The sequence below is a fragment of the Ictidomys tridecemlineatus genome, chromosome 2 (assembly GCF_052094955.1).
Source record: "Ictidomys tridecemlineatus isolate mIctTri1 chromosome 2, mIctTri1.hap1, whole genome shotgun sequence".
Lineage (NCBI taxonomy): Eukaryota > Metazoa > Chordata > Mammalia > Rodentia > Sciuridae > Ictidomys > Ictidomys tridecemlineatus.
Window position 1 is genome coordinate 122245888 of NC_135478.1, and position 140697 is coordinate 122386584.

Genomic DNA, 140697 nt, shown 5'->3' on the forward strand with positions numbered 1-140697 from the left:
CTTGGTAACGATGTCATTTATGTAGTGAAATAGTCATAGAAACATGATAAAAACATGACTCGAAGAGTGTTGTTTATACAGTATGTTGTTAATACTGTTGATTCATTGAATATAAGTGGTTATGACACTTTAATACATGAAGTGTTTCAGGAGAATTTTCAAGTGAATTTTCTTAGTATATTATTAATCATGTCATGTATTGTGTTATTTCAGTGAATAGACATTGTGGATTTAGTGAAGTGTTATTAAAAGACAATTATAAGAATGTTACTTGAGGATTGAGGCCATAGCTCCTTCATAGAGTGCTTATCTATAATGTGTGAGGCCCTGGATTCAACAACCAGCACTACCAAAAACAAAAAATAAAAAGCTTATACACTGTCCTGTTAACAGTGTTAATCCAATGAATTGAAGTCTTTACCATGCTAGAATACATGTATCTAAGTATTTAAATATACTTGTTTAGATATGGTTCTTAGAATATCGGTTACACTCTTTGTTGTAAATAGTGTTATATTTGTGAATTAATATCATGTATAAATTTAATTCTTTGTAGACACAGATTTTTTTAAAAATGTTTTTTAGAATGCTATTGTATAATGTAGTGTTTTCAAAAGTGTTCATTAAAAAAAGTTTTATCTACCTAAGAGTATATTTAATAAATGTTTAAATTTACTTAAGAGATGTTTCTTACATTATTAATCATTGTGTTGTTAACAGTGTTGTTTCAAAGACTAGGTGTTATGTAGGTAGTAAAGTACTTGTAGACACATGTTAAGAAGATGTTTATAAGAAAGTTAGCTTTGTTAATATAGTAAGGGAAATGTTTAATATACTAGAATGCATATAAAGTAGTATGTAAAGATGTTAGTTTAAAATACATTTATAGGGCCAGGTATGGTGGCATATACCTGTAATCCCAGTGGCTAAGGAGGCTAAGGCAGGAGGATAGCAAATTCAAAGCCAGCCTCAGCAATTTAGTGAGATCCTAAGCAATTCAGAAAGACCCTGTCTCTAAATAAAAATATTTTAAAAAGGGCTGGAGATGTGGCTCAGTGGTTAAGCGTCCCTGGGTTCATTCCCTAGTACCAAAAAATAAATTAATTAAATTAAATATGTTTCTAGGGATGGGGATGCAGATCAGTGGTAAAGTGCTTGCCCAGAATGCATGAATGAGGCCCTGGATTTAATAACTAGCACCATAAAAAGGAAAAAATAAAATTGAATTTGTTTCTTAAAATATCACTTAATCACCATGTTGTGAACATGTCATAAATCTTTATTTCATTGAATTGATGTTACTATATTTCATTGCATAGACATCACAAATTATATGCCAAGCATTTTAGCAAAAAAAGTGGGATCTGACCATTATGTGAGCTCTTTAAAAACTTGTGCCATATTACCCCCAAATCATTTATTAATAAACAATCTTTAGTGCAAGATTAGCATGCACAGAATAATAATGAAGACACATTAAAATTAAATAGTACAAGTCAATGTAATTATTTTCTTGTGAAAGATTAGCAAATATTTTTCTAGTCTGAAACAAAAATGTAATGCATTAGTTGTTTTTATTTGTAATTATAGATGAATATTATATTTGAGAAAATTTACGATAGCATTATGAAGTATAGACTTACAAAATTTAATCTTCTGTATCCAAAGTTTCTCTGCCACTATTATTGGTTTTTTTAATTTGATCCACTGTCCCCAACACCACTCATATATGTTTATTGTTAGTACTGCACCGCCCTACACAAAGCATACAAGTCAACATTTGGAAATATACTGACAATGCATGAGAATTGAGTATTCTCGGCTTATGGATGTCAATGTGCAAGAAGACAAGTGCTCATCCACATGCCACTGGTGAATTAATTGCTACTTTGTTTACCTTTAAAGCAGCATGATGAATAACATACCATGGGATCGGTACATGATGAATGGTTATAAACCAATTTTTGGACTGAATAAAACATGGTTCAATGATAATGTAGTGGTGGCGATTATGTGGTGATATATGGTAGATATGTAGTAAAGTAATTTTAGACATGTATTAAAAGATCTGGCATACATGTTACTCGTGCATTATAGAGCCAACAATGTTTATTCAATAAATGGAAATATATACCACATGGAATGCATGCAAAGAAGTGTTTAAAGATACTTTTTTCCACAGGATTTTAAAAAAATATATTACCTTGTATTTTATAAATAGTGTCATTTCTGTGAATAGATATTATATATCTAGTAATGGATTCGTGTACACATGTAAAAATATGTTTCACTCTTAGTCTGTGCTGACATAATGAAATGCCACAGATCGACATATTATAAATTACCCAAATATAAGAGACCTACATCAAGACATATCAAGACCCACATAAAGACATTTTAAAATTGACAAAATTTTAAGGAAGGGAAAGAAAATTGCCAAGCACAAGCAATTATCCCAACATTATCAGTAGATTTCTTAGAAGAAACCTTGTAATTGAGATGATATATTCAACATCCTGAAAGAAAAGAAAAATGTGCCAACTAAAGATACTATACCCAGAAAGCCTCTTTCAAAAACATAGGGATAGGGGTTGGGATTGTGACTCAGTGGTAGAGTGCTCGCCAAGCATGCATGAGCCACTGGGTTCAATCCTCAGAACCACATAAATGTAAAATAAAGATATCATGTCCACCTAAAACTAAAAAAAATAAATACTTTTTAAAAAAACATAGGGATAGCCAGCTCTGGTGGCATGTACCTGTAATTCCAGTGATGTGGAAGGCTGAGTCAAGATTACAGCACGTTCAAGGCCTGTGTCAGCAAGACTCTCAGCAACAAAGCAAGATTCTGTATCAAAACAAAAAAATTTCAAAGGACAGGGATGTAACTCAATGGTAAAGCACTCCTTGGGTTCAATCCAAAAGCAAATAAAAAAGTAAGAATGACAAAGATTTTATCAGACAAACAAAAAACTAAGTACTGTTAGCTATATCTTAAGAGAAATAGTAAAAGGATTTATTTAAGTTGAATGAAGAGTATGGTACTTAGCAATATGAAAATATTGAAAATGTAAAACTCATTTTGTCACACTGAAAACACTCCAATATTATAATAGTGATGAGTAAATCAATTATTTCTCTAATATAAATGGGTAAAAAGCAAAACTATTAAAAATTGAGTTGTAACAATTTGGTAAGGGATATAAATTATAAAAATATATGAGGTAACATAAAAAACCTGAGGAGAAAGGAGTAAAATTGTACAGATTTTTACAATAATAATTAAGTCATTATTAACCTAAAGTAGCCTCTTAAAACTATAAAATGTTTTATGTATTTCTTTTTTTTTTTAGTTGTCAATGGACATTTATTTATTTATTTATTTGCAGTGCTGAGATTCAAACCCAGTTCCTAACACATGCTATGCAAGTACTCTACCACTGAACTACAAACCCAGCCCTTATTAATGTATTTCTTAAGGTAACCACCCAGCCACCCCCCCACACACACACAATATCTACTCAAGTTGATTAAAGATTTAAATATAAAACCAAAAAATGAAAGTACTAGAAGAAAAATGTTCCATAAATTTGGTCTTACAATACACTGTGGTAAAGCAGCCAACAGGTTGAACAGAAACATTTGCCAACCACATATCTAATAAGGGGATAATATTCAAAATATATAAATAAATCAAACAACTTAATAGCAGCAAAAGAAAGATCAAATTTAAAGGTGGTCAACAGGTATATGAAAAGACGTTCAACATCACTAATTGTCAGGAAAATACAAACTGAGTTATCATCTCATACCTGTTAGGATGACTATAATCAAAAAGACACAAAATAATTGTTGGCAAGAATGTGGTTAAAGGGGAAGCCTTATACACTGCTGTGGAATATAAATTGGTGTTGCCATTATGTAAAACATTACAGAAATTCCTGAAAAAAATTAAAAATAGAACTACCATATGACCCAGTGATCTGGGCGTATATCCAAAGCATATGAAATCAGCATCTCATAGAGATGTCTGCACTCTGATGTTCATTTTCACCATTACTCATAACAGCCCAGGTTAATAAACAATTTAAGCATCTGACAACAGATAAATGAATAAAGAAATCATCATCTGTACATATGGCAGAGTGTTATTCATCCTTAAAGAGATCCTGATATTTTGACACCATGGATGAAGCTTCAAGACAATATTTTAAGTGAAATTAATCAGACACAGAACAAAGCTTCTACATGATCTCTCTTTTATGTGGAATTGAAAAAAATAAGTTTGATATATAGATAGTAAGACTGTGATTAGTAGAGGATGGGGTGGAAGAGAAATGGATAGATTCAATAAAAAGGTATAAAACTGCAGGTATATGGAATGAGTAAGTCTAGCAATCTAAAGTGCAGCAAAGAGTTGTAGTTAATAACATTTTATTATATCTTGGAAAGTTCCTAACAGAGTAGATTTTAGGTGATCTTGTAGTGGCACCCCCTTTCTCCATAGAAAAGTCATAGCTGGGCTCCTCCAGAAATCTTCACCATGGCTGACTTTAGGACGGTCAGCAAAAGAGTCTCTGCAAGAGAGTTCAATGTAGATAAACTTCCTATTTTTTGTGTTGCCCTGTTTTACTTGGCCACTGGCCGGGAAGATACCAGCACTTCAGGTTCTGAACATCTCCTTACTAATGTTTCACAGACCTATCCAGTCTAGCAGTTTGTAGAAATGTGCAAACAAGGCCTCTGGCCTTGAGCTGGGCTTCACAGAGATATCTACATTTTTAAGATAAGTAACCAACTGGGCTCCATGGTAACAGCTGGTGAGGGCGAGGGGAGAAAGGAGAGAAGAAATTCTCCCCTTCCCAGGTGTTGTCCTTAAAGGGTTAACTTGCCCAAAATAATGAAAGAAAAAACCTGCTTTTATGCGAACTTCTGCAGACTGTGAACTTCTGAGCCCCTCCCCTTATATGCTGGGTATAAAACTCTGAAACTACCTGAACTCGGGGTTCAGGGGATTGGTTGATTACAGCAAAAGCTGAGCCCTCTGAACCTGGCTGCAGCCAAATAAAACTATTTTTTTACTATCTTCGATGCCTTGCCTCATTTATCGGTACAACAATCTAAACCTCAAAAAATTGTAATGGTACTAAGTGAGGGATATGTTAATTAGATTGACTATAGCAATCATATACAATATATGTATATCAAAACATTGTACACCCTAAATATATACTATAAAATATATTTTAAAAATAAAAAGACTACCCCATCTTTAAGAAAATCTTAAATAAATAATATTAAGTTAGAAGGCTATCCATGTATCTCAGAGGGTAATTAGATGAAGTTGTGAGTGTTGAACATCTCCATTCATTGACATACAACTGATGAATCATGCACACAACTAGCACTCAGGGATATCTCTTTTACATGTTTTTTTTTATTGTATTTACAAAATGGACTTAAAAATGGTAAATGATATTGCTGAGAAATGATACTGGCCAAATTATATTGTCATATTGTGTGTATATACAAATACATAACAACAAATCCCACCATTATGTGCAACTATAAAGCACCAATAAAAATGTGGAAAGAGAAAAAAAGAATGGTGAGCACATCTTTTCACTGAGACAATATTGTTCTGATTCACCTGCACACCTTAAATTCTTAGAGACAACTTTTGTACATGAGTTAGCAGAATGCATTATACAGAGATAAGAGTGCTAAAATTTTCCATTTACCAAAATAACACTGTTATGAATCATCTGCACTATTTGTATTCTCTTAAACATCTTTTCATGTATTTATTAGAATCCAACTTCATAGGAGACTGCAAACCAGAACCACTCAGATAAATCATTCCCCAAATCTTAATCCATAGTGTCTTGAAAGAAATTGAGGACTAGAGAAGTTATAGTTATTAGTTGATTTATACAAAGAGAATCTAATTAGAAGGAAAAAGGCAAGAAAAAAGTATTAGTGAAGTGAAATCATTCTCCCATCCCTCCCTCCTACTTTTATTAGGAGTAGGAAGAAAATTTAAACAAATTCTGTATCTCCTCCTAACCAGTTCATGAGAAATAAGATCAGTTTTGTCCTGTGAGAGTCCTTCTCCTGCCCTGGAGTGAATCCCAGAAGTTAGGGTAGGAATTGTCTCCATCATGGAAGCTATTATGAAGCTCATTTTGTAAGTTCTTCTTTACTCAGGAACAGATGGCTTTATTCCCACTGGGCCAAGGGTGCAAAAGAACATCTTTTCCTCTAACTCTCAAGGTTATGGGGCCTTCTACTTACCATGTCAATGCTAGGTGTTATTTGGCAATGGGGTTTAAATCCCAATCTCCTCCACTTTTCTTTTCAATCTCCACTCTCTCCTATATCCAAGTCCATATTGTACCTCCCTTACCACTGAGACCTTATATTGCCAAAGAAAAGATATGTGGGGAACGAGGACTATGAATCCACCTATATGTTGGAAACATGTTTTTCTCTGTAGAAACAAAATCCAATTTTGACCCCCAGAGTTAAGGGGCAGAGACTAGGAAAACAAAGGCTTTGTTTTCTTTTTATTCAATGAATAGCTGTTATCTGTAGACTTCTAAGAAATACAACTAGAAAAACCTGTTGATTCTGCAAAACTAATTTTACTATACTTATTGCAGTAAGAGAAAACATCACCTTAATAGTCTTAGGAGAGGAAAGTCAAGGGAAAACATTCATAGTGTTTTAGGACCTGAGCTATATTTTGGCAAGGTAAAGCAAAAGGTCATGAAATGAGTTTTAATGAATAAGCTGTCAGCTGTTATAAATAACCTATTTTAGTTGGTTTTCAATATTATCTTCTGGAAGCAGTATTTCCTAAGGTAAATATGTTCTACTTTCACTTGTTTTCAGTATGGTTTAATCCAAGAAAGTACATCTAATCCCATAGACAGAAAATTATTTTGCTTTCTGTTCCCATAACATTAAAAACAGATTCAAACATATCTCAGCAATTGTCCTGCCAGTGAAGAAAAGCATCATTCCCAGTTCACCTAGCCTTTCTCTGAATGATACTGCTACGACTTTCAGCTTCAAATTTCTACAAATGCATTTCTACAAAATAAATTTACTATTGATGAAATGTACTGGAGTTAGTAAAGTAAATGATTCCCTAAAATATTGTACTGAGAAGGAGACAAATAGTTCTGAACCAGAAGCCATACTGTCACTTCACTTCTCTCAGCTGTGGTTTTCTTACTTATATTAATATGATCGCCACCATAAGCATTAAATAGATTATTTGTGTTTGGCAAAATTTGGGGTTACCTCAGTGTATTTTCCACTTTAAGAATTACTAGCCCCAAATTATTCCCACAACTCACAGATAAAGAGATTGATGGCAGGAAATGTCTAGTTATTTTGTCTAATGAAGCAAGATCCCCCTTACATTGTGATGGCTCACCAAGAGGCTTTTTGCTTTATGGAAGAAGGAGGAAATGAAGCAGAAGAAGAAAGGGAATCCTATCCTTTTAGAATAAGGGGTTATAGAGGGAGAGACAGGTCGGAATGAGAGCTAAGACATCGGACACTAGGGTTTTTGTTTAGTTCTTACAATTTTTAAAAAATCTTCGTGGAAATGGGAGACTTTCAGAGAGAGAAGAAGAGAAGGAGGGAGATCAAGGACAGAAGAAAAGTAAGTGAGAAAAGAAAAAGGAAATAACTATGTGAGGTAATTGATGTGTTCACCTGTTGGTCATGATTATTTCACAATGTATATCAAGTCAACAAGTTGTCCACCTTAAATGTATACAATTTTAATTGTCATAATAACACAGTAAGCTGAGAAAGAAACAATTTGGGAGTGGCTTAGCTGGTCCTGAGTTTGGCTCAGGCTTACTTATGAGAATGTAGTCAAGATGCCAACCAAAACTAGTCATCTGAAGACATGATTGGGCTGGAGAATCCAATTCCAAGATGGCTCACTCACATGGCTAGTAAGTCTATTGGCAGGAGGTCTCTGTTCCCTCACTATATGGATTGTTTCATGGAACAACTTGAATGACCTCATGACTTGGCAAATGCTTCCCCCAGAAGAAGTGACCCAATGAAGACAAGGCAGAAATCACAATGTCTTTTATGCCCTGCACTTTCAAGTCACACTGTGTGTGGGGACAAGGGCATGGAGTACTGCATACATGGCACATGTTATGAGCATCTGAATGGTGAACCACTCCCCTCTTGCTAGGTGTGTGAGCAGCAAACCACTTACCCCGTAGGCAAAGCCCTGGGCATGAGGCCATATGTTGCAATCCCTGCTCTTGCTCGGTAGCCTGCTCCTCAATTGTCACCAAAAAGACAGTTAGCAAGAAACTGTATTGGAGGCTGCCTAAAATCTGCTTAGCTACTGTCTGAGTATATATACATGGTAACTGCACAATAAAATCAGAACTGCTTCCTGCTTGGTCTCCAGAGGTCTTGATTAGCAACTCCATAGCCACACTCTCCTCTACTCTGTTCCATGAACCTTGTCACTGGACGAGAGAGTGCCCACACAAACACAATATATTGACAACATGTAATGAGAATCACTGGGATCCATCCTGAAGACTGGCTACCCTCCTCCTGTACAGTTTCAAAATATGTCCACAAGTCATTTCCAGACCTCTCTTCCAAATGAAGATTCATTCCCTTTCCTTAAAGTTAGTTTGACTTAAGAATCCATGTCCAAACACTAGAATATGGCAAAAGAGATAGTGTGATTATATGAAAACATTGTTTCCTCCCAACTCTCTCCTTCTTAGATCTTTTATTCTGGAAGAAGTCGGCAGACACATTGGGTGGACACTAACTGTTCTCAGATGACATTCACGTGTCAGGTTACTAATTCCTATTGCCAAAAGCTTCCCTGAAAGTGAAGCCTTCAATCAACACCTGTATGAGTATGTCATCTTTGGGATTGATTCTCCACTTCAGCTAAATCTTCAAGTGACTGTAACTCTAACCAGCAGTTTGTTGGCAACATTTTGAGGGATCCTGGGCAAGAATCACCCAGATACACCACTTCTGTTGCTTACTCACAGAAACTGTGAGATAATAAACATGTGTTGTTTCAAGCCATTTAATTTTAGTGCCATTTTTAATACAGCAATAGAAAAATGTATTTCTAACATACATCAGGATATCATCATAGATAGGAATAACATTGAATGGGCATTTGTCTGGATCATCTTTACAGAGATTAATTTACCTAAGGGGACAGACAGGTAAAATTAATAAATCAAGCTAATATTACAATAGTTTAAATCTAAGCTTGCACTCTTCACTGCAAATTCCATCGGGTAGGAACTTACAAAAAAAAAACAGTTATAAAGAAGTTAAAAACATTTATTTTCTTTACACAGAGTGCTATGTGAATTAATTTTCTACCTTTCTACACATTTGAGACACTTAGCCTAATGCCTGTCAGGTAATGAATACTCAGCACAAATAAATACTTTTAATATCCATAAAGATGCATATTCTACATGACCATGGCCTGTATTGGTTTTTGTGGTGTTGCTTGGATACTAACTTGTCCTTTTCAAATACAAAAGGAAATAATGTTTAGTAGGGTTTACTCTGTGTTCGTCCACAAAAACAATATGTTATATTCCTGGAAGTATTTCAGGCACTGGGGACATAGTGATAAGCAAGATTGACAGGGTCATGGCCTTTATGTTGCCTGATGTTCTTCCAGAGGCAATAGTCAATAAATAAGCAAATACATAAAAAGGCTTATAAGAGAATTTCAGACAAAAGGAAGTCCCGTGAAGAAAATAAAACCATAGAGTGATACAGAAATCTGGAATTAATGGTGGGCCACATTGTATTAGGTAGAAAAGCAAGGCCTCTCAGAAATGGTAGGTAAGTTACATTTGAACTGAGACCCCAACTGATAAGAGAAGATAATCATGCTAAGATCAACAGTAAACGTTTTTCAGGAAAAGAGAGTAAAGGTCACTGGATAAATAACAGCTGGGTTTACTGAACTGGAGAATGGTGAGCAAGATGATTTAAGAGAAAGGTGATTAATGGTACAGAAGGGCTTTCAGAGAAGATCTGGTCCTGTGGATCTCAACCTAGGTCTTAATGATCATTTAGGAGCATTCTGGAAATTCATAGGGGCATATCCGTCATTGAGTAAGTTAAGGATCAGGATGCTAGATATTCCATAGTATTGGGGGACAATATCTGTATTAGTTATCTACTGCTGCATAATATTATTTTAAAATTTAATGGTTTAAAAGACAATAAAAACTGATTATCTTACATTTCTATGGGACAGGAATGTGGGTGGTTCTGACTCAGGATCTATCAACATGTACTCATGTTGGCTGTGCCTAAAAGAAGACTTGACTGGGAACAGAATATCAGCTTCCAAAGATTCATTCACATGATTGGAAAGTTGTTACTAGCTGTTAACAGGCGACTTTAGTTCCTCATCTTGCAAGACCTTTCTGTGGAGCTTCCTGAATATCCTCACCATCTGATAGCTGGCTTCTCCTAGACAGATGATTTAAGAGAAGAAAGAGAGAATGGCAATCTATTAAGATTGAGCTTAGAAATTATACACCATAGCTTCCACTAATAAATGTGAAAGGATACTTCATGAGCATGGGAATATGAGGAGGTGAGGATCATTTCGGACTGTCTAAGGGGGTTGGATCCAATTGTTCCATATAATAAAAAAGTTTTTACTATTACTTTAGGAAAAATTTCTAGGCTTTCCTGGGTTAAAAAACTGTTTATAATTATCTGCATCTACAACCACATAATGTTTGAATACAAAATATTCTTTGAACCATATGTTTTATATATTGAATTTTCTAGGATTTCAACCAACTATACTATAAGAAAAAGTTAAGCATATTTAGTTGGTAAATGTGTTAAAAGTTTTTTATCATTTCATATCACCATCAGCAATATCAATTGCCATATCTGAGCCCAAACAGCATACCTCATTCAATCTTCATTTGTGGTCTTCCAGTTTATGATTCTCTATACATATATGAACATTAAATAATTTCCCTGCATCAACCTATACTAAATATTCTATATAAAATACTTATTATTTCACTATAAATAATTTCTATAGGGTCTCTCCTTTATATTATAATTAGATTGTCATGTTGTTTTATATAGTTTTAAGTTATATTTTGGAGGTAATAGAATTTATGAATAGAATTTCAGGTTAATAAAAGGGTGTTACAGAATACACACACACACACACACACACACACACACACTTGGGAAACAATTTAATAAAAGAGGTGAAAGATCTACACAATTAAAACTACAGAACCCTAAAGAAAGAAATCAAAGAAGACCTCAGAAGATGGACCAGATGAATACAGAGCTGCTCTTAGTAGGCAAAATTAATATTATTAAAATGACCAAACATCCAAAAGCACTATACAGATTTAATGCAATTTTGATCAAAATCCCAATGACATTCCTCATAGAAATAAAAAAAAAGGAGTCATGAAATTCATCTGGAATAGTGCAAGACCCATAATAGCTAAAGCAATCCTTAGCGGGAAGAGTGAAGCAGGTGGCATAACTATACCAGACCTTCAACTATACTACAGAGCAATAGTAACAAAAAGAGCATGGTATTGGCACCAAAACAGACTTGCAGACCAATGGTACAGAATAGAGAACACAGAGACTAACCCACATAATTACAATTATCTTATATTAGACAAAGGTGCCAAAAGCACGCATTGAAGAAAAGATAACCTTTTCAACAAATGGTGCTGGGAAAACTGGAAATCTATATGCAGCAAAATGAACTTAAACTTCTATCTCTCACCATGCACAAAACTCAATTCAAAATGGATCAAGGACCTAGGAATAAAACCAGAGACCCTCCATCTAATAGAAGAAAAAATAGGCCCTAATCTCCATCATGTGGGATTAGGCTGACTTCCTCAATAAGACTCCTATGGCACAAGAATTAAAATCAAGAATTAATAAATAAAGGGGCTGGGGATGTGGCTCAAGCGGTAGCATGCTCGCCTGGCATGCGTGCGGCCGGGGTTCGATCCTCAGCACCACATACCAACAAAGATGTTGTGTCCGCCGAGAACTAAAAAATAAATATTAAAAATTCTCTCTCTCTCTCTCCTCTCTCACTCTCTCTTTTAAAAAAAAAGAATTAATAAATAAAATGGAGACTCAAACTAAAAAGTTTATTTTCAGAAAAAGAAACAATCTGTGATGTGAATAGAATGCCTACATCTTGGGAGCAAATCTTTACCCCTCACACATCAGATAGAGCACTAATCTCTAGGGCATATAAAGAACTCAAAAAGCTAAACACCAAAAAAAAAAAAAAAAAACCGCAAAAACCCCCCCAAATAACCCAATCAATAAGTGGGCCAAGGACCTGAGCAGACACTCTCAGAAGATGATATACAATCAACAAATATATGAAAAAATGTTCAACATCTCTAGCAATTAGATGTAAATGTAAATCAAAACTACTCTAAGATTTCATCTCACTCCAGTCAGAATGGCAGCTATTATGAAGATAAACAACTATAAGTGTTGGCGACGATGTGGGGAAAAAGATATACTCAAACACAAATGTGTTTATAGTGTGTTAGATCTAAGTTATGAAAGAGAGGAACCCACTAAAAAGCCATGTATTTTGTCTTTTGAAACATCTTAGAGGACCTCATCTGACTAGACTCTACTGCAGCTGGCTATAGAAGCAAGAGTCTGTGACTATGGCACCTCAGTAAAAATGCAATCAGGCAGCACTCATTAGGAACTGAGATGATCTTTACTGGTGCAGAGATACCAGCTTCTATCATTATTAGAAAACACATCTGAGGCCCTTAAAGTCAAACATGAATCCAAGGATATTTATTCAGAAAGCACAACAAAAGTCCTAATGAGCACCTTGGGTCTAGTTTTTACTCAAGAAGAGCTTTGGAGAAAAGTTCCTAGAAGCAAACAAAGCCAGTGAAAAGTATGGCCTTAATTATTCTGTCTAGTTAGTTTTCTGGAGCATACACCTTGTAACCTACTTCCTTCATCTAGATTTAAAATCATGACCAACTAAAGAATCACACTGTTATCAACTAGTGTAGTTACTTAGTTTTTCTCAATGAAAACCCATCAGTATTTCAGTGAACTCTGAGAACCTCATTAGTATGGAAACACTTTCCTAGTTACTGCTCATAAGGGAATATTTTCATTGGCATAAAGAGGATGAATAGGCTTTGGAGACAGATCAAGCCCAGTCTAGTCCCACCTCCCACTAGTTGACAGGTTTTTAAAGATTATTTTTTTCTCCAAGGGGTAATGCCTAATCTGTGAAAAATGCACCATGATATTTATTTCCAGTTTCTGAATGATTAAGTTCTGTATCATCTTCTAAAGGTACTGGTAGCATAGCGTGTGACCTAATACTGAAAATGTTCTTGCTTGCTACTAGAATTTATTAAATTATGTTGTTTTAATAAAAAAATATAATGGAAAAAGGCACACATTAGCTTTCTATCACCATATCGAATACCTGAGAGAAATTAAAGAGAGGAAACTGTTATTTGGCCTCATTGTTTCTGAGGTTTCAGTTCATGGTCAGTTGTCTCTGTCACTTTGGGACATGTGGTAAGAATAAAGAGCATCATGATGGGATGACAGTGGTGGAGAAAACTACTCACATCACGGTGGCCAGGAAGCAGAGAGAGAGGAAGATAGAGGGGTCCCAATATCCCTTGCAATCGAACGCTCCCAACAATCTAACTTCCTCCAACTAGGCCTCATCTCTTAAAAACTGCTGCCACTTTCCACTAGTACAACAGGTTGGTGACCAACCCTTTAACATATAGCTCTTTGAATTATTCAAGCAGTAAGGCTGAATTAAGGATGTGGCTCAGTGGTTAAGTGGCCCTGGATTCAATCCCTGGTACCAAAAGAAAAAGAAAGAAAAAAAATTGTAATGTATTTATACCTAGTGAAAGAAAAAAAATAAAAGATCTTAGTAGGGCTACCCTTACAAAGCCAATCTATGCAGTATCCAAACTATCACATTGTTCTAATTATTAAAAGCTTGAAAGCATCATTGACTAAATCAATATCTCCAAACTTCCCCATGCCTTATCCAATCTTGTCATTTTTCATTTTTTTTTATTCACCATTCACCAATTCCCTTTATCACCCTTGTCAGGAAAGAAAATGTTTCCATTGGTGTGACAAAATACATGAGAAAATCAACTTAAAGGAGGAAAGATTTATTGTGGCTCACAGTTTGAGAGGCTTCAGTGTAAGGTCAGCTGGCTCCATTCCTTTGGGCCTGAGGCGAATCAGAACATGGCAGCAGAAGTGGGAGCTTGGGGTGGAAGATGATGCTCACCTCACAGCCAGCCACGAAGCAAAGAGAAAGTGAGCTATGAGGGGCTGGGGGACATAATATACTTTTCTGAAGCATCCATCTAGTAACCTGCTTCCTCCAAGTAGGCCCTACCTCCCACAGTTTCCACTATCAACCAAAAGTCCATTAAATTATGCATCTATCAATGGATTAGTCCATCAGTGAGAACAGAGTTCTCAGGATCCAATCAGTTTCCCAAAACCCCACCTCTGAACATTGCTGCACTGGGGACCAAGCCTTGGGAGACATTTCAGATCCAAACTGTAGCACCTCGTATGTTTAACACCTGGGGCTTACAAATTAAACTAATAAATGACAGATTAAAAGAAAAAAGGGTTTATTTATATGAAAGGGACAACTAATAAAAGAATTAGCCAGTTCAAAAAATGGTCAAAGTTAGAAGCTTCTATTTCTAACTTGGTAAAGAAAAAGGAGAGGGGGGAAAATGATTTCTGTTCAAAAACAAAACACAACAAAACACAGCACTTTAAGAGAGACAAATATCCAGGCTGCTCAAGGGGAACAAGTTTCTCACCAAACCCTTCCTTGTGGTACTCTGCCTCACCTTGTGCCTAGAGCTATGGAGTCAACAACCTATGGATGGAGACCTCCAATCCTGAACCAAGATAAACTTTTCCTCCTCTTAAGAAAAAGAAAAGACAATATGATTGATGTATGTACATTCCGTGTGTGTATTATATGTCAAATTACATTCTACTGTCATGTATGACTAAAAAAACAAATAAAATTTTAAAAAATAAATTTAAAAAAAAGAAAAGGAAAAAAGAAAAATAAATGGGATTTGGGGAGAATAAAGAGAAGATTTGAAAACTTTTCATTAATACACATTTATGCCAAAACCATGTGTTCTTTCCAAAACCATGTGTTCTTTCCATCTTATTTATTGCCAAGAAACTACACCTGAGAGGGGAGTTATGATAAAGTTATTTTGGGTTTCTTCTTGGGAGTAGACTTGACTGAAAAGAAAATGTATAGCATACTCATTTGCCAGAAGTTGCCGCTTTTAGTCAGATAAGGAGACCTCTGAGAAGGCAACTTCTACATGTGTTCAAATTAGAAATAATGCCTGAATGCTTCTCTTCCTGTCCTCATCCCCCACTACATGACTTTGGAAGGCATTTCAGATGACCCTTACCAATCCTGCTCAGGCAGCATTACTCATTTTTATTATTAAGGTATATTCTGAGTTTATAACTGTAGTTACTAAATGGATCACCCTTTTCTTGCAGTTCACCTAGAATAGGGCTCCTGAAATATGATTCTTTTTTTTAATATTTATTTTTTAGGTGTATTTGGACACAATGTCTTTATTTATTTTTTTTTATTTTTATGTGGTACTGAGGCTCAAACCCAGGGCCTTGCATGTTCTAGGTGGGTGTTCTGCCATTGAGCTACCACTCCAGCCTCTGAAATATGATTCTTGATAAAAATATCCTGCAGGTATGTTGTACTGGACATCTCACTGAACATTTTGTAGTTTTTTTAAAAATCAAAAATGCCGTGTGTCAGCCTTCAGATACAGTATGGATAGAATCTAATCTCTTCTCCCAATCTCTATTATAAGTCCCTTCATCTTTTGTCTGGAGCCTAGATGAAGAGATAGTCACTTAAACCACTATGATATAGAATGCTGAGGGCAGAGACCAGGGAATTTGATGATGACCTCACATTAATCATATCAATCTCCTTACCGCTCTTGCAGTCTCTGCCCTTCACTCAACCTTTTCCAACCCTTCTACATAGTACACAGAATGATCTTTTTAAAACTTAAGCTAGCTCATATTCCTTTTCAGTTTAAAACACTAAAATTATATTCCATTTTTCTCAGAACTAAATCCTAAGTCTTTATAATGGACTACAAATAAAGGCCCCCACTTCATCTTTTTTTGTGGGGGTTGGGTGCGTACCAGGGATTGAACTCAGGGGCACTGGACCACTGAGCCACATCCCCAGCCCTGTTTTGTATTTTATTTAGAGACAGGGTCTCACTGAGTTGCTTAGCACCTTGCTTTTGCTGAGGCTGACTTTGAACTCACAATCCTCCTGCCTCAGCCTCTTGAGCTGCTGGGATTAAGGTGTGTGCCACCAAGCCCTGCCTTACTTCATCTTTGAATTCAGGTCTCACTATCTTTATGAGAGTCTAGGTCTCCAGCCCCTCTGATCCTATCCCAGAGTCTTTGATTGATAATCTTGTTAGGTTTCCTTTCCTACCTGAATGTTTCTGCTCCTGGCAACTTGCCATAGGGATCTGGCTTGACACCCCTATGTTTAGTAACACTCAGTCCTACTTCCCAAATGCTTTATTTATTTTTCTTCCTGGTACTTTTTACTTATTCTATTATTTGTCATCCCTCCTTAGATTGATGTCTACATGAGGGCAGTCACTCTGCCAGTTTTCCCCCCACTGCATTATCTATCTTGTTCAAGTGTATCAACATCTAGACTAGTGTTCTGATCAAAGTAGATGTAGATAAATCTTTGTTATTTAAAATTCATCACCTGTTCATCACCATTCATGTAGACCCCAGAAAGTTTTGCAGGGCAGCTGCAGGACAAGTTCAGTCTGTTATTCCCTTCCTTTGGTAACACAAATGTCTCAGCTTCTAGGTTCTGTCTTGCTAGCTCTTACCTGAGGTGTGTCCAGTCCTACCCCAAACAACTGATCAGAGAATTTCTTTCTCTGAAAGTTGTTCTGGTAAATACAGTTCTCTTGTCTTGTTACTTTTTCAGTGATACTTGATGCCCTTACAATTTGTGCAACAGGAAACAGCCTGGCTTGCCTCTCACTCTCTTACTCCACCAATACCAAGCAATCACCATGTCCTTCAAAACTAGACAGAAAAGACACATGAAGGGTATCAGAATGGGGGAAAGCATGGTTAGCATTCTAAATTCACACTCTGGATATTTTTATTCAAATTATATTAAGTTGAACTCATCAAAACAATCTTCTCAAGGTGGAGATAAAGAGTATTCTTGGTTTGTATCTGGAATACTGCCCCCATCACCCCCACCATCCAAAGTCTCATGTGTTCAGAGGTGGAGCTTCAGGGAAGTGATTGGATTGTGAGGCCTCTGACCTCATTCTGGGACTAATCCACTGATGCTCAATGGATTACTGGGAGGCGGCACCTAGTCGGAAGAAGTAGGTCATTGGGGTCATGCCCTGGGAAAGGTTTATCTTCTTTCAGGCTTCTTTCTCCCACTCCCTCTTTACTTCCAGGATGCCTTGGGCTGAGCAGCTTTCATCCTCCATGCCCTGCCACCATGACGTTCTGCTCACCTCAGGCTAATGCAGTGAAGCTGCCAATTACAGACTGAGACCTCTGAGATCCATAAGCCAAAATAAATCTTTGCTCCTCAAAGTTGTTCTTGTGAGGTATTTTGGTTACAGTGAGGAAAAACTAACACAGATGTAGGAAGTGGATTGGATCAGGAATTAGTATATTGTTCAAAATGTAATAGAAACATAACATGCATATAAACACATGGTGAACACAGGTCAAAGTTCCATCTTAACCCATTAATGAAGGAACCAGTGTTGCTGAAAGGTCGGGCCTTGTCCTCAATGCTAATCCAATAATGAAGACATGGCCAGCTTTGGGAAAAAAAGAAAAAGAAGATTTATTGCTTTGCTGGCAAAGGAGAAACACAGGGGACTCCTGTCCTAGAGACTGATTCTGCCCATCAGTAGGAACAGGGGCTTTTAAAGAAGTGATTCAAAGGCTACATTCCACATGTTCTGTGTTGGAGTTGTAATAGTCATTTCTGAGATCTTCTGTTACCATACCCAAAGTCTGGATTACTTTATTCTTATGGTGGGTATGTATTCAAGGACAGATAAATCCACCTAAAATGAGGAACAAAGGTAATCCTATTTCCCTTGAGATTGGGGAGGGGAGATTAGGGACAAGCAAGGAGAGGAAAAAGAAACATGTCCTTTAAAAAAAATAAGTTTCAGTGGCAAAGCAGCAAGGGCTACAGTCCAAGCATAAAGTGGACCACTGTTGAACCAGTAGGATGGCAAACTCCTTCAAAGAAGAAAACAGGTGATCCCCCCTCTCCTTAGTATATAACCAGTTGAAAAGTTGGGGGAAGGAAATTCTTGGAAAGAGAATGAAACATTAGAAAATTAAAGTTCTAACCCCAGCAAGGCACACTGAATTTTTACAGGACACCGATCATTTACATTGCCATGGGGTAAATGGTAATACTTGGGTCTCTTTCATACAACACACTTTTGGCTATTTTCTGCAAATTAATTTCTGACCTTAATTTTTTTTTTTTTTTAACTGTGGTGCTGGGGAACCAACCCAGAGGTTTGTGCATGCCGAAACTGTGGGCTACCACTGGGGTACATCCTCAGTCCTACTTCTGCCCTAAAAAGAATTGTAATTAAGGCCAAGTCACTACAATACACTCACTGACCCTTAGCAGCCTTGTGGTATAGTTCTTCTCTGCCTCACTTTTAAGTTCTAATAGGTACAGTCTGGTGGTGCACAGAAGACTGGAAAAGTGAGGTAAAGGGTATTTGCCTCAAGTGACATTTATTTCCATGAATCCTCCTCCTTCCATCGCTAGTTATGGGTAGTCCCTGACCTTTATGCTCTTCTATTATCCTGTACTCTACACTCAGCACCTGATAGTTAAGTGTTTCTCCCTCTAGACTACAGGAGCGTTTTTCTTGTCCACCTCTACACAATCTACCGTAAACTCAGGATTTAATACATCTTACAAATCTCAACAAATGTTCATTGAATATCTTTACAAATAAATGGCAACTGAATTGTGCTGTGAAAAAATCGAACGGCTTTGAGGGGTACTTCAAGGTGGGGTCAATGGTGTCAGGGCAGGAAGACATGCTGGAAGAAAAATATCAACATCTAAGTGAGAGGTGAGGTGCAGGGAGCCTTTATTCCACAGTCAACCTTCCTCGCCTTTGTCCTCCCCATCACACTTGGGCGGGGTGCTCGACCCCCCACCCTGCTGTAGGCAGAGAAGGAAGGGAGAGAAGAAGGTAGAAACCAGGGGGCGGAGAGGGGGCGTGCAGAAAGAAAAGGAATGAGAAAAGAAAACAGAAAACCAGGAGGCGAGAATGGGTTCCTCTACAGCCACCTCCGCCCCTCCTCCATCAGCGGAGACTCTGCCACTTTTAAAAACCTTTTCGGTCTATCAGGTGGTGACACTATACCGTATCCCCCCGAAAGAGAAGACATGTGGCAGCTCCTCTCACACTGGTAGGTCCGTGGGGTCCCTCAACCCATCCCTGGCTCATGCACTTCAGCATCTCGGGTCCCCGCGCCCGACAGCCGCGCCCCACTCTGGCCTTCGATTCCGGGTACCGGCGGACGCGCGCGCCGTGCGGGCAGGTCGGGAGCGCGCGCCGGCCGGGGGCGGAGCGCTACGAGATCTGCGCCGCGCGTCCCACCTCCCGGGTAGCTTGCTGCTGGCCCAGCCTGCGCGCGCCGGCTCCCGGCTGGAGTCAGCCCATCTGCCCACCGCTCTGGGGACTTGCCCCTGACCCGCCTGCGAGCCGGCAGCCGGGCGCACCCGGAGAGGACAAGGAGGAGCCATGAGCCGCTTGCCCGTTAGGGTGGCGGCGCTGCTGTTGGGGCTGCTGGTGGAGGTAGGGACCGAGCCGCTCCCGGCGCCTCCCGAAGCGCTGGTGTGGCGCGGACAATGCTAGGACAGAAGGGGGGACGCAGTTATGAGGCTTCTCTACCCCGGGAGACTTCCTGGGGGAGTCGAATTGTCGAGCGGCTGAGAACTACAGCCCCACAGACCTGCATATGTCCGGGTGCGGGAAGGTGTAGGAACCCCGGTGACAGGGAAGCTCTCCTGGCCCTTACGCTGCTTCTCCCTGTCCTCCCCCTTCTATCCTTGTCCCCTATCCCCAGCCCCCTCTTGGAAAGCTTATTTCTTCCGCTTCTTGCTCCGGTTTGCAGCACTCGGGAGTGACCTTTGTGCCCTGTCTGCCCACCCTCCCTGCTGCGGAGGGCCGGAGATCGGTGGGAGTTGGGGGGGGGGCGGGGGTCCCCGCGAGCAGAGCAGCGCAGGCGCGGAGAGTCCGGGACGCGAAGCGGTTCGGGGTTGTGGTGGGACGAGTGGGGCGGGAGAGGGGGCGAGTTGCTAGTAGGCGGAAGGGAAGTGGTGAGAAATGTCACGCGAAAGCCAGAGAAAATAGCCGAGATGAGCAGCAGGAAGAAACATCAGTGCTTTTGAAAGTGAAGCGCAAAGTCTTCAGGTGTGAGAAGAAAATTCCACCGAGAGCTCGGGTGGTGGGTGCTGATCAGAAGCCTAGGGAACTTGTTGAACTGCTAGAGGGTGGAAGCGGCGCCTAGTGACCACAACCCTCCTGGGGACTGCGGCTCCACCTGCCTGAAAAGTTGCATCCTGTGACAGGGGCCACCCCCTTCTAGCTAAAGCGGGTTCTTTAAAATGGGCCCTGGTGGAATTCCAGTGTGGAGGATCTGAATTAGGACTTAACTCCCTACTGAGCCTGTTTATTTGGAAAGAAATTTGTGTTACATTAATGAAGTCAATGTAAATGAGAAATGATTAACATATTTTTTTTAATGTCCTAGTTTAGACAGTTGTAAAAACTCTCCCTTAATAGTTGAGTGATACTGGAAATGACGACTTTGTTTTTTCCGTGTATTAAAAAGAAATTGTTAGAAAATGTTAGAGGGCAAGTCTTAGTTCTCTGGAAAAGAAGGTTGATGGAAAAGTTTTTCCTTGCTCCAGGCTCTACCATAGCAGACTTCCTGTTTTTGTTTGAAATATCTCTCTCGTTTAGTATTTAATGTTTTTTGTGGAATGCCTCCCTGCTCCAAATCTTTCCATTTGTTCAGAGTTTTAAAACCTTAGGAATCACATCCCCTTGGTGACTCAACATAGAGAACAACAGAGAAATGAATCAGAGACCGCTATTTACATAAAAACAAACAAAACAAACGTGTGTACCTTAATGCATGGATGTCTACATTTGTAATCCTTTTTGTTTTTAATCGCTGCTTAATATAATTAACTAGCCTTCCCTTTCCTCTGCATTTGTGCCACCCTTGTCTCCCAGGCCTTTTTTTTCTCTGTGGTTTTGTGTCTGTGTGTATCCTAAAGAGCCTTGGAGACTTGGTTCTTTCCAAAACAGCTGTTTTGTTGCGTAGGAATTTATCATCTTAATCAGGAGTTCTAATCTTTCTGAAAGGTTGAAACATCATTAAAAGCAGAACCATGACATAAAACTAAAACCTAAATGACTAAGAGGATGCTTTCATAGAGTAGTATATCTGGACATACAGATATACAACTGGTAATTTTTTTTGTTTGTGGGATGGTGTGGGGTACCCTATTTGCATGCAATGATTATCCTGGGTACCTAATGTATGGTGGAGGAATTAAGGAGATTTCTTTATAGTTTATCACATGGAATTTTATATGTGAGACTTATATCTGTGATTTTTCATCTTAAATTGATTGCTCTAAATGTGTTTTATTGGCATACTTTTGATGCTTTTGAAGTCCTGAATCACATACATAAATGTGCGATTATGGAGTGTGTGGGGAGCAAAGAGTACTCTTCATGTTGAGTGTTTTAAAATAATTGAGAGAGGTATTTGTTGGCTTCAGGCTTCTTTCTGACTGCTAGCTACAACCTGGGACATTTGTCTGTTTCTTTGTTCTATTTGAGCCAATTTCAATGTAGAAATTTAGTGTGTAGTTGATCATAAGGTAATAAGGGAGGCCTTGTGGCAGTGAGTGTTCTATTTCCACCCTCTGGAACCTTGTAACCCTGTCGCCGGCTGTCTTCATCCAGGATCAAGCATGTTTTTTTGTTTTGTTTTATTATTTTTTTAGTGTCAATATACCTTTATTTTATTTATTGATATATGGTGCTGAGAATCGAACCCAGTGCCTCACAGATACTCAGCAAGCACTTTGCCATTGAGCAACAACCCCAGATAAAGCATGGGGTTTTTATGTCAGTGAGGGGTATCTGAATAGGGAGGGGATCTAAAAAGTTTTGAAAAGAGCCTTTCTGCCTTGCATCACCATTTCTTTGTATAAAATTATTTCCCTCTTAGACAAAACTGCATACTTATTTTTATTTGGTAAATATTTATAGAATGATTACCTGGTGCCAGGCACTGTTCTAAGCACTTTACAAATGTTAACTCATTAATCCTTTCTGGCACTTACTTTCATCCTCATCCTTGTTTCAAATGGGAGATGTTAAATAACTAGTCCCAAGTTTCACTGCTTTTAAGTATGAGGGGTTAGAGCTGTAAACCCTGAGAGTCTGGCTCCAGTCTGTGCCTTCACCATGATATTTGCTTCTTCTTCCATTACTCTGTCTACATGGGGACATGCAGGAATTTGCACATTGTGTAACCCCAGGTCAGTAGTGGATTGGGAGAGGTTCGTGACCTAATTTACAGGTAAAGCAGCAAAATCCCTGCTAGAAACTCAGTCATCCTTTCATTGAGGGACCCTATAATTTAAATCATGACACTTTGGAGAATGAAATTGGATATTGATTGTTTGTAATTGTGCCTGAATAGGAGACATCAACAGTACTGTCTCAGGAAACCTGGGTTGTGTGCTCATCCTGAACATACATCCTGGGCAGAGCTCTAAGCAGGAACAGGCAGCTGACAGCACCATCCCTCCCCCAGGGAGGCTTCTTGGAGCTCATTAATGGAGTGACCTTTTTTCTCTTAACTCAGAATTTACTATGAATTATGCCAACAGCTAGTAAGGGCTTTATTTCTTCTCCTCCCTCCTGCTTCCCCCAGTTTCTCTGCCAGCTGCTTAAGTCCAGGGACTGGGTCACAAATGTAGAAGATTTTTTTTATAGATTGGCTACAAATTCTGGTTCCCACAAATGGGAAAACCCAAAGCCCTTTTGAATGTTTCTGTTCTGGTGATGAGATCTCCTGCAAACGCTCTTGTGTGAAGAATAAGGAGACTAAATTGTCTCCTGCTATTCTTGGTGGAGTAATTCCTAGGGGCCTTCACTGGGCCACAACAGCACCTTAGAAACCAAAAACAAAAAAGAAGAAGAAGAAGAAGAAGAAGAGGGGGGATGAAGAGGGGGGGATGAAGAGGGGGAGGAAGAGGAAAAAGAAGAAAAGAAAGCCCTGATTGTACTTTGGTTGAAACTGGAGAATAATTAGGCCTCAAGCATATGTACTTCCCTGGGGTTTTTCAACAATGTTTTGTTTTCTAGACATTGTCATTGCACAGTTTGTCACTGCAGAGTTTCTAGGGCTTAGGTTATTGATACTTTTGAAGTACATGTTGCCTTTGCCAGAAATGTATAGTATACTACTTTCATTTGTTTGTTTATTTTGTGTGTGTGTGTGGGGGGGGCGGTGCTGAGGATCAAACACCCCATCACTGAATTATACCTTACACCCCCCAGTATATTATTTGGTATAACCTTTACCCATGCAAGTGCTATAGGTTCATTATGTTCATTCACAGAGGGGAAGAACTCATTTAAGGGACCAGCCTCAGTATCTTTCTGATATTTCCCTGGAGCCCAAAGCACTTTTTTTTTTTTTTTTTTTGGTATAAAGGAGTGAACTCAGGGGTGCTTTACCACTGAGCCACATCCCCTTTTTAATTTTTTTTTTTTTTTTGAGACAGTGTCTTGCTTAATTGTTTAGGGCCTGGCTAAATTTCTTAGGCTGCCTTTGAACTTGTGATCCTTCTATTTCAGCCTCCCAAGCCACTGGGAGTATAGGCATCTGCCACCATGCCCTGCCAAAACTGGACACTCTTAACTGAGGCTGCCTCATGCTTCAAAGTTGTTCTGCAGAAGAACCAACAACCCTTGAAAGGTTGGACAGTGAGCATTATCTTTGAAACTAGGAAAAAAAGGGATTACTGAGTATTTTTCTACAGTCCTGTGTATTTTGATGCCTAGGAATCTCAAAATTAGAACCAAGTTATGTTTAAGGGTGTTTTTTTGTCTCCTGCCAAATGTTTTTTCATGCTCTGGAATTCCAACAAATGTGGCAGCCACTGGCTGCCAATTTTCTGAAATAAACCTTTCAACCCTCCTACTCTTTTTTAGTTTTTAGCATCTAAGCAACATGCAATTTGAGTGAAAAAGAAGACTATAGGGATTTATCTCTGGAAACTTCAGGGGAGCCTGGGTACTTATGGTTGAGAAAGAGGCAGCAATAAATGAACCAGTGAACCAGGTGGCAAAAGCTTCACTTCTGAAGTGGAACAAAGATGGGGCCAGGTGTTGGTGGTGGGAGGAGGTCTGGGAGACATCTCCCAGAGCTGGGCTCTACTTAGCCTTTGTTTTCATTTAGCTGTTCAGACCATAAAGTCTAACTCAAGGGAAGAGACTCCAGAAATACATAACAAGGACAGGATCAGGGTAATGGCTCCTTATTTATCTAGTCTCAGGATGCATGTTTTTTTTTTTTCCTAGAACTCACTTTTGTCATGATTTCTTGATGAAGCCTCTCAGATATTACCTTCTTGATGAGACCTCACTTGACTATCTTACTTAAAATTCCATTCCACTTCCCCTCCCATTCCATCTTACTCCTTCTCTTTGCAGTATCCATCACTTTCAAAATATGATGGAATTTATATTCCACCAGATAAGCAGCTAGGGATGAAAATTGGTTCCCAGCCTGATACTATTGGGAGGTGCTGGAACCTTAAAGAGGGAGGGCCTAGTGGAAGGAATATCAGTCTCTTTGAATATCAGTCTCTTTCTCTGTGCTTCTTCCACAAAGTACTATGCTGCCTATAAACAAACAGGGTCAAGTGATCATGTATTGAAACCTCTGAAACCATGAGCCCTAAAAAAACATTCCTGCTTTTAAGTTGATTTGTCTCAGGTGTTTGTGATGGTGACAGAACGATAACATAATATCTAAACCATAAAATACTGCTAAAAATGCTAACAGTCACATGAACTGTTGAAAAAAAATGGTTGCCATAAAAACACAATATCTATAAAGCACAGTAAGGCAAAGTACCATAAAAACAGGTATGCCTGTACTCCACATCTAATCTGTGTTTGAACACCTCCGTAGGGAAATTCATTCTTTCAAGATAAAGCATCAACTTTTGGAAAAGGCCAGCATTGTTTCTACCTGGTCCTACTTCTGTACTCTTTGCCTTTTCAAAAGTATCACAATAATATCCCTTCAGCCTTTGGGCACAAATGTTATAGTCCCCAATAAGTGTGCTCTTGTCCAGGGGATTCATTTCCTGCTGTCATTTCTCCCAAGATGTGATTTCAAATCATCTCATCACCCTCAAACCTGCTTTTGAAAACTCTGAACTGGGCGGTAAGTGGAGAATCCTCATTGTCTAAAAATAATTGGACCTAGAAAAAGTTGCCTCAAAGTGAATCCAGTTGAACCAAATTTCAAAATGCCATGGTGAATAGTGGGTTAAAATGTTTGGTTGGGACTTTATTTTGAAACAAATACAGTGCATGTTATAAAAATAATTTGTTTTATCCTAAGTGATTATTTTAGAATGATGTCTCAATTTGGAGGGCAGAGTGTCATTTTTCTGACAAAATGCCATGATGCATAAAAAGAGAGTTTTCACTTGATTTCTATGGTATTATCATGACATACCTCGATACTCTGAGTTATTTGCTCTAGTTGCCAATCTCCTACCCACCGCCATCTCCAAATTCTCTTAGTCCTTTTGGTTTGTATCAGTCTGCTTTGGACAACTATTGGGTTACTAATAAATGGCTTATTTGCAGTATTCTTTGTTCCTTTCATTGACTTCATGGTTATACTTTATCTTCATGAGATCAGAAGGTTATTTTTCTGTCTACCTGTGTTATACTCTCCTGTGACCCTATGAGCAGAAATTGATTATACAGTTACTTGGGTTAAGAGGGGTGCTGGTGATCTGTTTTAGAAGGAATAGTAAATGTTCATTGTTGGTAAGTCAATTTTGTCACGAAGACATTGACTCACATTTCTTCCCCACTGACACTTATTTGAACAGTAAGGATGCTCTGTGCTTTAAATGTGGTCTGATTGCATTGTCATGTTTGTACCTTGTCATCATGCAGTTTATATCTGTGTGTTGTCCCACCCCTCACCCACTGCCCTGCAGCCAAGAGATTCACATTGAGTTTGCCATGAGACTTCCATTTTTTTTACATATGTTATTGCTTATAACAATTATGGAGCTATTATTTTTTTAAGAAACTAAATTGACGGTTACACATTTACTCTGTTTCATACTTCATCCATTCTATCTTCTTAAGTCTATCACAGTCTCTACATACTATTTTTAAAATCCAGGAACCTTATTTTGTACCCTAAACAGATTTGATTATCAGACCATTATTAGTTTTATTCAATGGATTAATAAAAATGTTGAGCAGAGCAGAATAAAATACATAGACCCCCTTTTGAGGCATTTGAGATTTGAACTTGAACAGCGATGTCTTTAAGGAGTCAGAATTCAATTTTAGATGCTGGTTTTGAGGTGTGTGATTATGTGCCTTTGGTGAGATGAGATCCAACAAGATCTCGAGAGTCAGAGTTTAGTAGTTTTCTAAAATAGGGAGTTGTTTGCATTCAAAAACTGTGAAACGATGGAAAAGGAACCCTCCAGAGGCCCTTGTATTTGGTGATGGGAAATGATGACTTCGCTTGTTGGGGTTAAAGAGCCCAGGACTTAGTGAAGACAAGCAGGCAGTGGGTTTGCATTTCACAGTTTCAGGAAGTACAGCTGTACACTTCAGTTTTTGACAAAAGAAGAATTTCTTCTGAATAGAACAAAGAGATATCGTATGAGATGAAGTTTGAAATTAATCAATACCTTGCTGAAAGCACAGAGGATATCCAGATGGTAGTTAGGTCTCCTGTTTGTGTGGCAACATGATCAAGTGTTACAGAATCTCAGTTCTTTGTGTATTGGCAGGGAGTCTGAGTAAAAATTATGTGCTTATGCTTTCACTGACCCAATATGGAGAGTGGGGAGTATGTGTGGGTATGAATATGTGTGTGTGCGTGTGTGCGTGTGTGCGTGTTTTGAAGAGATTACTTTTATAGAAAGTTCTAGTTCCTGGTTCTTCCTTCGTTTAGATGGATTGAAAAGGCAGGTGTGGGTCCTGATAGCCTAATCTTTCTAAAACCGGTTCATAGACCTTGAAAAAGAGAAATACCTCAACATTGATGGAAGCTTTTCACAAAATCACCTGATTTGAATTTAACTTGTGCCACAGTTTGGATTAAAAGATTATGAGCATTGTCAATCATAAACAATGTTCTGTGACCCTGCAAGGATGGAGACTGCACATCTACAAAAATGGACAGCTCTAATTATGCCTCTGTTTAGAATTTGTGCTTGCTTATGTTGTTTAATATGTCAGTGGTTAGATTAAGAAACTTGGTCATAAATGTCCTTAACAAGGGAAAAGAAGATCATGATTACCACCATCCCTGGCTCTAATTTCTGCCATGGATTAAGACAATAAAAGGATAGAAACTAGGCTTCTCTTCCCCTAACATGCCGTTGGGATAGCTGAGCAGAAGGCAATAGCATTTTGACATTTAATTAACTGAGAGTAAAGAAGAGTAAAGCTCTTTAGCTGGGCTCAGTCTCTTGGTGTTTTGTGAAGTGTTTAGTGTCATCAAAAGAGTTATAATTTGGCATTATGGAGAGAGCAAGGACAGGCCTTAACCCATTATGAAGAGTAGGGAGTATGCATGTATGTGTGTGTGTGTGTGTGTGTGTGTGTGTGTGTGTGTGTGTGTTTAAGAGATTACTTTTGCAGAAAGTTCTAGTTCCTTGTTCTTCCTTCCTTTAGATGGATTGAGAAGTCAGGTATGGGTCCTGATAGCCTAAGGGTTCTTTCTAAAACCACAGCATCTCTTAGATAAAAGAGAAAACCTCTGGCTTTCTCTCTTTCCCTCAAGATAAATTCCAAACACTTCCACAAGCTTTAGAATCTTTTCAGAAACTTATTTTCTCTTTTTCTAGCCTTCTCCCCACCCCCTTCCCCATATTCCTGTCCCTTCCTTTCTTTTTTTAACCTCTTTCCTTTGGAACCATTTTCTTTAGCTCAGAGATAGTTAAAGATTTTTGTTTGTGTGCTCTCTTAACAAGTTTTCAAAAATGACATTCTCTCTTATATAGTTTAAAGTTGAACATATAATCCTTTTTTTAATCATTGACTTTAAATGGTTGCAATGATTTGGTTCTTCATGTATTGTAAAAAAAAAATGTTTAAAATTAAACCATGGCATCACTCTTAAAGTATTCAGTGGAATCTAAATACCGTTTGCAATTTGATTCTGTCACCAGAGGAGTTCCCAGAAAAGGGTGCCTTGACTGAGGATAGGTGGGGGTCCTAGAAGTACGTGACAGAAAAACTTCAGCATTTGTCAATAGCAGCACAGATATTTATTTAGGAAAACAAAGAAAACACATCTAAGAGAGAATGTCCATCTACAACTACAAAAAAAAAGAAATTAAAAAAAAAAGACTCTTGTGATTACACTTGGGCCTACCTAATGAATCAGGTTAATCTCCCCATTTTAAGATCCTTAATCATGTCTGTAGAGTCCCTTTTTACAAGTTCCATGGATTAGGATGCAGTCCTCTTTGTGGGGAGGAGAGGCATTAGTCTGCCTACCAGAAGGTTGAAAAAGTTATTGCTTGGAGCTATTACTGTCCCTAAGTTACTGGTTATAAAGGTTTTTACACTCTTATTAAAACATTGTGATTTAATTCCAAGGGGCACTGTATAGTCGTTCCAAAGCCTTACTCAGGTGGACAGTGAGTGAGTGAGTGGATGCTGTCACAGTTCACTTCCCTTGATGCTGGGACAGAAGGCAGGGTGGGGAAAGGGTAACTAACATAGTACATAAGTCTGTTCATGCCTTGAATTTCTTCTTTCTTTCTTTCTTTTTCTTTTTTTTTTTTTTTTTTTTTGCAGTGCTGGGGATGAAATTCAGGTCTTCACTCGTACTAGGCAAGGCTTTACCACTGAGCTACAGCCCCAGCTCTATTTCATGCTTTGAGTTCTTAGTAGAAAGTGTAAAAATACCTGGTTCTTTTATTAATGGCTGGTCATAGTAGCAGAAGCTTGAGATTCACCTTTAACTTTCTGAATTACACAAGATGCATTGCAGATGTATGCAAAGGCTTTTTCTCATAATGGGAACCTTGGACCAATTGAGACCACAGGTTAATTGATGCACTTGGGGCTTTGAACACTTCCTGGCAGAAAAGAAATGAGTCTTCAAAATCATGACCCTTGGGCTCTGATCACCTGAGCAGGTGTGAGAGTCCATCCACTGTGATGGCTTGTGGGTCTGCCAGTGGCACAGTCAGTACTAGGGGCAGTGGCTGCTCGCCAAGGCTTGCTGATGGACAAGTTATATTCCTCCCATAAGATTAAAAAGGACAGGCTCCTCTCTGGTCCCTTTCCAAATGACAGTATGACCGAGTGATGTGTTGAGTGAGGCTGCTGAGAGTGGAGGTGGAATCATTTGGTGACGATTGTCATGACTAGAATCAGTACCATTTTGGGCTGCAGATCTTTTGATTAGAATTCAGTTGAGTGTGTAATTTTTTTTTGTTTTTGTTTTTGTAATTTTTTTGGTAGTAGTTCAGGGGCTCATTGAAACTATCATCCCAGAGGAGGAGAGACCCAGATTAAAGAAATACTTTAATATCCACCTGGCAGTTATTTACTTAAGTTGTTTATGAAGTTTGAGCACAAATATAATCAATACAGTTATGTCTTCAGAAGAACCTTAAAAGAGCATAACACATTCTTTGAGGCTAGCTGTTCTCTACCTTGAACACTAACTTTTCCTTTGTTTATTGTAGTGAGTCTGCATTATTATTGCTTAAAAGGTCTCAACACTAAAATAGTTCTTTTTTGGCCAGTTGGCTTTTCTAATGATGCCAGGGTTTCATGTCATCCTTTTAGCTGAAGTAGATTTTAGGCTGTACTCTGAAGTTCTTACTTTGTCTTTGGGAATCTTTGTCCCCGGGAAGCTGAGACTTGAATATGGAAAGATAGATGGGTGAATACAAGACATGAGGGGCTCTACAGCACATGACCTATTCATGCAGTCTTGTATGAGGGCCCTTGGGAGGCAGAACACAGGTTGTTAGAAATTGGCATTATCAGAGCATTTCTGGGTGGTAGGACCCCCTCATAGATTACCACAGTATCTGTTGTCTGTGCAGTGTTCACATGTAAGTAAGATAGCGGGTGTGAAACATGCATGTTATTTATATGAGCTTTCATGTCTGAATGAACTTTAAAGTAAACATAAAACAATTGGAAAGATTTTCTTTTTCTAAAATTTTAACTTTTTTATTCAACTTTTCTATGTATAAAATATGTATATAATTAACATAACCCACTTGATGAGTTTGGTGATGATTGTGCACTCATGAAACCATATATACTCCATAAATCTATTACCTCCAAAAATTTCTACCTTTCCTCTTATTTATTATCATTAGCATTATTATTTTGTGGTAGTGGGGATTGAACCCAAGGCTTCACCCATGGTAAGGAAGTGCTCTACCACTGAGCTACAAACCCAGCCCTGTTTTAAAATTCTTATTTTTAGACAGGGTCTTGCTGGGTTGCCCCCCGCTGCCCTTGAACTTGCAGCTCTCCTGCCTCAGCCTCCCCAAGTAGCTGGGATTATAGGTTTGTATAAAATGCATGGCTGTTATTATTACTTTTGTGTTGCTGATAAGAACAGATAACACATGACCTACTTGGAAATTTTTTTTTTTTTAGTTGCTGATGGACTTTATTGTCTTTATTTTTATGTGGTGCTGAGGATTGAACCCAGTGCCTCATGCATGCTAGGCAAGCACGCTACCACTGAGCCACAACCTCAGCCCCATACCTTGGAAATTTTGTAATTCTACAAAATAATATTGCTAACTATGTAGGCACTTGGCTGCACAACAGATTCTCCATGACTCACTCATCTCACATAACAAATTCTGTGCCTTTTTGACTAAACCTCCCCATAACCCCTGGCAACCACCATTCCAGTCTCTTAAGGATTTTCTTATGTGTCTCTATGTTTTAATACTCCGTGGAGTACTTATTATGCTATGTGCTAATTAAAATGCTTTTGACCTAGAGTAACTGAAAATTCAATTCAAATGGTGTAATAAAATTTGAGGATGATTATTACCCAGTTTGATAAGAAATCTGGAGTTACTTCAAGCTTGGCTTGTTCAGTAGCTTGGTGCCATCCTGGATCCTTTTGGCCTTTCTGTTCTGCTCATCTTTGGAGTTTAGTCTCGTCCTTGTGGTTGCATAGTGGATTGCAGCAGCTCTTTATGCAATGCAACAAAGTCATCATCCAGAGTGCCTCTCCTAGAGCATGTTTGTGGTTTTGTTTCATTATGACTTGGCAATATTCCTTGACTCTCATTTTCCCTCTCCCTATTGTTTCCCAAAGGGACATTTAGGTTGGGTGGGATAGTATTTGGATGGCTCCTTAAGGATCAATATTTTCAAATTGAAAATGAAACCAATGATTCAGATAGAACCAAACCTAGAGACCTTCTTGTCATCATGTGGAGATTTTTGTTTGTCCTGAGTAACTGGTGCCACAGGCTTGCACCATCACAACTGGTTAATCATAGCATTTTCTTCTGTGAGATTTCATCATGGTTTAGACTGGGGAAAAGTTCTGGATGATGTCTTATGTGGTAGGTGTTCTGTTCATTAGGCACTGAGAAATTCTATCATGTTACCCTAAGTGATGTGTCTTTATTGTAAATAGGATATGAATTCAGAAGATGGGAATTTAGGCTCATAAAAACCAGATGTGGATGATTAGGTCTGACAATTGGAAGGTGGCTCAGGAACCAGCATGGCTCATTCTGGCCTAGGGGTGGTCTTTGCAGCCTTTGAAGCCAAATGCAAATTATCATCTCCCACTGGACTGAGTGCCAACTGCCCACTGCCTGTCAGTTTGCTGGTAGCCAGAAGTCAGGGGCCCCCACTGATCACTCAGTCTTTTGTGGGTTTGGTGAAGATCTCAGAAGGAGTTTAGGAAGCCATCTGGGAGAGGACATCTCCAGAAATAGCTTGCTGAGACAATGGGTGAGCACAGTGGCTTTCTAATTCCTAAACTAAGTACTTGGTACCCTGTATAAGTGTGTAAGTATTCCTGGTATGCAAATCCTGGTATGCAAACCCATGTCCCGACATGAGGAAGGGACAATGTGGTAACATCTGAGAATGAATGTAAAAGAAAACAAACAAGTGAGTTCTTTTTTTATAGGCTATTTTGTATTATCCATTAATTTATATTTATTTACTCTGGTTTGGGTTTATTAGTAGAGCTCATTGAAGTGAATCCAGTACAAGCAGTCTTTATAATATTTTAGTCCTTGAAAGTCCTTTGCAAACAGAACTCATGTGAGCAAAGTTTGGTTTGCTTTAAAACTTAATCGTGGGAATTGTGTTCTCAGCCAGGGGCATGCTGCTTGTATAGAAAATAATTGACCACTACTGTTATGTTTAAAAATAATGAGGCATGGAGCAGGGAAATGAGGAAGAGCCCATCCTTCATGGATGCTTTACACTTCATGTTTAGCAAAAGGACCTCTAGAACAACACATTGGACCAAAATGGCACCAATGCTGCTAAGAGCTGGATCTTATCTAGCACTTAAAATATGTGGGACACTGTTCTAGGTGTTCACCTTACCTGTGTTTCTCACAATAACTCTGTAAAATAAATATGGTCACTCATTATGCAGATGGGCAAACTGAGGCTGAGAAGTTACTTGACTTACCAAAGGTCATTTGTGTAGCAAATAGAGGTGGCAAGGGCTGTTCTTTCTAGTTGTTTGTTTACTTGTTTGTCTATTTATTTATTTATTGTTGGTTGTCAATGGACCTTTATTTATTTTTATGTGGTGCTGAGAATCGAACCGAGTGCCTCACTATGCTAGGCCACCACTCCAGTCCCTCTTTCCAGATTTTATGTATTGGGGAAACTGAAGACAATGGAGGTTAATGACTGTCCCAAGTCATCGTCTAAACTTTGATACTGTATCGTTCCAGAGGCCAGAGCTTTTGCTGGGAGGTAGAACATGGAGGCCTGGGACCAGTAGCCTGTTCTCTCTTTCTTATCCCTTCCTGCCTTCCATTCCCTGAATTTTGTTTCTTTAATTCCCTTTCTTTCTGTAACTTCTCCAAAGTCTACAGGCAGTTTGGTAATTTTATTTTAAGACTGTTTCTTTTTCTGAAAATATATTTCTCTATGTAACTGAAGTCTCGGGTGGATTTTTCTTTTGGCTTAGAGGCACGTTCCAATGAGATGGTTGATTTTAGAAACAGCACCTCTTCAGGAAGATCACCTTTCACTTGCGTTTCTCCTTTACAAGAGGCGGCAGGATGCCCCCTCTTTAGTGCTTCTTCACTGGGTGCCTTCTTCATTCTGCTCCCAGACCTCATTTGAACCTCAGATATGGCAGTCTCCTATGCTTGGTTGAGAATTTCCTCCTCTTCCAATATGTTAAGGATCCTTGGGCATCTCATCCACATCTAAATCTTAAATGACAGACTTGATTCATTTTTTTATTGATTCTAAAAAAAATGACTGCGGAATACAATTCTCATTACACATATATACCACAATCATGTTATTTATGCCGACATTTCCCAAATCTATATTTTCTATCTCAAGAATTCCCTGCTGAGCTCCAGAATGCCCTCACGTGTATCTCCTCCAGGGAGGCCTAGCTGCCTCTCAGACACTGTATCTAAAGCAGAGCCCTCCCTTACCCTCAGGGATCCCCCTGGTGGTTTCTATCTGAGCTAAGGTTATTGCCACCCACCCAGGGTGCTACTCCAGGAACCAGGGACATTCCAGCCCCATCATCCCTGCATGTGCTGCAGTTCCTGAGTCCTGCTGACTCTTCCTTACTAAAGTTTCTATCACATGCCTCTTTCAGGCCTTCATTTTTTGCCTCAAGCCAGGCTATTCTCCCGCTGCCTCTGTGAACCCTTTCCGAATCCATCATTTGCCTAATCGAAGTCCCTTAAGTGCGCTGTTGGCCTACAGAAAACATTCCAATAATGCTTAGTTCACAGTGCTCTTCAGAGCCCGGAAAGCTGCAAGATGTTCCTTCTTGAACCTGTCTGATGCCGCAACCTTGCCCTCAACCTTAGGCAGGAAGGTAGGGGACATCACATATGTTTTAGAAATATATTTTTACTTTCAACAGACACCTAACAATTGTACATGTAAATGGGGTACCATGTGGTGTTTCAGTACCTGTATTTTAAGGATCACATCCGGGGAACACCATACCTTTCACCTCAAAATTTATCATTTTTTGTGTCTGTTGGTAATACTCAAAATCCTTCCTATTAGATATTTTGAAGTATGCAAGTGATTGTTATCAACCCTAGTTATCCTGCTGTTCTATAGAACATCATTCCTCCTATCCAGTGCACCTGTTAGTTCTGCTGTCTTTCTGTGCACCCTTCCTAAGCTCTGGTAATTTACTGTTTGATTCTTCTGTGAAGTCACGTTTTTAGCATCCACATAAATGTGAAATGACATTGATCTTTCTCTGTGTGGCATTTTTCACTTAACAAAATGTCCTCCAGTTCCATCCATGTTGCTTCAAATTACAAAATTCTGTGTTTGTGTGTGTGTGTGTGTGTGTGTGTGTGTGTGTGTGTGTGTGTTTATGGCCAAATAATGCTCCACTGTGTATATATACCACATTCTTAATCTATTCATTCATTGATGGACATCTAGATTGATTCCATCTCTTCACTCTTGGAACACTGTTGTGTTAAAACAAGTGAGCATAGATATTTTTTCTACATACTGGTTTCATTTATTTTGGAGATGTACATACCCGGCTGTGGAATTGCTAGATCATTTGTCAATTCTATTCTAGTTTTTTGAAGAACTTCTGTATTTTTTCACATAAAAGATGTACTAATTAAAAGTTCTACTAACAGGGTATGAGATTATGTCTTCACATCCTCTTCAGCATTTGAGATTTCTTGTCTTTTTCAGGACATGCCTGTCAAAGCATAGTCTTTGTAAATGGCACTCCTGACTTGTGCAGTACACAACCTGTTATATTGAACATGACAAACCTGAGAATACCCCTGCTATTATGCTCCAGGATCTGAAAGGAAATGGTTCCTGATTCTAGGCCTAGGAAGGGTGTGTGTGTGTGTGTGTGTGTGTGTGTGTGTGTGTGTGTGTGTGTTCATAGTAGTAGAGAAAGGAGCACAGCAATACCAGTGGAATGCAGGTCTCAGGGTAGGGCTCCTTATGTCATGATGTATGAGGTCAGCAGCTGTGGTGTGTGCAGTCTTAGGTTGTTGGGGTTTAAGACTGAGTGAGAGCTTCTGGTAGAATTAAAAGTATTTACTTTGAATCCCAGTTTGAATCGTTGGTTAATTTCAGGTAAATATTTAAAGCAAAACCCAAAAAGTGAGGCCTAGATCTGTACTCTAAATATAATTTGTTTCATAGTCAGTAAGTTTGAGCTTACCCTGGTCATCTCTGGATCTGTGTCAAAAGAAAACGGCATGGCTCTCCAGAACATTTTTCTTTCTTCCTCATTTTGGGAAGCAGAACTCTTAAAAAAATTCTTACTGGCAACTCCTTCTCCCAAGAGCTGCAAAAGTGGAAATGAAAATGTAGCCCCAGTAAAATTCTGTAATAACTCCACTGAAAACTATCCCCCAAATGCCTCATTTTTGAAAAACAAAATCCATGAATCCAAAATTTAAAAATAGCCTCTACAACAGATGAACTGCGGTTTCTTCCGAACAATACCTCCTGCTAGGGTAACACATACATTGGGAATGAAGTTATGAGATATAATTAACTCATGTGTCTATACTGTTATTCCCTGCATGTTTCCAAGTGTAATTTATTTTAGGAAGATTGACAGTTGTAATTATGTTGTCAAGCTTTTGTCATTTTTTTGCTGTAGGAGCATTGAAACCCAGACACAAAGCAACAACCTGACTTTGATTAGAGTAGTGCAAGTAATAGATTTGGGTTGCCTGCCTTCCTAAAGTGTTTGAGCTTTTGTTAGTAATTTGTAGCCAGCAGAGTGTATAATTTTTTCCTGTGGGTTCAAGAATATAGTCTAGGAAATCCTACCTTGTTTTCATGGTGCTCCATCACTCTCTGGTTTTAACAGTTGAATGGCTAAGCCACTGAGGTCTCTTGAGAACAGTGCCTTATCACTTACTTGTCTGAGTGCTATTTGCCAGAGACCTGGATGGAGATAAGACTCCTTCTGTAGGAAGAAGGTTGGGCTAAATGCTTGCCCAGTGTTTGGAGGTGGTGTAATGTGGAAGGAAAAAGGACAACTTTGGAGGCACACAGACCTAGTTTCAGCGTTTCTTCTTTGGAGACATTAGTCACCTAGCTTTTGCCTGGATTTCATTAGTAACACTGGAAAAATCATGTCTGTCCTGTAGAAGATATATAAGCTTAGAGATCCTGTGAGTGTGTACTTTTGACACATAGTGCATGTGTAGTAAATGGTGATTTCATATGTCCTTCATAGGTGTCATCTGCTTTCTGATAAGAAAGGAAAATAAATATTTGCCACCCCATTCCTAGAGACCTTATGAGAACAGCTTTTTAAGCAATTAAAGATTCTTAGGAGAAGAGACATTTTATGCAGAGGTTTTAAAATCAGCCAATTTATATTCTTTCTCTCATTGCCTTTCAAAATCCAAAAGGTGCTTGCATTGGTCCTTCTCATCTAAACTGTCAGTGGACTAGCTTGCCCCCATTGTAGTTTGAATGTGAGGTGTTCCTCCAAAGACTCCTGTATTGAAAGTTTAGGCCCCACTGCAACAGGGTTTTGGGAAGTGATTAAATCTCTCAGGTCTCTGACCGCATCAGTTAATGACCTCATCATTAATCCATTGAGGGATTTATAGCTGAATGGACCACTGGGAAGTGGTGGAAACTGTAGGAAGTAGAATCTAGTTGGTGGGAGTGGATTCCTGGGGGAATACCATAGGTGCAGGTATTGAGCCTGTCAGGTCCACCAGGTTCTTTCCAACTGTTTCACTGGTCCTGAACCTCAACCTCAGCACCAATTTTATGTTTATTCTCCTGCTTCAGCTTTAACTTTCTCCTTCAGTGTGTCTGTTTGCCCTCACGGTATGCAACAGGCTTTCTTCCACCTCCATCCTAACGGGTCAGCTCTTTGACCCCTTCCCCACTCAGTGTTTCTTTGCTTTAGGAGAAAGGAATAAGGCCTCCCTCTCCCTGAATTTAGACATTTGCTTCAAATGGGAGAATTAACTTTTGAGATGTGCTTGGGTAGCACTTGTAATCTGATTTAGCACTGAAAGCTGTTTTCATCCAGTGGGCAATTTTCACCTACCTGGATATATAAAAGGGTGTGCTTACGGTGCAGGGTTAGCCTGGCATTCTATGTCCTAATATCCCAGGGCATTACTCTGACCTAAATGAAAGTGATCAAACTACAACAGGCATGGCAAGTAAATTTCATGTAAAATGCTGTTAATCTGATTGGCAGAGATGGCCTGGAGAGCTTTCTTGGAAAGAAGTCTGGAAGAATGCACTGGATGATAAGGGGAATGGGCTCTGGGTGAAGGGGCTTGCATGCCTTGTGGTTTCCCTGTACTGATTTTTGAACCAAATCAGAGCCTTCTGGGTTTCCATACTATTGCTGCCCCTCTGGGGACATCCTTTCTCCTTGTCTTTCATTTATTATTTCAGATGCAGCCTTCTCCAGGAAGCCTATCCTAGGACCTTTAAGCCAATGCAGTCTCTAACTTTCAATTCGATTATGGTTTAGTTATTATGAAAATAAACCCAAATCATCCTAACTAATAATTTCTAATAATTAGAAAGTAGAGAGATACACAAAGAAACAAAAACATGGCACTTGTAATTCACCACTCTAATATAGAAGTCTTTAGCATTTTATATTTTCTTTCCAGCTGTTTTCTTTGCATTTTCCATGTGATGATCATAAAGTATATTTGATTTTGCATTTTTATGTCAGAAACACTTCCATTGCATTAAAACTTACCCAAAACCTTTCTTTAGTGTATATATATATATATAATACTTCATGAAGTGCCTCTGGGATGACTCTCCTATGCTTCTGATGTTGAATATTTGGCTTTTTTTTCACACTTTCCTCTACTATAAGAATCCTTAAGATTAATATCTTTGTGTATTTTGGAGTTTTTTAAAGGATAAGCTTCTAGAGTGGAACAACTAACCAGAACTTATCAGCAGATTAAAAGACATTCAATACATCTTGACAGAGTGACTTTCAGAAAGTTTATATTTGTAACCCAATTTATATTCCATCCTATAGGATATGAAATCACAGGATTGTTTGCTTTCATTACTCTTAAGAAATATTGCAGATAAAATGATATATAAAGAAAAAAAGACTTATTTTGATTTTTGTTTTAAAGGTTCTAGTCCAAGACTGATTGGCTTTGTGACTTTGGGCCTGTGGAGAGGCAGCACATGGTGGCAGGAGTGTGTAGTGGAGCAGAACTGGTCAGGAACTAAAAAGGGAAAGAGGAAGGAACTGGAGTCCCACCATCCCTTTGAGGTCACACCCCAGTGACCTAAGTTACCCTCCACTGGGTTTGACCTTTCAAAAGTTCTATCACCTCCCAGTAGTGCTATGGGTGTGGACCATGCTTTTACACATGGGCTTTTGGGGGATTTTTCTACATCAAAACTGTATGAGGGTTAAATATCATCTTTGCTTCTTTGAGCAGAAACAAGAATTTCTGGTGTTAGGAAAGATTTACAATCTTAGCCCTTGTTTTCATGCAGTGGATTTAGTAGCTGGCCAGTACAGCACCTGGCCTGTTCCCACACCTTCTAGACTAGCTCTCTTGGGCTGAAGGTGAAGTTGCATCTTCAGTTCTTAAGGTTGAATTATGTTGCTCCAAGAAATGGATTTTGCTAGGAAGTCTTGAATTGATGTACAAAAGGAAATGCTGTGCTTTCCTCCAAAACAGGCATTTGGGGGCATCCTCCCTCATCATGGGGAATGGTGACTGTGACATAGTTTTTTGGTCCTCTTAACACAGGTTATGCAACTTCCAGGCCATATGCTCTGGGGAGTGATTCAGCTTTTGATGTACGTGACCCATGGATTCTTTTCCTAGTCAGTATAGTCAGTCTCTGCAGTGGTGGGAACAAAAACCCTTTTCTGATTTGGGAGCACTGTTCTCTTCAGGGAAGAGGAGAGTACAGCTTTTTAATATTTAGGATATTTTTTCTTTTCCTTTTTTTTTTCGGTGCAGAGACGTTTTCTTCTCTCTCTCTCTTTTTAAAATACTTTTATTTGTTTGTTTGTTTGTATGTGATGCTGAGGATCGAACCCATGGCCTCACACAAGCTAGGCGAGCACTCTACCACTGAGCCACAACCCCAGCCCCCTCTATGCAGGAACTTTCTTATAGAACTACATCACGCTCTCTTGACTGGAAAGAAGTATTCTTCATAGAGTTGGATGTGTGTCTGTTTGGAAAGTACTGTTAGGGTGAAGGAAGTAGATAAAAATCTTCTTCTCATCAGCAGACATTTCCTCCTTTTGTTTCTGTTCCCAAGGTAACTGCACAGTGTACCAGGTGCATGGTTGGCCCTGCTGTGAAGTGTTAGACAATGTGTCTTTGCTTCTAACAGTCACCTTGGTGCAGATGCTTTTTCTGCAAGTGGAGAGAAGAGAAAAGGGCTCTTGAGAATATCAAGCCCTGAGCAGGTGGCACACACCAGTAATCCCAGTGACTCTAGAGGCTAAGGCAGGAGGATCACAAATTAAAGCCAGCCTCAGCAAGTTAACGAGAACCTAAGCAACTTACCAAGATCCTATCTCAAAATAAAAAAAATGAAAAGGACTGAGGATGTGTCTCAGTGGTTAAGCACCCCTGGGTTCAATCCTCAGTACCAAAAAAAAAAAAAAAAAGAATATCAAGCTCTGGTTTAGCAACAGCTACAAAGTGATGCTTAGAAGATACCTTCCTTCTTTGGTTTTTGTCTAGACTAGCAACAGATTTGGAATTTTAGTGGAAATTAAGCCATAGGCTACATGCACCTACCTGTTCCAAGGGAATCTGTGTGCCTGACCTTGGTTGTCAGTTGCCCTGGGGGAAGGGCAAATGATTAAAAGGCTTGGACCCCTTATAGTTTTGTTTTGTGTGGTCCAGTGACTGCGTATAGGAATAGGCCTTTGATTCAAGAGCTTGTATCTTTTTAATGATTTAGAGTGGTTTATGATGATCTGGCACTGTCTCCCTTATCAAATTTTAGTAATTTATAGTCCATTCATAAAACCTGATCTCTAACTGTCTGGAGTATCCATTATCTGTTGGCAGACCTCTTGTATGCAGTATTGTTCCCGATGGACAGGACTGTACCTGCATTTCCCCCAGTGCATAAGTCCACTAACTCCTATACCTCATAGTTGGTCTACTCCAGGATCCTGTGTCTTCAGGTGCCCAGACCCACTATAGGCACCCCATGTTGTTATAGATTCAAACAGTGATAAAACAATATCCTTCCCCAAGGTTATAGGTTTTGTTGGTTATATGAAATTCTAGGATTTCATTATTCTGAAATACAAACTGCAAAACCCATAGTATATTCTGGCTTTCCTTCATCTTTTGTATACTTCCCTCTAATATGTGACTATAGAATAATAATGGAATATACTTTCCAGATTTCTGTATATGTGGTCTTGTGCCAAGAGGAAGGTGGCAAACCCTAGCACAAGCTAGTAAAAGTAAAGATGTTTAGAATCTATTAGAGGTCGTACACAGGAGAGTTACCAAACTTGCCAACCCACATGCTGCACATCTTCTTAGATGGTCTGCAGAGAAGCCACCCTGTTTTAAGAATGTGTAAATCATATGAGTGATAAATATTAGATCTTCACCTGTATGAACTAATTTAGATTCCTCCATGTGATGACAAATATCCATCTTGACATAATGTGAGAAAATGAATAAGGTGGCCAGCCAGGAATTCTCTGTGCAAAAGGTTGCAAGTGCAGGTGCCTACAGGGCTCAGGAAGTGACATAAACATGCACATCCAGCCAAGCTATATCTTGGGCAGTGAAGGGACATGTAGTAAAATAGAAAAGGTTTCACATGGGAAAGGTGTGGCAGGCAGGTGACAGAGAACTGGGCAGTTAACTGTTGGCAGATTTTTGGATTTTTCACAATGAGTTGGACATCTAGATTTTTGTGTAAAGTTTCATATTATTAACTATTATGGATTAGACAAAATACATTCATGGATGGCCAGTTGAAAATCACCATTCCAGTCCAATTTCCAGTAAGATCTGTCAGTATAGTAAGGGATTGCATGACTGACACACTTAGTTTTTGTGTACAAATTTCTCTGCACAAAGACCTTTTCTTTAATTCACATGACATTTTGTAACTTCCCAGAAGTTGGCACAATTGATTGGTATGCAAAGGCTTACTTATTTGTATTATAGATCTCTATATTTAAATGTCAGAGAAGTATAGGACTTCTCTAAAATTAGCTAAAATGTCTTTCCTAGTCTCAGTGTTTGTGTGGCTAATCATTTGAACCTCAGCGGCCACCTGGCCTGCTTCTCTTCACACTTTTATTTATTTATCTATTTTGGTACTGGGGAGTGAACTCAGGGGCACTCAACCAGTGAGCCACATCCCCAGCCCTATTTTGTGTTTTACTTAGAGACAGGGTCTCACTGAGTTGCTTAGCACCTCACTTTTGCTGAAGCTGGCTTTGAACTTTTGATCCTCCTCTCTCAGCCTCCCAAGCCGCTGGGATGACCAGCAGGTGCCACCATTTCCAGCCAAGTTTTTTTTTTTTTTTTTAGAATTTACCCATTATTTATTTATTTATTTGTTTGTTTTTATATGATGTTGAAGATCGAACCCAGTGCCTCACTAGTGCTAGGAAAGCACTCTACCACTGAGCTACAACCCTAGCTCTCCTCACATTCATCTTTTCCTCTAGAGGAAAGATCACCTTGTACCTGCCAGGATCCTATTATCCCTGGCTTCCCCAGAATCTTGTTAGTCTCTCTTTCTAGCCTCAGAGGTGGGACAGAGTTGGGACTAAATGTGAGCAGGCATTAGGTGAAGACAGTACAATCAGTACCCAACCCACCAGTACCTCCCAGAGCCAGCTTTTCCCAAGACTTCACAGCTCCTGTGGGCTGTTAAAATCCAGGTCAGAGGGTTTATAATGTGCCTGGCCCCCTGCCAGTCAGCTGCTGGCATAATGTGGGCCAAGGGATCTGCTGAGTAATCTCAACTTCTGCTGTTTCATTCATCTGCAAACCGAAGGCTGCCTTTCTCTGTGTCTCCAAGGTTCACTGGACAGAAATGCCTGAAACTTATGTTTATGGAGGGACTTCTCATAGGATTGAGGATGAAGACTCAAATTCTCTGACAGGATCTTCAAAGCCCTACATGACCTCAGCCCTCAGGTCTGCTGCAGCTCCTTCTCCATCATTCCCACCTTGCTTTCTGCATTTCAAAGCCAAGGGCTTTAGTTCATTTTCTTGTTGGAGTTTGTTTTTGTGTGGTGGTAGAGGGCACAACGTATTTGTATAGTTTTAAGTCAGATTTAAATTTTGGAACAATTTTAGATTTACTGAAAGGTTGCAAAGCTTATACAGAGTTTCTACATGGCTCTTAATGCCATTGCCACTAATGGAGCATCTCACATTGCCATGCCACATTTATGTGAAAAAGAAACCAATATTGGTTTATTACTTAGTTGAACCAACCCTAGGCTTTTTATACTAATGGCCTTTTTCTCTGTTCTACAAATGGCCATTTTCTCTGTTCATACAATTCATGATATGATATTGAATTTAAGCTTAATTCAGTGCTTCCTATCACCTCCTAGTCTATAGGATGGACGCTTAATGCTTTCCTTTTCTTGAACATTCTCTTTGTACAACCATTCCCAACTTAGTGAATTCCCTGGGGGTTAGATCTTGGTTTATGGGTTAGACTCTATATGTGTCTACCTTCGCTGGATACTATGAGCTCCATGATGTAGGTATTAACTCCTCTCTGCTCACTGCTGTGTCATCAGTTTCTAGAACTAAATAGTACTCAATATCTATGAACCTACTCCAACCGTTGGACTCAGTAAATCCACTTACTATTGACTTATTTGTTTTTAAACTTGAAACACAATTTTATTACACAAAGCTTGCCACACAATAGAATATTTCTCTTTATGTGATTACTCTTCCTTTGCACAGGAAGGCTACTTCTGAGCTTCTCATCTGGTGATGCTAACCCTAAAATCCTCATTTTGACATAATAGTAGTAAAAATGTTTCAGTGACTTATGTTAAAAGCACTACATTGGTATGTGGCTCTTTTGCACCCAGTATTAGGAATGTACAAGTGTCTTTTTATTTTAAAACATGCAAAAGAAATTATCTCTGGGTATGGACAGTGATAGCAATAAACCATTACATATTGTCAACTGAAATTAGTAACTGATGATGGCAGTGATTTCCTCAAACATAAGCCAGCCTTCTCTCTGGTCATTTTTCTCCAACTGACTTCTCTATAATTATTGGTGAGGAACTCTGCTTTGAGCTCCCTGTCACAGTTCATTAGTAACCAAAAAGCTCTATTCTAGGAATCAGAAGTTGTTATCCCCATGCCACCAATTCATTCATTCATTTATTCTTTCTTTCTTTCATTCCAGATCCTTCTGTTCTTTAGAAGTTTCTGTGACTATTTCTTCTGCTATACTTAACAAAGAGAATGCCCCAGCAGCATCCAATAAAAGCATCATTGTTGAGGCAATGATTCCTTTTTTCAACCACATTTACAAAGTCTCCCAGGACAACATCATCACCAACTTCTGAGGAGCTTTGCAGAATTTTCTCACTTTCAAAGATCCTTCAGCACCTGCATTCTTAGCAGCAGTCATTGCAGGAATTTTGGGTTTTCTTTTAATAATTTCTAGACTTTTAAAAAAAAAATCTTCATGTGCTGGAGTTAATGAGTCTAAGGCTGAAATGCACCAGGATAGGACAAAACTGCCTCTCAGCAGCATTCAGAGCATCTGTAACTCTCTCTTTTCATTTATGTCCCACCAACCCTCAGCACAACGACTCTTCTTAAACACAAGAGGTTCAACTCCCCCAATCAGTTGTTCTTTTAGCCTTGAAGGTATACCACTGAAGACTAGTGCATATGTGATATTGTCAGAGCAGGAACCTTAGAAACAGTAAGATCAGGTGGTATTTAGGAACAGCTAATGCCCCCTTGAGCTCTGTTAGGTATGTGACCAGTGTGACCTACAAATCCATCTCCAACTTCAGTCACATGCGTTTCATTTTTCCTGTCACATTGGGGTTTAATCACACCTGTGTTTATCTTAAGGCAAATTCAGCTATGCACGCTGAGCCAGAAAGGGGAACAGTATAAAAAAAAAAAAAAAAAACCTCCTCTTTCTCAGCCGGTTCACTTCTGGGTTTCTCAGTTATGACACGTGTCAGATATGTGCTGCTCTATGTTGGGGTCGTGGGACTGTGAAGGAGGCAGGAACTGATTGGCAGCAGCATATGCTCCCACCTCGGAGCACCAGAGGCTGCAGTGGCCAGCAGGATGACCCTCCTGATGAAAGAGTATTTTTCTTCTAGCAGGGCTCATCTGGTGTCCTATGAAAGAAATGGTAGTCATGAGTAATGTTCATCATAAGTGAATTTTCCTGGCAGGAAAGGCTTGTGTTCAGATTTTGAGTACACACTGCAGCATTAAGTTCAACATATTGTTCAGTTTAGAAATAGATCCAAATGAGGTATTGAATTTGCTCTTTATTGATTTGCTGTATGTAACAAGTTGATTTATTTTTTTTAAGATTACCTTCAGGAAAGTAATACTTGCATATATGTAGAAGATTTTAAAATTAAAAGTACCAAAGCTTAAAAGTAAAAATAATGGCATACCTTTCATGCCTTGCTATTTGTGTTGTTTCTCAGAGGCAACTACTTTTATTTCTTTTCTCTGGCTCTTTTAATGTTTACCTCCAAATTTTAAAATAGTGTACATTTATTTGTAACTGTTAATTCAACACTATTAGACATTGTTTATTTAATCTTTTTTCCTCTGTCCTCTCAGTGTATTCAGTTATATCACAAAATATACAATAAAAAACTCTCTGTGTATGTGTATAATATATATATATAATATTTTGTTATATCCATACTCAGTATTTAAACTTTGTTGACCATAGAGGTTTATAGAATGCCAACATTTCATTTCTTTTATTGTACAACTTTTTTGTTTTTCCTTGAGTTCAAAGTGGCCTTATTTATTATTAGTTTATTTCACATGAGTGGCTTAGTTCGCAAGTCTTGCACCAATGGTACAAACCCTTCAACATAATTTTTCAGAGTTAAATGTCAGATTATATCTGCCAGTTTCAGTTCCCCCTCTGGTGAGTTCATTTCTGAAATCCTCCACTCTTCCATACCATTTGGGACTGGGTTCTCTTTGGGAAGACCCTAAGAAAAATTTCCATCACATTTCAGTGTCACAAAAACTATTTGCTTCTCATTTTTTCTTTCATGTGATGGATACTGATACTGTGATATTTTGACTGAAGGTGTTTCCTGTTTTGCCTTGGGCCCCAGCAACCTTGGAGCCAAGAAGAGGGCCATCCCTTCCTCCACCAGCCCTGTGGGCACAAACCATCAGACTTGCCATTTTATGTATTCAATTTTTTTCACTTTCATAGTATTTCCCTCTCTCTTTTCCCTTTTGGTCAGCAGGCATCTTTTAACAAAAATATTTTATCAATTAATAAAAAAAGAGTACATGCTGGCTTTTCTTATATTTTTAAAATGCTTTTTATTGAGATATAAATCACATGCAATCATCAAACAATTTAAAGTGTACAATTCAATATTTTTTAGTATATTCACATGGCCATACAACCAATTTTAGAATATTTTGTTCCTCACAAAAGGAATCTGTTCCTACTAGTATTTGGTCCTTTGCCCACTTTTGATGGTTTGTATTTTTATTATTATGTGATGAAATTTCTTTAAACGGTTTCCTTATCGGCTATACGATTGGCAAATACTTTTTTTCTATTCATGGATATCTTTAAAAAATTCGTCTCTTTCCTGGAATCCAGGACCTCACCCATGCTGAGCAGCTATTCTACCACTGAGCCCCATTTTTACTTTCTTGATGTTTTTGTAGCCTGCAAATTTTATATTTTGATATTGTCAGTCATTACATCTGTTTTTGTCTTTTGTTACTTTTATATTTGGTGTCATATTTTTTCCTTGCATTTTTAATTGTATTTATTTCTATAAACATCCCCAGTCCCTTTTTGGATTATAAGATGAACTTGCCAATAAAACAAAGCCATATAACAATGGCATCAACTCTGTCCTAATGCTTTGTTCGTAGTGAATTCAGTAGTGAGTTCCATGTGTGGATGTCTCGATAGAGTGAAGGTATAAAAATGCTGCAAAGCAGCCTTTAGTCTAGTTCAACAACTGCAGGGGACAGCATTCACAGTGTCTGGAGAGATAGGGGGCTGCAGGTAGAACCTGTCAGAATGTTAATCCTTAAGAGTAATGAAGTACAGAACCTACAAGAAACCCAGGTATCTTGGGTTGACCAGGTGGCCTTCCAGAAGGCATGGCTATTTCTCTTCTGCGTCAAAGTAGGTAGAGGGAATAGTGTAGGCACAAGATCTCCTCAGTAAACAGTTCTGGACCCAAATGGGAGTTATTTTATAAGCTAAACAGGATCTGTTGACTAACCAGAAATGTACACCATCGTTTCTGTGAGAAAATGAGCGCTAAATTTTATATGATCAGAAAGTTGGGAATGTATTTGTGTTAATTCACTAGTATTCTTTTCAATAGCTATTCCATTTTATGGGGGACATTTGTGTGCATGTGTGTGCATATACATATATGTGCATATATTATATATATATATACAAATGTATTTATCCATTTGTCCCAGTTATTGTCTGTATTGTTGGTTTGGCAGCCATTTATGGAACCTGTCTGTGGCTGCTGTTGTTCCAGGTTCATGGCTGGGAGGCACACTACTCTAGGGCCTTGGACCTCCCTCAAGACCTCAAGATCTATCAGGGGTGAACATGAGCTTCATCCAAGTCAGGATCTATGTCAGGCTGTCAGCTCACTCATGGACTCATGGCAGAGCTGATTATTCAGTTGTGAATTATTCAGATCCTTTGTTTCTCTTCCTTTCAGCCTCACATTTGGCTGTTTCACAGCCCATTAGTTTTGTTTTAAGGACAGGCAGAGGTGTGTGTCGGGGAGGAATATTGAAATGGCCTTCTTATATCATCTGGTGATTTAATCTGTATTGATCTTATTCCTTATTTTCATAATTGATTTGATGGTTTTGAATTTTTAAACAAAATGAATATATGTAGAAAGGAATAACAAAATCTGTGGACCCTGTTTCCTCCCCAATTCATTATTCTCAAGCCTAAACCCTGTCTGCAGGGGTGGATGCTGTTGAGTTTCTTGTGCAGCCCTCTGAATTTTTTAATTTGTGTACTCAAATATTTTGTTACAAGTACACAGATGGGATCATTTTATGCACAATGTTCTGCATCTTGTTTCTTCTTCTTTTTTCCCTAAGAGATGTTGCTTGGAGATATTTCCATATTGGCAGAACAAACCCACTGGAATAACAAACCCCCCAGAATAATAAAGTGTTTTATTCTATTATATGAATGAGTATCACTCATTTTAATCAGTTCTCTCTTGATGGACAGTTAAATAGTTTCTAGTTTCTTGCTGTTATACACAAAGTTTTTGTAAAACTCTTAGGTAAGTATCTATCTTGTGCTTTAACTTACAAGTTTAACTGGTTGATTATTATGTTTGTCTTGAAGTCATGAGGTTTGCAGTTTATGGTGATTGTCAGCCAGGCCATGGGATAGTGAGGCTTTGGATGGTCAGGTGCTTCATTGTGTGTGGTTTGAATTCAGCCTGGCAGGAAAAGCTTGTGTTCAGATTTTGAGAACATATTGGAGCATTAAGTTCAACATATTGTTCAGTTTAGAAATAGATCCAAATGAGGTGTTGAATTTGCTCTTTATTGATTTGTAATGCTTTGGAGCTGGAGGGACCTTGGCTAAATCCTTCCTTGGGCTTCAAGAACAATAACAGGTAGTAACTTGAATGGAGAAGAAATGTCCAAGTAGGAAACAAGTAGCTCTCCAAAGTGCAGAGAGCACAAGCTGTACTATTTGGGAATAGCTGCCCATTCTGGTTTGTTGTGAAATTGACTTTGCAGTATTCATGTTCTGGAAACATTTTTGCAATGAGATGGGCCTGGGGACATGGTCTCTAGAGTAGATTAGCAGTAAGAGTTCTCTTCATTTCAGCTGGAGAAGAGTCTTTTTGGGGGGGAGGGGAAGGTCTTAAAGCCATAGAAACAGAAGACAGCTTGACATGGCTGAGCAAGGCAGTGTGTTGGGATCTGGCTGTGACAGCAATGCCAGGCACTTCCCTGCTTGGAGCATGAAGCTGCTGTTTTGCCCTGGCTGGTAGAGAGAAATAAGGGATGTGGGTAAAGGATATCAGCTCTGATTCTTTTCAGCCTCCACTCCTCTGGGTAACATTTGGTACTTATTAGTACTCAGTAAGTGGTAAGGATTTGGGGAGAATGAACTTCTGTGGGTGGTTTGAGATGTGAATTTTTGTTTCAATGGTTTGGAGTAGTTGAAGTGGGAGGAAAAAGTGAGGCTGTCAGAAGGTGATTATTTCTGGGCTGGGAAAGGGAATCAGAGACATGCTTTTATACACATTATCTCCTCAGTAGATGTGGATATTAGCAGGGTCTAAAATTGAAGTCAATCAGAGGTTTTATTATGTTTGTGCTATAATTGTTTTCATTTCCCTAAGTTGACAGGGAACTGGGACATAATCCACTGATTGTGCTTCTTTGCTTATAATGTTCTTAGCTCAGGTAAAGCTGAACTGAACACAGAGGATATTCTCACATGCTTAGGTGGTTGATTGGCTGATGGTTGAATTTGCTGAAGCCTAGCCCAAAGTCTGGGTTTCAGTTCTCGGGTGGAAGAGCCTTGTTAGGAGTTATACATAGTTATACATAATACTCCAGAAAAGTGGAACATAAAGTTATCTTATCTGACTTTTTTTTTTTTTTTTTACCTCTGCTGAGTGGCCTAATAGATGTTATTTGTTGCATTTGGTTCAGGTAGATTTTCTCACAAGCTCAAGTGCCCAGGGGACCTGTTACAGAGATACTTCAATGAGATATTCTACTTAATCTTTCATGATGTGGTTGAGTTCTCTGGGTGCTTGGTGTACAAGATATATGTGTTCAGCCCAAGGAAACAAGCAAAAATCACAGAGGGTAGAGGACAGAGTGTCAGTGCCGACTAAAAGGGAGGAAGCAGAGGCTGAGAATAGAAGTTCACCTGGAGCCTCTGAGGCAAGCTTTCTCTGCCAGTAAACATCAGGAAGGATGTATTAGTCAGCTCCTCATTGCTGTGACAAAATACCAGAGATAGACAATGATAAGAAGGAAAAATTTATTTGACTTATGTTTTTGTTTTTTTTGTGTGTATATATATATATATATATATATATATATATATATATATATATATATATTATTGGTTGTTCAAAACATTACAAAGCTCTTGACATATCATATTTCATACATTAGATTCAAGTGGGTCATAACCCACTTGACTTATGTTTTTAAAAGTTTTAGTCTATGTTCTGTTTACCTCATTGCTTTTGGCCTTGATCAAGCAGCACATTATTGCAGGTAGTATGAGGTAGAGTGAACTGCTCACTTCATGGTGGCTGGGAACAGAGACAGACTTCCAAAGACCTAACTTCTACTAGGCCCCATTTGCTAAAGGTTCCACCACCTTCTGATGGTGCCACAGGTTGGTAATCAAGCCTTTAGCATGTGGGCTTTGGGAGACAGAGTCAAGATATTACAAAGAGATTTCTTACAGTGTGAGAGAATTTGATGGGGTCAGGTTGAGAGATTTGGAGTCATATCAACACTACTGCCAGAAAATGGCTGGCCCTTTCCTTCCAGAAGGAAGGAAAATTAGAATTTCTGTACAGTCCTTCAAATTGACATAATGACTTCAAATCCCAGTGTTTGCTTTCAGGCAATATTTGTAGCCCCACATTCTGCTGAAAGAGCTCTGGATTTCATACTGTCTGAACTCCATTCTGTTCACTTTCTGTTATAGTTCAGGGCAATTAATGGTAAGTGAAGCTGGGTGCCTGTCTCAACTGAAATGGGCACGATGCCTTTTCCTGTAGCTGACACTCTACTTGAGCGATGATCAACCTCTGTATCCCAGTCTTTCACCCTGTGCCATGATCAGTGTTCCTCAACATAACAGCATTGTGTATCTGTATCTGTTTCATGGCTGAATCCTGTTTCCTGCCACATGCTTTGCCATAATGCTCTCTCTTCCTTTCCTCTGCTCTAAGAAAACATTTGGAGAGACATGGTCATCATTGAAGTGTGTCTGTCATTGTCTGCCTTAGCACATTGTGCTCCCGAATTCTCTGTCCCTTCTATGCTAAATCTTGCCTGGGTTGTTGTCACCCCAAGTAAAGCAGTCAGGGCCAATCTCCAGATTTCTGGTCAAATCAAATCAACATTTCTGATTAGGCAGAGGAGGAAGAGGGTGCATAAATATTTTAAATTTTTTTATTTTATTTAATTTGCAATTTTTTATTGTTGAATTATAGCTGCACATATTGATAGGATTTGTTATGTATTCATACATGCAAAATATATGTAACAATATAATTTGGCCATTATCACTCCCCAGCACTTCTCCCCTCCCCCTTGATCCCTTTCCTCTACTGATCTCCCTTTGACTTTCTTTTTCACCCTCCTTTTTTTTTCTTTTTTCTCCCTAGCTTTTGCATATGAGAGAAAACATCTGACCCTTAACTTTCTGAGTTTGACTTATTTCACTTAACGTGGTAGCCCCTAGTTCCATCCATTTTTCTTCAGATGCTATGATTTTATTTTTATTTATGACTGAATAAAACTCCATTATGTTTATCCATTTTCTGCATTTTCTTTATCCATTCATTCATTTGTTGATGAGCACCTAGGCTGGTTCCATAGTTTGTCTATTATGAATTATGCTGCTGCAAGCATGGGTATCATGAGCATTTTTACAGAAATGTTTCTTGCACATGCAGCCTGATTCAGGTACTGAGGTTAAGCAGATAATTGAGGCAGGACCCTCATACTTGAGAGGCTCCTGATAATGTAGACCTGCAGGAGGAAGCCGGGCCCTGCATGCATGATCATAGCACAGTAGCACAGCACAGGAGATTGTCACCAGGGAAAAAACACAACCTATGGAGGCAGCTGCAGGCCAGCTATGGGATGGAAACCACATGCTGGGCTTCTTTACAGAGGAAAGTCCTCCTCCAATTGGTTAGGTGCTGAGCACACTTCCTGGCTGATAGTAGGCTCTTTTACACAGTATGGCTAGAAACCAAAGAGTTAATATAAGTGAAAATTCATTTTAAGGTGAAGTGCTAGTCGTTACTATAAAATTCAGAGCCTCAAGAAGAAAGCAACTAGCTGACAGTCTGGAAATTGGGGAAATTTTATCTAAGTGATTGCTGATGTTAAATCCCCATGGTGGAAACTGTGAGGGAGGGCAATCTGAGTTGGATGGAACCAGACTTTATGGAGCAGGTGGGTAGAGGTGGTCGGGGTAGGGAGAGAGGTGGAGAGGAGACAGACAGGAAGTACTCAGTGGAGTGGGTGTACAACTAGGCCATCACAACCCTGCCAATGAGTCTGGAATTTACCTCTCAGTGAAGCATCAGGGTTCTAAGAGAAAGCTAAGAGCACCCCAGGTTCTCTGAAGTTGGTCACAGCTTCCTTTGTTTGTGTAATGGAGCCCCAATAAGAAAATGAGAGAGTTTGGTCAGTGGTCCAGTATTACAGTCAGATAGGAGGATTAAGATTGGGTATTTGAGGGCATCGAATGGTGACTGTTGTTAACATTAATGTGTTATGTATATCAGAAAATATGGAATGTACTCACCATAAGGAAATCATAAATGATTAAAGTGATGGATTTGTTAACTACCTGCCCTAAGTTCATCATTACACAATATAAAATATGGATAAGAGATTAAATTGTACCTTGTAATATTATGTGTCAAAAAATAAAATAAAATGTTTTTTTAAAAAAGAAGAAAGGGTTTTGTGACCATAGCAGGTGGGAAGCCATAATTAATGGGGAACCCCTGGAGATTTCATAGCTGGGAGATGTTGTGTTATGGTAGGTTCTTTCTGGGGTCTTTGACAGAGCCCTACATAGCCCCCTATGCTTTGTAGCATCCTATGAGAAGTTAGGGGGTGGGCTTGGGGTCAACCACCACCCAGACAGGACACCAGGTACTAGAGGTCATGGGCATTGTCTAGGATGCTGGAGTGATTCTGGGATTGGCTTAGCTCTCCCTTCTCCCTTAGTCTTTACCTGTATCTCCTTTTTCTCCCATCAGCAAGCTTATCTCTTGGCCCCTATTATCAGCAAGGATGGGAGTGGTTTTGATGGCAAGATAGGAAAGTGCTGGGGAGAGACAGGGCTTGATAGTCACATGGATGGAGTGGAAGAAGGGGAACTGGGGATGGCATTTGGCCAGTGTGAAGGTGGTGTTCTGTTCCCTGAAATCAAGAGCACTGGGTGGCAGAGGCTTTCAGCATTGGAGATGTCTGGTATGAGGTTCCTGTGGGAAGATTTTCTTACACCTGGTCAAGATTCTATGCAGCAGCTAGACAAATGTCTCCCTGGCTCAGGAGAGAGACCCTTCTAATGTTGTGCAGCAACTTATTCTGGTATTCTGTCATTAGAAGGGCACCTGCAAGAAGGCTATAGCTAGAGAAATGTGTGGGCCCAGCCAGAATGGGATCAGAACTGGGCAAATCCTACAGTCAGCTCAAAAGTAAAAACCCAGTTCTGGGAAGATACAGAGATTGGGACTCTGAATTACAGATGCTGAGATAATATCTTTGAGTTTCCTTTGAATCAGAGTGAGGCTTTTAGCAGCCCCAACTTCCTGACACAGCTGCTTACAGCTGACACAGTGAGAGTTGGCCCGAGTCATAGGTGCTATCACCAGGCTAAGCACTGGCCAAAACTGAAGAATTTACAAAATTATATGAGAAATGAAGCAACAGATGATTGTCTTTTGACAGTGGAATTTATCAACAGAATCTAGGTATTTGAACTAGAAAATCAGACGATATCTATCGGGTTGTATGTGTTTGTAGAAATTTTTATCAGCTGCTTACATTTGCTATTTCTTTACTTTGGTAGTACATTATCTTTTCTCCATCTCCTATTCTCCTAAGGGGGGAGAGGAGCACATGAAATAATTTCCAATATACCTTTTAACAAGAATAACGCAAAGGTAGCTATTAGAACTGGTAGCTGACAGAGATGAGAGACAGTCATAAAATGTTTGTTTGATATTATTCCACAAATGAGTTGTTCAAGGCAGAAAAGCCATTGCTTATTTACAGGACTTAAATGAGTTGTTTTGCTTTTAGAACTGATTTCTACCATCTTCCTTCCTGTTATATTTTCATTCACCTTCCTACCACCAACCTACACACCTGTAAGACAAAAAGGAAAAAAATGAGGGTCAGAGGAAACTAGAAATAATCAGATGAGCTGAACCCATGAAATATACTGAATGTAGCTGTAAGTCAGAGGTGGGTAAGAAAGTCCCTCAGATCATGTGTCCATCGTGTTTTGGGTATATATTTCCTTTAATTTTTGAGCACATGGTATGCCCGTGTTTTCCTGTTTATGAGAATGAGAGGAAGTGAGTAGAAATTACCTGTATTAATCAATTTTCTTTTGTTGTAACAAAGGACCTGAGGCTGGATACTTTATGAACAAAAGAAGTTTATTTAGCTCATAGTTTTGGGGGCTGATCAGTCAGGCAGTTCCATCTCTTTGGCCTTTGATAAGAGCCTCTCTGGCTGTTTCACAGCATGATGAAATGTTGCAAAAAGCAACATTGCTATATGCAGAAGGAACTGTAGAGTAAGACAGGAAGCAAGAGAGAGTCAAGGGCAATGCTTGTTCTTTTTATGACAGCCTCTCCTCTCAGGAACTAACCAGGTCCTGTAAGAACTGTCTCCATCTCTTTCAAGGGTGATGATCCAGTAACTTAATTACCTCCCATCTCTTAAGAGTTCCACCACCTCTCACATCATCAAACTGGAAATCATTGTAATTGTGTAAAGCTACCAAAGAAGAAGTATAGGGGTATAGAATGAGAGGGTCTGGCTCTCTAGGGGAAGGGAGGTGGCATCAAAGTCCTCATTGATAGATTCATGTTTAGGAACAAATTCATATTTAAATTAAATAGCAGTTAGGTGGTATTGAGATAGGGTGCCATGGGTTTGGAATGGGGATTCACTGGTATATTGAAGCCCCAGGAAATAGTCTGGGACTTTGCAGGGCCAGAGAAGGGACTGGAGGTGCTTGACCTGAGAGAGGCATCTGAGCTAGAGACACAGGCCCAGGTTAGGGTATGGCCTTGTATCCTGGGAGCTCTGGGATGGGGGCTGAGGTTTCTGGGTGAGCAGTGTTAAAATGAGGTGTGAGATTTTAAAATAGTATGATCTAGGTTTGTAGTTGATTGTGGTCTAAGGCATTTGAATTAATTTGCATAATAAATGATCATCATCTCCACATTGATAACTGAGAATAGAAGGCCAGGTGGGATTTAGGACTAAAATGAGCACCCTTTGATGCATCCACATAGCAAACATATAATCCTGTTTTTGTTTATTCTATATCTAACTCCTCTTTTCCATTCTCCCTTTAAGGGAATTTCTTTGGGTGGACAGTAAGAGGATTTCTGCAGAAGCTGAGAGATGGGAATTTCCAGGCCTGAGACTGAGTCCGGAAGCTTCCCTAATATCTTACCTCACAATGCTACCACTTCCTCTCTTGTAGCTAGAAGCCCAAGGTAAACAACACATAATCAATAATCCTGATCCCTAAAGCTGACTCGAGGAGTTTTCTTTTGTGTTATGGGAAATTATAAATCAGAGTATTGTAAGGGACAGCTCTCTGGAGATCCTTAGACGGGACCTTCCTGAGGTAAAACTACCTGAGGGGTAGACAGTGGTGACCTTCCTGAGAGGGATGTTGTATTCTGCCTTGTCCCCTTGGGTGCTGCCCCATGGGAACACGTATGTAGAAGGTGCAGATAAATAAGCCTCTCCGTTTGTCCTGGAGGTAGTTGATTGAACCAGCTTTAGTAATTGCCAGGTTTCTGTTCTCGAGACTGAAAGGCCCAGGGGTTACTCCAATTGAACTGGGCTGACTGGGCTGCGCAAAATAACCACACAAGAGACACAAACACCTTTTCTTTGGGGTCACTGTGACGGCTCTTCTGACCTTAAGGGTCCGCAGGGAGAAAGAGAGAGAGAGAGTGTGCGCGTGAGCACAAGCGCACACACACACATTGACCCCTTTTATTGAGGAGAAGCTATTCAAATGAGGCAAGGGGTCAGGTTTCAGAGGGCTGAGTCTATCTTCATGATGTCCACTGTCTGCAGGTTTACTGACATCTGGGTAGGCCACACACAAGAGCACAGTAAGAGAAGGGGACACACACAAGGCACTTCCATGGAAGATTCTATCCTAAACAGGGCAAGGGGTTATATTACAAAGGAACAGGTGAGCATAGCTTCACTCATGGGGCTGTAGCAAGACATACCCACACGAGACACCTACCCTCGAACCCAAGAAGGGTGGGGAAAGCTCTGCCACATTTCTGCGACTGAGCACCTCAGCACCCAGCCGGGGAGTGTGACTCAGTCTTGTGCAAGGTTGGTCTCCCACAAGTAATCATTCTTGTGAGCTGGTGTTAAACAGAAAATGATCAAGTTGATGGTGTTCAGGATTGAGACAGAACTGACACTTAATGTTCTTAGCCCTCAAAATTTTAGCTTATACATGTGCAACATCTGAGTTCAGCCATCCAGTTATCCTCAGTTCCACTTTCTACAGTTTAGTTACATGTGGTCAGCCACAGCCTTAAAGTACAAAAAAAAAAAATAGTAAGGTATTTTGAGAGAGCAAGAGAGAAACTATATTCATATAACTCTTATCACAATTGTTGTTATGTTATATTTTATTATTATTATCATGCCTAATTTATAAATTAAAATTTATCATAGATATGTATATATAGGAACTTCATAGTATATATAGGGTTTAGGTACTAGCTATGGTTTCAAATGTACACTGGGAGTCTAATTCCCCAGATAAGAATCAAGTGAATATACTTTTTAATAATAGTGTATCAGGACAACACAGAACTACCTTTCTGTTTCACCCCAAAATTTGTCTATGAAAATTAGCCCCTTAACTTTTAAAAGTAAATCTATTCAAAAGAGAAAACAGTCTTCTAGACCCTTGGAAATAGCTTTTTGACTTTAGTATAGAATCCCAGGCGGGAGGCCTGACTCAGGGGGTCCTATCAAATCAGGTCTAGTTGTAAACTTTTAGTTTGTTCTAATTCACTATGGTTGAGTTCATAGGTTCTGTGTTCCCACTATCCATAGAGATATCATTGAATTTGAACTGCATCTTTGGATGGGTTTTTTGTGACTATGGTTCTCAAGAGTAAGCCCTCACAGTACTGGATATGACAACTTGCCAGAAGATGCATATAGTAGTTGTACATGTGCAAGGCACTTTGTATGCCTTATTTCATTTAAACTTCAAGACAAGATAGGAATATGTCCTCTCCTTTTTGTAGAAGAACCCAGCTAGATGGCATCTGGTGACCTGACCAAGGCAACTCAAGCACAGAAGCAGGTGTTTGGCCAAGAAGTCATATTGCCTTTAAAATGTGGGTGACACCAACATGGATTCAGCCTGAAGGCATGTTTTAGTCACATCTCAACTTTTTTCAATTTCTAGTACATCTTTAAGTGAGAATGTAGACATTCGGGAATTTATGTCATCGAAGAATCTAACATGCACTCCTTCTAAAATGTAATCAAAGTGGGAGGGAGATACAAAACTTGTTAGAAAATTCTTATCCACTTTTTTTGACATTTTGTTCCTGCCTATAATACTTAATTTTTTAAGGCATTTCTGTCCAAAAAAGGGTGAAAAGTTGACATTTATTCCTTAGTCTTGATTATTAAGTTTTGGATTTACTGGCAGAGATTTTGGCCCAACTGGAGAAGAGGGTATATTTCAGTTGTTCCATTCTGGGGGTACAGTCATTGGAAACAACCAGCGTTTCACTGTTTTCAGCCACCTCCTATGATATCATTCAAAGCAGGTGCCCCAATTACAGGTCAGATGGTTGCAAAGCAGACCTGGAGACTTTTCTGTACCCCAGCTCTTACATTCTATGTGATTACATTTAAAAGGGTGGGTTTTCTGGATTAGGCCCTTAGGAAGAGCATCCAAAGGTTTGGGCTCTGTTCAGTGCTTTTGTTGGAGTAGGGCCCATAATTAAGATTGATTATATTCATTAGTTGCCAGCAAATAACAGTAGCACTGATATTTCCATCTGTTATCACTGCTTTCAGACCATTCTAATTAAATCTCCCAGTCATCAATTTTTGAATGAATGCTGTTTTGTGGCATTTGGAAAATTTGTCACATAAACCTTTCTGGCTGAAGCCCACATATCATTTCACATTGTTCTGTGTTCCAAAGTCGTACCTCTAAATATTTTTATCAGCTAAAAACTCTTTTCTGAGCTTACAAGATATTTTTTTCATGGGTCATCTCCTGGATGAACTTTGGGCTCCATTCCTTTGTGATTTATTTGTGATATGTTAGCCATTCTGAGCACAGCCTCCTTAGCAAAACTGATCAGAGCTGTGTGCCTTATTTTATGCTGAGGTGAGGAATGATGAAAAATAGTGTTTCTAGTAAGTTATAAAACTTATTTCAGAGGTACAGTAATGCAGTAATAGGGTCTTTCATAGGAATTCAGTTGTCATTTTAGTTTTCTGTTAGCTAGTAAAATGATGCCTACAATAAATCTTGGGCCATTTTCTTGTGTAAGATATGGTGGACATTCCAAAGGACAGGAATTTGGATTTTAGTGACATCTCTCCACCATCAGAGAAAATATGCAGACATTGTAGACCAGCAGACCTTAAGTCAAATCTCAACCTTCCACTTGTTTCTTGTGCTATCTTTGTAAGTTAATTCACATCTGTGAGAGCTTTGTTTGACTATTTGTAAATGGATATGCCTCCTAACTCAGAGGGGTTATGCTTTTAAGTGAGATTTTGTATGAAAAGCAATTGTAGATAATAAGCATTCCACATATATGACAGCTATTGTTTTTACCTTCTGATTGAATTAGAGTGAAAAGATGCTCTTCATCATTAGGCATTAGGGAAATGACAGTTTAAACTAGTATGACATGAAATTCATCTGGAAAAATAGGAGACCCAGAATAGTCAAAGCAATCCTTAGGCAAGAAGAGTGAAGCAGGTGGCACCACTATACCAGATCTTAAACTATACTTCAGAGCAATAGTAACAAAAACAGCATGGTATTGGCACCAAAACAGACTTGTAGACCAATGGTACAGAATAGAGGACACAGAGACTAACCCACATCAATACAGCTATCTCATATTAGACAAAGGTGCCCAAAACTCACATTGGAGAAAAGATAGCTTCTTCAACAAATGGTGCTGGGAAAACTGGAAATCCATATGTGCAAAGTGAAATTAGCCCCTCTCTCTCACCATGCACAAAACTCAACTCAAAGTGGATCAAAGACCTAGGAATTAAACCAGAGACCTGTGCCTAATAGAAGAAAAAGTAGGCCCAAATCTGCATTATGTGGGATTTGGCCCCAACTTCCTTAATAAGACGAGTATAGTGCAAGAAATAAAATCAAGAATCAATAAATGAGATGAATTCAAACTAAAAAACTTCTTCTCGGCAAAAGAAACAATCAGTGGGGTGAATAAAGCCTATAGAATGGGAGCCAATTTTTACCACACACACACATCAGATAGAGCACTAATCTCTAGGATATGTAAAGCACTCAAAAATCTTAACACCCCCCCCCCAAAAATCCAATCAATAAACGGGCCAGAGAACTGAACAGATACTTCTCAGAGATGATATACACTCGATCAACAAATATATGAAAAAATGTTCAACATCTTTAGCAATTAGAAAATGCAAATCAAAACTACTCTAAGATTTCATCTCACTTCAGTCAGAATGGCAGCTTTTAAGAATACAAACAACAATAAATGTTGGTGAGAATGTGGGGGGAAAGGTGCACTCATACATTGCTGGTGGGACTGCAAATTGGTGCAGCCAATCTGGAAAGCAGTATGGAGTTTCCTTGAAAAACTTCGACTGGAACCACCATTTGACCCAACTGTCCCACTTCTTGGTTTATAAGCAAAAGACTTAAAATCAGCATACTTTAATAGCACAGCCACATCAATGTTTAGAGTAGCACAATTCACAATAGCTAAATTGTGGAATTAACCTAGATGCCCTTCAGTAGATGAATGAATAAAAACTATGGTATATATACACGATGGAATATTATTCAGCAATAAAAGAGAATTAAATTGTGGCATTTGCAGGTGAATGGATGGATGCCAAATGTTTTTTCTGATGTGAAGATGCTGATCCATAATGGGGATGGGGTAGAGGGTAGCATGGGGGGAAACTTTAGATAGGAGGGGATGGAAGTGGGCAGAGGGGTAGGAAAGACAGTGGAATGAGATGGACATCATTACCCTAAGTACATGTATGAAGACACAAATGGTATGACTCTACTTTGTGTACATCCAGACATGAAAAATTGTTCTCTGTATGAGTACTATGAATTCAAATGCATTCTGCTGGCCTATATAACAAATTAGGATAAATAAATTTAAAAAAACTACTATGAGATACTAATGTAGTACCAAATTGTTATTTTCTAAGAGACAGATGAAAAGTGTTGGCAAGGTTATGGAGAAACCAGAGCCTTTTTTGTTGTTGTTGGGAATATAAAGTAGTGTTGCTGCTTTGGAAATCTTTGACAGTTTCTCAAAAAGTTATATGTGAGCTGGGCATGGTGGTGCACAGCTGTTATCCCAGCTGCTTGTAAGGCTGAAGCAGGAGGATCACAAGTTTGAGGCTAGCCTACATACCTTAACAAGATCCTGCCACAAAATAAAAAATAAAATAGAAAGGGCTAGGGATGTAGATCAGTGGTAAAGCTCCCCTAAAGTCAATCCCCAGTACCAAAACAAGAACCACAAAACAATAATAACAACAACAACAAATGCAAGCCAGGTGCAATGGTGTGTGCCTATAATCTCAAGTACTCTGGAGGCTAAGGCAGGAAGATCACTTGAGCACAGGAATTGAAGGCCAGCCTGGACAACATAGCCAAACCCTGCCTTAGAAACAAAAAAGAAAATGAAAGAAAGAAAGAAAGAAAGAAAGAAAGAGAGAGAGAGAGAGAGAGAGAGAGAGAGAGAGAGAGAGAGAGAGAAAGAAAGAAAGAAAGAAAGAGGGAGGGAGGGAGGGAGGGAGGGAGGAAGGAAGGAAGGAAGGAAGGAAAAGTTATGTGAGGAGTTATCACGAGGGCTGGCAGTTTGGGACATGCATGCAATGTTTAATCAGGATTATTCACAATAATCAAAACATAGAAACAATCCATATGTCTATCAGCTGGTGAGTGGATAAATAAACATGTAGTATATCCATTCAATGGAATACTGCAAAGAAGTGCTGATATGTACAACAGGATAGATGGATTGAATGCAGACATAAAAGACTATAACTTGCATAATTTCATTTAATTGAACCTTGTAGAAAAGGCACAACTATAAAAATAGAAAGCAGGAAAGTACTGCCATGGTTTGGAATAGCAGATGGAGTTCACTACAGAATGGCATGAGGGAACTGTTTGGGGAAAAGGAAATATTCTAAGACTGGATTGGGGTGATGGAAATATGACTGTATACATTTCATAAAGTTTACCAAACTGTACTTTGAAAATGAATGACTTTTATAGTATACAAATTAAGCCTCAGTAAACTGAGCTTGAAGTCACCTATCTCATGAATTATACTTTAAATGGATAATTGTTTAAAAAGATGTCGTGGTTTTCAGACCTGTTATGCTACATGAGAATGAGTAAGACTTCTAAATGTCTGAGTGTCTATGGGGTTTTCCGGTGGAACTCCCCTTTTGCATTAATCTAAGACTCTTATATTCCCCTTGCTTTGGCCACAACAGTTTCTAGCTATTGTTAGAAGAATTTAAGGCTTAAACTAAGAGATATTTTTTAACATAATTTTCCCTATAAATTTAGCTTAAACGATTACATTCTTTTTCATATTAATATATGTGCGTGTGTGTATGTGTATGTGTGTGTGTGTATTATTGCATCAGTGAAATTAAACATGCATTTTGGTGCAGTGGGGGCGGGGAGAACCAGGGAATCACATCCCCAGACCTTTTGAATTTTTTTCTTATCTTTCTTTATTTCTTTTCTTTTCTTACTCCTCTGTTACTTTTTACTTAATCCCTAGTTGGATAATTTTCTTTTTGTTTGTAACCATTTATATTTCTGTATGCTAAATATCTCTTAATATCAACTTTTCATTTCCATCTTGGATACTAGGTGGTCTGCTTTTTAAAGTAAAATTTATTTGAGATTTAAAATAAAATTCTATGAGTTCTATACAGAAAATTTGAAGACTACTTAAATCTACAATGGAAAGAAATCATCTCTACTATAACTGAAAAGATAATTAACTATCAGTATTTTGGTACTTACCTATTTTAATTTCTTCCTCCTACAATTTATAACAAAAATCCCTGATTCTAGGTATACTGTTTTACTGGTTTTTAAAGGCAGTATATTTTCATTTTAGCATATATTAGTATCTCTATTTCAAATGCTGACTAATACATCTTTTGATTGTAATATTTTGTTAACCAAAATTAAACTTTAAGTGTAATTTGAAATTTTATATCTTAAAATATAAATTTCAAATTTTTATTTTTGGTTATTTCTAGTTTTAAATTTTTTTTAGTAATGCTTATTCAATTATTAATACTGTTTCTGTGGGTAAATGTCATAACCTCACTGAAATTATATATATATTTCTGGATTTTTTTTGATACATGTTGAAAAATTTTCCTCCTGAGACATTACATTTATTTTTCCAGTAGTATTATGTGATATGGCTTTTGCCTTATACCTTTGTCAACAGTGGATGCTTAATAAAATTAAAAAATAAAAATAAAACCACATTATGATTTATACTTATTTGATTATTAATGAATACTGTGTCTTAATTTTTATTATTTGGGAATGAGATTTTTACCTGCTTGAGTTGGAGACCTTGAAAAAACCTGCTCTCTTACTTAAAAACTGAAGCAGAAAAATCAAAGAAAATTTATTCAGAGTAAGTCATGAGAGTTCACAGAATTTTCCCAGGGATATGTGGCTGGGACTAATTTATGTCTTACACTAAAAAATTTCCACAGAATCTTCAAAAGTAGGCAGTACCAGAACTCTGATCATTACTTGTGGCAGAATCTGAATTGCTGATGTGTTTTCTTCTATAAGTGGAGGATGTTAAAAGTTTCTCTGTGTTCTTTCCTTTAATAAGTGATGCTTGTGAGAAGCCTCATACTCTTATCTGTAAAAAAAATAGTCAAGAGGTGTTTCTTTTCATAAACCCAGGGATTAAGTAATTAGCACATAGGGAATTGATGAAAATTCCAGCATGGGAATTTAAAGTATGATCATTCCTATTTATTAATTGAAATTCAGAGACCTTTAGATAATTACCCTCAAGGGGTATGTCATCCTCTGCATAAATTCCTGTCCTGACTTGAATGGGCCTCTCACAGCTGCCCTCTGCCTCTGTCTCAGGTCCTGAGTACCAGAGCAGCCAGCATCCAAGAGGCTTCCTTTGTTCTCAGTCTCTACAGAGTGTAAAGTGCCCACTCTAATTGGGTTGGAACTGTGAACAGCCAGGATCTCATTGCCTGTGTGTCAAGTTCAGCTTTTGATGAATGTGAAAGCAGCACTGTGGCTTAGCAGGGGCCTCTCACCTTTGACAAAGACAGACTCCTGGGGCTGATCCTGCTGGGCTGTCCCACCATTTCAAAGCAAATCAGGAACTTACTGGCTCAGGACAGACTGTTTGGCTAAAACTATGGACATGATAAGTAAAATAAAGGCCTATTCTTTCAGGTGTGTGTGGGGGGGGGGGGGGGCTATTTCTGTCAGTCTTTAGGGAACCATGGTGGTATCTTGCAAAACAGGTAGAATTTAGGAGTGGGTAAGAACCCCTAAAACACTAGTTTGCTAGTTTGCAATTCACCTGAAGATCTCACCTCAACTTCTACATTGAACAAAGGGGAAAGGTAGAATTTAAACAAAATTCACATTGATTTGAATCTCTTAGACCCTGCTATTTATTTCTGGGTGTCCCAAAGTCACAGCTTCAAATTCTCACAAATTCAACCATGTCTTAGTGTGGTACAACTATTCCTTTAACTTGGGATTGAAAAAAGTGTTTATTATTTAATTTGGAAATTGTGTCCTGGGTCCTCCCATATTCTGTACAGGTAGATGTGGAAGAGTTTGTGTCAATTCAGGATTACTCTTGGAGATTAGCAAGGATTTGTTCTTCTGGTCTTATTTGGATCCTGACTAAATATGGGTAACTATTTTTAGGATGGCTTAACTACCTCTGTAGGTATCCTGATCCTTGAATTCTTTTTTGAGTACAGATGTATTACAGACCTTTCCAGTTGAAATCATAGATTCCCTCAGTTGAGTTGTTCCTGATGTTAGCATTTTCTCATGATCCTGGATACTTTGTTAATAGTCTATACATTGTATATTACTACTCTTTGTGATCTCTTAAAGAAGAGATGTGTTGTTTCTGTTGTACTTATGAAAGAAATATTACACAATAAGTTCATGGAGGGCCTGTTGTTTGCCCAGAACTTAGTACAATGTCCTGACTACTGAGGATGCAAGATAACAGCTGGCCTCTTCTGACAGATATTAAAGATTTATGTTCTGTTTTGGTAGATGGTCAGTCTTTAGGGAACCATGGTGGTATCTTGCAAAACAGGTAGAATTTAGGAGTGGGTAAGAACCCCTAAAATTGACTTTTTTTTTAAGAGGGATTTTTTCTTTTTGGAAACCAAATCTTGCATAAATATAATGTATTCCATATTTAGAATCTTTGTCCTTAAGAATTTTGAAAGCATTGGCTTTTGCTTAGAGGATAAATGATTATAATAAAACAAGCCTTGGATTCATTATCATTTATCCCAGACAAATAAGAAAGCTTGCTTTAAGATACACATTTAAGGACAGAGATGCTATCTGGCTGTGGCATTCATTGAACTAGGTAGGTCTCAATATGATATATTTAATTTCATTTTCTTCATAAAGGAATTTGAGAGATTAAGCAGGGAAAAGTCTATTCTTTTTTAGAAATAAGGAATTTCAGACACGGACTAAATGGCAATGTGGTTGGTAAGTGTCAGTGAGAACCAGAATCTATTTGTCTAGTTCTTTGATTCATGTTCCTCTGTGGGTTCTTCTTTGTCCCTCTACCTGGGTGCTTCTTGCAGTAAGACTGAACACAGTACCTTCTTTTTCACTTTCCCCAGTCCACGCCCCCTGCTTGCTGTTGGAAACCATCTCTGAGAGCCCACTAGTGTTTGGGAATGCTCAGGAAACCTTCTTTCCTCATTCTTCACAAACTTCCCTTTAGACCACAGCTCCTCAGTTCCCGCTGGCTGGCTTTGCCTGCATACTGGAGCTTATCCTAGATTTGGACCTGGTAGGTGAAGCGGTCCTTCTCAGGGAACTTCAAGTTGATGTTATCTGCTCCTCAACCCTGGGTTGTTTCCTGTAGGAATTTTCCTCTCTACCTCCTAAGAAACTACTCTGCATTCTAACCACAAGGGTGTGTTCTCTTGCATCATTCTGCAGACTGGCTGACATCTAGTATTCAGTTGGCAAGCATTTATTAAAGAAAGGCTCAACAATACAAATAATCCAGACTTCTGAGGCCTCATCCAGCCTCATTAATTAATTGAAATTTCAACTAATTAATGAGACTTTATAAATTTGTGGTCTTCATATTACTTAACTGTCAAGTGGAATAATGCCACATATTAACTTTAGTGCGATATTATATGTACACCTAATTATAATCTTACCACTCCTTAGAAGAAAGCTGTTGCAAAAATTCAGCTACCAAACCAGTGAAGATGTTTCCTATATATTATAAAATTTCAAAAGCTTACACTATTTTCAGTAGCGACAAAAGCAAGCTGTATTTTAATGCTAGGTAGCTCAGTAGAAAAGGTGTTTTCTGCTTTAGGAAATATAGCTATCCATTTCTGCTTTAGGAAATGTAGCTATCCATTTTCTTTTTATTTGTCTGTGGTATTGGGGATCAAAAAAACCCAGCAAGAACTTCATGCATGCTGGGCAGACACTCTACCACTGAGCCACATCCCTAGCCCAACAATCATCCATTTTCTTAAAAGTGGCTTTTAAAAAGGAATGATGTGGGGTTTATACTTAGGTAAGAAAAAGTCATCAACAAATAACTGTGAATGAGAATGAGCAATGAGTAGGCACCAGTGAAGTTACAGAATATCCCAGCAAAAGTGCCAGAAAGAGGGCTGGGGACATAGCTCAGTTGGTAGAGTGCTTGCCTTACCTGTACAAGGCCCTGGATTCAATCCTCAGCACCCGCCCTCCAAAAAAAAAAGCCAGAAAGAAATTTTGGGAGGTATGAGGAAGAGTGGAATAGAAATGATGCCCTCACAAGGGAGGGACCCAGGAATAGAGTGTGTGTGATTTTCTTGTGAGCACTAAATTTATAGTATCTGTGCTACTTGGTTGCTTCTGGCTAAGAAGTGATATGTGCATACATGTCATGATAGCCCTTAGTAAGTGTTTTCAGTCTCAGAACAGTGGGTTTTATTGTTTCATGTATTTATTTGGGGGTGCTAGGGATCAAACCCAGGGCTTTGTGCATGCTAAGCATGTATTCCATCACTGAGCAACACCTCCTGCCCTCAAAACTGTTTTTTTTTAAATCCTTTCAACTTTACTTTTTGTTTTAATGTGAAAAATACTCAATCAAACTATATAAAATATATCCTCAGAGAAATTTCATCCCTCCTTCCACCCCACCCAGACTCCAGAGTAAGCATGTTCATTAGTTTTTATTGTTCACTCCCTGATATTCTTTTCTGTAAAAAGCCAAATGTACCATTTTCCTTTTTCATAGAGGATTGCACAAGGTGTGCACCCTTTTGCATAATGTGGATTCACTTGGAAATATCTTGGAAATATCTGGGGTCTCTGAGAACTGCATTCTTTTGGGCTTCATAGTACTCTGGAATGTGAGTGAGCTGTCGTTTATTATTCAGCCTTCTCTGAACAGGCATTTGCCTCATTCCTAGGATTTTGACATTAGAAATAATGCCACAATAAGTAATCCTGTGCACATGGTATTTCATATTTGTGAAGAAGAATCATAAGCAATTAAAGAGAAATACATCAGTAGTTTTCCTGACATTTTTGTAAATGTCTTTACCAATAGCCATGTCTGAGAATACCTGGGAGTTGCACTGCATATATATAACAGTTCAGTGCATTTATTGAACACCCACATACATAAATTCAAATACACACTCTACACACACACACTAGAAGTGCAGCTGAAGGTCAAAAAGGTGGAGGCTGGAAGAGTGTACTTTCCTCAAATTTCTTAACCTACCAACGACAGAGCTGGGAGTACCATAAGTTCTGAATGTCTTCCTGTGCCTGTCTTTCTGCTATCTTGTAGTCTTAGAACAGTGCTAGGGAGCTGGAGCCAAACAAAATAGGCTTCTCAGGGTAATGTTGGTTAGGCCAGGAGAAACAATGCCAAGGAGTGTTTATTTCATTATTATATTAAAAAAAACTTTGAGCAAAACACCCACCCTTTTCTGAGCAGGACACTCACTAAGGGTTTAAATTTGTGACATGGTATTCCTAACATTCACATATCTAGAGAAAATGTAAATTCAGAAATGCAAAAGTACTTTGAAAGAAAAAAATCCTTTCTAATATTCAATACATCAGTTCTACATTTTTGGCATCTGAAGAACCGGGGGACCTGGGGCTGGTCAATCAAATTAGTGACCACTTTAGATTAGGGAACTCTTGAAAGGGAAATTCCAAAGCAGGCAACGCTGGAGGCAGGAGTCTTTATTTCTCCACATAGGTTTTGTCACCACTGACCCTTGTTCTTTGGCCTGTGGACTAAGTCTCTGCTGAGCTTTCCACAGGAGCAGCCAGCGCTACAGGAAGGGAGGGTTTCAACTAGAGTTCTGATGTTCCCTGACCTTTGGGGCCAGCAGCCATTAGGAGAACCTGTTTCCTGACTATGGCAAGCTTGAGCATCAAGTTCCAAGAAAGTTTGCTTCTGATAGAAAATAAAGTAGACCCATTTAAAGTGACACATGGAAGAAACACCCCGTCTCCCAGTTTATTACAGAAGACTCTGGTGAAATGAATTGTAATTTGGGGCAGAGACCTGAAATTGCTCTTCCCTGCCAAAATAAATTGATTTCTTCGGCTGTCTAAACTTCATTTCTTGAACTGGACAGGAGCTCACCTCAGCTAAATTAAACTCATTTTCCATTAATAAAAACTGGGTCACTCTGGACTGCTTGAGTGTGCTTCTGAGTGTCTTAAAGCACATTCCAGAAAGCCCAGTGTTTCAATGCTATTTTCAAAACTCACCTAATTTAGCTAGCATAACCCATAACATTTGCACACACCTCTCCCTTGGTGTGCTGCTATAGATTTGGGGTCTATTTCTAACTTCGTTATATCTGTCAGTCAGGTCGTAGCAGGAGGGCATCCTTACACACCTAGTGGGGCTGGAGAAAGGCCAAAGGGATGGACCGGCTGCCTGCCTACCTTGGGCCCCTGCCTTGCCCAAAGAAAGCTTGGTTTTCTCTGTGCCTGTTTTCTCTGTGCCTTTGTTTTCTCTGTGCTACTGGTAGCGTTGCTCTACAGTATTCTGGAAGTTTTATTTATACCTAGGGGCCAAGAGACTGGATCTTGGAGGTAGAAGTTGTACAGTATAAAATAGATGCCATACGTGGAGCCATCTTAGAAAAGGTTTATTCAGGGAGGTCAGAGCATTTCTGATTTGAGATCTCCCTGAGCAGTTGGTGACATTGGCTTGTTCTTAATCATTGGAGGTGGGTGTGAGCCACTAGGGTGACATCTGGTCTCCTACTCCAAGGCTTGTGCATATTCAGCTGCCCTACCTTTTTGTTTAGAAACCCATCTCTACAATGTCAGGAGTTGGACTTATTAGGAAAGCCCATTGTTCCCTCTCCCACCTTTCTCTTCCTGCAACTGAGAGAGGGCCTAGGGTGGGCCTCATGGGGGCTGCCCATGAATCCTGACTTACACCATCTGGAAGATATAAGTCCCAACTGTGGGGTGAATAGTTTAAATAAGGCATTTGGGATATTGTGAAATATAAAGATCTAGAAATATTAAAATAGTGGGAGATGTCTTTCAAATTAAAAAAAAATGAGAGGGGGATAAAAATCTTTGTAATACTTTATTTCATGCATTCTTTACTAATCTGAAGAATCATACCATGTAACTTTTTAAAAATGGGACTGGAGATATAGCTTAGTAGAGTGCTTGCTAGCATCTGAGGCCCTGGGTTCAATTACCAGCACCACAAAACAACAACAAAATTTACCTTTCTACTGAAATAGTCACAGTATTTAGAAATGTGGAAAGCCAGTTAAATAATAGGAAAACAAATGCTTACCCCTGTTTTCCTTCCTTTTTAAAAAATTTAAATGAACAGTCATGAGAAACAAGGGTGGGTCTCTCTTTAACTTTTGGCCTGCCCTGATTGATCACTCCAGATTTTCATGCTTTTAAGCTATATTCTCCTCCTTCCTTGTTTGTTTGAGATCTTCTCAACAATATGCAAGTTACTCACCACTGACAAAGTTTCTCTTGCTTCTGTTTCTAGTGCACAGAGGCCAAAAAACATTGCTGGTATTTTGAAGGACTCTATCCAACATATTATATGTAAGTATTTGCCTCTCTGTTGATTTGAATCTGGGGTCATCTCTTTTTTTCTGGGAATTATTTCTTTAATATGTAGTTGCCTGGGTTATGGCATGGGGAAAGCCCAGGCATGACCCAACCTCCACCCCAGGATTTAGCCCTGCCGGTGCTCAAGGATAGCAGGTGGCCTCCCTGAGGGTATTCAGCCTGCTCAGACCAGGCACTCTGAGCACATGAAATAATACTACATGCTCTGTGAGGTATCTGAGCTCCTCCTAAATGAATGGTAAAAAGGTGCAAGGTGTTTTTGGAAGGCAAAACTTACGTTGGTTTATATTTTCCTAAGCAAAGGGAGAAGAACAATTGGAATAGATTTATGTCTTGAGCAAGATAAGAAACAGTTTTCAGCTGAGCTCATGTAGTATGTGCCCTTGTATGGGGAGGAGGGGTGAAAGAGACAGGAGAGAAAGAGAGCCAGAGAGAGAGAGAGAGAGAGAGAGAGAGAGAGAGAGTGTGTGTATGTGTGAAAGAGAAATTACAACTTCATCTCCCTCAAGCCACACCCTAGACAGGTGCAGCTGTAGCTCTGTTCTGCATAGCTCTCCACTCAGGTGGCAGGGACTGTTCCTTCCTGTGCCCTCCTCAGTGTCTGTCAGACTTGCTCTTATGAAAGTGTGCTGGGCTTTCTCCCTATTACTATTATTAATATCTGCTGGGTTAGCCACAAACTCAACACAGCCACCTGCCTAGGTAACTGTATTACCTCTCTAGGATATCAATTACTGTTTTTGTTTGTGTTTTGAAGTTCCATAGGTTTTGTGTGGACTGTTCCAAATCAATTTTTGCCAAAAGCTCTGATATCTTAATTTAATTCTGTAAAACATCAGATTTTTCAATAATATACATAAATTATATTATAGTAGAAGCACAGTACACTCTAGTGTATAGACTAATTAGACAGGAAATGCATACTACAGCCAGCCAGACACAGGTTATCCCCAAATTGCATCTATTCTAAATGTATAGACTTTTTCCCTTGTCATTTCCCTCTAAACAATAGAGTGTAACTACTATTTACATAGAATTTGCATCATATTTGGTATTATAAGTAATCCAGAGATGATTCAGAGAGACATGCATGAGCTCTGTACAAATGCTAGGGTATTTTTTACGAGGGAGTTGAGCATTCTTGGATTTTGGTATCTGCAGGGGTACTGGAACCAATCCCCTTAGGTTTCTGGAGACAACTGTAATAACTAAACGTGTTGTTTCTTAATTTGTCCAGGTTGTACATTGTTTTCTGTTATTCTTACCTGTCTAGGGAGACCAATCTGAAAGGAGGAAGGCTTATGCATATGTGAAGCACAGGGAAATTGGCAATGTCTTGTCTTGGTTTCATACTGAAAAGCAGGAGTCCTTAACACCCCACGTTGCAGGGATCCTGGCAGAAAGCCTTTGCAACTGTAGAAAGACAAAACCCACTTGTAAAATAAAGTAGCAGCATAAGGACTTTGATTCTAATTACAGAGCTATCAGGTTGAAGAAAAATTGTTATGAGATAACAGGGAGATCAAATATTTTGTTTCTTCTTTGTTTAATGAATATCCATTAGTCTGCCTTCTTTCCTTGCTTCAGCTTCTTGCATCAAGGTGCATTACCTGCTTCTTCAAATGTGTTCTTCCTTGAAAACAGATATTTCTCCAGTTGTTTTGTAGATCAATTTGTGAGAGTCAGCAGCTATTCTTATACTCATTCATTTGTTTCTTTCTTTATTTTTACTACATATTTTGAGAGTATTTTTGCATTAAGAGAGAACACAAAGACAAGTCCTGCTTTCATTATTCAGACCTGCTGCTTCGGTTTCCTTTCCTCTTCTCCACTGGTGAGAAGGATCCAGGTGTATATCTCAAAAGATGAAAAGTCCAGTCACTTTAATGATTTAAGATACTGACATTAAAATACTGACATTCAACATAGAAATAATAACAAGTAATACTTATTGCACCTAATATAAAGCTAGACATACCCTAGACTTGAATTAATGCCGTTAATCTCATAGCCATTGGAAAACCCAAGCCACAACCACTCGTCCTCTTGATTCTACCTCCGATCTTCCTGTATTTATAGTGCCCTCATTTGAACCCAGTCGTCTCTAAATGCTCATGTGAACCAAACAGAAAGTTTTGAATGCATCTTCTCTCCTCCAGATCTCATATCTTCTAAATTTTCATGTTCCTTGTATGAATACAAACATTACGGACAAAGTTTAGCTTGATTTTTCTTTCTTTTTAAAATATCTTCTTTCTTTATTTTGAATTCCATCAGAGCTATGACTTACACTTTTTGGAATTTCCCATGCCTAGAATAGTGCCTGGCACATTCCTAAATGTTGAGGCAATGCCTGTCCCTCCAGTCCCCACTATGCACTCAGCAGGTGACTTTTTATTGAAGTCTTCCATGATTCAGTTTCCCTTCCCTTAAGTCAGAACTTCTTCCTCCTTCCCCATTTGGCTCTGATATAGCACCCTGAATAGTCCTCACTAACACTAGTCGAACACATGGTGTGTCCCCTGAGGGCTCTCAGGAAGTGGCAGTGAAATGTAAACATTTTACATACATAACTTTGTCCAGTGCCTGACACAAGTCAATGTTTGTCCTCTGATTTGTGCAGCTTTCTATCCCTGTTATTATTTCTTATATTCTGGTATCCTTTCCCTAAGTATAGATTTTAAGTAGGTTAAAAAGATCCAGAATCAAATATTTGCCCATTTTTTTTATTTGAGGTGAAACTCAGCAAAATTAACCCTTTTAAGGTGAACTATGTAGTAGCACAGATGAATATCCTCTGTACTACTGTTCACCACCTCTATCCAGTTCTAATTAGCTCCATTACTTCATCCTAGTATTTACCAGCTCTTTGACCTCATCAATTTCCTCCTCTCTAAAACGTGAAGAGAGTTCTCACCTTCTGGATCATGGTCAAAATTGAAATCACATGTGAATAGCTACATACTTAATGCTAACATACATTTCTACTGTGTAGGTTCATGTGATTAATTCTTCCACAGACTAAATTTGCTACTTCTGTGCACATTTAAGGAATGTCAGAGTCCTGATATAATCTTGAGCCCATCATGATGCCAAGAAGAAGAGATACTTAACTTCAGGCAACCAGCACTTGGGATAGTTAACACTCAAAAGCTGTTCTCCCTGATCTCTAACAAGTTGGATAATGAAATGTTTTTATCCAAAGGAAGTAAGGAGAAATTGCTTCCATATCAAAGCTGGTCTTAGCCCAAGGATAAATTTGCTGCAGGTCATGTGGTCGCCACAGAAGGCTCACAACGCACACTAGAAGTGCTTGGGACTGCAGAAGACATGGCTGTCCAATTAAGCCAATTCTGGGGATTCTGTGGAGTTGAACCGGACATGGGTGCAGGTAATGGAAGACTCCTAGCCAGCCTGGGCTCACCGTGTTGCTCAGCACTAGGACAGAATCAAGCCTCTCTCTGGACTAGCGATCTGTTTTCTTTACACTGCCCCTGACCTGGCCTCTACACATTTATGTGTAAGGTGCTCTCCTGAAGCAGTGACAGCTGCTCTTCATTCTCTCAAACCCAAGTATTTGTTGAGTGTCTGCCACGTGTCATTTGTGTATTGCTGTGCTATACAGGACAGGGAAGGTACTTGGGCCTCAGGGTTATGGTGTAATACTGTGAGACTGACTAGTTATTTCTGAAGCAACTCGAACATTACATTTAAAAACCTACAAGTTATAGAAGATCTCATTTTAAAAATACATTTCCAATTTATTATTCCTTTCATTTCTTCTGGGTAAAGTGCTTTATATAAGATTCTCCAAAATGGATAATTCCTTAAAGATATATTGATTCAAGTTGGCATCTTTCCATGCTGTTATAGATTAATTTTTTTCCCATGCAGGAAATATATTTCAAATAACACTGCTGTTTTGTGACTGTAACTTACCATGTAGAATTCATTGGGGGAAAGAACATCTAGGTTGCAAACTTGTCTTGGAAACTTTGCTTTTATATTTGAAAGTCTAATTTCTTTTTGTCTCACCAGAAATCCCATCTGACATTCCTCCTTCTTGCCTCTCTGCATGTCTCTGAATTTCATTTCACTGTTCTAAGCTCATAGACGCTAATTTTTTTTTATGATACTTAAGTTTCCATTGGAGATACCTAGACATATATCACTCTCACCTGTTCGGATTTTGTTATGTTAAATTTATCACTCTTTCTGCCCTCTCCTTAGCAAGTTTTATTTCCATTTGATATTTTTAAAGAGTTGAGCTGAGAGACTACATATGTATATGTACCAAAAAAAATCTTATTTTTGAAGAAAAAATTTGTCCTTTGGGATCCATAGAGAGACACATATTTCAAGCCTCTCTCCTCTTTTTTTTTCTTTCCCTACTTTTCACTTCATAACCTTTCTTTACTGTTGCAGCTGCCCTTTTGAAAGCTCTTAATTAAAATGGAGTCTTTTTTTTTTTTTATACTTTGGTTCAGGGCTTACTAGATGCCTCCTCTTAGCAACAGTATGGTTTAAAAATAGCAACTGGTCATGTGGCCTCCCCAAATCCAGTTCCTTTGCTCAAGTTCTGTACTTGAGTTTTCCTTCCACCCAGGATTCCCTCACTCAACCCCTTGTGTGCAAGGCTTAGAACACAGTGTGAGCTGCCAAGAGGCAGGAGATGAAAAGATAAGGAAAGGCCCTGCCAAGGAGCACAGCCAAGGGCCCTGCAGGCATGGATCCAAAAGAGTACTCTTTCCTCCCCATCCAGAAAGTATAGCAGACAAAAGTGGCATTTATCAGAGAAGAGGCTCAATACAGTTTCATGTCCAGGAGCTCACTTCCACACCCAGGTAGCTGCAGGAAGCACTGTGACCTTCTTTCTCATCATGCAATAGGGAGCTCCCACCCCTTGCAGGTTCTGCATCTGGTGCTTCTGCATGTGCAGAGCAGAAGCCACTATAAGGTACTATGCGTTCATATTACCTACCATCTTGGGTCGTTGCACAGTTTATTATCAAGTTTGTGACATATAAAGGAAGGACTCAGTAACAATGTGTAATATCTGTACTGTGGGTAACACTTGTGATTTCATTATAGCAGATTCTCACACACTGAAGCTTGGAGAGGCAGGGTTTGTGGCTGAAGAGGAAAGGATGGAACTCTGACTGTTAAGAATCGGGGACTACCGCCCTGAGGACAGACCTGCATCATTGTACGGCACTGATAATTCTGAGAGAGCCCTGCCATTTGTAGCATCTGCCAGAGGTCATTTGGAAGTCCCCTTGGTGCCTGAATTGATACCACATGGCAGTAACTGACCCCTTCCCGACAGTGGAGTCACCTTTTAGATAAAGAGCAGTGTCTCTTGCCTACAAGAAATACACTTTTTAAAAGCTGAAGTTTGTGGTCTCAGCTCTCCAGAGGCTGTCCTGTCCATAGTCATATCCAGGGAAAGGTCTGGTGTCTCGAAGATGGCTTGGAAGCAGCAGCAAGCAGAGGTGATCTGGTCCATGTCAGTATGTCAGGCATATGATATGACAAAAAGCCCAGGAATAAGAAGAGGTGATGTTTACAGAGCACCAACTCTGTGCAATGTACCTTCCTACTGATGATAAATATGTAATGCCCTTTTGAAATCCTTTGACAAGGGTCTTTCTCTCTTCCTTTCTTCCTGTTCTAGCTGAGGATTGTGTGTGTCTAAGAAGACCTCAGACCATGTTCCTTTACATGACTCACTGTTGGTGAAATGAAAGTCTGTTGTCTCCTCCCTAGACTGGGAGTTCATCAAGGGCACAGGTTCAGTCTTGCTGAGTTGCCTATCTTCTGCACTAACACAGGACCTGGCCCATAGAAAATATTCAATTTAATAACTCAGGCGAATGGTAGCCTAGAGGAAGGATGGAAAATGGAGACACGATTCAGGCAGCAGTCTTGGGTGTTGGAGAATTTTTGGGGGGCTGGAAGTCAAGAGACTTTTGTGGTTCGGCTCTGCCAACAGATTGCTTTGTGGTATTGGGCAAATCTCCTAACCTTTCTGGGCCCCAGTTCCCTATGCTGCATAGTCCTCAAGGATTCATTATGCTTGGTCCATGACACTCTAGCTGGCTGCTCACAATAATTTATAGCCTAGAGATTAAAAGACAAATGATAGAAATGGTGCATGTGTTATAGCTGAGACAAGCAGCAAATGTGAGATGGATTTTAGCTCATTAAGGGTCCAACCTACTTGCCAAATACAAATCTAGCACCTCATATTTTCCTTTCAAAGCAGTGAGTCTTCTGTAGGTCTGCATACTGACACAACAGTAGGAAAGGGTGTGAATCCCACAATTGGGTAGTTGGGTGGATCTGTGAGCCTGTGCCCACTCATTGGTCCAGATGTTGAATTTCCTTAAACATCATATTCGATCTGAATTGGAGCTTTCAAACTATCAGGTACATAAATATTAATTTGAACAACGACTTTTCTTCATGCCAGAGAATGCTGATGATCTAGATGTGCAAGTTCCTTGTTCTCTTAATGAAATAGAAGAGACTCTGTCATCACCCAGACAATCAAGGGTAGATTAGAGATGGTTGAGCTTTCTGGACTGGACATCAGTGATTTAAAAGAGTGAATAAACCCTAATGCCTTCTAAGGAGCTAGCAGGTAGAAAAGATTTTACCCCAAAGATGATGCCTAACTTACCTTTATTCTCAGAATGCTGGGGATACCTTAAGACCATTACAATCTAATTTTACTAACAAATGACACCAAGATAGGCTCATCATTTCCCTGGGCTTGAAGTATGATCAGCAGTCTTACATGACTGGACCATATCTCTGGTTCCCACGTGGATGGAGCAGAGGTACAAGGCTCAAATGAATTCTTGGTGTTCTGTTGGTTCGCATATCTTAGTTATTGGTTCAGCTATAAGTGCCCTGAAAAAAAAAAGAATGTGGAGAATCATTTTTGAAGTTAGCTTCATCGAGACTATAGGGAATCTGCATGCTCTGTTGTTGAAGGGAGAGAACGGAAGGGAACAAACAGATGGATGGCGTTTTAGTAAAGATAACAGAAAGATAGGGTACATGAATAGGTCCATCAAGGTCCTGCATTTCTGAGGACATGTTATTTCCAGATTACCATTAAAAGGGAGAGAGCCAGCAGAGATGGTATGGAGTCAAATACCAGGAAGGCACAGCCTGCCCTTTGGGCACTCCTGATCCCTGGCTTATTCAGCAGTGGACAGAGGCTCTTCTTTCTAGTATTACTCTTCTCCGCTTATTAATTTCAACCAAACCATTCTCAGACCATATTTCTAAATCCCTTGTTGGAGTGTGAAACTTCTTTTAAAGGACTTATATTACCCTATGTGGTTGTCTTTCTCTGGATTCATTTCTCTGCTGTGAATAAATAATGTCATGAATGGCTGAAGTGCTGTTCACAGGTATCAAATTAGGTTCCCCAAACAAGCTGTGCAGAGCCAGTGCCCAGCTGGGTCACTTTACCTAGAATAGGAGGTTCCAGGATCAGATCTAGTGTCCCCAGATACAAGGCCACCTTTCACCAGTAGGAAACATAGGTGTGAGCTCCCCTCAGGGTCCCATAGTCAGACAGTGGGGCCTGATGGGTGCCATCTACCAGTCTCTCCTTCTAGCATGGAGAACTTTGGGGATGTACAGGGTGGAAAAGGTGGGTGGGGGAGGGGAGTAGTGCTTGCTTCACTCTGCATTCTTCCACATGTCCCTTTCCAAACCTCTGCTGTTCTGTTCTAAGTGATGAAAGGGTTAAGCACTGCCTTTAGTTAGCAGCTTAGAGAGGCAGGCTGGGAAACAGATATTCTAAAGCAGGAATTGATTTCTCACTTTCAAGTTCATGTTGAACTATTCAATGAAGATTCTTGGTATAAGAGATATTTTCTGCTTTGTAACAGAGAGGAAAATTTCACTTGTAATCTTCCACTCAAGAGTGCGATCTTGACCCCTAAAATGTGACCATTTATATATATATATATATATCTTGATTTTTTAAATTAATGATGCATAATAAAATTATTCTAATTCTATATGCAAAGCAACCTCATCTTTTTTGGTATTGATAGAGATATACCATAATTTATTTTCACATTACCCTATGATTATTGTCAATTCAGGAAGAAACAGCTTTGGGGGTTGTTGTTTGCTTGTTTGTTTTCTACTGTTAGAGGTTCACAGTTCCTTAACTGTATTCCTGAAATTTAAAGCAGTGCTCATAAGTGAATTTTCAGTATTCACTTGGCAGCAAGAACAGATTCGAACAGACATGAAGCTTTTCAAAATTCTATTTAGAATGATGTTTTCTATATTTCAAGGAAGATCCTGCTGGTGGTATTATATAACACATGGTGTTTCATCTCTTATCGTTTGTGAATCAGTTCTGAGTCCAAGAAGTTGGAAAAGGATTACAGTATGCCCCAGTACTTAATAAAGGCATCTTCCTACATACTGTCTTTATGCACTAGAACTTATTTTTTGTCATGGGTTAGGTTGGCAGAAATAGAATTGCTGAATCAAAGATTATGTTTATTTTATCTCTGAATAAATACTGCCAGATTATTCTCCCTGAAGATTGCCATGAGGTAATGACCCATCCTTGTGTGAAAGCACCTGTTTCAAACCATCCTCACCAGCTTTGTGTATTAACATTGTAATCACAGTGTGCTTTATACTCTTTGAGTTCATGTAAATTAATGAAGTGTTTCCATCTGTGGTGATTCTCTTTTCTGCTACAATATCACTTGTGCTTAAGGCAAAGCAGTTATGATGTGCCAGGAACCATGGTAGGCCCCTGACTAGACAGTGAGGAGTGAGACGAGCTAGCTCTTCAGCTTGTGTCTGATGTGGATGATGGATGCCTTTAACAATTCACGATAAAATTGTTCATGGTGAAAATTATAAATTGGAATCCTGAAAAGGAAAAAAAAACATAATGAATGGGGGAGGACATGGGGCTTGTGAGAAAGACTTCACAGAGATGATTTAAATATATATATATATATATATATATTTTTTTTTTTTCAATGCTGGGCAAGTTTAGGCATACTCTACCACTGAGCTAAACTTCCAGGCCACAGAGCTAAACTTTGAAGCATGAGGGGAAGTTTCAGAGCATGTAAGAAGCATAGAAGGCATGAAAGTATGGAGACTATGGTATTTTGGGGGAATCATAGGCTAGAATGATTTCAGGGTGCCTGGAAGATGGCTGATGGCAGGAGAAAGGAAGGTGACGCTTAACCAGAAGGGTCTTGAGTGGCCTTCTGAGGAAACAGTACTTCCTTTTGCACTGAGCAAGGCAACACACTGTCAGCTTGTTCTTTGAGAAGGGTGTTTGGAAACAGGGTGGTACTTAGATGGAAGGAGGACAAAATATGAATTGTCTGATCTTTCAGTGGAAGGGAGCTGAGGAAGAGGGCTATGGGTTTGAAAAGAATTTCTCAAGATAACTGATATGAAGATACAGGGAGTCAAGTAATTCAGAGGTCTCTGGTAGGGCAGACGAGAGAGAAATCTTGAAAAAAGCAGGTTGAAGGAAGGCTTTAGCAGAAGAGTGAGTGGAGAATATCATTTGTGTGTATGGTGTAGAAGTTCTTGCAGAATATCTAGAAAGTAGAGCCATTGGAGAATTTGCTTTTGTAGCTCAGGAGGGAGTCAAAGCTAGGATGTGGGTTTAAGAGTTCTGGGCAGGTAAATAATAGCTAACCAACTGCTATGCTCTGAGTGTATGTCCCTCTAAATTTGCACTTTGGAACCTAGTATTTAGCATAATATATCAAGAGTTGGGGCCTTTGGGAAGTGATTAGTGCCTTCATAAAAGTTGGAGAGAGTTACCTTGTCTTCTGCCTTGTGAAGTCACAGCAATAAGACATCATCTATGAAGACCTCACCAGATAGAAATTTGTTAATACCTCATCTTAGGCTTTTCAGACTCCAGAAGTGTCAGCAATAAATTTCTGTTATTTGCACAACATCCAGCCTGTGCTGTTGGTTAAAACAGCCTGAAAGGACTAAGACATTAACTCAAGCAGAAGTAGAGTTAAGAAAGTAAGCCAGATGTCAACCTGATTCCAAATTCCCAGATTTGGGGGTACTAGAATCTGTCTCCCTTCCAGATCTCATTGCTAAATTCATATTATTCTGTTCAGGTTTATCATGCCTTTATGATTTCAAATATAGGAACATTATTGTCAAATTAAAATATTGTAAGATCATAGAATGGCTGTTTTGTTGTTGTTGTTTGTTTGTTTTTTGTCATTGTTGTTTTTTTACTATATTACCTTACTATTCTGGCCAGGGTTTATTTTTTTAATCTTATATGTAATCAGCCGAAAAATAGAAGGATTTGTTTTTCAGAATAGAATTAGATAGAACTGATTTTTACATGAAACCAACAATTTACTGAAACAACAACAACAAAAATCTGTACCCCAAAAACACTAGGGTAGAATTTCAAAAACTGGAGTTAGCAAAGTACAGCTATAGTTTAAAAGCACATCAGTCCATCTTGTCTCGTGACTCTGGCTGTAGCTGGGCTATTCGATGGGTTAAAATGGCAAGAAAATGAGCACTTTCTAATCCACTTGGGTTTGTTAATTATAGGGTTTCTAATAAGCATTTATAGTACTTTCTTTCATGGTAGAAATAAAAATAAAATTTCCCTAGATAAATCCAATATGCCACCCTAAATACAGGCAGTTTGGGTTTATATTAGTTTGAGAAAGTGTCTTCGGTAATAAATATGTCTTCAAAGGAAGGACTGGCAGGGAAGCCTTATCTCCCCTCAAAGTTACTCACAGGTCTCATCAGAGCCACTGTTGTCCCCTCCTAGAGCTCAGAGGTGTTTGACTTTTCTGTGGGACATGTTGACCAAATGAAAATTAAAGGATCATCAAAATATGCCTGAATGTCTAAATAAACAAGCACACTTCTGCCTGTCAGTGAAACCACATCAAATTAGGAAGGAAGATTCTAATGTATGCGTTGTCAGAGTTGAGAGAGAAAAAAATAAGTGTCAGTTCATCCTTAGTCTGCAAAGCTTTTGACTAATAGATAAAAAGTCTAAAACTTTTTGTCTGCCAATGTCTTTTTAAAATGTATCCATTAGCTGGGTACAGTGGTGCACACATGTAATCCCAGCAGCTGGAGAGGCTGAGGCAGGAGGATTATGAGTTCAAAGCCAGCCTCAGCAAAAGCAAGGCACTAAGCAACTCAATGAGACCCTGCCTCTAAATAAAATACAAAAATAGATCTGGGGATGAGGTTCAGTAGTCGAGTGCCCTTGAATTTAATCCTCCCATACCAAAAAATTAAATTAAATTAAATTAAAAAGTACACATTAAATATGCACAAATGCTGTGGTATCATGGCATTTGAATATATTCAAGCTCTTGTATACTAATTATATCTCAATAAAGCTTAAAAAATTGATCATAAAAGAAAAACAACATTCCCCACTCCAGACCCCACATATACCTGCTGGGTGCCCTGAGAAGAAGAATGGGCAAAAAGCCTCCAAATTTAGGTAATTGATTTTCAGCCCTGATTGTGTACTAGAATTAAGGAATGATTACCAATCAACAGGCACCAGTTTTATTTTATTTTATTTTATTTCATTTTATTTTATTTTTTTCACTGTGGAATTAGGATTGAACAAAGGCCTCACATATGCTGGGCAATTGCTGTATCACTAAGCAACATCCTCAGCCCTTTTTGTTTTATTTTGAGACAGAAGTTATACTGAGTTTCCCAAGTTGGCCTTGAACTTATGGTCATCCTCCCTCAGCCTCCCAAGTAACTGGGATGACAGGCATATGCCACTCAGCCAGCCTAGGCAGAGGTATTTTGTAAAGCTACCTGGTGTTTCTAATGTGTCTTCTGGTAATAAATGTGTCTTCAGTGCTGAGAACACCACTTGCCAGAGTGCTCATCACGGAGTAAGAACATCTGAAGCTGCTGAGGTCCCCCCTGACCTTCTCCCTATCTGAGTTATGCCCACATATAAAGGGTTTTGCAGGGGTGGGATTCACTGCTGCCTGGTTCAAATGAAGAGAACCTTCCTATGGTAGATTGGAGTCTTAAAAGAAACACTGGAGATGTACTGTACAAGTGATGCCCTAATAAGACTAGAAATAATTACATTTTTGTGTAATGAAAAAGCTTGAAATAGGAAGTCAGAATTGATAGTGAGTGGTAGATTTTTGAGTAATAGACTCAGTATTAGGGAAGATTTGGGTGTGTGTACACCTGAAAGGAAAACGCTTAAGCTAGTTAGTGGGAAAATGTCACAATGCTGACAAATAACCTTTCCGTCGGATGGAAAAGACAGGAATACCCAGGACACCAGTATGCTCAGGAAGCAAGCAGCACACCATGCCGACATTTCAGAAGTATATGTGTGAAAGATGGAATTCAAGCTCTTTGCTGTGGGAAGTCACAGGAGTGGTGGGGACCACAACGAAAGGGATACTTTGTGATCATTTGGAACTAATTGGGGTTTGTCCCTCTAGTCTTAAATCAAGTTGGTCTTTTTTTTTTTCCAATCACTGACATTTTATCATTGATTTTGATACTGCGGGTTATCAATGATGAGTCCCACTTCCCCACACGTTGAGGCTTGAACATTAGAGAAGCACGCCAAGGCAAGCATATAGAGAAGGGTTTATTTAAAAGGGATAACATAGACTTCTCCCAGGAGGGAGAAGCGGGCCATAGCTGGTATCCTGATATCCCAAGAAATGAGGTGTTCTGCCCTTTTTATATGTCCTAGGCTTCCTTTGTTCTCCTACCTTTCCCCCCTTATCTTTCTCCTTCCTGCATATGTGACTAGACCCTGTACTAGACCCAGGAATGCTTGCTGGGTTGGCCCAAAGGTGGGAAACTGGTGGGCTGAAGGAGGAAGGGCAGGATGGAGTAGCAAAGAACACTTAAGAACCTTATAGCTCCCTGTAGGGAGGGGCAATTCCTGGGACTGGTTACCTTGGCAACAGGTGGGAGCTGGGGCAGGTTCTTGATAAGGATGGAGGAAGGACTCAGAAGGAATTAACATATCAATCTCTCAGGGGACAATCTCCAACTTCCCAGACTTAGTCAAAATTGGCCTCCTTGAGGTACACTTGTTCATTGTTGGTGGGACTGCAAATTGGTGCAGCCAATTTGGAAAGCAGTATGGAGATTTCTTGGAAAGCTGGGAATGGAACCACCATTTGACCCAGCTATTCCCCTTCTGGGTCTATTCCCTAAAGACCTAATAAGAGCATGCTACAGGGACACTGCTACATCGATGTTCATAGCAGCACAATTCACGATAGCAAGATTGTGGAACCAACCTAGATGCCCTTCAATAGATGAATGGATAAAAAAAAATGTGGCATTTATACACAATGGAGTATTACTCTGCATTAAAAAATGACAAAATCATAGAATTTGGAGGGAAATGGATGGCATTAGAGCAGATTATGCTAAGTGAAGCTAGCCAATCTTTAAAAAATAAATGCCAAATGACTCCTTTGATATAAGGGAAGTAACCAAGGACAGGGTAGGGACGAAGAGCCTGAGAAGAAGATTAACATTAAACAGGGATGAGAGGTGGGAGGGAAAGGGAGTGAGAAGGGAAATCGCATGGAAATGGAAGGTGATCCTCAGGGTTATACAAAATTACATATAAGAGGAAAGGAGGGGTAAGACAAGATAATACATGGAAGTGGAAGAAATGATTTACAGTAGAGGGGATAGAGAGAGAAAAGGGGAGGGGAAGGGAGGGGAGGGGGGATAGTAGAGAATAGGACTGACAGCAGAATACATCAGTCACTAGAACAGCAATATGTAAATCAATGGAAGGGTAACTGATGTGATACAGCAATCTGTATACGGGGTAAATTGGGAGTTCATAACCCACTTGAATCAAACTGTGAAATATGATATATTAAGAACTATGTAATGTTTTGAACGACCAACAATTAAAAAATAATTGGCCTCCTTGAGCCCACCTGATTCTATTTACCTATTTATACTGACTGCCTTTCTAATTCTGGCTTCAATTTGAATGAAAATATGGAAGGCATGCTATGGCAGTCATCAGGAAAAGAGGTGGTGTCCATTCTTCCTTCCCTGTCCCTCCATCCCTCCTTCCCTCTCTCTTTTCCTTCCTTCCTTCCTAAATTGAGATATCATTCACATATCAGAGAGTTTATTTCCCCATTCATTTTATCAAGGTGAAACTGGTTTGCTCCATTTACAGAGAAGACATCTAGCTGTGGGCTAGGCCATGTTTGTGAACTCATCTTCCTCTTCTTGCCTCACCCTCCCTTGCCATCTACACTCCTGGTGTCTTCCTCTCTGATACTCCGTACAGCTAAGTGGACTCACTCTGTTATGTGGCATCTTTCTTTCTTTGGTTTTCTTACTACAGGTAACCTGCTTTGACTTTAGGAAGCTCTCCTGTTTTATACCCCAGCTTTAGATCAGGGCAAGATTCTACTTCATTTTCAGGCCCAAGTCTCATCTCCATCTGACTAGACTCTGGAGTCTTCAGACATTGTGCTAAGGCATCTGCCACAGCATCACTGCTGAAGGAGGAACAGAATTGACTGGGTGGCATTTGGAATTCCTGGCTCCCAACAAAACCTTAACTCGTATCCTTAAATAACAGAAATTGTAAGAAACAGTGAATGTTTGAGGAATAGAGTAGGATCCAAAAACTGTTGACAGGTGAAAATAATTGGTTAAATTTAATACATTAAAAAATATGAACAAATGTAAGATACTAAACCTTACTGGATCAGTACAGGATGGGAGATAGAACTTATGGAGAAAATCTTGGATGTTTTAGCTGATAGAAGGCTCATTACAATTCACCTATGTCATGGTTGCTTAAAAAAAAAAAAAAAAAAGGTTAATACTGTCTGAGGCTGCAGTAAGTGTGGAAATGGGAGCAAACTGGTATTCTTCCTAATGATGGGAAACCAACATTGTACCCAAACTTGACAGTTTCTTAGGGGAGAAAAGACTGAGGAACTCATGAGAGTCCCTTCAGACACTAAGAGGAATGGCTTTGTCTGTTGAGAATCAGACCAATTGTGGGCCAGTCTTGGATTCTGAACAAGAGGAAGGCCCACTGACACAAGGCCTTGGGGATTCTCTGTCTGGCAGTGGACAGTCTCTGTGTGGGTAAGTTGAAAGTTCCTTCACTGAATGTAGTTGGAATGGATTCCTTGTTCCAGGGATGGTGCAGAGTTCTTTAGGGTCTCATTATTTTTCCCAGGCTGAAGAGATTTTCCTAGTATGTTAGATGAGCTAAGGATCAACCTTTCTCCAAACTGTGGCTTTGCGTTTGGAATTTTCTACTGAAACGTCACAGAGCTCTGTGTTTCATTTTTCCAGAATACTCAGTTTCTTACAGGTACTTAATTGATAAGCCTATGGTAAACCTCATCGAATTTCCTGATCCTAACTCAGGAAGCATGGAAACATCTGATGTAGGCCTAGTTCTGTAGGAAATTCAGATGTTAATAAGAATAATGTAGATGGTAGGCCCAGATATCAAACTTAAAAAAAAAATCTTGATATTAGACAGGAAAAAGAAAGTATTGTCCTGGCAAGAACATAGCATTCTATTTAGACTTAATCCTGCAGACAGGAGAAAGGATTGGAGTCTTGCTGTTGTTTGTTTGTTTAAACTGGGTCTCAGTATTTTGCCCAGGCTGTCCTGGAACTGGGCTTAAATGAATCTCCTGCCTCATCCTCCTAAGAAACTGAGGCTACAGGTACATGCCACCATCCTGGCTCAGGATTAGATAGTAAGTGGAATGATGTTGAAAGGAATTCACTTGAAATTCTGAGTTTTTCCTTTTAGCCATACCCTCTTATTTAACACCAATAATATTAATGATTAGAATCATAATTATTATTATAATTATTTACAACTCCCACACACTCTATCGCTAGATATGTACCTTGGATGCTTATAGTTGTTCCATCAGATGAAGAGAAAATTTTTTACCGATCAGTTTAAATATGACTAATTACTATTTAACATTGTCTTGTTCTGGACTACTATAAGAATACCAAAGGATAAATGGCTTAAACAACACTCATTTATTTCTCACCATTATGGAGTTTGAAAGCCCACAATCCAGGTACTGGCAGATTGGGGTCCTAGGTTGGAGATACTGTAATTTCATAAGGTAGAGAACAGAGAGATAAGGAAGCCCTTTTCTGCCTCTTGTTATAAAGCACTCCACCCTCATGACCTAATCATCTCCCAAGGCTCTTCCTCTTTATACCATTCCATTGGGGATTAGTGTTTCAACAAGTGAATCTGGCAGAAGGTGAGGCTACAGAAACATTCAGTCCACAATGATATCACATGAAAATGTTTACATGTCAACATTTGATTGTTATTAAAATAGAAATATTTTGTGACTTTATTAACATTGAAATTCCCTGACCTAAAATGTTTTTTTTTTCTTTTCTATGTTTGTTTTTCTTTTCTACTCTTGAGATACACATGACCTAGAGGCTAAGAATAAATGTGTCTGGTAGCCAGACACTCTTCACTCCTGGGCAGTACTAAGAATGACGTACTTATTTCTCAGGCTCCAAAATTTCCCAAAGGACCATCCAGTTATGTTTGCATCTAATCACTGCTGTGACATATTTCTCACTTGTAGCCCATATGCTTCCAGACATGTGCTTCCTTGTACATTGTGCATCTTAAGGATTGCCTAACATTTAGGAGAAAGGGGCTAGACACTTCTGATTTTATCTTTGTAATATACTGAGTTACAAATTAACACCTATTCACAGTGGACCTGACCCATTCTCTGACCTTATCCGAAATCTACATTTGGATCCTGGCATACAGTCAGGAGTACTTGGTTAACAGAAAGCAGTTCCAGAGACTGTTTCCACCGAAGTACGTACTCTTTCCACTCTTTTTAAGGATCATGTGCATTTCAGAGTCCCAGACCTATAATTAGATGTGCTGAAGGGCGGATTTGGTTATGAGTGATGTTTGTTCTTTTCTATTGTGAGCCTGAGAATTTTTACATCTGGCACATAGTAGAACAAGAAGGAAAATCCCAGTCTGTTGTCTCCATCCTCATTTGTTCTGCATCCAGCTTAGTTTTGCAGAAGTCCATTGAAATTACAAGTGCCTTTTGGAGGCTTACAACGCTAGGAGCACTGGACTTGAAGTGTTGAATGATGGGCTTATTTAGTGTGCTAGACTGCCTGTAAATGTTTACTACTTTTAATTAAACTCAATGTTACAGTTAACGTTTTGTTTATAATTTCAGCTGGTTACAATGTCAGTAGGTGTGTGCTTTGGGCCCCAATTTACCAGCAGCTTTATTGGAAGAAAGCAGCCAAGGGAAAAGGGGTAAGAATGTCACCCCATGAGTAATTGTGTGGTCCCTCGAGTGCCTGGCACTTGCCAACATCCACACTGGGAGCTGGGCCAGAACTACAGATGAGCCTCAAGGATGATTATAGTAAATGGGTCTTCAGCTGAACAAGGGAGCATAAAGCATGCTCTGTGTTCTGAGAGAAGAGAGCAGATAATCAGTTGACAATATGTATTTGCTGCTGCTGTTTCAAAATTGGATCCTGAAAAGTGATCTCAAGCACTTAGGTGTTGAATCTTGCCAACAAGGAGGAGTTTCAGTTAGCTACTCAACAATCCATTATACTTGTAGTGTAGAGTACTTTCAGGCTGAAGGGTGAGTATATGTGTGTGTGCGTGTACATATGCATCCTAGAATCCAAGACGAGGGGCTCTAAATGTGTCTAAAAGCTTTGACAGTTTTTGGCCTGCTTCTTCTCATATGGGAAATAGGATGCTGCAAAGCTTAGGTCTCAAAGCAGCAAATGCTTCTATATAAGTGTAACTGTGAAAGTGAAGTATTTTAGCAAATTCAGCTCTGGAAAGATGATTCAGTTACTAAATTTAGTACTGTATACCTGCTGTCCTTTTTTATACCAGGTTATGGTTATCAGTATTGGATGTACTCCAAGCCCTGAAATTTTAAAGTTTCCTGAAATGCTAGCCAAGTTCATTCTTGGTATCAGGGGGCAGTGACCTGGATTGAGGGGTACAACATCCCCAGTGTCTTGTTTTCTAAACTTATTTAAAACACGGCACTAATAATATTTACCTTGCATATGAATCTCAGACATTTGTGATGCACTTAACCTGGTGTCTGTTATAATAAGAAGACTCATAACTTGGAATCATTTTTATTTATTCAGTTGCTGTCTAATAAATTACTAAAAGATTAGCAGATTGGAATAACATTCATAATTATTATCTCACAGATTCTGTAAGTCACAAACGTGGACACAGCATAGATGGATTCTCTGCTCAGAATCTCATAAGGCAGAAATCAAGGGTTGGCTCAGTTGTGTTCTCATCTGGCCCTTGGAGTCCTCCTTCAAGTTATTTCACTTCCTTCAGTTTGTTGGCAGGGTTCAGTTCCTTATGGTTTCAGGACAGCTGGGATTATTCACAGCTACTAGAAATCACATTCAGTTCTAGCCACATGGCTCTCCTATAACATGGCAGCTACTCCTCAAACCAACAGGATAATTCTCCCATCTATACTGTATCAGGTATATATATATGCTTATTTACCATTCCATAATCATGGAAGGGGCCCAGTGTGTGCACGGGATGGGAGATTTAAGGGGAGGGGATTATGCAGGGCATATACAATAAGGAGGGAGAATCTTGGGGCCATCTTTGAATTCTGCCTATCATACTATCATATCATCAAGAACACTCACCCTGCAAACCTGTGATAGGGAACAGTCTCTTAGTTTACAGTGAAATATCTGAATACCACTGACCCTAACAGCAAGAAATCCTATATCTCCCTTGAATGTTCCCTCTCTTCCTCCACACATATATGCGCACGTGTGCACACACACAAACACACACACAGAGACAGACACATACACTTTTTACCAAAGAGCAAGAAGATTTTGAGAAAAAAGAACACCAAGCAATTACAGGTTGCTGTTTGTATGGTTCTGGGCCCTTTGCCTAGTCCTGGTTCAGTGCCTCCCACTTCACTGGGCATTTCATTCTCTCACATTCTGTGTTTAAACGCCCTTCTCCATAGTGCATCTGCGGGGCCTATGGACCAACGACTGGAGGGTCCCCCTGCTCCCAAACACAGCCCCTTCTGCTAGCACAGGTCATCTTGAGACTAGATTTTAATGTGGTTTCTGCTCAGATGTCACCTTCTCAGAGTCATCCCTGAACACCCTATTTAAAATCATGTTACCCATCACCCTGATTCTCTCAGTCTGCCCTGCTGGCACCTGCTTTATTTTTCACTGCAGTAGAATTTATTACCATCTAAAACAGGTCCTGTTTTTCTTGTTTATTGTTTGTCTCCCTCCTTTAGAAAGAAAGTTCCTCCACAGGCATTCCCATTTAGGTTTGATTTCTCCACCCCAGGACTCAACAGGGATCTGAGTGGCTGCTCATCTGATGCACATTCTTTAGGGGTCTCTGCTACATGTTAGTTGATGCAAGTCACTGCCTTACGGGAGCATCTCATTGAAATCATGACAATTTGGGTACTAGGTAGAGAAGTGCCTGGGAAAACTAGTTGTAAAAAAACATCCATATTGTTTGTGAGGTTTTTTTTTTTTTTTTTGTGTGTGTGTGTGTATGTATGTGTATGTGTGTATGGAGGGTATGGTAGTTGTTGAGGGTGCCTCTCAGCTTAGTTGATCCTTGAAGAATATAGGATTTAGCTTCAGTCCATGCTGTGTGTTTACAAAGAGGCAGAACAAAGCTAAAAATTCCTACCTATACTGCTTTGATTTTCAGCATACATGTGTTGAAATGTCACACAGCTTCTAGAAATTAACCCTATTAATATGTACAATTAATACATGTTAAGAAAAAAATACATAAAACCTGCTAATAAATACAAGAAATTTGAACTGTATTTAAAAAAAAAGAAAGAAAAGAAAAAGCAGAACAAACATAACCTTAGAGAATTAGCTTTAGAGATCTGGTCTGCTGACTTCCAGGCCACTATCCTTCTTAACTAATATTTTCTACATTTTTTTTTAACTTAAAACAAGCCTGTCTGTATTGCAAATTCAGTGCCAAAAATCTTCATGGAATTGTATGTTTCTTCCAACTACGTTTATAGAAAAAAAAATTTTTCACAGTTAGGTTATCATTTTACATTATTGAGGAGTAATCAATCACCATTCCCACCTGGACACAGATTGCTCTAATAAAAGCTTCTCTTTGGCAGAAGCTTCTCACAAAGGGCTTGAACTTCCCTAACATTTTCCCTTTCCAAAAAAAAAAAACAAAACAAAAAAAAACTAACAAAGGAAATAGGGAAGGGTAGAAATAGAAGGAACTGAATGACTCATCAGAGGCCTGCAGTGGGTCCCATTCTCAACCAGGGCCTTTCCCAGGTGGCTTTTCTGAGTGAGGACAGCTCCTGAACACATGCTCTCTCAGAGATTCCAAGGCCTCGGGTATGGTTAGGTATGTGGAGGAAGGAGGCAGCATAAATAATCCCAACCCTCATCAGCACTTTATGTGTGGATCATGTCCTAGAAACTTAAATTATCACTCTGGTGTTATGGGCCAGGCTATATGGGTAATGACCAAACAGATTCCATTTTGCCCTGAGACTCCTTGTCATATAAGAAATGCTTCTCCCAGGGAAAGCCCCACCTCTGTACCCATCAACAGTTGTTTAGCATAGCATGTTTGACAACACAAAATGGCAATTCTTATACAAGGTAAAAGTGTTCTCTCTTTGGTTCCTGTTTTCTTGGATAATACACCCTGTCAGAGTTTGATTGTCCAGATGTTAGTCACCATTCTTTAACTTGTACACAACTAGGGATGTTTTAGCCCATTCTCTTTTCTATTATGATTTTGGATCTCATGACATTTTTTTTGTGGTTTTGAATCATAGCAACAGCCACGTATGCTTTAATATGGTTTTGGACTATAAAAGGGGTGCTCAAACCCTGGAAGGGGGTCAAAGGGTGTAGACCTACCCCTTGGCCTGCCAGCTGGGGGATCCAAACCGCCTGGTGAATAGTTTCTGTCTCTGGCTTTAAGATTCACTTGATGATTTATTGCAATCTCTCCTTAACAAAGGGCCCCAACCATTCCACTCATTTTGCAAATGAAGAAACTGAGCCTCACAAGGTTAACTTGCTAGCAGTCCCACCACTAGGAAGTGGCAAGATCAGGACTAAGCCTTCTAACTTTTTGGCTCCATTATCTCTGCTTTAGGCATTAGTGAACTTAGTGGGGGTAGTTCCACCTTTTCCCCATGATCAGGATTGTAAACTGATCAGAGATCAGTGCATATTGCTAATAGTCTGTGGTGGAGCTTCCTTCTGGGTGAAAATGTGGCAGGTTTTGAGTCATGATGCCTTCCCAGAGGATCCCATTGTGAGTTGGCACATGAAATACATAATAAACACAGAACTTTGAATTGCGTGGGCTGCATCCATCTCATACCTTTCCTGTGGGCCACCAGACCAACAATAGGCAGCTCTGCTAGTTGAATGAAATGCAGTGGTGGCAGCAATGTCCTTTCACCCATCTGTTTTTTCCTTGTAATAATGCTTACATTGAAACCTGTATTTGGCTCTTCCAATCTGACTGATTTGGCTCTTCCTTCTGACCCAGAATAGTGACCAACCAGCCTGTGCATTCTCTCTCTCTCTCTCTCTTGCAGATGCCGCTCCTATGAGGACTGCTGTGGCTCCAGGTGCTGTGTGCGGGCCCTCTCCATACAGAGGCTGTGGTATTTTTGGTAGGTCGTGATTCTTTCTTGTTCCCAAGTGCTGGTCTCTACCATTGCCCCCAATCCTCAAGAGCTCTGCCTACTGTCAGTATTGTTACTACCTCAGTTCTGTCACCTTCACCTTGGATTATGGCATTTGGGATGGCCTAGGCCAAAGAAACCAGTACATAGGTTGGCTTCCTGAGAGTTGGTTATGCTCACAGAGTTTGCAGAAAGCTCATTCCACTTCCACAGGCTCCTGGCTGGGGAGGAAGAGTTATGCTTTTGGAGAGGGGGCTGGACAATAGCCTCTCCCTTCATCAGCTGAGGAATGAATGGAGCTCTTTTTGGGAAATGGAGCTAAGGCTGATTATCTTGAGGAATTAGAATCAGCAGATTGAGACTTGTGATAAAGTTTCTGCTGTCTGGAAGGAAATTCTCTCCATTCACCCTATGTCAGCTGAATCTTAGCTTTCAAGATAGGCAGCCTGCATCCTTATCCCTCCTCCACCTCGTTGGAGGGGAAGTTTGAAGAGACATGTAAAGTTTATCAAATTGGACTTAGGAGGATGGGATGCTGAGCTTCTACTACAGAGAGAAGCCTCAATTTGGCTAACAATCCCCAGAGGATGCCCCTTTGGGGATTTCTGAGAATCCATTTGACACTATTGATAATAGGTATATTAGTCAGCTCTTCATAGCTGTGACCAAAATACCTGACAAAAATTTATTTAAAGCTTATGGTTTCAGAGTTTCAGCCCATGGTTGGCTGACTTCATTGCTCTGGGTCTGAGATGAGGAAGAACATAATAGTGGAAGGGTGTGGGGGAGGAAAGCTGCTCAGCTCATGGCACCAGGAAGCCGGATGGGGGCGGGGGGGGGGGCAGGAGCCAGGGACAAAATAGAATCCCCAAGGGCACATCCCCCATGACCTGCTTCCTCCAGCCATGCCCCACCTTACCACCCAGTAATCTATTGAAATTACAAATCTATCAAATGGATCAATCCACTGATTCAGTTATAACTTTCTTAATCTAATCTTTTCACCTCTCAACATTCCTGCATTACCTAAATTAGCTTTCCAGCAGCCACCTCCTATCCAAACCACAGTAGTTTTTGCTTACGATGTCAGATATGGCAGAGCACCATGGGGAGGAATTTCTTTAAAACCAAAAGAGCATTTCTTAGACTCACCCATTTCTCTGTTCCCATGTGATGATGATATCCTCAGGTGAACTCCACTAAGGGTTAAGACTTCATGCTCTTCCTGACTTAAGCTCCTTTATGACTTTAAGATTCTGACCTTATTGACACTTTAAAGATTTTAAAACCTTACTGAGAACATTATAGCAGCCACTTGAATTTTTGTGAGGTTTTCTTTAACAATTCTTCCCAATGTGTGGTCAGATAAGCCAACAGGGAATGGAGGCTGCACTTGTCACATGAGCCTTTTCTTTAATAGCAACAGCTCCTTGATTGGACTTTAGACATTTGGGAACTGAATCTCACCTGTACCCTTAGCACCTGGCCAGGATCACCATAGGCAGCCTTGACTGAATGGCTGCACCCTACTGAATGAGGGAGTGTTGATGCCCTGCTTCCTCCACCTCACAGTTGCTAGTGTCTAAAACTATAGGGGAAGTTGGATTGTTTTAGCCCAAGACTTTACAAATGTAAACAACTTTATGTAAATTTCTAAGTGGAGAGGACTAGAACCAAAGTAGGAGTGGACAGGTGGGAAGTGGCATTTCAGAGAGTGACCTAGCTTGAGGACATGCTCTTACCCAGGATTATCTTCATGGGACCTCATGGCAGATGGAGGCAGGACTGTCAACAGCATGAAATCCTGATCCCTGAAAGGATTTGGAAGTATTCGAGTTGTCTGAAGCACAAGATGAAAGATGATGAGTTTGTGGGAATGCCCTGGAAACAGACAAAACAAATGTCAAAGATTGTTATGTGATTAAAAAAGAAAAAACAAAAATGAGCGTCCACAAGAACTGCTAAGGCTCGGCAGCTTCTGTTGGTCTTCCTGGGAAATTTTACCTGAACTGCCAACCAGGTGCTCTAGAGCTGTTGGCTGGGGTCACTCACCTGTCAGAAGCAGGATCCCTTGATATGATGGCACATGGTTACTTACCAGGATCCCATACACACAGAAGCTATGTGAGTCCTGTTGAATGAGGTCAGGCACTTGCAAGGTCAGATCAGAGTGCCAGCTGCCAGAAGGTTTTATCAAGTTGCTAGAACTGAGGTTCTGACATAAGGTTCAATTTGAGGTAGAGCCAGGGAACACCTTGCTATGTGAGTTTGAAGTGCCCCAGCTAAAATGCAAAGGATGCCTCCTGTCTTCCTTCTCTCAGTAAATATCAGATGCCTAATGCACACCACGTGTTCTGCTGTGGGTCCTGGGGAGATGCCCTTATGGCAATCAGGCTTCTGAAAAAGACAGATGACTAAGTAGATAAGTACAGGTAGATAATTTTAAGCCATTGTTCTGCAAATAGCTCACAGATCCTCTGATGAAGGTTGAGAAAAGCTAGAAAAGAGAGGATGTCCCCATCAAAGAGACAGTGCAGGGACAGGAGCATAAGAAGAGTACACACAGGAATAGAGTGATGGGAGGCTTCCAGCAGGAGATAGACATTTGGTGAAGAGGATAAAGCTGACCAACTCTAAAATCTTGAATGATCTATAGCCAAGTAGATGTGAAAGAAATTGTCAGGGTTAGGAATGGGTGGGCTGGTGACACCCTTAATTACAACTGAAAAGTACACAGGGTCCGAGACTGGCAGGTCCAGCTCTATGGGTGAGCCTGCTGCTGGGGCTTCCCGTGCTGGGTTCTGGAGTGGGTTTCAGGCAACAGAGTTTGCATAATAGCTGCTCCCTGGCCACCGTGGCTCTCAGAGAATGGCTATACTAAGGCCTAGGGGAACACTGTGAAGAGTTGCAAAAACAAACTAAAATTAAGAAACTGAATTGCTTCTAATGATAGAAAAGGAACAAGACTTCCTCTCTTAATCCTTGGAAAGTTTCCAAACCCTACCAACCAACAAAAGATTATATAGTGAATCAACTTGTAGCTCTTAATTCTTTAAGAACTACTTTTCTTTATGTATCATACCTTTATCTCTTAACTGACCTGTTGTGGCCTCCCTTTCCTCCCTCATATCATTCTTCTGCCCTTTTATCAGTTCATCTCTTCTAAAATAAGTTCTCAGACTAATGAATTTCTACAAGGAAAGAGTCAGGTGGTGATTGATACCTCAACTAGGAGTTGGTCTCCTGCCATGTGACTCTGTGCTATATGTTTGCCTCATACTTGTTATCTGTCACTCTACAGTATGAGGTACAAGGTCATTTTTCTTCAAGGAAAATTGTTTTTTAAAAAAAGATCCATTTGGGAATGGAATCAACATTTTGGCTTTATTCATGGAAGAGACCAATATCTCAGATGACGTCTGTATTTTGCAATCCTGGGAATTGTTCTCTTAGCAGTCATAATATTTGGGAAAGTAAATCCTTGCATACACTCACTCAGCCTCTCTATGGTTTATATAGTGCCACTTAGACATTTTCGGTTGCATTCAGTGTTGAAGGTCTGACTCCACCCAAGGGAAATTAGTTTTCTTTCTTTCTTTTTTGTTTTGGATTGGGGATTGAACCCAAGGGTACTTAACCCACTAATCCACATCCCCAGCCTTTTCTTTCTTTCTTTCTTTCTTTCTTTCTTTCTTTCTTTCTTTCTTTCTTTCTTTCTTTCTTTCTTTTTCTTTTCTTTTCTTTTCTTTTTTTCTTTCTTTCTACAGGCTCTCACTAAGTTGCTAAGTGAGTCTTGGAACTTGTAATCCTCCTGCCTCAGATCAGCCTCAGGAGCCACTATGATTACAGGTGTGCTCCATTGCACCAGCAGGAAATTAGTTTTAAGAGACAAATTTGTTTTTCTCTGCAATCCCAGCATTCTTATTGCCGACAGCTGCCTTACTCATCAACACCTTGCAATTTGGATCTTTGACTACCAGGTCTGTACCCACTGTCCACACCTCCAGCCACAGAGCCTTTCTTTCTGGGTCTCTCCCCTGAACTTTTCCTGCCATGGCACCCTTACCTGCACTGTTCTTTCCACCCAGAATGCTCCTTCCCTCCTCTCCAGCTTGTCTCTTCTTATTTCGTAGGCTCCAGTTCAAATGTCACTGAAGGGCAGGATACTTTCTTGATCTTCCTCAGTACAACAGCTACCTTTGTGTAAACCTTGTGGTGCACTGAATTGGACATTGAAAAACATTGAAAATGGTGAATTCTGTGTAATGTATATTTTATCACACACACACAAGCACCTGCAAAACCCATTCTTTCATCCCTCGTTTTTCTTTCTTTGTACGTATCAGAGTTATAAATAAGTAATTGTGTGTATTTTTTGTTTACTGTCTCCCTTCCCTGTTAGAAATTAAGTTGTGTAGGGGAACCCCACCTGCTTTTCCTCACTGTCATTCTCAGCATGGTGCCAGGGGCATTCAGGGACTTAACAATTGCTTGTTGAATGAATAATGAATTAGAAGGCAACACAAAGGCAACACATGCAGTTCCTCCCTCAATCATTTTCTGTCCCCTACCTCTGATTGTTCTCCCTACTCAATGTTCCAAAGTTATCCAATAGGTTCTTGTTATTTGACCTTGTAATTAGCATCATATTAAGTGAAAGGTCTTATCATCAGCTCCTCTCTCCCTCCCCCGCCCCCCTCTCTATATATAATGGTGCCATTGACCATGACCAGCTCACCCTGTGCAAAGGTATCATTAATAGGCTTTCCTCCAACAATGTGGTATGTTGTGTGAGGTTCAGGTAGATTCTATGGGTTCCATCACAATTTAAGTTATGAAATGTGCAAGAATTTCTCAATTTTGTCTGTTAAACAAAAGGTCTTTGGGAAGAAGTCATTCATTCAGTCATCCTGTAATCAGTTGCTGAATGCTGATAATGTGAGTCAATGAGAATTTTTACATGAAATGCACAAAGGTGCTATGCTTAAGGCACTTGGCACCACAGTCAATTAGGTATTAGGTTCAAATGTTTATCCATATTTAGAACCTGAAGTTTTCTAAATTGTCTGCTTTTCTGTTAATTATATTTTCTCCATTCTTGTAGTGTATCTATAATTAAGGTATGCTCTAGGAAGCATAGTTTTGTTTCATTATAGATGTTCATATAGCAATGGAGACAGCTGTTGGAAAGATTAAACATGTTCACTCTCATGGCTGTGACAGTGAAGAATGGAAAATGGGGGAAACAGGCAAAGTCTGTATCTGGTGTGATTTTGAGACAGAATTAAGACAGCATCTTCTGTTCAGACTTCTGTTCAGAAAGTAATTGCATCAGTGCTTTGAACCCAGCTAACCATTTGGAGCTGTTTGAGACAGATTTCTCACAGAGCACCTCAGTATCAATGGCTTCCATCCAAGGACCTCCTAGGAGTCTACAGGCCAAGAATCCATGTGGCCCCATCTCACTCTGCCCTCTGACCCATCCCTGGATCCCCAGGGAGACCATGAAGCCTGCACGTCACAGGCCTGAGCCCTGGGGCCTCCTCTCAACCTCCTGCCTGCTCTGAGCTCCAGCCTCATATCTGGCTCTCCTCAGGTTCCTCCTGATGATGGGTGTGCTCTTCTGCTGTGGAGCTGGCTTCTTCATCCGGAGGCGCATGTATCCCCCACCGCTGATCGAGGAGCCTGCTTTCAACGTGTCCTACACCAGGCAGCCCCCCAACTCCGCTCCAGGTCAGCCAGCCCCCTGTCCTTGTCTCTCTCCTCCCTATAGTTTTTCCTGTCTTCTGTAAACATTTATAAAGGGTACTGCCATAGAGTATGCCTTGAGAGAGAAAATTCATTACCTCATATTCTTACGTCATTATTGGTACAACTTGTATACAGTTCATATATGCACATTATTTTGCTCTATTCCTTTTTCCTTAAAAATTATTTCATGTATAAGTTTCTGGGTAGGAACAGTAATTTCCCTGCCATTCTTAATGCCACTGGATTTACGGTGGTGTTACTAAATAGAACTTGCTTAACTCCTCTATGATTGCTGATAATTTTTGGTTTTACCTTTTATTTATACATCTATTCAATGTGTTTATTGTGCACTTACTAGTATTATAAGTGCCGCTGTAAACATTTTTCTTCAAGTTATATTTGGTCTTTTTAGAGCATATCACCTAAAGCAATGTGTCAGGGTCCAAGAGAATGAGCTATTTCTTAGTTATTTTAAAACATTTTGCCTTAACTTTGAATCTCATCTATCTACTGTGGTGGGCAGCATTGGCTTTAGACATTGGCTGGTGCACTGGTTTTGACCTTGTATGTGAGGTCCTGCTTCCTTAGAAGGAGCTTTCTGAGAATACAAGAGAGCCCAGAGCCTCAGAGGACTGGTAAGGCTCTCTTCATTAGAGCTCTGGGCTTGTGAACAGGTGTACAGTGAGGATAAGGTAGGTTTGTGGCTTGTGTTCATGCTGCTCTGCTCCCAGTTTCTACCTGAGAGATAGGGTTGGAGGGTGGGGGGAGGGGGTGATGACTAGTTGATTGCATACTGCAAGTGGATTATCAGAATTTCTGGAGCAGTTCTTGCCTTGCTTTTACAGAGTTCTGGTTAAACAAAATGAATTAGTCTTAGAGCATCCAGGCTAGGATGAATAAACTGTGATGTAATAATTAAAATTTTGTTAAGAGGGTAGGTCTTAATATTAAGTGTTCTTATCACTCACAAAAAAATACTAATAGTAAATAAGAGGCTAGAGAAAACTTTGGAGGAGATAGATATGCTTATGCTATACATTATACTAATGATTTCATGGATATTTAGTCATTGGCAAACCCACGTTTTATACATTGCATATAGCTTTTTGCATATCAGTCACACCTCAAGAGAGTAGTTAAAATAAAAGAAAGAATTAGGGGGATTGAATGTAAAAAGGACAGACTGTCCTCAAGATGCAAAAAGAACAGAGATGGTCATTTACCCATTGCTTTTTCATGGTTTTCTTCTACCAGATATTTTGCAGGATTTTCCTTTAAAAAAGAATTTTCTGGGTTGGGCGTGGTGGTTTGAGACCAGCCTTGGCAATTTAGTGCGGCCCTGTCTCAAAACTAAAAAATAAAAAGGACTGGGGATATAGCTCAGTATTAATCTTCCCCTGGGTTCAATCCCCAGTTCAACTCTACTCCCCCCCAAAAAATTATATTTTTATTGATTATTTTTTAAAATGTTACCCAGAAAGATATGAATATAGAAATACATTAAACTGTCACTCAAGGCTAGTACCGTTTTGTAAGTACACATGAATTTTATTCTTTCATGTTTTTTGTTTGTTTGTTTTGGGTTTGGGTTATTTGTTTGTTGGCAATGCTGGAAATTGAATCCTAGGCCTAAGGAAGCACTCTACCCAGTGGAGGTACATTGAACTACACCCCAGCCCTTATTAGTGTTGAATTCATATTTGATCACAGTGTGAAATCCAGATTTTCAGCTAAACTGGAAAGCCAAAGCCATCATTCATTGAATTTTCATCTGGATGAATTAGAGAATTTTTGATACAGGGGAAGCAGCCCAGGCCCTCGTTGGCACACATGGCCACACTGGCCCCACAGATGCAAGTTGCCTGTGTCCTTGGTTCTTTGTGCTAGCTGAGTGTCAGGATATGTTGCTCCTCTATTCATCTGCACTGGGACAAACATAAGCAGGTGATGTTATTAGATCCACATTTTATCTGTATAGTTTCCCTTGAATGTCCCATGGCATCTGGGTATTAGCAGAAGAGAATGCATCCCTGTTTGCTCTTCTTCCTCATGCTGGTCTCTATTTTCTGTGTAGTCATGCACCATTTCTCTTGGTGGAATCATTTGTCTCCCTTGCCAACTGTATCCAACAAATAAATCATTAGATTTTACCAAATTTTACTTCAGGCCCTTATGCTCACCCTGAGCAGCTCCTATTACAAGTTTTCCTAGTCATGGGTCTCCACGAGCTCTTCTCTGTCTTCTACATATCCATCAGAAAGTTCTAAGAAAAAGAAGAATGTAATTAGTGTTATTCTTCTGCCTCAAACTCTTTGTTGGCTTACTTTGCTCATAGCTGCAAGTCCAGACTCCATAGCAAAGGACCCAGGCCACTTCATACCTCACCCGACTTCTCCCTACACCTCTACATCTGATCCTCTGTGCCCAGGCTGAGTGACCTCCTCCATCTAGTCCTGCCATCCCATGGGTCCCACACCTGCCTGGAAAACACTCATTCTTCCTCCAAGATGTTGCTCTGTGTTGCCCCCAGGGTGAGATCACTACTGGCCATTCTCTCTCCTTCACTTTCTTCCTTGGGTGGTCTGCCTTCTGCTTTAACAGCTTTTACTATGGTGGGCTTTGGTCTTGGTCTGCTCTGTGCTGCTATAACAGAATACCAGAGTCCAGATATTCATAAAAAAAACAAATTTATTTCTCATGGTTCTGGAGGCTGGGAAGTCCAAGATTGAGGGGCCAGTACCTGATTGGGGCCTCCTTGCTATTTCACAATGTGGCATAAGCTATCACATGAGTGAGAACTATTAAGAGATTGAACTCATGGTCCCAAGCCCATTTGTAATTGGCATGTAATTCATTCTTGAAAGAGGAGACCTCAGTGACCTAAATGTCTCCAATTAGGCCCACCTCCAAACATTACTGCTTTGCAGATTAAGTTTCCAGCTTGCTTTTACAGGGGACACATTCAAATCATAGCATTGTTAGTCCTACATGTATACAATAGACTCCCCAATTCAGCTGTGTGCAGTACTCGGGTCTCAGGTACCAAGAAGATGCCCAGCCCATGTCTGTGGTCCAAGTGAACTGCTGTTCCTCCTGGGTTTACAGCCTGGTAAAGTTGGGCTTAGAATACAGGGCAGCCATATTTGGAGCCTAGAGAAGCCCAGACCTGTAAGAATTATTCTTTTGGCACATATTTACTCTAAACACGCTAAGGTGCCTGCAGGTGTGTGGGATACCAGTGCACAGCCTGAATTCCAGCCCTGTGTGCATTGCATAGCTTTCTCACTGGTGTGATAGCCCATAGCACAAAGATAACTAGTCTGCCCTCCATATCTGAATGTTCCACATATGCAGATTCAACCAAGTATTTATTATATTTGAAAAAAAAAGCATCTGTACTAAACATGTAGAGACTTCTTTCCTTGTCATTATTCCCTAAACAATAGAGTATAACAAATATTTATATATTGTTTGCATCATATTAGGTACTATTAATGATCTAGTAATAATGTACTGTATATGGGAGGATGTGTGTAGGTTATATACAAATACTGTGCCGTTTTGTGTAAGGGACTTGAATATCTGCAGATTTGAGTATTCAAGAGGGGTCTTAGAACCCAAGGATAACTACATATAGTTACTGACCATAATGACCATACTGACCATAATATATATAGTTACTGCACAAAGTTGAGGATGCTTAGGAACCATGTAAATGGAAAACTCCATCTGGTGCTCAGATCCAGGAGGATTCCCATGGAAAGGTCATTTGGACTGAAGAGTAAGTAGCAGCATTTAACCAAGACTGAAGTGGGGGAAGGGGTGGGAAACTGAGAACTGGAAGGTGAGGTCCTATCCTGTCTCATCAGCCTTTTTAAAATGCCCACAGAGTCTCCTAAGCTATAGAGCTCCAAACAGCTGCTGTCAGTCCCAGCAGCCACAGTGATAACTGTAGTATTCTTTCTTTTTTTTTTAAAGAGAGAGTGAGAGAGAGGGAGAGAATTTTTTTTTAATATTTATTTTTTAGTTTTCGGCGGACACAACATCTTTGTATGTGGTGCTGAGGATCGAACCCAGGCTGCATGCATGCCAGGCGAGCGCGCTACCGATTGAGCCACATCCCAAGCCTTGTAGGATTCTTTAGAAGGGATAAATTTAACAATCTAAGTCAGGAGCCAGGAGTACATGCCTGTAATCCCAGTGGCTCAGGAGGCTGAGGCAGAAGAATGGCAATTTCATACCAGGCTCAGCAACTTAGTAAGGCTCTAACCAACCTAGCACAATTCTGTCTCAAAAAGGGCTGGAGATCTGGCTTATTGCTTAAGCACCCTGGGTTTAATTCCCACTATTAAAAAAAGGGGGAAAAAATCTAAGCAAAGAGAAATAACAAAAAAATCTCAACTACCTCTGTCGAGTACCTCTGAAAGCATTTCACTCATTTTTTTTTTTAAGTTTATGTGTGTAGTGGTGACCAAAATGTAGCAAGAGAAAGTCAGAGATTCCTGAATGCTACAAATCCCACATCCTTTCCCATCATGCTGCTGAGAGGGCCTCATCCACGTGCCCTCCATGTTAAAGAGAAAAAATAGATTTCATTAATTCTTTCTTTCAGTAATTCACTCAGGAAGCATTAGCTAACTAACACCAGGGGCCAGGATTTGAGTGAAATAAGCTCACTACCCTATAGGAAAACAAACAGTGGAGAAATCAAGGCAGAGCCATGACCTATAGGAGGGACTGGATTTCAGGAAAACCTGAGAGGTGGCCTCCACTCAACTCAGTGCTTTTGTGGTTGAATGAGAGGAGGGGGTAGTTCTGGAGCTACAAAGGAAAAGAAAATTAAATTATAGTCTGTCTTCTGTACGTGATATACTACTGAAGCTGATAGTCAAGGTCAAGGCTACATAACTGTTTGGCAAGAAAATCAAAAGACACACTTAGCACAGAGAGAGGTAAGTAATATCTTCAGATGAATGGCTACCCAATTACCAGTGTGATCACACAAGTGTACGTAGAGAGATTAGGCTTAATGTTAATGAAACCTTTGGTGTTATTTTTATTTAAGTTTTTAAAAAATTATTTATTTTGATATTTTGTTTGTTTGTTTTAATAAAGTAATTAGAAATATATGGAGGACACCTCAGTTGGTTCCGTAACTTAGCTATTGTGAATTGTGCTGCTGTAAATTATAGTATGCTGATTTAAAATCCAGATTGTGCAGTCATGTACAACTAAAAAGAAGCAGTAGGGGGGAAAAAAGTATATGGATCATGCTCATTGGGAGATAGTCTCATTTCTTTCCAGCTGCACATTTGTAACGATTTCATTGATGGTTTGCTGACTGTTCCAGTGTCTCAATCCTATAATAAATCTGTCAGCTTGCAGTGATGGTGGCCACCTAACTAAAGGACACCAACTGTAAGAAAATGGAAATGGGGGAGGGTGTTTTGACAGTTTAATTGCTTTCCAAATCATAGCTGAAATACAAACAGGGCTGCTTCCACAGTGAACAGTCATCTCATGGTACCCATGGGAGCTTGATTCCAGAACACCTCCCACTCCTGTGGATCCAAGGATGCTCAAGTCCCTGATTAAAAATGGTGTAGTATTTGCACATAACCTGTTCATAGCCTTCCATATACTTTAAATCATCTTGGATGATCTATAAATGCCATGCAAATGTCATGTAAATAATTATCCTATATTATTTAGGGGATAATTTCCAGGGGAAAGAAGTCTGTTCTTCTATGTTCAATACAGTCTGTTCTATGTTCAATATAGATGTGGTGTTCTCATGAATATTTCAACCTGTAATTAGTTGAATCTGAAGATACAGAACCCAAGTATACAATGAGAGCCTACAATAATAATTTTTCTACATGATGGTACTTTAGCTTTGCAGAGATGGTTGTGGAAGAGTCTCTCCCCATCTCTAACCCCTGTAGCTCTTAAATTCCCATTCTTGTTTTTTGGAGTTTTTTCCCCCCTGAGAGGAACAGTGGGTTGTGGGGATATGGGTGGGTTTCTGGAGTCCTGTGCTTCATGGGGTCTCACTTTCATGGTTTTTCCACTTAAATGGCTCCCAGTGGCCTTCTTCAGAGTGGCATTATTTTAGATTTTATGGTTTTAGTGAAAGAAATTAAGTGGAAGTATTTGAAGTTATTTGTTGAAAAAGCATAGGTGGCTATCTCCTAGTAACACTTTCATGGTTACCAGATTATTTCTTACCAGTTACCCCTGATGGCAAAAGGTGACTGACTGGCAATGGAATAGAATATTCTGCTGTACAAAAGTGAGAGGGCTTTTTGTTGGTTTTTGTTAAGAGGGACAGATATCACATTTCAAAAACAGTCTGTTTCATACAAGAAGAGATTTTGTTGTTGTTTTGATTTTCTGAGACAGGGTCTTGCCATGTTGCCCAGGCTGACCTTCAACTCCAGGGCTCAAGAGATTCTTCTGCCTTAGCTTCCTAAATAGCTGGGATTACAGATGCGTGCCACAAAGGACAGAACTTTTTACCTATTGTTAGAATTAATCACAAAGAGCTTTTTAGACCCATAATCTTTGTTTAGGGGAGCAGAAACTTACAATAAATGTAAGTCCCCTGATAATTGTTCTCTGTTTTGCCAATGATAGAGCAAAACAGTCTGAGCCCCATTTAGAATGACTGTTATTGGTCCTTCCACAGGTGGAGAAAGGGGAAACTTGGGCCAGACAGTACTGACTGCTCATGTATTATAGTGAGGCCAGGCTCCTCCATGTCTATACACCCTTCAGTCATTCACCAAATGACAAATGCTTTTTGAGCAGGTGTCCTGTGTGTTGGCACTGTGCTTAGCCATTGGGCATACAGTAGTGTTAAAGAGCAGCAGCCCCTGCCCCCAGATTCTAACCTTTACTTCTAATAAAAACTTCTAACCCCTTTTCTCTAATAGAAAAACATAGATGCTAATAAAGCCCAAAATAAAAACTGAATTTTGAAATCCTTTTCATTTCATTTATATGTTTAGATTATCTGTGAAACTTTAACTAGAATATTGTTTTCCATTTTATCTTCCTTTTATCTTCTTAGTTGATAAGCAATAGTTTCTTGTGCTGTAATTTTCTCTTTTTAAAAAGACTTTTAGTGACTTCAAAAACATAGGAAGTCCTGTTTTCTTGTCTGCTATTTGTTGTGTATTAATATTTTACACCTTGCTTCTCTATGGAGGAAAAGCTGTCCAGTAGGAAACTGGCCTGGCTACACAATGAGACTTGTAAAGATTATCATTATTTTTTAAAACAAAGAGGAAGAGAGAGAGCTTTCAGCTGGGAATGTAGCTGACAGAGATGTTTTATTAATTCCCTTTGATCTATTATAGACAGAAGGAGAGGGGGAAAAATTATAAAATCATTTAGGACTGGTCCTAAACAAAAAGAAACCGTACAAATTGTTTAAATTATTAACTAAATTTTTGTTAGCATTATTGGTATTTTGATAGTGCTACCTGTGCATGTTGTAGGCTAGGAAAGCTTGTGTTATAGGTAGTTGGGGAAGAAATACATGTTGTATTAATTTCCTTAGATTCCTCAAACAAATTACTATAAACATGGTGGCTTAGAACAACAGAAATGTATTTTCCCACAGTTCTAGAGTCAGAAGTCCAAAACCAGGGTGTCAATTGGGTTGTTTCTATTTGGAGAAAATTAACATGTACTTGTCTATACTATTCTGTAAGTCTTTTAAAGAAACAGTTACCTTTTTAGATATTTCTCCCTTTTCTTTTTACTTTAAGGTACCTTTTCCCCCCCTTTTTCTTAGTTTTGTTGCATGTTTATCTTGTTAAATATTTCAAAGAAAAAATTTTAAAAGAATCTCAGGGCTGGATGGGATTCTGAAGGAACCAGTAGGACTTACTAAAACATTGGAGTGAAAGGGAGGTACCTGATCTTCTTATGATTCAGATATCTCTTTTGTAAGGAGTAATGCTAATAATATTATGTCATGAGGATCGGTAGGCACTTATCGGTAGGCACAAGTTTCTTTCTCTTGCTACTCAAAGTGTGGGCCACAGACATACATGGTCCCTGGGAGCTTGTTATACAGGAAGATTCTCTTGCAAAACCCCCAGCCCTGGCCAGACCTGCTGAATCAGAATCTATATTTTAACACAATCCCCCCATAATGCAGAATAGTGTCTGCACAGATAAGGTTTTTGATAAAAAACAAAAAAGAAAAGAAGAAGGAAGGGCCTTGGTGACAATAGTAACATATCCTGCAGGTTAAGCATTAAAAATAAAATGAGAACCTTTGAAAACCCACAGGATTAATGTGGAATTTAGTCTTTGTATCTGTTGGAATAACATTATTGCTATAGTTTTAACTCGTGGCATATACTTCCAGATCTGTTCCATAGAATTATTTTTATTAGCCTAGTTATTTTTGCTTCTGTTTTGAAACATCATTGGTAGTGAATAAAACTAAAGCTGTTTTTTTATTCAACTCCTGATTTATAAAACCAGGAATGAAAAAGTGAAAACTCCTCTTGGGGGGATTTTATGGGATATTAGAATGACCTTGGATTCTTAAGACAATGTCCATGTGTGTCTCAGCAGTATTTCAAATGTGTAACATCTACAAACATTGACGAGCCAGCCATACAGGCCTGCAACCTAACACAGATATGCCGTTTCACTCTCTTCCTCTTCTCTTCCCCAAAAAGCAATGGAAGAAGGTCTTTTTCTCTAGTCGATAATCCATGCACCTTTAGAGCAAACACACAAAGTCTCTTTTTCCCAGTCCCCTTCCTCAGAATTCTACCCTTTCTGTACTCAGTCTCCCCATCTCACTAAATGCACCTCTGCTCTTCCTAACTGGTCCTGTCTTTTTGTGCTCACCTTTCCCTGCTTCCATCTATTTCCTACAAAGCAGACAGAGTCAAAAACTAAGTCAGAGTTTCTGCTTCCAGGTGTCCAGAGGTTACCCAGAGCATTGACATCAAAAGTACTTTGCATGGCCAACATCCTTCTCAGCTTCATGTCCTCCCAAGCTGCCTGGCAGGCTTGGACCTCTCCCACTGGTCCCCACCTGGCCCATTCCACTCCTTCCACACATTGGCCTCTTGTTTTCCTCAGATCTCCAGGCTGGCATTTTGGTGTCTTATGCACTGAGGTTCTTCTACCGGAAAGGCTCTTTCTCCATCCACACACACCCCTGTGCTCAAGACAGCCTCCTCCATTACCCTCTCACTAGATACACATTTTCATTTTTACTGCTTATCACCAACTAACATACTTTTCTTATTTATCTTGATTCTTGTCTCTCTAAACTGCAAGAGCCATAAAAACTAAAGATTTTGTGTATTTTTTTTTAAAGAGAGAGTGAGAACTTTTAATATTTTACTTTCTAGTTCTTGGCGGACACAACATCTTTGTTGGTATGTGGTGCTGAGGATTGAACCTGGGCCACACACTTGCCAGGCGAGCGCGCTACCGCTTGAGCCACATCCCCAGCCCAAGATTTTGTGTATTTTTTATGGCTACATTCTTAGTGCATTCAGCAAGAATTCAATATCTTTTGAAGATGAAAATGAATAAAGGAGTCAACAGATATGTGACCACAAACACAGATGCAGTGCATGTGAAGCTGACTTTTAGAAGCAGATTTGTAATCTAATTCTTCATTGAATTTAAAATATGAAAGCAAATGAGCTGGGCTGTCCTCAAGAGTTTTAGAAACTGATAAAATAAATTTATAGAAAGTAGAAAACATAAAATGAAAATAGAAATTAATTGTATAAAACAGAAAGATAAAATATCTGAAAGTGCTAGTGTTTGGCAAAAAAAAAAATAATAATAAAATAAATAACATTGTATATCCCAGCCCTGAAACTCCAATCAATAAAAGAGAAAAAAGCAAAAATATAACTATAAATTAAAAGACTACAGATCCAAAGGAGTTTAAAAATTAAGAAACATTCATGAATTAGAAAATCTTGGTAGGATGAGAAATTGTATATTACTAAAGATGAATCGAAGTACTGAAGATTTCAGTAAATGGAAAAGGAAGCAAAAACTTGAAGAAGTTTCTAAAGAATTATCTGCTTGAATGACTACATTCATGTGGGGTTTTTAAAAACTTGTAAGAAAAAGTTCATGAATATGTGGATTACTATAGAGCATGCAAAACTATGGAACTCTACTTAATGTTGTAAAGCTAAAATTATAACTTGAAAACAAACCTCAAAATAAAATAATATTGAATTATATTTAGTAAGTACAGATCAAAATCAGGAAACAGCATTAAATAATATTTTAAAAGGATAAACCATCGTAACTACACATGATCTAAGAAAGAAAAGATAATTTAATATTAGGCAGGCTAGGGCTGGGGTTGTGGCTCAGTGGTAGAGCGCTCACCTAGCATGTGTGAGGTGCTGGGTTCAGTCCTCAGCACAACATAAAGATAAATAAAATAAAGGTATTTTGTCCAACTACTTCTAAAAAAAATTTTAAAAAATATTAGGCAGGCTATTAACGTTGTAAGCTATTAAAATAATTATTTTATAGGTGCTGAAAACTGCCAATAAAATTCAATAAAAATGTACCTTATCAAAACTTATAAATGTAGTAACAAGACTTTTCTTTTTTATTTATTTTTAATTAATACGTAATTGTACCTAGCTATGAGATAGAGTAAGAAAATTCAATACATATATATAATATGCAGTGATCAAATCAAGCTAATTAATACTTCCAACTTCTTAAACAATGATCATTATCTCATATTTGAAGTCTCCCAACTCTTCTAGTTGTTTATTACATAGGTGTTATAAACAGTCATTAGAACTTACTCTTCCTGTATAACTGTGTTTGATACCCATCATTCAGTCTCCTTTTTACCTGATCCCCTACCTTTTTTAGACTCCAGTAACTGCTTTTCTACTCACTACTTCTATGAAATCAACTTTTGGCTTCCACATATAAGTAAGAAAATGCGGTATTTGTCTTTTCATGGCTGGCTTATTTCACTCAACATAATGTCTTCCAGTTTCATTCATGTTGTTGCAGATGACAGGATTTCTGTTCTTTTTATGGGTGAATAGTATTCCATTGTGTATATATACCACATTTCCTTTATCCATTCAGCCACTGATGGACATCTGTACATACCTTTTGAATAGACAGGTTCAGTAAATTTTTTTTATAAATAATTTTTGAACAAACTACATATGTTGATCCATTGCCAACATTACATTTAAAGAAACCATAAGAATTCCCCTGAAAATTAGGATGTTTAATATCAGTAATATTTAACATTTTTGCAGAATTTCTGACCTAAGTATTAACATGAAAAAAAAATTGAATCATTAGGAAGGAAAAATAAAGCTATCCATGTTTGGAAACAGTATTTCAGTACAGGTAAAAAAATTCTGAGATTTCAATGAAATGAAAAACATTATTAATAGCTGAGACAGTATTGTAAAAATTAACAGATATAACATAAAACCAGATCAAACTACAAGGCTTAGAGGAAAGAAAGGGACCAGTCAGAAAGGGGGAAATTTATCAACTGATGATGAAGATATTCTCTGAGAGAATTAGTTCAGATGCTTTGGGCTACAAGTAACAGATACCCCAATTCAGCTAGTATGAGAAATAAGGAAGACTTATTTCTTGTGATCAAAAGTCAAAAAGAATAAGGCTCCTGATCTAACTCCATGGCTTAACAGCATCTTCAGGGCCCCAAGTTCCCTCCATCTGTCCATGCTGACTGCCCCAGCTCTTCACTCACTAGGCCCCTCCCTGGCTGAAGGACAGCTGCCTTGGTTCTTACAGATACAGCAATGCCCAGTGGAAGAAGACTGCCTTGAGCAAGTTGTGAAATTTATTTGTGCTTCAACTTTGGCTCTGTGAGATGGGAATAAGTAATAGGAATCTCATATTACTATAGGTCTTGAATGATATGATACCTGTGAGACACTTGTATTTGTCAAGAAACTCTCCTTAGCAGTACTGGTTCTTGTCCTTCCTTCTTGCTCTGAGAAGCACTCTGTCAGAGTTAAGGCAATCTGAATGCTCTCCCGCAAGCCAATCAGTTCTTAGTTGGGTGAGTCTTTTATTTTTCCTCACCCATTTTCTTTCCTTCAATTTTCAAACTATTATTCTCTTTAGCAAAAAAAAATAAGATTTGAGGCCCTTCTCTTTGCCATTTATCTTACTTTCCAAGCAAACGATAGGGCCCTGTTTTTGTCTAGTCTTTCCCCATGCTTCAGATCCCTGGGACTTAATTTTCATGACAGATGTATTTGTTTCTGGCATTAACCTCACTATACAATTTTGTCCTTTGGAATCAATATATGGGCTTCATTTGGAATTGTTCAAGCTTTTGTTCTTACCATCCTTTTCTTGTGATATGGAGTTGACTAAAGGTGATTTTTAAGGTGCTGTTGGTTTCAGAGTTATGTGCCACAGAATCATTTCTATTTGGGGGAATGTCTTTTAAATGTACTCTCTGAAGCCTGGAGGCCTCACTTGTCCTATCTCCATGGGTTTTACACATGCAACGAAGGTTTCCTGCCTTTACTTCTAAATGAGTCTCTCTGCGTAAGCAAGAACTGGGTCCATCTTCTCTCTATGGGACCTGAATGGTAAACTAGGCCAGTGTCTTGTCCAGAGTTCGACTTTTAGTCAAATGAGAAGAAATCTGGTGAATCCCTGGATCATGAACATCTTCTTGAAGAGTCACTGCCTCTGTCTGAGCTGATTATTTTCTTGCCTTATTGCCCACCTCTGGCTGGGGATCCCTCAGCTGCTCACCCCAGGGGGACAGCATCTGTCTCTGCTGCCCTCTATCTTCAATCACAGGTTTTCCAGCATTTCGGCATGTACCATCCCTATGGTTGCTGAGTTTTTTCAATAAAGGGTTCATGTTCTTGACAAATACTTAATTTATCCACCTCCTATCCGTTCTGTTTCTTTTGTATTCCAAGTGTTTCTCCATGTTCAAATATTTAATCCCATCTTGCCACTCCTGCAAAATCCATGAGTCACGACTCCAGTATGAGTGAGTGGCTGTACTGCAGGGATACTACAGACACAGTCCATGCGACATCTCTGGTACAATGACCACGATCTTCCCCACCCTTATCCATGATGGGGAGATGGGGTGACTCCTGGAACTCCTCTGGTCCTTGGGGGCAACAGGCTTGGTATAGATGGGAGCCGTTTCCTCCTGTCATAGCAGCAGTGTGTCTCAAGAACTTCCAAGTGTGGCCAGCATAATACAACAGAGACAAAGCCCAAATCCAAATCACTTTTCATCCCTTTTTCAATCATTCATCCTCTATATTTGTGGAACGTCTGCCATTGCCAGGTGCTGTTCTGGCTCTGAGGGAACCAGGATATATCCTGTCCTATTCTCATGTGTTGAAAGCTCAGAAGATCATACTGGACTGCGGTGGTATGACATAAATAGGTTGTTCCAGATGTGTTGGGTTCCTGCTGCAGCCAGGAAGCGGGTCATCGACAGTACGAGGTTGCTTCTTGGAGCTGGTGATTCTGAGCTGGGACTTAAAAGGTAAATGAGAAATAGCTTGATGGGAAGTTGGGGAGAAGGAATGTGCAGGGGAGGACTGGCATTCCAGGAGGGAGGAGTGCTTGGATGTTGAGCCCTCATGAGGTGCTTTCTATGACACCTGGAGGGCAAACAAGCCTCAGGCAATTTGGGTAGTGTTCGGATATAAAGAATAAAGCAGGACCATGAAAAGTAAGACTCAACTCTGAAGTGGACAGGAACTTGGCTGTGGAAGGTCTTTATCCCTCAAGTAGCCCCATGAGTAACTGGGTAAATACGGTGTCACCACCCAGGAATGGGGCTGTGCATAGGAAGATGAGCTGGCCAAGTGATGGGGGAAGAGATGCATTCAAGTATCTCCTGTGATGTGTTGAGTTCCTGCCTCAATCTTCAGGTGCAGCCTGGGCAACAGGAGACAGATGCAGAAAGTCAGGAGGTGGACCCTGATTCAAACTAAGAACATGGGCAGTTTGGAGAGTGAAAAATCACACACTAACTCAGAGCGGGGCTAGTTGTAAAGACAGATGAAACCTAAGGGAATAGGAGCTCCACTGAGAATTGGTGCAGCTTCGGGCTGGTACCTCTCCCTTGCTCACATGCCCCATGCCCTCTCAGGCTGCCTCTTCCTCTTCCTGTTTTCATCCAGTCCTCTGCTGCCATCCAGATTCTTCACATCCCGGGAGCAGATTAACCCACCTTCTCTTTCCCGGTGTCTGGGCAATCAACTGTGGTTAAAAGTAGCAGTCATTTCCAGGAAGGATGGTTGCCTGGCTGTCCCTTTGGCAAGGCCAGTGGTGGAAGAGTCCCACTTAGGAAGGCCATTGTCCATTAACTTCCTTAACATATTCTTATCAGTCCTTGTGAACCTGGATTTCCCTCCCAAATCATGCAAATCTCAAAATGAGGAAACAGATGACAGCACTGAAGAAAAAAAAAATACAACTTGAGCATCTTCTGGGGACATTATGGGCCCGGGCCACACAGTCCACAGTCAGCCCTAATCCTTGAATGGTCTGCAGTCTTCTCTGGTTCTTCACCCCTCTCTCCCTCTCTGGCCTGGGCCGCTTCTCTCACTTCACCATCCTTTTATGAGAAATCCATTTGACAGTGGAAGAATCTGGTTTCATCCACTGCTGGATTCAAATACTGGTGTGTGTGACCTTGGATGTCACTAAGCCTCACCCCCATCATCTCCCACAATCTGTAACCTGTCCCTGCAGTACTAATGCAAAACAAGTTAAGGTTATGGACACTTACTCTGTGAGGAACAGTTGGGGGCAGCATGCTCTGCCCTTGGCTCACACGCCTTTCCCAATCCTTTCCCCTTTGTCTCCCAGAGAAACAGTCTTCTGTGACTCCAACTTCTTCACACAATGCTCTATATATTTTCTATAACCAAACTATCTGCCACAGACTTTAAAAACTGAAGTGCTAATTCTTTTCTCTCAGAATATGTGACCTATAGGGAAGATGGTGGTGTCCCTTGGCTCCTGGGTATGTATCATCCCCATGTAGAATGTCCCTTTCATGTGGAATCTCATTCCTGTTGGCTGTTGCTCCTGATCACTTTTTTTTTTTTTTGTAAACATTTGTGAACATTATGTACTTCTTCTCTGAGGACTGCACAAATCTGTTTGTTCTTTGCCCTCTCATGGTCAACAAATGAATAATCTGGCACCTGCTTCCACTCCAGATAGAGGCTGTCTGCTCTGAGTACACTGTTCTTCCTCCTGCACACTGTGGGCTCTCCTGGGCTCAACCTGTTCTTCTTCAGACCATACCCTATGCAGATTCTCTACCCATTTGAAATGTATTCAGTATCTTCCAGTACAGCAGGGTCTGGGGCTCAGCAATGGGGTCCAAGAGGTTTGTGCAGATGGATTCCAATGCTGCACTCATGAGCTTATATTCTTCCCCAAAATGCTTTTTGTCTCTCCTATATATCTGGCCTACACCCTGTAAACATACTCACAGATTTCCCATCCTAACAATGCATCTTCCTTGTTTAACTACCACCTATCTTATCTACCCATAACCCCTTATTCCTGAAATTGCTTTTCTTCTACTGTCATTTCTATCTTAAAAATTCCCCTTTCCTTGTGCTTCCATGACACAATGCCTAGTTTCCTACTTTTTACCATTTCTTCTCGGTTGCTTTTACATCCTTCTCATGAACCTTAAATATTTTATATTCTTTTCGTGTCTTGAATGTTAATCTTTCCCACAACTTTCACCTCAGCTGTCATCTTTTATCCCTCCTACACACTTCTGTAGTGCTTTTAATCCATACCCGTGTTTTTGTTTGCACATTTATACCAAAAGCTCCAGTGCTGCCTTGACCTTGACAGAACCAGTGTGGAATTTTTCATCTGTCCTTCCCTTCTCGTGTATTAGTGAACTGCCTCTTTGAGGCCAGAAATCAAGGCCCTTTCTTTTTAGATCATGTCTCCATCCTGGCTTTCCACATTGAGTTAGCCCCAGGTTAAGTCCTTGGTTAGCTCTTCCCATTATCTTTCTTGCCCTCTCTTCTCTATTTCTTCTGAAAAGTATTCAAAGGTCTACATCTGAACTGGCTTGTCCAAAGTATTACAATGGCCTCTTTGTTTTCAAATCATTAACTTTTTAATGATACAACATATAAAAGTATCCAGATATAAATAAATTATAATCTCTGCCCTTGAGAAACTCATGGTCATGGCTAGTAACACATCCAAAGGCAGCTGATGAGATATACCAGTGGGAGCATGTGCCATCCGTGGGGTCATACCAGTGCAGGATGAGGCAGTCCTTGACAAAGGTGGCCTCTGGTTGCCTGCCATTCTTGATGACACCCTGGATACATGTTTGGCCTGTGTTTCTGTTCCACATTCTCTATTTCAGCACATTTGTAGAAGTCTAAGATCTACAGAATGCCAGCTTGGGAGGTTTGGGACATCTTACATACTTTGATGGGCATCTTTGTAGAAATCATCTCTTTTATTCAATTAAATGATCAGAGGGATATTTGCCCTTGAAAAAAAAAAAACCTACACAATATTTACACAGGGACAGCTTCTCTGATACTTGGAATTCTCCCTTTACTTAAGTAAAGCCTCATTCAAAGAGACCAGACTGCACCCACAAAATTTCTAGCTTCATTTCTTAATTCTGTAACTATATCTATATTTTTATCCACATGATCAAAGTAATCAAAACTAAAACCAGGCTCTTGAACACCAGCTCTCTAAGTTAGGGCCAGTTTGGGGCAGGGTGACCAGCCTGTTTGCTGCTCTTACCTTCTCTAGATAGCCATATATCATACCCAGGTTGGGGTGTCAACCAGCATTTTAGATCCTCAGGCTTGGAGAAGAAAATCTGTGGCAGCATCCAGGGGAAATAGAGATTCCATAGATTCAACAACCCCTGTCCTGCCATCGGCATGTGCCCTGTAGGTTTTCTCCTGACTGTGAACTTGGGCTCTTCTAGATAACAGGTAGGTAGTCCCTGCTCCCATAAAATGCAAACTGACGCAGGGAAAAATGGAGATCTTACATCAAAAATAGTCACTAGCAAACTGTGTGTTCACAGGGTTGATGGGGCTGCCTGTGTTAATCCTGTGCTAGGAGTTGGGAAACCGATGTTCCAGTTCTTCTTGCAATGAAGGAACATGTCCTATACCTTACTGTGACCCGTTTACCTCCTAAGGTGTACAATAGCCCTCTCAATTCCTGATCTTTTAGCACATGCTTCACTAGCTCTTCGCAGATCAGCATTTAGTTTCGGTTTAGAGAAACCTGAGCCTCCACCAATATCGCCTCCTTCCGTCATGTGTTGCTCTTGTTTATTACCATATACCAGATGCCCCTTCTCTGTGAGCATATAGAGTACTAGATGTACGTCAGTTGAGTAAATGATATTGAGCTATACCCCTAGCCAAGAATTTTCTCTTTTGTGCTCACATATGATTGTCTGTCTTTCAGGAGCCCAGCAGCCGGGGCCGCCATATTACACCGACCCTGGAGGACTAGGAGTGAATCCTGTCGGGAATACCATGGCAATGGCTTTCCAGGTCCAACCCAATTCACCCCAGGGAGGCGCAGCCTACCCACCCCCTCCTTCCTACTGCAACACACCCCCACCCCCCTATGAACAGGTGGTGAAGGACAAGTAGCAAGAGAATGCTCGTGGGAGATGGAGAGGTGGGACGGGGCTCTTCACCAGGCCCTTCCCATCCCCATGGATGTTCCCATCCCCATTGAAGTTCACTTCCAGGGACGGTCCAAGGGCAAACTCCTCTTTGATATCTTCAAAGCAAGCACAGCTCCCTTTCAAGTTTTCCGTGGAGGACAATATTTGAATTCACACTGTGTCTCCTCTGTTGCTTCTGTTTCTAATGTAATCTGTGCTCTCTAGCAGTGTGGCAACAGCCCCAAGGGTTAACATTCTTGGGTGGTGTGGCCAGATCTTCAGGAGAGACTAAAAGGAAGAGGAAGGCAGAGCCAGCCTGTGAGAGGGACCGATGGAGGAGCCAGCCCAGGCGAGCCCTGCAGGCAGCAGGCAGCACAGCCCATGAAGCCAGATGAGGTTGGGCAGGGTGGCTGCCAGCCATCAAAGCCCATTTTTCCTCTTCCAGAAGCTGTTGAAGAAATATGCAAGGGGGAAAAGACTCTTGACACTTTTTTTATCTCTCACATCCTGAAGATAGGCTTCCTTCTGCCTAAACAAGGAACAGCCGAGTGCTGCCGCTTCCACCTCCAGATGGATCTGAATCAGGCTCACGTTGGATGTCTGCGGTTATCTGAAGATCAATAAAGTTATTTAAATTTATGGGAAATTGATCCCTGCTCCAAACTGGGACATTTCATTTTATAAGCCCTTGTTCTGACTTGGGGAGAAAAATATATCCCTGTTTTTAGTGCATTCTTGGAAGTACAAGTGTAGTGTCCTGTCCTTTGAGATCAGATAGGGAGTGTGTCCTCCCTGGATGCCAGTGCCCAGAGGGCTCTTGCATCCTTCCCCAAGGCAGCTGTGGGTGGATTTGATGGGCACTTTCAAAGCAGAAGGACACATCTGGCTGGGAAATCACATCAACCTTCAGAGGGAGAAAAAACAGCCAACATGCCCAGCAAGGCACAGCCAGCCTTGTTGAACCAGAGCAGGAGGCAGTTGTGTCTGATCTGAGCAGTAGTGTGCTGGGCTATGAAGATAGGGAGCTTACTGAGAAAGATGGAAAAAGTACTGATTTCATTTACTGACCATGTGATCAAAAATAGAATAAAGAAGATGTTAGAAATGCAAATCCCCAGAGGAGAATCCTATCTTGCCCCAGGGTCTTATAGTAGTTGCAGGTTTTGTTGACAGATAGCAGGGAGTTCTGTTCCTCTGCGGTAGTTAGCAGTGTTGACATGTATTTAAACCCAGATTGAGACCTGCCCGTGTCGTGTGTACTAAGAGCAAAGCAGCGTAGCAAAGATACCTAGATTACTCTGTGTGTAGTATCATGGGGAGTGGGGCTGGTGGGGGGTGTTGCTTATTTTTTAATTGACCTAGTCAAAGCCTCTTAAGAAATTGCTACTCATTGAACTTTGTGCATCAAGATGTCTCTCAGGAGCAGATGTGGGATAGTTTTCATTCCCCCAGATCAAGAAGCACAGTATCTTTGCTCTGCTGGGGTATTTATGTGAGATGAAGGGTGAGGAAAAGCAGTGGGGCTCAAGTAACTGTGCGGACTTACTCTAAGGACAGAGAATGTGGGGACCTCCAGGGAATTCCACGGGAAGTGCCCGGGACCAAAACCAACACCCTGGGGACCAATCTATGGACACAGATGATGCTGCCTGTGTCTTTGACCCTTGCCACCCTGTGTAACCTCTGACCTCCTGTCCTTGACTGCAATACCTCCTCATGCTCCAGTCCTCGATTTCAATGAATCAACAAAGCACAATGTCTGCTGTTTACAACTGAGACAACTATATGGGTCCAAACAATTCCTCTTCCTCCAGGTCATTTGTTTTACATTTTCAATTTCTCCCATTACTTTTTTTTTTTTTTTTAATAAAAAAGCACTCAGCACTGTCCCTGGAATTGGATCAGAGTGCAGCTGAGTGAGGCACCCAGTGCCCACAACTAAATTTTGTTTATCTTTTTCAACAACTGGTAGGGCTCAACAATTTTATATTCCCATGTTCATGTAAGATTTGTTTCCCATTGAACTTGGGTTAGACTCCTGTGCATTGAGCACTGACACTATCCATGGAAGTTCCACTTCTGCTGACATTTCCTGGCCACTCTCATTTCCTTTGTGCTGCTGGTGGTTGGTGACCACTTCTTAGACTGATTCCAGCTCCTGGTGCGTTGAAGTCCTGTAGAGTGGGTGGTTAGGAGTAAACTTTAGGCAGACCTGTGCATGCTTTTCCTCTGCAACACTTGGCTCACGTCTTTTTTTGTTTTGTTTTGTTCTCTTTTGATAGGGTCCTATTTCCTATGTATGCACAATAAAAAATAAATTTGGGCATGTACTGTGGTTCTTTTGCTGGGGAGTAGGAAAGAGTGTAGAAATGAAGTTTCTAATGAGAAAGGATGTGTGGCGGGTCATGAGTTCAGCCATGTGTGGTAGGGGTGAGGGTGGATGATGCGCCTATTAAAGGAAGAACCAGAAATTAGGTATTATTATCAAGGAATATATTCTTCTTAGGTAGGTCTGCCTTTACTTTAAAATTCCACTCTACATGGTTAAAAATTGTACTTCTCTCATAGATAACTACCTAAGGATATAACTTCTATAGTTAAGCTGCAATGGCACCATATAGCAATTTTAAAGGTCTCCATAGTTTTTCCTTATATTATTATACTGGTGTATTTATCTTTAAAGGGTGATGTAAAATGACCCATTTCATGATAAATCTAACTTAGGGTATAGGGGCAGCCCCAAAGTAATGTATGGATATAAAATGACCTTAAGACTATACAGGTGCTGGACTCAGTAACACATGCCTATAATCCCAGCCACTTGGGAGGCTGAAGAAGGAAGACTGCAAGTTCAAGACCAGCCTCAGCAACTCACCAAGGCCCAAGTAACTTAAATTTTAAAATTAAAAAAAAATGAGCTGGGGATATGACTGAGTGGTTAAACACCCCTGGATTCAATCCTTAGTATTCACCCCCACCCCCACCCTAAAAAATACACAAACATAACTAGGCACAGCAGCATTCAACTCAGTAAACTGAGGCAGGAGGATCGATTGAGCCCAGGAGTTCGAGCTCAGGCTCAGCAACATATTGAGACCTCATTCTCAAAAAACAAAAAAGAATGTCTAAACGAAACATGTTAACCCCAGAGCATGTGGGCTTAGTCTGAGAAGCCTGACGGTGGCACCAGGGGTTCCTCAAAATAAAATGTATTTTCCCACTTCTAGACATTTTGCCATGAAAATTTTAAAACATACAGAAAAACTGGAAAAAAAAAGTATACTGAAGAACCCTAAGCTTACTACCTAGATTCTACAGCAATATTTATGATTAAAAATCATTTTTAACAACTAATGTGCTTTCTCTGTATTTTAAAGCATGATAATAATTTTGACCTTAGAATAAGAAAATAGTCCCAATTTGAGCTTAAAAATTAATCCTCAATGGCTGTTTCACCTCTCCCTTTTCATTAGTCCTGGAGAAAATACCAGTCTACTTTTTCCAAACACTGCCTTAGTTACTCAATTGTCACTGTGACAAAATACCTGAGACAATCAACTTTAACAAAGCAAAGATTTATTTTGCCTCACAGTTTCCAAGGATTCATTTTATAGTCACTTGGTCTTGTTGCTTTGGGCCTGTGGTGGCACAGTACATTATGGCAGGAGCATGTGACAGAAGAGGTCTGTTCACCTCAAGGTAGCTGGGAATCAAAAAAGAAAAAGGAGCCAAAGTCTTAAAATTCCCTTAAGGGCATATAGCCAGAGACCTAAGTTCCTTCAACTAGGCCCCACCTCCTAAAGGTTCCACCATGTCCCAATAATGTCATGGGCTGGGGGCCAATCCTTCAATATGCCTTCCTTTAGGGGACAATGCAGATCCAATAGCACTGCCTGAGTTCCTAGCCACCCATATTAGCAGGAAAGTATTATATTCCTCTCAGGCCCAATGTCCCATGGGACCCTGAGGTCTCACTCAGCCCTTAGAGTACAGGTATGTCTCCAAGTTGGTATGGGTGGCTTTTCTATGGATGGATGGATGTGTGTCTCCTCCAAACTTCCCATGCCAGACTCCACTCCAGTGCTGTCCTGGGTGATTTGTGCTGGACCCAGCCTTCTACCCATAGTTCAGATCTGGCCACTAATCCAGACATACTTTCCCCTGAAGCTCCTCTGAGGTGTTATCTGCAGCAGAACTCAGGTGTCTTCATCATCTGAGACATTTCTTAAACATTTCGCCTCAGCTGGGAAGTGGTCCAGCCTCGGGCCTTCTTCAGAAACTCCTTGGCACCTCTACAGATGTGCCCAGCTCATAATGCCACACCAGCACTGCACCCCTGGGCTGTCTGGAAGAAAGCAATAGGCTCCCTATTTATGAGATTTTCTGTTAACTCTTCAGCACTTAGCTATAAATTTGGGGGAAAAGAATTTACCAGTTTAATTTGTTACATGCATGGGAGTACTACTGTTTTACTTGATAGGAGTATATTACAAAGACACATTTGGCAAATAAAAAATCTCATTCAAAACTCTTGTCATGGGCACAGGAAATAAAATGGGAGAGGTCTAGCCACTTGGCAGGCATTGCAGCCATGTTGCAGGGGTTGGGGGAATCTCATCAGGTCAACTTACTTCAGTAAAATGGGAGCAGGGGTCACTTGCAAATCAAAGGTCATGAGACTTGAGATGGTAGATTGCTCACTTTTGTCTGTCCTTCCCAAATTTCACTAAACTTCAAGAAATCTGTGACAGCTGTCAAAGCAAGACAGTGCAAGAACAAAAATGTTGAGTAATTTCTGAAATAAAAGAAGGCTGTGAGATTGATGGATGGAGAAAACAAATCGGAGAAGATGGAGACAGCCTGTGCACAAAAGGCAGCTGGGGAGGGAAGAGCTGCTCCTTAGAGGAGCTCCATGGCACAGTAAGCTCAGAAGGAGATCAGGAGGGGCTGGGGGCAGATGGGGGTGTGAACCAACAACCATCCTGGAAAAAAGCCATGCCAGAGTCTCCACCCTAGATCTGGACTGTTCCCAGAAGATGTGTGTTAAAAGCTTGGTTCCAGATCGGCACTATCGGAGGTGGTGGAACCTGCTAGAGGTGAGGCCTAGTGACAGCACCTCCAATCTTTGGGAGTTTAATATCGAAAGGGGAGAGTGGGACCCTTGCCCAATAGCTTCCTTTTTCTTTCACTTCCTATCATGAGGCGAATGGCTTTGCTCTACCACACACTTCTGCCATGATGTGCCTTCTTGCCATAGGCCAAAAGAAACAGGGCCAGCCAGTCTTCAACTGAAAACTGCAATACTATACGCCAAAATAATGGTTTTCTCTTTATAAGTTATTATTTCAGGTATTTGTTACAATAACGAAAACTCAATGTGCATTTTGTATAAAGTAGGACCTTGAGGACCTGGAGGAGAAAATGATCCAGTCGATCACCAACAATGCCAGTCCTACTTCAATATTTTCTCTGGCATCAGAGGAAAGAAATTCAGTTCTGCTGGCACCTCCTCCTCCTTTGCCTCTGTCCACATGGTGACGGCCTCTTCTTCCACAGAAAGTCGTCTGCTATTTAGAATATCTTGTAGTAAATCAGAAATCTTCCTTCCCTCTGTCTATCACTTAGTAGGAGGGAGAGAGGTCCTTCGGTAGTCTCCTGATTTGCACTATGCTAGCCTTTCTACCTAATCAACCAAGCATTTCTTACTAAGATGATCCTTAGTAGTTTGAATTTTTTGCCTCAGTCCATTTAGGCTGCTATTTAAAAACAAACAAAAAAGTACCCAGCATAGAGGGATGGCTTGTAAATAACAAATATTTACTTCTCAGAGTTATGGAGGCTGGAAATTCCAAGATCAAGGTGTTAGTGTCTAGCAAAGGCCTGCTTCCTGGTTCAGTTCCTGTCTTCTTGCTATAACCTCACTTGGCAGAGGGGTGGGGGAATCTCTGGAACCGCTTATCCCATTCACCATTCCTAAAGGCTCCTGCCTCATAGCCTCATCATGCCCCCAGTCCTCTGCCACCAGCAACAAAACCGTCACTTGGGATTAGGTTTCAGCATAGGAAGACACACATCCATAGAAGGAGGAGACACACCTTCATCCATAGAAGTTCTCAACTTCTAATATTCCTTGACAAAGATGAGAACATGAAAGATATATGAGAGCAATCTGTATTATTCATGCTTATGTCATGGGAAGGCCAAGGGCACTGAAGATGGACAGCTTTGCTCAGTCCTGAGTCTACTAATTTTTAGCTGTCTTCAGGCAATTGATTTAATCTCAAATTTCAGATTCCTCCTGTATAAAATCAAGATGATATTACCTATTGCCTCTACCAGACTTACACATAGTGGATAATCAACAAACATTAAAAACCCTCTGTGCCCTTATTTCACACTAGTCCAAGCAGAAGAAATAAGAACAGTGGGAGAGGAATAAACTCCAGCCCAGTGCTTTGCTTATCTGTGAGGAGTCTCCCTCTCTGGTGTAACCAGAAGACTGGGAGTGGAGGGACTTCTTCAACATCTTCTCCAGTTGTGCTTTGTCTTTGGGACCATGATTATGCAGGGGAGGAAGCCAAGGAGTTTCACATACACCACCTCCAATGATCTAACTTACTTGTGGGTACCTTACTGTGTTCCTTTTCTGACTAAGTTGGTGTGCGTTGCCCAGTGCAGGGCGTTCAGCCAATCAGAGCAAGGAGAAAACTTGGGCAACCATCTTTCCCCCACCATTTATCTGAAATGAGATCTGTGAGCATCCCAGAGCAGGCCATAGATGGTAAACAATATTTCGTACATTTATGTTTCTTTTGGTATTTCTTTTGTCCCCATCATCATCCTCCTCAAATGATGATATAGTTTGAATATTCAGTGAGCTTCCAAAGGCCCCATGGGTCACAAACCTGTGTTACTATAGAGGGTGGTAGAACCTTTAGGAAGTGGGACCTAGGGAGGAAGACAGGTCACTGAGGGCATGCCTTTAAGACCCAACCCCTTCTTTCCCTCCCTCTCTCCCTTCCTCCCCCCACCCCTCTCGCCCTGATGCTCATCTGCCATGAGATGAGTAGCTTTGCTCCACAATGTGCTTCCACAATGATGTTCTCCCTGGAGACAGGCTCAAAAGCTGACCATAGCCTGAAACTCTGAGCCAAAATAAGTCTTTCCTCCTTGAAAATTAATTATCTCAGGTACTTTTTCCCCAGCAATGGAAAGCTGGCTTACAGATGGGCCGTGTTGCAGGTGGAAGGGGGATCCTGCTCCACACCTGTGGCAGTGTTGAAGGTTGCAATGTCGTCATCCCACATGTGGCCTGGTGGATATAGGAATGATTATCAAGACAAGAGTCTCCCCCAGCCCCTGCCACCCAAGAGGAAGGTGACAGGAATATGAGTTGGATCCTGTTGCATCTTCCTACTAGGAGGCCTCCCTCTGACAACAGCCCTGGCGATCTGGGCTTTACTTTTATGAAAGGGGCTTATATTCTTGTGCAGGTTCCAAGAGTATAAAGAAGGAGCAGCAAAAAGACTTGACTTGTTTTCAGCAATAATTGGAATGCTGGAGAAGGCTGCCTTTGTCTTCCTCTCTAGATGTCAGAAATTACAGACAGTCCTGTTGTCATGAAGCTTGAGTGATGTGCCCCAAACCCACGGAGATACATAGGAACAAAAAAATTGATAACAAGCCAATACATATGAAAATTGCTGGGGCGCAGCCTTTGTAATTATCCCTCAGTTTTTGTGGTAGAAAGGTGCTACAATTTGGATGTGTTTTGTATGCTAAGCATTCACATGTTGAAATCTGTTCCTCATTAGGGAGATGTGACAAGTGGTGGAAACTTTAAGAGGTGGGACCTGCTCAGTGTGATGGCACATGCCTGTAATTCCAACTACTAGGGAAAATCACAAGTTCAAAGCCAGACTCAGCAATTTAGCAAGGCCTTAAGCAACTTAGCAAGACCCTGTCTCAAAATAAAAAAGGGCTGGGAATGTGGCTCAGTGGGTAAGTGCCCCTGGGTTCAGATCCTGGTACAAAAAAAACAAACAAACAAAAAAAAAGAAGTGGGACATATAATAACATGAGTAGGTCACTAGGGGTGCTGCCCTTAGAAGCGATTAATATAGTTTTAATAGGTCTCTGGATAGTTCCTCTCCCTCTAGGACTTGTTTCTACCGTGATGCTATCCACCATGAAGCCTTCATAAAAGGGCAAACAAATGGAGCTAAACAGGTCTTGACCTTTTAGCCTCCCAAACTGTGAGCTAAATAAACCATTTTTCTTTATACATTATGCAGCCTCAGGTATTTTGTTATAGCAACAGAAAACAGACTAATGCAAAAAGAACTTTGCAACTTGTCTTAAACTTTAAGAGAAATGCTTTTAGATATATGTTCTAGACCAGTCACTGTCCTTTAAAGATATGAAAATATGTTGTTTAAAATTTTCATTAGCTACTTTATAAATAAAAAAGTGAAGTTTATTTTAGTAATGTATTCATCCTTTATGTCAAAATATTATTTCTGCATGTAACAATATAAAATACATTAACAAAAAATGTTATTCTTTTCCCCATACTATGTTCATTTTATTTTGTTTTGTTTGTTCCCTTTGTTTGTAGTATCAGGAATTGAACACAGGGCCTCACACATGCTAGGCAATTATTCTACCATTGAGATACATCCCCAGCCCTTTTTATTTTGAGACAGGGTCTCACTAAATTACCCAGGTTGACCTTGAACTTGTATCAGCCTCCTAAGTAGTGAATATTACAGGCATGCATATACTTATTAACACACATTTTCACCTGGAGGAGCACATTTCAAGTGCTCAGTAACTAATCAGGGCTAATTATTTTATTTCATTTTTTCTAACTGCATACTGCAGGTCTGGAAAGCATAAGAAAATGTGCAGTTCCTATGTTCCGGCTGGTTACTTGTAACAAGATCAAGGGAGATCAAAATAAAGTTATTCATAGACAGGTTGATTGAGGAGAAAATTCAAACTCCTGTGATAATACCATTTACAATTTTCTAGTGAACCAACACAATTCTCTCAAACTCTGATCCTGCAGACTGTTGTAATACTTTTAAGGTCAGAAATTGAATCTTAGGCTTGATTAACAAAAGGTGAGTGACATCCTGACACTGTAGCTGAGAGTGAGGATTGCTATGTCCCATTGTAGCTCAGCATTTTATTCCAGCCTTCAAAGGTGCTATGTGGTGGAAATGGAATCCAGTTGCTCCAGAGGAAAACGTTGGGGAAGAGATCCCAGGACTCAAAAGAGCTCACAGGATTTGGTGCACAAGGTCTCTTGAGGGCTAGAGCCAGCCCTCAAGTCTCCTCCCCCAAATGTCTCCCAGCCACAAATCTGTCACTGTTGGTTTTCACCAAGTTCTCCAAATCTCAGGTATTCCTGGAAAGAGTAATAGAAGAGCAAATAGAGGAGAGTAGGCAAAGATGCGGTGATTCCTGTCTTTTAATTTTTTTTCATCGCCATCACTGTCAGGAAGAACTTCCTCAACCCTCTCAGGGTTCACAGAGAGATTCAAGAAATAGAAAGGTTGCATAAATTGTGTCATCTCATCAGCATCCCCAAAGACCTGCTGAGCACACAAGTGTTTCAGAGAAATATTTCCCCTCAAGTGTGATAGGGTTGCACTCAAAGATTTCTAAGGCCTGACCACCTACAGCATCCAAGACCAGTCCTACAACCCAGATATAGAAGTGTATAGTGAGTGGAGGTCTCACAGGAGTTTGACAGCATTCACTGAGAGCAGAGTCGCCTCAGGGGGCAGGCAAGTGGTCTCTCTGGCTCTCTAATAGCTCCCACAAACCAGGCCAGGCCCAGGGCACCCTGTGTAAAACTTTTGCCTAAAAAATATTTCTGCTCTTCAGGGCCCTTCTCTGCGTTGGCCTGGAGAGATAAAGGCCAAGGCCCTCCTTCTAGTTTGGGAGGCAAGTGGTTCACAGGCGCTGGGAGACCAGCAGGTATGCCTTGTCTATACTTCAGGCACTGAAATGCCCCTGTGCCCTGAAGACAGCTCACTTCTGGGAGAAGTCCTGGGGAGAGCAGGTCACCTCATAGCAGCTTTGGCCCTCTGTACCTCCTCTCAGGCGCCAGAAGTTGGGCCTATTATATTAGTCCCAGAACCTGGGGAAAGAAGTAGATGGTCAGCTCACCTCCTCTCCCTGCTCTGCTCCCAGCTTTCCCTACCATCTTCCCGTCTCCTCGTTGCCTGGGCACGGAGGGCTTTGCACTCAAGTTGAGAAGCCAGAACCTGGACATAGAAAAGCCTTGAGATGCCAGCTGATATTTAGACTGACATCTCCGCTGCTTGGAGAGCCCAGAGCTCGCCCTGGGTACTGGAGAGGCGGGGCCCAGGGAGACCAAGGCGCCAAAGCTGCGCGGGGGCAAGGCTCAGTCCCTTGGCGCCTGACTTGGCGTCGTCACCCAACGCAGGGGGTGGGGGGAACCTCCTGGTACCTCGTTGCCTCATCCAGAAAGTCGATTCGGGAGGCACGCAGGGGTGTGGTGAGGATCAAACCCGCCCTGAGGAGTTCAGGGAAGGCGCGAGACTGGATCGCGCAGTCGCCGCGATGGGAACGCCCAGCTCAGCAATGGAGACCCGGCCGCCGCTGGACCGATGGCGAGCCAGGCCGTGAGGCAAAGTGCTCTGGCAGGAGGGTGGCCCCTTCACTCAGCCGAGCCGAGCTCAGGCAGTGAGTGGATGGGCCCTTCGAGTCCTTCCTACCCCGCGCTCTCAGGCGGTCAGGGCCTCCTGCACCTGCCGCGGTTGCGAGCATTACACCCGCGCGCGGAGGGCGGGGCGGGGCGTGGGCGGGGCGTCAAGAGCAGGTGAACCCCGGTGTTTTTAGAGCGGGGCACCTACCACTGTGCAGTTTTTACTCGAAACCAAAACTATGGGATTTTTGTTTCTAGTTTAATTATGAAAATAATACATGTTCAGTGCGAGGAAAAAGGCAGGGTGGTGGTGGTGGTGGTGGTGGTGGGAAGACTGCAGAAAAGCACCTGAATCCCTAGTTAGAATAACAATTGGGTCTATTTCCATTGCTTTCTCCTTGTCTTGCTCCAAAAACAGACACCCTGGATCAAAATAGGACTTTTTTTTTTTTTTTTAAGCCTGGATTTCTAAGGCTTTTCAACATTGCCCTATGTCTTCTCTGATAATGATTAGCTAATATTCCGCTATACAATCGTTCTACAGTCTATTTTATTTAACCCCTTTCCTGATAGAATTTTTAGGTAGTTCCATTTGGGTTTTCATTTTTGAAATAATCAAATATTTTATTCATTCACAATAATGAATGCAGCATGAGTAAGATGTTTTGGCAGATACTGACTAGCCACTCAGGAGTGCCACTTTCTCCATTTTGTGGGTCCACATTTCCCAGCCCCAGCAGCCAGATCGCATTGCATTTGTGTCTTGTTTTGTTTCTTTGAATAAAGACGCTGGTGAACCAAGCACTTCCAGGTCTGGCCCTGCAATACTGCCAGGTCCTAAAAGTTGTCCCTTCCCTTTCTGGATCCTGGAATAGGAGGTTCAGTGGAGGACTTGAAGGTTGTGGGAGGTGATGGGATTCCTAGATGACTGTGGAACAGAGACCTCTTGCCAACCCCCAGGGTTATGGCTCCAGCAAATAATCAATCTTCATTGTGATGTCTGGGTTTGTTCTCATGGCTGTGCAAGATGCAGAACAAATATGATACTAACATGAACAGAACTTAAGAAACAGAACTGAGATCCCCATGGATCTCTTCTGCCTTCTACTTCCCACCATTATTTCACATTTTGTGTTTATAATTCCCTTGATTTTCTTCATCACATTTATCTTGTTTTGTTTGTTTCATTTTGAACTTTGTGAGATTATTATATTTTATCCAATTGTTTTTTTAGTTCAAGTCGTTGCTCATTTTTTTCCATTATGAATAATGCTGTGCTGAGAATGTTTGTCTATTTTTATATACATCTATATTTATTTCTTCAGAATAAAATATTAGATCTCATTGCTGGATCAAAGCATATGTGCATGTTTTAGGGCCTTGAACACATCATTTTCAAAAAGAATATACTAGTTTATTTTTCCAGCCTTTTCCAACACTGTATTATTGTCAATTACAAATAAAAATCATAATAATTATGATTTTGAATGAATTAAAAGGAATAATAATGATTTTGAATTAATTATAACGACTGTTACAATTACAATGAGGTATAACTATAATGATTTAGTCCATGTGTAACTGCTAATTTGAAGGGAGAAAAAGAAACCCCATCTTTCTTTCTTTTCTTAATGAATCACCACTTGTGGAAATTACTTTTCTTGAAAAGGTCTGCTGTTGGCAAAACCAAGACTGACAAGATTAAGCTCTCCAAAAAAGGGAGAGTTAGAAAACACAGGCTATAACATTAATTATATATTTATGAAACGTATGTGATATAGCACTGAACGTACATAGCATACACCTTAGCCTTGCATATATATGTTGTGTGTGAAGAAACAGAAATTCTCTAAATCCACATCACCAACACACCATCAGGCAATTCCTTTCAAATTGCCTTTTGTTCTTTAATGAGGTGGCTAAATCTCTGTCCAGGGTTGGCTTCTTCCGTTCTTTGAGGATATGCAGACCCCACTGATTCTGTAAGTAATTGAACCAGCCCAGACTCAAGTAACACCAAAGTCCTCATCACAGATTTTCAGTGAACAAACCTTACTCATGAGCTTTGCAGTGAAAGCAGTTCTGCCACTTACCATATTCTACCACTCTGACCATCAGTTCCCTTGTTGGAATCATGAGTACAGAAAAACTCTACTGTTGCTTGGCTTATCCAACCCCATTCCTAAACCTATTTCTTGCCTGTCTCTTCTACAGGATCTGGAAAAGCTACACATCATATTAATTTTCCTATTCTCCCTTGTACTAGGGGTTCAGGGAGATTATGTGACATAGTTTTGGCTAATGAAATACGCAGAACTCCTCTCTAGGACTTCTGAGAAAGGTTGGCATTGCCACATGCCTGTTCAGCTTGTTATGATCATTGATGTGACATTTGGGGCTGTAGCAGCTGTCCTGTGACCAAGAGGGAAAGGCCAACATAATCTAGGAACACCAGCTTTCATACTGTTGAAACTCTGAATGAGCCAATTCTAGGTTGCTTGTTACCTAAATAAATAAATAAATTCCTATTGATTAAATGTTCTGTTACTAACTTTATAGCTCATAGGATGGCTTTGAGAATTATGTGATATGATTTTCCTAAAGGCTAATCAAAATGCCTAGCAGCGTTAAAGATTCAACAAAACATATTTTATGAACATTATTTGTAGTAGCTATAGCAGTACACTGATCTCAATTTCTGCAAGTATTTCAACTCTGACATATAAAGTGGTTCACAAGTAAGAAGATGATTGTTGAGGATCATTCTCTGCTGCCAAATAGCTATTAGTGATCTTGGGCAAATCATGAACTTTTATTGGCTTTGGTTTCCTCAGCTGCTTATAAAATAATATCAAAATTCCCATTCAGCCCTGAAATTCTTTGATTCTATTTTCTTTCACAAGAAATTGTTTCTGTCTTATGATATAGGATCCAGACTACAGAACCAGAGGAGGACATCTTGAGTGGAGAAGAGAGTAATATTTCTAATTTACATGCGTGAAGTTTAAAATAGTCCCCCAAGAGCACCCTGTATCTTCCAGCCAGCTTTTTTTGTGTGATGTAATTGGCTATGCCAAATATCTACTAAAAGTAACAACACATGTTTAACCTAGATACCAGCTTAACTTGACGGCCTTGAGAGAAGTGTTATCCAGTAGTATTTTCTATGATGATGGAAACGTTTTAGGCCTGCATTTTCAATATAGTAGCCACTACATGTGACTGTCCACCACTTGAAATGAGACTAATGAGAATGAGGAACATTATTTTAAATGTAAGTCAGTCTTTATAAATTAAGTTTAAAAACCCATTTGCGGCCAGTGATCACCACATTCAGCATAATTCTAGAATCCAGACCCAACTTCTAGTTAAAGGAAGTGAGAAGCAGCAGAAAAAGTTATGACACCAATGGGAAGGAATCAGATAAAGCCAAGGGTGGGGAATGGTTCTATAAGACAACAGCCCTGGGGTCCTGAAAAAGACAATGCCATTTAAGACAACAAAGAAACAAGGTAGAAGAGATGAAATGAAAGAAAAATCTAAAACATTTACTCTAATCTAATTGATAAAACAATGCAGACTTAAGAGACATTCTTGGGTCAATTGGTGAACATAGAATATGATGTGGCTGCAACATAATATTGTGTTTTGAAATATGTATTATTTGTTTTTTTAGGTTTGATATTGGCATTGTGATTATATGACAATTATATTTTGAAAATGTATATGAAGTGTTTAGAAATAAAGAGTCATAATGCCTACAGCTTCCTTTCAAATGATGCAGTAGGTTGTGTATGTGGTGTGTGTGTGTGTGTGTGTGTGTGTGTGTGTAAGAGAGAGAGAGAGAGAGAGAGAGAGAGAGAGAGAGAGAGAGAGAGAGAGAGAGTTGGAAGAGGGATAAGAGGGAGATGAGGAAAGTTTATGAGAGTACACTGGAAAGATATAAAGTAGCAAAATGTTTTTATTTACTTTTGTCCTATTCAATTCTGTCTTGTCTGATACTTATGATACTTCTTTTGAGAAAGAAAGCAAAAAATACACCTATAAACCAAATGCCATAAAGGAGATTTCCTGGAAGAATATTAAAAACACTGTCTGTATTTTTGTTCTTTATAGTAAAATGTGTAAGAAGATGGAGAAGCTAAAGAGAAAACTATTAAACACAAGAGAATCAAGTCTTGTTAATTTAAAAATTCTCAGAGACAGATAGCCAACAAGTAAAATTTAAAAATGTCTTCCAGGCAAAAAGAAAACCCAGGGTACCGTCAGGAGAGTATGATATAAAGTAAAAGGTGTAGCTATAAAATCTTTGTTAACTAGTTTTGCTAAGAGAAAACTCAGCCATGTGTAGTAGTGCAGGCCTATAATCCCATCTACCTCGGATACCTGAAGCAGAAAGATCTCAAGTTTGGGGCCAGTCTTGGCAATTTAGAGAGGCCTTGTTTCAAAATAAAAAATAAAAAGGGATGGGGAATGTAGCTCAGAGGTAAAGCACCCTTGTGTTCAATTCCCTGTACTACAAAATTAAAAATAAGAAAATGAGAGAGGAGGGGCTGTGGTTGTGGCTCAGCGGTAGAGCACTTGCCTAGCATGTACAAGGCCCTGGGTTCGATCCTCAGCACCACATAAAAGTAAAATAAAAATATTGTGTCACCCCCCCTCCAAAAAAAAAAAAAAAAAGAAAAAGAAAATGAGAGAGGACACTCTGGGGCCATATCTCCAAGGCAACTGTTCAGATTTAAAAAAAAAAAAAGAAAGAAAGAAAGAAGCTTCATAGGAGCTGAGGAATGTGCTGAACAGCCTAGCAGAGGCTGATGGGACAGGCATTGGGATACGGGCAGTGAAAGGGGTAAGCATCTTCTGTAGGTGGAAGGATGTGAATCAGGTATCCAGCCTCCAAGATGCCTTCAATGGCCCCTGCCACCTGATATTTGTGTGCTTGTGTAGTCACTGAATGCACACTGTAGAGATGATGGTGTATAACTTCAAATGTTTGGCCATAAAAGATTGCAGTTTCTGCCTTGGGCTGTCTTAGATTCTTGCTCTGGGGGAATCCAATTACCATATCATATGGACACTAAAAAAGGCCACAAAAAGAATGTACTAGATTGGACAGAGTGTCCACCCTCAAATTTACATGTGTCCTAGCCACTCAGAATGAGATCATATTTGGAAATAGAGTTGCAGACGTCACTGGTTAAGATATCATTGCAGACGTCTTGCTGGAGTAAGGTGGGCCCATCATCAATATGACTGGTTTCCTCATAAGAAGAGGAAAAGAGACAGACCCTGGAGAACAACTTGAGAGGATAGAAGCAGAGACTGGAGTGAGACATCCATAAGGCAATGATCACCAGGCATTGCTGGTAACACCAGAAGCTAAGAGAAAGGCACAGAACAGACCCTGCCCCGGAGCATTTAGAAACAGCATGACTCTGCTGACACTTTGATTTCAGATTTCTAGCCCTCAGAACTGTCACTTCAAGCCACCTCACACTGTGGTGCTTTGTTATGACAGTCCTAGAAACCTAAGGTAGAGAAGGAGACCTTCTGCCACAACAGCACCAAATTGCAAGCCCTGTGAGTGAACATCTTGGAAGTGGTCCTCCAGGTCCAGTGACATCACAACCACAGACTCATGAGGGAGCCTTTGTCAAAATTGCTCAGCTAGACTGCTCTTAAATTTCTTTCACACAGAAACAGATATGTTTATTATTATTTTACCCCACTATGTATTGGGGTAATTTGTTACACAGCAATAGATAACTAGTACTGCAAGAAATTTAGGGGAAGGCTATACCTAGGCATGAATGAATATATTGACTTCTTTATTTTATAATTTATCTATTGTAGTCTAGAGCTTTGATGGTGGTTTGGAGGCTTGTCCTGAGTTATCAACTGACATTAGAGATACTTGAACTGGGATGGAAGGTAACACAAAGCAGCATGGCCTTAGAAGTGCTTGGAAGACTGCTCTTCAGTCCGCAGAGCACCAAACCCCAGCACTGAACACTTCTTGGTTTTTTCCTTTGCTTCCAGATTCTACTAAGACCCAGCATCTTCTCCACCCCTCCCCACTGCCTGTGGCCCCTAGTCCTACTCTCAGAGTATTGGTTTCATACAAACTTTTCCAGGACATTAGATTCCCATGATCCCAATCTTGAAGAATTTCAGAGAGTACTATTTTAGTCAGCTTTTTTTTTTAGCTGCTATGACTAAAAGACCCAACCAGAACAATTGTAGAGGAGGAAAAGTTTATTTGAGGGCTCATGGTTTCAGAAGTCTCAGTCCATAGAAAGCAAGCTCCATTCTTTGTGGCTTGAGGTGAAGCTGAACATCATGGTGGGAGAGTGGCAGAGGGAAGCAGTTCACATTGTGATCAGAAAGCAGAGATTCCACTCTTCAGATAACAAATATATACCCAAAACCATGCCCCAATTTCCACCTCCTCCAGCCACATCCTACCACTTCAGTTACCACTTAGTTAATCCTCAACAGGGGATTAAATCACTGATGGGTTAAGACTCTTAAAACCCAATCATTTCTCTCTGAACCTTCTTGCATTGTCTCACACATGAGCTTTTAGGGGACACCTCACATATAAACCTTAACTAGTACAGAAGAACAGAGATTATCATAATGAACTCTTATGTGCTTGTCGCAAGTATCAACAATCAGAGTGTATGGTCAATCTTGTTTCACACAGATTCCTCTGGCCTTTGCCTGAATTATTTGGAAGTAAATTTCAGACATTTCCTCCAAAAATATCTCTGCATATAGCATATCACACTTAGTTAAAAATCAACAATAACTTTTTAATGTCTTTAAAGATCTTATCAGTATCTACATTTTCCCTTTCTCACAACTTTTTAAAAAATTGTGTCAGGATCCAAGTAAGATCCAAACCATAAAATTGATTTCTATATCTCTTGGAATATATAAGTTTCTCTATTTCTTTTTTATCTTTTTGCTTTTTTTTTCTTGGAAAAGAAATTGGGTCATTTGTCTTGCAGGTTTACCAACAGTCTGGAATTTGCTGACTGCATCCATCTTTAACAGTATTATTCAACATGTTTCTTTGCCCTGTGCTTCTGGATTTCTTGCAAACTAAGAAAAAAAAAATGATCACATTCAGTGGCTTTTTTCTTTTTGTTTACTTTCTTTTCTTTCTTTCTCTTTTCCTCCTCCTTTTTCCTTTTAAAAAATATTCAGAAAAGCAAATATAATGGCAATTTGCAACAAAAGTCCACATGTAAGATTTTTCTTTTTCTTTTTAAGGGTCTACTTCAGCAGTGGGTATATTTCCATCAGAAAGCACACATGTCTACTGATCTCCAAAGAGCCATGGATGATCACTGCATAATTAGAAGACAAAGCAGTTCCATTTACCCTCTAATATTCCTTCAAATGTATCATAGGTTATAACTCTGAGACCCATACTTGTTTGAAAAAAGTACCAAAAAGAAATATAGCTCATGTACATGATTTTGTGCTTTGGCTTGGGCTTGAGCACAGCTTTTCACTACTGCTTCACTGTCCCTATTCACTAAGCTCTAGATGTCGTGATGTCACACTACTGCCCATTCAAATGGCTCATCTTCTTCCCCTACCCTCACCCTTCAATAAGAATAGAGATCAGTTTCATATTTATCTTTGACCTTGAGACATCTGAATGCTATTCTGGTGAACTTGTGTTTGATTGAACATCTGCTCCACAACTCGCTGGCTATATGACTTTGGGTAATTCTCCCAACCCTCCCAGCCTAATAGGTAGTAAACTGTGGCTGATAAGCCTATGCAGAAGCCTCAGCAGGGCAAAATGGGATAATTGAATGCAATGATGCTTATCAAGTTGCTTTGCACAGTGCCCAGCTCAGTAAATGGTTGATATTATTATTATACATTAGAAATGAAATGCACTCAAGCAGTTAAATCCATTAAATGTATGAAAGCCTAGAATAAAGAATGTGAAGAATCCCTGTTGCTATGTCCCTTGAGTAGGCCCTTGGGAACATTACCAATGACTCAAGATGTGCTAATTTTAAATTAAATATCACATCTCTCTAAAAGAGCTAGCCATATGTCGGGTGTGTGTGCTGAAACTGCAGTGTCTAAGTGGAAAGAGCTGTTCTCTGAAGGAAGTGGTTGTTATTCCCAGGAGAAACAGGAAAATGGTGTTGTATAGGCAGAAAGAACCAATAAAAGCTCATTTACCTGGGACTGAAGCTGCCCTACTGCTCTCTGAGGGGGGTGCCAGCTGCAGAAGCAACCAATTCCATTATAAAATACTTTTTCTCCTAGAAAAATCATCTGATGTCTATTAATTTAAAAGTGGCATGTATTGAACATGTGCACAGTGCCAGGTGTGTTACTCAGATTATTTTGTTTAATCCTTCCAACAACTCTTTAAATTAGCATTGAAAGTAGCAAAACTCAGATTGAAACCGAGAGAATTTGGATGTCAGTCATCATTCTTGTCACAGTCTCCATATATGTAGCTTGAGTTTCTGAATAAACCATGCCTATATTTCCCCAAGGTGCTTTAATTTCACAACTTGTAAAATTATTTGGGTGAGGAATCAAGGAATTTCAGGCATCAGTATAATTTCATGCATCTGTGAAGCTAGTACTCCTCAAGCTGGGGAAAGAGGGATGGTAGCCTTTGTCTTATCGTTGAACCACAGGCCACTGCAGTTTCTGCTTCCTTTGTCTTCCCTCTTCCCCCAGCCACCTCCTTCTGGTCTTCATGACCCCTAAAGTTGTCCTCCCAGAGAGAACTAAGAGAAACACAAAACAATTGAGAAACTGCAGTATCTTGCCAACACTAAATGTTCTTAGTTTGTGAATTTTTCCCTCTGACAAAAAAATTAGTTGGCTTTCCTTATGAGACAAATAAATAAATAAAAAGACATTTGCAAAATCACTCAAAGTGAGAGAATGTCAAGAACCCAGAATAGTCTGACAATGTGGAGTGCAGACAATAGCTCCCTCCCCTGACTAGTCCCCGAGTCTGGTTTCAACACAAGAGCGAGCATGATGTTAAGAATGGAGACAAGGAGCAAAGGGATGTTTAAATTCTGTTCAATATGTGGTGATGATGGCTGTGCAGAGCTTAGAGTGACACAGGAAGAGTCACAGGAAGACTACCGACATCAAAACCCCTATGGGCCCCCAAATATCTGGCCACTCTTTGGCCCTTCAAATTTAAGCAGGAGCCTAAGACAGTGAGTTTCTGAGGAGCCTGGGCAAGAGCTTGTGACTAGGCACATTTGGGCTTCCTTCCAAAGTCCCTACAGCCCAGGCTGTCCCCCCACCCAGGTGTCCCCCCGCCCCACGGGAGAGAAGAAACAGGCACAAAGTTGGGGAAGCCAAGAAGCAGATAAATGGGTGACAAATGACTGAGCAGAACACGGTAACAGGAGGATAGAGGAGCACAAGTGAGCCCTGAGCACACAGTAAAGAGAACAAGAGCCAGAACAAGGAGAATAAGGGAGAACCTGTCATTTACTTAGAACCCCAGCCCATGGCTGAGCACCTTTGATGGCAGTGAGGAGGTCAGGTCAAAGTAGGTTTAGACAACCATCTAGGTGCCCTCCTTTAGCCCAGTGCAAAACTGGAGGCTTTTTTTTTTTTCTTGGAAAAAGTAAACCAGAGAGGTTTTGACCCAACATTAAGGTCTGAGTGCATCCTGTGTGCTGGGGGTGTAGTTCAGTGGTAGAGCCCTTGCCTAGCATGTGTTAGGTCCTGGGTTCAATCCCGAGCAGTACATACACACAGAATACCATCTTGAAGAAATGGTGGCCTCTTAGCTCTCTTCCCCCATTCCTTCCTATTTTGTTGCAAGCAGGGAACTGGGTGGGCTCAGCAGGAACTGAGGAATCCCAGAAACTGACCTTTGTGGTTCCCAACTAAAAGGTTCATCCCAACCACACTACATAGCCATAATTCATCTAGGCCAAATATTTTCCATTCACTTTATTCTCCCACTCATAACTCTGCAGCCTTCTGCAGCATGCCACTGTGTGAACCTTTTAATATCAAAGCTAAATAAGCATGGATGAAAAATAAATATTAGATAAATATTTATGGATGAAAACCAAAGCCAACAAACAGGAAAAGGCAATTCAGATGCACTAAAAAGCAAGCTGACTGTGGCCAGAAGTTGACTGGTCTCAGCTATATGCCCAACCATGTGGGCCTTGGATGCTATCAATCTTACCTCCAGGCAACTTGCCTTCAGACCAGCCATTCTGGAGCAACAAGAGGACCCAAGGGAGAACCTGTTTTCCTGAAGTGGGATTCTGGATCAACAGCTTACTATGGAATATGTTAAAAATATAAAATTTTGGGCCCTATCCCGGACCTACTGAAGAGGAGGAGGTTCGCCCCTCAATCTGTCTTTCAGCAAGTCCTTCAAGTGATCTTTGAAGCATGCTGAAGTTGGAGAACCACTCACTTCTTCTCCCATCCTCCTGGATAGTATTTCACACTGCTTCTTCTCTCTTCTAATCCCAACACCTCCTCCCCCTCCATCCTTACTTAGCAGATGCTGCCTTGCTTGCTTCGACTTCACTTCAGAGAAAACCGAAGCAATCAGGAGAGAATTTCCACAGCTCCTACCACCACCCACCGCCCACCAGCATCTGTTAACCAAAGTTAAATCAAATGTCCGTGCTCCCATCTGAAGCAGTTCAGCACTGGACACTAGTTCCCACCCCTCCTCTCCTATGCAAGGACAGCAAACCAGCACTTTCCCCTTTCTGTCCTACATCATCATTTTTTAACTGCCCATAACAGCACTCCCATCAATTTAAAACATGCTGTTATTTTTTGAAACTTAAAAGTGTTTTCTTGATCACATTGCTCGCACAAGTTATGGCTGTTTCTTTCCTCTATTGTAATAAACCTCCTTTCAAGTGTGTCTATATCAAGGACCAACTAGCCAATGATTGCCATGCAGCTTAATCTTAAGGTCAATTCTCAGTCTTTATCTTACTTGTCAGAAGCATCAGAAACAGCTGACCACTCCTTTCTGCACATAGGTTCAGTGTTCTCACTTTTCTGCTTAAGGCTCTGTCTTCAGTGCCCCCCCCCCACTCTCTTTACCCTCATTTCTTTGGTGATTTCATCTGGCCTCATGGATTTATCTAATGTCAATACACAAATAACACCAAAGTGACAACTCTATTTCAGATTTTGCTTCATGCTCCAGACTACTCTATGTCTATTCAAACTCAACATATTTAAAGCTCAACCCTCGTTTTGTTTCCATATCATTATTTTACAATATATGAGAAAATTTTCTTATTTGTTAATTTTGTGTCTCCCCACCAGACTACCAATTCCTTATGGTAATGTTTTTCTTTCTTTCTTTTTTTTGACACGCGGGATTCAGCGTGTCAAAAAAAAGTAGATGAGGCTGCCCTCAAACTTGCAAACCTCCTGCCTCAACCTCCCAAGTTACTGGGATTACAGGTGTGCACCACCACACTGGCTTGGTAATGATCTTTGCCTGTTTTGTTCACTGATAGGTTCCAAGCACCTAAAACAGGGTATGGTGAAAAGTAAGTACTGTGAATATTAGTTGAATAAATCAACATCATCAGAAAGAGACAATACTGCAACCAAAAAAATAAAAATAGAATACCATAAATATAAAAGATAGAATAAGGAAAACTCCAGGAAAAGAAAAAATGAAATAGCCAATAAGAGGACTGAAAGATAAAGCTGAGATCTCAAGTAAGTAAAGCAAAAGAACAAAGAGGTGGTATAAAACGTTAGAAGAAACCAGAGACCATAATTGAAAGTTTAACATGCAAATAATAGGTGTTCAATGAAAAGGGACAAGGTCATCAGAGAGGAAAAAACATTAAAGAAATAAATTAAGAAAATTTTCTAGACTTGAAAAATACGAGTTCACAGATTGGAAGGGCCTACCAAGAACCCAGGACTAGTCCTATTATCATGACAAATGAAAAACAAAATCCTACAACTTACAAAACAACTGTACTAAACATAAGATCATGTACAAAGAAATAACACAATGGCTGTGAAATTCCAAGTGGCAAAACTGAATGCTTGCAGATAGAATAATGCTTTGCAGTTCCAGTAGGAAAGGGATCTCCAACCAAGAATTCTGTAGATAAATTGTGACTTAAGTGTCAGGACACAGTAAAGACATGTTTCAGGCAAGCAAGAACTCAAAACATTCACCTCAGCTGCAGCGAGGAAGCAGCACTGCAGATGGACAAGGCCCTTCTTTCAGCTACTGTCAGCCTCTAGAAGGGATGGATCCTGGGGGCACCCAGGTGAGCTGGACTGGTTTACTGGAGAAATGTGGAGGTTGTTTCCTTCTTTTTTTTTTTTTTTCCTTCAGGGATGCTCGACCAATGAGCCATATCCCAAGCCCTATTTTGTATTTTATTTAGAGACAGGGTCTCACTGAGTTGCTTAGCGCCTTGTTTTCACTGCGGCTGGCTTTGAACTTGTGATCCTCCTGCCTCAGCCTCTCAAGTCACTGGGATTATGGGTGTGTACCACTGTGCCCCATGGGTGTTTCTAGAAGCTTAGAGTGAAGTATTTGATAACTTCACTACAGTCTCCACTGGAAAATGATTTGCAAAGATGGCCTTGTTGGTTCTTGGAACTATTAAAAAATAAAATCTTTGATTATGGGTGAATGTATGATATGCTGTTTGGTACGTTTTATCCTCCTATGGGCAATACTTTGAAGGGTAGGCTAAGATCCTATGTGACCTGCACTTTATCTGATAACTGGTCCTATGAACCACAACATTATCTTGGACAGTTGTGGGTTAAGGGTGGGAGGTGGCACAGAGCCAGGGAGATTTCCTAAGGAACTCAACACAGAAAAGGCCAAAAGAGCTGACAATTCAGCCTCTGAGCTCTCAAATTTTGAGCACACCTAAAATTGAACATGGATATCCTCGTTTCTGTGGCATTTTTCCCTTTGAAATGCTTTGGGTCAGTGAGAATCTTACTCCCTACCCACACACACCCACTCACACAATGTGCATGCACAATACAGCTGGCCAACAGCTGTGGGCTGACAAGCAGAGCAGTGATGAAGGCTTGTGGTGATACAAGGGATTTAGTCATTTATTTGTCCTGAAGATTGAACGCAGGGCCTCGTACATTGTTGAGCACATGTTCTTGCACTGAGCTACAACTTCAGCCCAAGTATAGGATTTTGATGCTGGACAGATAGGGGTTTTCATTGTACTCTTTAGGCAAGTGAGCCTGTTTCTCCACATAAAAGTTATAATACATCAACACTTTCAGCTCCCTATTATGGAGCACTTACATGTGCTAGATACCCCCCCCCTTTTTCATATTACTTCTTTTGGCAACTGAATATAGCAGATTCTCTTTGTCTTGACTTTTTATTGGAGTACTGGAGAATAAACCCAGGAGTGCTTAACCACCGAGCTACATCCCTAGCCCCCCTTTTTAAATTATTTTTTAAGACTGAGATCTCACTATTAAGTTGCTGAGGCTGGTTTTGAACTTGTGACCCTCCTGCCTTAGCCTCTATTTGCTGGGGTTATAGGCATGTGTCACCATGCCCAGCAATTGTCTTGATTTTATAGAAACAAAACCAAGCCTTAGGAAATGGCTTAGGTTCACACTAAGTGGTCGAGCTCAGAGGTCAACACAAGCATCAAAAGCCCCCACATTTTACCTACACTTCACTAGCCTAGCAGTAAAATGGTGTTTTAATCAGGTTTTTCATCTCTGAAAGACTTTAAAAGAACAATTAGAAGAGGAAAAGTTTATTTGTCTCAATTACAGAGATTTCAGTCCATAGAAGGCAAATTACTTTGCTCTGAGCCATGGTGAGGCAGAAAATCATGGTAAAAGAGTGTGCCCCAGGAAAGCAGCTCAGGACATGGCAACAAGAAAGCAGGATAGAGAGCAAGCTCCACTCACCAGGGACAAAATATAAACCCCAAAGCATGTCCCCAGTGACTGCCTGAACAGAATAGGCAATGAATAGAACACAGCCTTCCAGAAGCCTGATGGCCAGTTACGCAGTCTGAAACAGTGGCTGAGCAGGTAAATGATAGGCACCAACAGTTGAGTCAAATTGGAATTGACACCTGGCTCTCATCAAGAAAATCTGCTATGGAAAATTGAGACCTGCAGGTGACATCTTTCACTGTGTATTTGGGGGTCTTCCTAAATGAGCATGGTATCTGATTTTAGATTCCTCTGCCATGCTTATCTCCCACAGCATCTGTGGCTCCCTGCTTTGAGGCCCAGCTTGCCAATATACATTCTTTAACCCACAACCTGACACCTGTACCTTTTCTGGTCACAAACCACTTTGAGGCTCTGATGAAAACTAGTAACCTTCTCTCAGACAAAAACATAAAATTTTATATATCACTCAGTGGGCTCATAGCTTCCTGAAGATCATCTAAGTCCCCATCCCTACTACACATGCAGGCTCTTGCCAAATGTAGAGGTTCATAAAAGGTAGATTCCCTACAAGCTGCAGCAAGGAGCCTGGGGTGAAGAGGGGACAGTTTTTAAAGATGTTTTTTTGAGAAGCTGAACTTTAAACTTAGATAATTGTTTTCTTTTTTGATTTAGCAAATGAAACAATGGAGGTGAAACAGCCTAAGTTAAAGGTGGTTCCAATTATAACAAATGGTTGTAGAGTTCCTCCCTGCAGAGCAGGTTGTAGGGGAATGGAAATGATGAGGACAAAGAGAGAATCCCTGCATGGGTCAGCCCTGCCTTCCATTTTCTAGTTGTGTGCATATGGCCAGGTCCCAGAGCCTCTTGAGTTTCATTGGCTTACCTCTGCATCCGGCATGTGGGGGAAGTATTGAGTGCAGCTTAGAATTGCTAGGACCACTGGCAAGAATCTCCTGAACCCTGACTGTTCCATGAAGTAGGTGTGAGACTCTGGGAGAGTTCAGCATTTTCTCATTTTTTAAGAAGGTAACAATAATATTGCCCATCTCC

The 140697-nt window shown here is 40.1% G+C and overlaps 1 protein-coding gene and 2 long non-coding RNA genes across 5 annotated transcripts; 1 reads left to right on the forward strand and 2 right to left on the reverse strand.

Moving 5' to 3' along the window:
* Window positions 1-19801: 19801 nt before the first annotated feature.
* Vopp1 (VOPP1 WW domain binding protein) lies at window positions 19802-117348 on the forward strand. Of its 3 annotated transcripts, XM_078039714.1 has the most exons (6): window positions 19804-20051; window positions 55376-55518; window positions 69628-69686; window positions 91460-91537; window positions 97146-97282; window positions 114815-117348. In XM_078039714.1, exons 5-6 carry the CDS (start codon window positions 97156-97158, stop codon window positions 115003-115005), a joined length of 318 nt encoding a protein of 105 aa, XP_077895840.1. In that variant the 5' UTR covers window positions 19804-20051; window positions 55376-55518; window positions 69628-69686; window positions 91460-91537; window positions 97146-97155; the 3' UTR covers window positions 115006-117348. The 3 variants fall into 3 exon arrangements, with proteins under 3 accessions (XP_005337465.1, XP_077895840.1, XP_077895841.1); XM_005337408.5 differs by lacking the exon at window positions 55376-55518 and having other exon boundaries at window positions 19802-20051; XM_078039715.1 differs by lacking the exons at window positions 55376-55518; window positions 69628-69686.
* LOC144375331 (uncharacterized) lies at window positions 87944-103594 on the reverse strand. The gene is made up of 3 exons (XR_013435014.1): window positions 99481-103594; window positions 93648-95769; window positions 87944-93430 (listed from the first exon to the last, which is right to left on the reverse strand). It is a non-coding gene; the product is annotated as an uncharacterized LOC144375331 (long non-coding RNA).
* A 6508-nt stretch (window positions 117349-123856) lies between the features above and the next one.
* LOC144375330 (uncharacterized) lies at window positions 123857-125840 on the reverse strand. The gene is made up of 2 exons (XR_013435013.1): window positions 125202-125840; window positions 123857-124434 (listed from the first exon to the last, which is right to left on the reverse strand). It is a non-coding gene; the product is annotated as an uncharacterized LOC144375330 (long non-coding RNA).
* Window positions 125841-140697: the final 14857 nt, after the last annotated feature.

What these genes read in the sequence shown, in the direction of transcription:
- Vopp1 (XM_005337408.5), top strand. Translation starts at nt 19,998, where the DNA reads ATGAGCCGCTTGCCCGTTAGGGTGGCGGCGCTGCTGTTGGGGCTGCTG. An exon ending in CAGAGGCTGTGGTATTTTTG is followed by an intron (nt 91,538 to 97,145) that starts GTAGGTCGTGAT and finishes GGCTCTCCTCAG; the next exon opens with GTTCCTCCTGATGATGGGTG. An exon ending in GCCCCCCAACTCCGCTCCAG is followed by an intron (nt 97,283 to 114,814) that starts GTCAGCCAGCCC and finishes TCTGTCTTTCAG; the next exon opens with GAGCCCAGCAGCCGGGGCCG.